We start from the raw sequence: 144,179 nt of genomic DNA, 5'->3' as shown, positions 1-144,179 counted from the left end.
AAAGTATGGCGCCGGAGATCACGGTATGCGTTCAGTGTCTACGCATACCGTGATCTCCGGTGCCATACACACACCTCTTACCTGTAACGGTTCCATGCGAGCTTCTGTCTGGAGCCAGACTGCACAGGCGTGTCTATAAAGGCTTCAGACAGAGACACGCATCCCCGGTTATATTATAGATTGGATTAATCTGCGGTGAATCGAATTTGAGTCAAATTTCCTGAAATTCGCAGCTCTCCACAAATTCAAACAATTTTCAATTTGATTCCCACAGATTGCCATTTCACACACTGCTTAAGAGTTACAGAGCGGACTGATGAGGACAGGCGCAGCCAGGCAGGCGTCCCCATAATGCCATGCAGCTATAACCTTACATGATCAAGTTCAGCCAATCATGGGGGACAATCACCGCCAGTATAAAAGATGGGGGCTGGCCAAAGAGTGCCATTTCATGGTTTTAGGAGGTCAGAGTACACGGCTAATTCCAAGTAGGGATGGAAAACGGCACTAGTATAGTGAATGACATCTCAGGTATAATCTGGCCACGCTTATGAGGTTTCCTCCAGGTGTCACTCGTTCTGGATGATTACCTGGCTATTTAGCTGGCTGGCAATGATTAGAACATTGCCACTTGTAGCTTTGTTCAAGTGGTGTGTGTTTGTTCTGTGCTCTGAGTTCATATATTCTGATCTTTGTTGCCCGACCTTGGATTTGCCTTTGACCATCCATTTGCCTAGCCCCTTTGTCTTGATCTGCTAACTTCTTGGAATTCTGCCCCAGATCTGTGACCTGACTACACCTTTGTCTCACCCCTCTGTTTATGAAGTATCCTCCTGGCTTTTGACCTCAGACTCTTTAATTTCCTCGCTTGTCTGTGAGAAGTGACTCATGTCACACTGAGAATCTATCAGCAGCAAACATTATGCAAAAAAAATGTCTAAGTAAACCTGAACTGCTATGTATAATTTCTATTCATGAGGGCATTGAGAGTAGAAATGAAAACCAGCGTGACATTTTTTATGACTTTTGAAAGATTGCACAATTCACAATTTGTGTGATTGGAAGGTGCTTCCAAATAATTTGTGTGTTTCTTATGTTCATCCTATATAGATAGTTTTCATGTATTTATTTTTTCTGTATTTATTTTTACACGATCTTGGGCAGGAAGGATATGTTATAGAGAATCTTATGTCATTTCCCTTAAAGTGTCTGGTCCTTTATTATTGTTTTTATTCTATATTTTGTGGTTTCCTCCTTCAGACTGACAGCTGCCTTATCTTGCTGGGGCAGTTGTAGATCCAACTGATTTATTCTAAACACTTCTCATACAAATAATGACTAAGCTGAATTAATTCTAAGGTTTTCATGTCTCTGGCTGTTGTAGGCTGGGTTCAAACATTGGAGTTTCAGTAAATCCACATGTATTAACTGGATTTTGCTACAGACTTAATTCCTCATAATACAATACACAAAATCCATGGAAAAATCTGGAAGTGATCTTCAACAAATATGGCATGCTGTAGACTGGAAAATCTGCAATGAGCCTTTAAAGCTGTGTAGATATTATTTTCAGACAATGATATTGGGTTTTGTCAAATCCTATTAATTTACAGTGCACTGTAGTATTTGCAGTATTGATTTTCAATCTATTAAATGTGAATGCTGTCTTTGGAGGGGTTGTCTGGTTATGTAATATGTTAATGCATACCTTCACTTTCACAAGAAAACAATTAGATTGCAGGTCCGTGCAGTATAATCATTCCTCTAAATCCTAGTCCTAAGAAGACGTCCATACAGAAGAGTTGAGGATCCAGTTGGCTAAAAATACTAGATTTACATATAGAGAAAAGGGGGCCATATCTCAGAACAGAAAGGATATGGATTTTAATGGACACTATGTAATCCTTACTGTTTGTTTTAGCCAAAATCAAATATGATCACTAGCGGCCCAAAAACCAGAAATCCACTTGATTAACCCATTGTAACACGACCTGTTTTATGGTAATGTTTTTTTTTCATATCAAACAAGCAATTAAAAGGAGTTAAGCTCATATCCCCCACAACTGCTAACTTTTTATTCTTTATGATGTATCATTACATTAAAATAATAAAATATTCTCTCTGACATAAATGTTATTTATCAACCCTGGAGATCTTCTATAATAATTGTATTACTTAAGCATTCTCTTTGGGATTATTGAAAGTACCTTGTCCCACAGTTTTTCCTACTGCTCTCCGTCATTGTATCTTTCTGAATGTTACAACAGTCTATAATCCACCATTTTCAATTACTCTTTGGAGAGATTAGGCTGACTTTTCTCAGACAATGACAACATTGTTTTCGCAGGTCATTGATCGGGTTCATTTTCTTTCTTATAAGACACTTGTAAACTTCCAGCCAGATCTAGATAATTCTCCAGTGCTCGAGTTCATCAAGCAGCGATTGTCCTTGTATAATGTCTGAATCCTGCTAACTAGTAGCCGATATTTCCAGATCTAAACATTTAACTTTCTGTATGGCTTTAATCCACTTTATTAGTGAATTACATGTGATTTGTTTATGACTTTCACACAGTTTTATATTCCAGGGCTTATGGATCAGCAATCAGCTGATTAAAGGTCATCTGTCAGTAGGATCCACACTCCTAAGCCACCTATGTGGGTATGTAGGTCAAAGGAAGCTGAATACAATGATACTTTGATATCTGTGATCCGATGTTTTACTCCACAGAAATCCAAGTATTTCTTATATGCAAATGAGCTAAGATCTATGGGACGGACACAGACCTGCATGAGAATCTGCCTCCAGAGATTATTTTACATGAAAGGGGACATTACCAGTGTGATATGTAATGGCTTCTCTCCGCTCTCATAATCAAACACAACTCTGCAATGAGATCAGAACTTACACAGTACAGCAGAAATCAATTGTTTCTCATTGCAAACATTTGCAGCAGCACTTGTCCTCTCACAGTGCTGATAGTTCTGCTGCAGAGCTGTGCCTGATTATAACTAACATAATACAGCAGAGTTGAACTTTATCTCATTGCAAGCACTTTTTATTTGTCTGTGAGATGGAAGCTGAAGCACTATGAGAGGACACCTGCAGTGCAAATGTGTTAGTACAGCAGAAGTGAACTTTGGCTCATTACAGTGTTAGATCTGCTATACTGTTTTAGTTTTGATTTAATTGTAGCGCTGTTTTTCAGCATGAAAGCAAAGTGTCAGTCATTACATGTCTCACGCTGGTAACACCTCCAGAGGCAGATTCTCATGCAGATCAGTTTCCGGCCCATAGCTCTTAACAATTCATTTACATGTAAGAAAACATGGATTTCTCTGGAATAAGACTTTGTATAGCAGATATCAAGGCATCATTTTATGCAACTTCCTATGACCTACATGCCCATATAGATGGCTTAAGAGGGATGATCCTACTGAGAGATTCCCTTTAACTTGGATCCAGCTTCTAAAACCCTTGGACGAATTTGCGGTAACATATACACTGCTCAAAAAAATAAAGGGAGCACTCAAATAACCCATGCTAGATCTGAATGAATGAAATATTCTCATTGAATACATTGTTCTTTACAAAGTTGAATGTGCTGACAACAAAATCACATAAAATCATCAATGGAAATCAAATTTATTAACCAATGGAGGCCTGGATTTGGAGTCACCCCCAAAATTAAAGTGGAAATACACACTACAGGCTGATCCAACTTTGATATAATGTCCTTAAAACAAGTCAAAATGATGCTCAGTATTGTGTGTGGCCTCCACGTGCCTGTATGACCTTCCTACAATGCCTGGGCATGCTCTTGATGAGGCTGCAGATGGTCTCCTGTGGGATCTCCTCCCAGACCTGGACTAAAGCATCCGCCAACTCCTGGACAGTCTGTGGTGCAACGTGACGTTGGTGGATGGAGCGAGACATGATGTCCCAGATGTGCTCAATCGGATTCAGGTCTGGGGAACGGGAGGACCAGTCCATAGCTTCAATGCCTTCATTTTGCAGGAACTACTGACACACTCCAGCCACATGAGGTCTGGCATTGTCCTGCATTAGGAGGAACCCAGGGCCAACCGCACCAGCATATGGTCTCACAAGGGGTCTGAGGATCTCATCTCGGTACCTAGTGGCAGCCAGGCTACCTCTGGCGAGCACATGGAGGGCTGTGTGGCCCTCCAAAGAAAGGCCACCCCACACCATTACTGACCCACTGCCAAACCGGTCATGCTGAAGGATGTCGCAGGCAGCAGATCGCTCTCCATGGCGTCTCCAGACTCTGTCACATCTGTCACATGTGCTCAGTGTGAACCTTCTTTCATCTGGGCACCAGTGGCGACTTTGCCAATCCTGGTGTTCTGTGGCAAATGGCAAGCGTCCTGCACGGTGTTGGGCTGTGAGCACAACCCCCATCTGTGGATGTTGGGCCCTCATACCACCCTCATGGAGTCGGTTTCTAACCGTTTGTGCAGACACATGCACATTTGTGGCCTGCTGGAGGTCATTTTGCAGGGCTCTGGCAATGCTCCTCCTGTTCCTCCTTGCACAAAGGCGGAGGTAGCGGTCCTGCTGCTGGGTTGTTGCCCTCCTGCGGCCCCCTCCACATCTCCTGGTGTACTGGCCTGTCTCCTGGTAGCGCCTCCAGCCTCTGGACACTACACTGACAGACATAGCAAACCTTCTTGCCACAGCTCGCATTGATTTGCCATCCTGGATGAGCTGCACTACCTGAGCAACTTCTGTGGGTTGTAGAGTCCGTCTCATGCTACCACGAGTGTGAAAGCACAACCAACATTCAAAAGTGACCAAAACATCAGCCAGAAACCATTGGTACTGAGATGTGGTCTGTGGTCCCCACCTGCAGAACCACTCCTTTATTGAGGGTGTCTTGATAATTGCCAATAATTTCCATCTATTGTCTATTCCATTTGCACAACAGCATGTGAAATTGATTGTCAATCAGTGTTGCTTCCTAAGTGGACAAATTGATTTCACAGAAGTTTGATTTACTTGGAGTTATATTCTGTTGTTTAAGTGTTCCCTTTATTTTTTTGAGCAGTGTATATCATTTGCATCTGTTGCTGTAGGATGAGTGTAGTAATTCATGGCAACCATTCAAATAAATGACCAAACATGTAATATATGAACCAGGAAGGCCTATCTGAGCGAGAGTCACTCTGGCCAATAAAGGGGAGGGGTTCTCAAGTGGAAGACCTCTCTCTATGGTGTCCATATGTTCTGATAAGACTCATGGAAAGGGGACTTTGTTTATAGCAGACAGATATTAAAGTAGATGGTGCACCATTTTCTATCAAACATCACTTAAATCCACAATAATACGGTGTCAATTTTTTATGCATCTGTTCCTGGCAAAGGAAAATTTATTTCTTTGACAATAAATTGTTATTGTTTTCATGACACTTCACCGATATACAGTACAGACCAAAAGTTTGGACACACCTTCTCATTTAAACATTTTTCTGTATTTTCATGACTATGAAAATTGTACATTCAAACTGAAGGCATCAAAACTATAAATTAACACATGTGGAATTATATACTTGACAAAAAAGTGTGAAACAACTGAAAATATGTCTTATATTCTAGGTTCTTCAAAATAGCCACCTTTTGCTTCGATGACTGTATTGCATACTCTTGGTATTCTCTTGATGAGCTTCAAGAGGTAGTCACCAGAAATGGTTTTCACTTCACATGCATGCCCTGTCACGTTTAATAAGTGGGATTTCTTGCCTTATAAATGGGGTTGGGACCATCAGTTGTGTTGTGCAGAAGTCTGGTGGCTACACAGCTGATAGACCTACTAAATAGACTGTTAAAATTTGCATTATGGCAAGAAAAAAGCAGCTAAGTAAAGAAAAACGAGTGTCCATCATTACTTTAAGAAATGAAGGTCAGTCAGTGCGAAAAATTGGGAAAACTTTGAAAGTGTCCCCAAGTGCAGTTGCAAAAACCATCAAGTGCTACAAAGAAACTGCCTCACATGAGGATCGCCCCAGGAAAGGAAGACCAAGAGTCACCTCTGCTTCTGAGGATAAGTTTATCCGAGTCACCAGCCTCAGAAATCGCAGGTTAACAGCAGCTCAGATTAGAGACTAGGTCAATGCCACACAGAGTTCTATTAGCAGACACATCTCTTCAACAACTGTTAAGAGGATACTTTGTGCAGCAGGCCTTCATGGTAAAATAGCTGCTAGGAAACCACTGCTAAGGACAGACAACAAGCAGAAGAGACTTGTTTGGGCTAAAGAACACAAGGAATGGACATTAGACCAGTGGAAATCTGTGCTTTGGTCTGATGAGTCCAAATTTGAGATCTTTGATTCCAACAACCGTGTCTTTGTGCGACGCAGAAAAGGTGAACGGATGGACTCTACATGCCTGGTTCCCACCGTGAAGCATGGAGGAGGAGGTGTGATGGTGTGGGGGTGCTTTGCTGGTGATACTGTTGGGGATTTATTCAAAAGTGAAGGCATACTGAACCAGCATGGCTACCACAGCATCTTGCAGCGGCATGCTATTCCATCCGGTTTGCGTTTAGTTGGACCATCACTTATTTTTCAACAGGACAATGACCCCATACACACCTCCAGGTTGTGTAAGGGCTATTTGACCAAGAGGGAGAGTGATGGGGTGCTACGCCAGATGACCTGGCCTCCACAGTCACCAGACCTGAACCCAATCGAGATGGTTTGGGGTGAGCTGGACCGCAGAGTGAAGTCAAAAGGGCCAACAAGTGCTAAGCATCTCTGGGAACTCCTTCAAGATTGTTGGAAGACCATTTCCGGTGACTGAAGCTCATCAAGAGAATGCCAAGAGTGTGCAAAGCAGTCATCAAAGCAAAAGGTGGCTACTTTGAAGAACCTAGAATATAAGACATTTTCAGTTGTTTCACACTTTTTTGTTAAGTATATAATTCCACATATGTTAAATCATAGTTTTGATGCCTTCAGTGTGAATGTACAATTTTCATAGTCACAAAAATACAGAAAAATCTTTAAATGAGAAGGTGTGTCCAAACTTTTGGTCTGTACTGTATAAAAAGTTAAAGTTTGTAACCTAAAAAGTAGATATATTTTATAAATATGAAGATTTCAGTGGTTTGGAGATATTTAGGACCAGGTTTACTTTCACGAGGCTTAGCTAATATTGATTTGTTATATGTCTACTTTCTACAAAGGCAGCAGAAATGTTCTAGGGGCGCAATGAATAAACCCTCCCCAAATAATAAATAATAATGTCATAGGAGATGAGTGGTACAATATTGCAAACTCAGACTGGTAAATGTTTCCATCTTTCTGTGTTATTGAAGGAATTGCAGAAGATTTGGTGCAATATGTACCAAACGTGTATGAGGCTTGGAATCTCCACCAATGAAGATCTGGCAACCAATTGGGAAACTCATTCTGAGCTGGGTACACAAAAATTAGAACCTACTACTGCCTTGGACCACCTTGGACCATGGTCCTGCGGCCATCACAAGGGAGTGTGAAGTAAGCTCTCAAAATATTTAAATTATGAGTTCACACCACAAGATGAAGACATTGTGGCAAGTGAGCCAGTATTTGATAAGAAACACACAATGGTATTTTTTTAGCAATAGACTTGGTTGATGTGTTAGAATTTCTTTCTGCAGCAAACGTAACACATCCCCATGTTAGGTTACAAGTTCTAGCCGGCTGTAATCTTCCCGAAGCAGAACATGAGCAGATGGCTTCACAGCTTCCTGTTGGTTGTTCTGTACGTGGCAAAATATGGAGTGGAACATTTTAAGAATCACAAGGAATGTCCACCTTCTTCTTGAGAAATTCAGCTGGTTTTATTAAAATATTAGAAAATATTGGATGGAACTAAGACTGATAATTTATAACGATATCTATTTTTCATAAATATTATTTGGGACACAATAATATAATTGAAGCTTTATGGGTAGCTAAAAACGTTTTCTATAATGTTATCATAAGTAACAATATTTTTGTAGTTCATAACATTAAAGGGGTTTTTCACCATCATAAATGAGAAAACTTGTAAAGTGCTTGTAAAAACATGAACTTTGCAATTCACCTTGCATTAAAAAGATTCTCTGTTCTCAAGAATAGAATGAGTTTACTACTCATTGCCTAGGTAACAGACCACCTTTGAATTCTATCAGAAGTGGCCAGTTTCCTAGGCAACAGTTTATAATCTCTGATTTGATTTGGTCTCAGAATCCGGCCAGCTTCAGTGTACGCGCATTTCTGCGATGCTGCGGAGGCAAAGCTGCCTGAGCTTACAACACCAGAGAAGGTATACTTACAGCCAGCGGAGAGACCGTGCCGAGGGTTTGGACTGTCAGCGTGGTTAAATCCAAATCAAAATGCCATCTGGAACATCTCATGTAGTTTTGCAATTCTGTAATTGGCAACATGTTTTTTGCAGTTGAAACTTGTAAAAGAAATGTTTTATCAGTAAAGCAACCAGATGGCCAATTACCATCATCTCTCGAGACACAACATGGAAGACACAACAAGCAGAGGGTGACACAGCCAGGACACAAAAAGGAAGGATGGACAGAGAGAAATTGGTAAAGTAAGTATATTAGAAAATAGTACATTGGATATCATAAATCAAATAAAATGCAATTACCAGAGTAGCAAATACTAAAATCAGCAGAAGAAGAAAGTGATAGTGCAGTAGCAAAGACTAAGGCAAAGTCAGAAGTTAAAGGGTTATTCCCATCTCCAAGATCCTATCCCAATATGTAGGAGGAGTAATAATAAAATTAATAATATTAGCAAATACAGCCAAATAGAACTGCAGTATAGTTCTTCTGATAAGCTATATCTCTTACCCCATTTGCAAGGCATTACAGTAGCTTAGGTATCCATGGTTATGACCACTAACAACTAACTATCTGTCACTGTATGAGTGGTCATAACCATGGATATCTAAGCTACTGCATGGCCCTGCACATGGGGAAAGTGACATTGCGAATCAGAAGAACTAGACTACATTTTTAATTGGAGGAATTTGCTAACATTATTATTACATCTCCTACATATTGGGATAGAACCTTGGAGTCTGGAATACCCCTTTAAATTGTAGCTATAAATAAAACCATAGCCAGATGGCAGAACCAGTAAGCAAGCCAGAATCTAGACTGGAAAAATCACATTGGTCCATTTAATTTTCACACTGGTCACTAGAGCCGAAACAAGAGGCTGATACTTTTTCTTCTGCAGCTCACTTACCTGCTTTACTGTGCCGCCTGGGACCGAATAAGCAGCGAGCCATAGAGACATTTATTTCACTGCTGGAGGCCTGTATAAGGCAGGATAGCAAGACTCTAAATCTTACCTGCTTCTTCCTGCCCACTGGATAATGGAGCTTTATTGTTCATTTCCCAGACACTATATAATCTATAATATTTTTCCTTCATTTGTTTCCCATTAATTCTAGTTGTAATAAAGTGTTAACATGCAAATAATGATACAAATGAATATACAGGAAAAATTCTTTATAAAACAAATGTGTTGCTCAGTTTTTTTCAACTAAATTACATTTTAAATTCTCTCCATGGGCAAAACAGTAGACAAGTCTGGACAGTGTTTCTCCACCACAATGTATATTCTGTGTTGTATGGAGTGGGACTAACTTTTGTTCAGGAGCTTTGTAGCATATAGCAGTATCGTCTTGTACATGCAGGGATATTGAACAATGGTGACATCTATCCTGTAGGTCTCCTACCGAACCCTGAGAATTGTGTCTTTGAGATGTTTTAATAGTGAATTGAGAATGTAACCTGTACACACTGTTCCGATGTTTGCGTAGATCTTCAATCACTTTGTTGTAGGAGTTTCTGATGTCTGGGCACGGCCAGCCCTCTCTTTAGAGAACACTTGATTCCTGTGCATGTCTGTGCCTGTCAGGAATTATTAGCTCAGACCTGTGATGCCAGGCAAAGCACAAAACATTGGTGGAATTTCATTGTGAAAGCGTTCTCTTACCAAGTATTGCTTGGCTATCTAATGAACGAACCTGTGGGAACTTGAGACATTTCACATAACAACCAGCTTCAAAAAATTAATAATTTTCATCTCCTTTACAAATTGTTTTTAAAGGAATTTATATTGTTAACATTTTTTTGTAAGATACAATGGAAAACTCTAATGATAAGGACACAGACCCACCTCATTGTTACAGCGCTGCATCCCTTTGAGAATGCGCAACTCCTCCAAACATTCATATGCAGTTTCAAGGTCAAAGGGCAATTCTTTACTCCTGGATTCTGGATTTGACTGTGGCCCCGCCACTAGGGATCACAGTGCTTCCAATAATGGTAAACAGCGATGTCTTGTTGCCAGTTTTTATATAGCGGCCCTGTCCTATCATGTGCTGCCTGTTAAGGTTCACACATTTCCTGGCTTGCTCCTGGCTTGTTCCTGTTTGTTGCTATAAACTACTGTTTGATCCTGACCTTGTTCCTGCTTTGTCCTTTGGGTTGTCAAATTAGTGGCTGTTGTTCAACTCGTGGCACTGATCCTCGGCTACCTTACTGACTTTGCTCTTGTGTAATGTGGCACGGGGCGGTAGTGGTGTGCGAGGTATTCTTCTGTCAAGGCCCGGCATGCTACATGAAGATGGGGGTCCTGGCTGGGTGTGTGGACTTAAGCTGTGACGCCTCTTGCTCGAAAAAGCCCTTTAGTTTACCCTGGGTGATGGGGGACTCGGAGTCGGGTCCTGTGATGTAGAGATGGGGGTGCAGCCGTGGCCCGGACCCGACCCGTGCTCAGGGCCATCACATTAAAAAGGATGTTGTGGGCTCATCCGGGTTGAGTGGCTGATTTACGACTACGCCACCTGTGGCACCTGGTGAAGGCCACCAGCGCCGCTGCAGTCCGCTGAGGCATGGTGGTATGGCGGCCAAAGTTCTTACTACTCCCCACAGGCGGAGCAAGGCCTCAGGGCAGAGGGACAGGATGGAGGGGGTAGTAGTAGAGGAGAACGGATGCCACGTCGTGCGGTGTAGCGCAGAATAAACAGTCCGGAGGCCATGGGGGTGAACTTCCAAGCCTTTACTCACTTTAGAGATGGCAGAAGGAAGGCGACTCCCTGCTCCCCGTGGAGTCCTGCGGTCACCAGGGACGGGGGTCCGACAACCTCCGAGTAAGTTCAGCATTCAGTCGGGACCCTTCACCAAAGTGTTCCTGAATTACAGACCGAATCCTTTCCTGTCCGTGTGTGTGCAAATAGGCCGGGACTCCCTCTGAGCTCCTCTCAGAACAAGGGCACGGGTGGCAGCTCCGCTCCGTCCGATACCCGGTGGGATCCTCTGGGCCTACCGGGCTTTCCCAACCAGGACATAGAGTAGCAAGGTCGGGTGTCGGGGGCCGGTACCCCTCTTGCAGCCGGACTCCCTCTGAATATATCAGCATGGCGAGGACAGGTGGCGTACACCGCTCCGTCTGCATCCCTTAAGCTCCGGGCCTTCTTGGTCCTGGTCCTTGGCCGGGTTGAGACATCCCTGGTCTACAACCTGTCCCTCGACCCAAGGCCAGGGTACGAGGGCTGTGTCCCTTACCGATGCAGGCCCACACAGGATCTGCGCTCCGGGAGGGAGGTCACAGTTACACACAGTATTTGACAGCACAAAGACCAGCCGAAAGACAAAAGACCAAGATCAAAGATGGCTTTTTATTAAATATGAAATTTAAAGTGTAACTAACTTGTAAGTCCTCCACCCTCACCCACTAACTGGTTCCCCTAACTCTTGATTCCCCAGTCTCCCTGTAACCAGGGGAGCAGCACTTAGTGCATACTAGCCCCCTCTGGTAGAGAAATGTGGTGTTGGATGCAAAGGTTGGGTCACGACTATCACACTCTTCTTACCTCAGAGGAGGAACATTACACTCCATTAGAGAAGTGCAGCATCCCTGTGGCGGTCAAACCCTCAGGGGCGCCACAAAGCTACAGAGACATCACGTCCTTGCAGGCCGCATGATGCTGGTGACTTTGGCTGGCCAGGAGTCCAGGACCAGGTCTTACAAAGTTCAATGAGGGAGACCACGACTTAAGAAGGAACTGTCTTTTACTGAGCAATAACTTGGTGGGAATTATATACAACAGATAGCGGGTGCATAACTTCATGAACATTTCTCTTAATATATGGAACATCTTCATACACATTTTTTGTATCCTTCCTTACTTAGTCCTCTGTCTTCACCACCACCCAGCACGGTACTTCAGGATCTTCCCTTGAATGACAGTACTCCAGTCAGTAAGTGAGAGTCCTGCGCTTCAGCCTGTGGTCCTTTTCCCCTTAAGGGAGCTCCTTGGCCACTATGACCATTACTCAGCTTCTCTGCAGACCGACACCTTGCAACAACCGCCCAGGGCACTCTCTTTGTCTCACGTTCCTCCCACTGCACCATTCCATTACCTCCTGGACTTGCAAGCTTGGTATTGCGTAACTAGGCTTCCTGCCACAGGTCAGATCTCGGGAAATTCACTCACACCTTCTGTTACTTTCTCATGCCTCTTTTCTGGATCTCGTCATCTGTTCCTTCAGTCTCCACTCACTTCAGGGACATCCTCGTCATCAGACTGCTTACTGATCAGACCATAGATCTGATTCTGCTACAGGCTGGGCCCTATCTGACCTCCTCACAAGAAGCTGGCTATGTCCCTTCAATTTAGTCCCTCCTACTCTGGGCTAGTCCCAATCATTAACCCTATCTCTCCCTACTGTCAGTCAAACTACAACGCCATCACTAATAACACGTCACTAAACACACTAAACATCAAAATATATTGCAACCATACACGTGTCTTCAAGGGGGAAGTATGTCCATCTCCTTACATTTGTCTTGTCTTTTGGCCCATCAGATCTTGACTGCTCTTCTGGAGACAGCCCTTTGCTACATTCCTGATTATGCTACTGCTGCATTAGTGCTACTGCTGCCAATCTGTGACTATTCTGGGGATCATGACCTAAGGATTTTCCTGAAGCAAAGTCAATGTCTACTTTTTGGAGTTAAAGAGTAGTTTTAGTTTCAATATTTTTTTTGTAAAGCAATGAAGTGAAAATGAATAGCTTTTTAATTCATTTTCCCAATTTATAAAACTCATCTACCTCCATTCATCTGCACTTGTCAGATTACTTTGAATTTACTGCTCAAATATGACAGGTTATTTGCTCAGTAAGTATCAGATTACTGTTTCTGCCCATAGACATGGACAGAGGAATGGAGGATATGGAGGGTCAAAAGTAAACATACACTCCAAGACACTGTTTTTTTTATCGAACCCCAATGATGTATTCACAGCAACAATGTTCAGTGTTGCGGTATTATTTATTGTATGCTGCTGCTACTTTTGAGGGTTTGCTAAAAGATAATGGAGCAGAAATATCTCGTATCTCTGAGAGTGCTATGTATAGGAGACAACATAGCAGCTAATCTCTCCTAGTAACTGAGAGACAAGTGACAATTAGGGTATGTGCTCACGTTCAGGATTTGAAGCAGAAATTTCTGCAGCATTTCTGCATCTCCTTGGCAGGAAAAACATTCCAGAAAAACGTGCATTTTGCTGTGATTTTGATGCACTTTTGAAGCGTTTTTTAATGCGTTTTTGTACATCAATGAACGCTTTTTGGAGCTAAATAAAGTTATTTGAAAAGGAACGTGGGACATTGCTTTAACCCTTGGATTACCATCAGAACTGGGGTGAGTATATTGGTTAATTTAAGAATGTGTCTGCTGTATTTCAAATAAAGTGTTTGCTCTGTGTGTTTATTTAGCTCTCTGCTTTACTTTAATTAGGTTTGGTGATGAGAGGGTCTGATTGACACCTTGTCATCACCAAACAAAATAGCTAGGTGTCAGCTAATCCCATATATCCAATCTTCATTAGCATTCCCATTCATGTAATTTCTGGGGCAGCTGTGAGATGCTATTTTTAGCCTAGGAAGGTGCCATTAGGCAAACATGGTCCCTGGCTATTATTAACAGCTCAAAGCTGTTTGGTTAACCGCTACGTCGCCACGAACAGCAAGAAGCAGCGCTTTGGACGCAGCGTATTTTTGCTGCATCCAAAACGTGGTGTTCTAATGCTGCACTTTTGTTGTCGGTACATGTGAATCCATCGCATATAATGACACTTCAATCAGTCAAAATCTTCAGCAGAGACTAGCGTGTCTGCTACAGAAATTGACATGCTGCGGGTGAGTTTGCGTACGGAGCCATGATCAGGAGCCCCTGTGGGTTTAAGGCTGCGTGTTTATACAGCGTCAAACCCGCAGCATCCAGATATTACAGCATAGTGGATGGTATTTCTAAAAATCCCAAGTCCACTATGTGTGCATCTGAGGCTGCGGATCACCCGTGGACACTGACATGCGGCGCGTCTTTCAGGACCGCAGCATGTCAAATTCTCTTGTGGAATCGCTAGTCTCTGCAACAGAAATTTCACCACTAGAATGTATTGAATGAGGTAAATCCGCATGGTTCAATGAACACGTGGATTTACCTGCTGCATCCAAAGCGCTGCTACGTCCGGATCGTGGGCACATAGCCTAACAATTTTTTTAAAAAATAGCATGGGCTCTTGCGTCATTTTCATAACCAGCAGAGGGAAAGCCGACCGCTGGGGGCTGATATTGGTAGCCGGGGAAGGGGCCATTAGCCAAAAATGTTCCCTGGCTATTAATAACCACCCACAGCTGTTTGCTTAGCCTTTACTAGCTAGATTACAGGTGGATCCTAGAAAAAAATTGACGTAGGGTCCCCCTATAAAGTCTAACCAGAAAAGGCTAAACAGACAGCTGCAGGCTTATATTAATAGCCAGGGAAGGGGCCTTGGATACTAGCCCCCTCTGTGGCTATTAATATCACCCCTCAGCAGTCCCAGAAATGGCGCATCCATAAGATGCACTAAATCTGGCGCTTAGCCTCCGCTCTTCCCATTGCCCTGTAGCGGTGGCGAGTGGGGTAACGGGGTTGGGGTCCATGTCAGCCTTGTATTGGTGGCTGACATGAAGCCCAGGTTGGTAATGGAGAGGCGTCTATAAGAAGCCCCCATTACTAATCACGTAGTAAAGTTTTTGCCACTTTTTCAATAAAAGACACGGCCAGATTAAAGTATTTTAATGAAATAAAATTTCACACGGTTTTAAATTTTTTTTATTTCACGCTCAGTCCCCAAAGCCCTTGATCTTCTGTAAAAAAAAGTAAAATGAAAAACAACTATATCCCTCACTTGTCCGCCGTCATGACGTAGTCCACGATTACCGCCGTCAAGATTGTCACTCGGCGATCTTGGTCACTTCTACAGCAGTGACATCAGCAATCACTGATGTCACAGCTGGAGAAGACAGCAATGTACACTGACAGGGGTGTAATCACTCCTGTCAGTGTACATGCTGCTGCAGGAGTGAGGTCACTGGGGTTCATCAGCTGAAGATCAGCTAATCAGCCGGACAAGGGAGCATAGTGTTTCTTTTTCATTTTTTTACTTTTTTACACCGCGCGCAGTCCCGGCTCGGCTGAGGAGACTACCACTCCCCTCAGCTGCGCCGCTCTCGCTGTTGTCAGTGGGACCGGCGGTTGGATGATGGGAGTAGTAGTTCTTCCCAGCCGACCCAGGTACCACTCTATGCAGCGTTTTTGATGCGTTTCCGCATGGAAACACCGCTGCGAAAACGCATCAAAAACACTACTTGTGCACTTAACCTTAGAGTCAGAGCCTGCAGAGGGACAAACTATTAAAAAATGCAGGACAGAAGTATAATAACAGCCAGAAATGGTGTTACTCCTTATGTGCACAAACGACTATTTATTCTCAAAAGTCATTTCAAATAACAACAATGTAAATCTATGCTATCAGTGACATTGCTTGTTAATTCTGGAGACACAAAGTAAATGTTAACCTTTAAAAAGTAACCATACTTTCAATAACTTTCCAGAATGAGTTGTCCTGTGTGTCTACCTGAGAACTAACACTATATCTGGCCATTATATGACTGGAATCCAGTATTTCCACCAATTGTCCTCTCTGCAATATCCATTTCTTAATTTGCATTTGACTCTGAGCTAGTGGGATGAGACTGGTTACTGTGATGTCCCCCATACACATCACAGCACACAGAGGTGGATTCTTACTTTTCATACCTTAGCACACAGAGACGCTGTGGCATTGAGGACAATAAACAGTAGTAATTAGCTGTATGGATGTGCATCAAGCTCCGGAGTGAGGTAAAAGGCTTGTTAGAAAGCTCAGCACGATGTTTCTGTGTTTCCCTCTGTCTTTTTCCTCGTTGTACTACTCACTCCTCTTTCCCCCTCCAAGCTCTATACAGAATAATAGGAAGTGTAACTTGACACCACAGAGACCTGGTAAGATGGAGCCAAGATGTTTTTGGTGAATAAAATATTCAAGAGTCAGAGGGAGGAGAAGAAATGAAGGAGGGGAAGGAAGCAGATTTTTTTATAACATATATTACAATTTTTTTTTTAAATATATATTCATTTGTACTATTGATTTCTGCAATGTTTGTAATATGTACAGTTCCCTTTTAAACACTAAGGGGCTGATTCACCAAGACTAAGGTATTCGCCTCTTAGGCTGCGTGCACACAATGCGTTTTTCATGCGTTAATGTAGCACCCTGAGGATTCGGCTGCTACAGGGGTATTGCACCTCAACCCAGAGGTGTGATATTCCACTCCCGGGTAAGGATGGAGTGTGGAACTGAGCTCAGAAAGCTGCATGCACTACACACATCCCATTTCCGAGGAACAGACCAACGGTACTCCCACTTAGAAATGTGCAGGTACGACCGAGTCTGTTCCTGGCTGGAGTGGGAGGGGGGTGGTACATCCCAGTAGTGTAGGGGCAGATAGGGGGAGCAGCCTGGGTAAGGTTAGGAGCTCATTGGGTGCTGGTCACCTGAGCTCACACATAGAGGGAGTATTTAAGGTGGGCACCATCTAAGATCAGGGTCAGTCTGTGAGAGGTCGGTCAGTCTGAGAGAAGTCAGTCTGCAAAGAAGCCAGAGGCAGAAGAGCAGAGCAGCCCAAGCCCAAGAGTGAGAGAGGAGCAAGAAAGACCCAGAGGGGGAGACAGAAGGAACTCTGAGAACCCAAGTACAACCCTAGGGTGAAGAGTTGGCAATAGGGTACCGGATCCCAAACTGGTGGGGGCTAAAGCATACCTCAGCCAGAGACCGGAGGCCGTGGGCAGGATCTGCCACGGCCACCCACCACATCCACCCTGAAGGCAAACCACGTGTAGGGTCAGGGAACCCAAGGCCAAGGGTCTCCCAACAGAAGGCCCGAGGGAGCTGGACCTAGGTGGATCCCTGGTGGGGACGGCCAGAAGAAAGGACAAGAAGGAGGGCTCAGGGACACGCTCCGAACTTGCTTGGGGGTTGGCTGAATCCAGGACCTGGTGGACGCAGCACGGCTCGGGTGGTCACTCAAGGCCGGAGTGACCGGAATATCTGCAGTAAGTAAACACCCTGAACTGCACAACCCGACTCTGTCTTTAATTATCATCTACGCTGCACCACCACAACCCCCATCCTCTGCACCTGACCCCCTGAGGCCATACCCCTCCCGTTGGGGGTTATACTATCTAAAGCTGCACCAACACCATCAGCCTCAGCGGACCCTGCTGCAGCGGCGGCCGTAGTGACCGCAATCCAACGGGTGGCGTAGTCGACATAACGAACTTTGTAACATCTGTAGGACTGCCACATACTCTGAGCTTGACACCCTGGGCACGGACCGGGTCACAGCCACTCGGAGACTACAACCCCCATCTGATCCGGCTCCGGGTATTCCCCTAAAGAATATGGCCCAGGGGGCGCGTCAACTTTGGCGTAGTCGGCAGGATAACGTGCCCGCAACACCCGGGTACTGCGTGCCTGAAGAAAAGAACAAGTTTACCTCAAAAAGAAGTCTCCTGCCGGTTCCGGAGGGTCCCCGCCATCGGACTCCGTCACAGATCGATTCCCGCCGGTTGTCCGCCATTAACAGCTTTTTCCCGCCATCTGCAGAGTTTCCCGCCACTGGGAGACGATTCCCGCCATTTCCAAAGGTTTCCCGCCTTGGAAGAGCGGACGCCATTATGGGCGTGCCAGAGGGTGGCAAGAGGCCACCTCCCATCATGGGCCAGGACCGAAAATGGCGCCAAAAGTGGAAACCGCCCCCACCAACAGAGACTGTGATGCTAGAGGTGTCTGTCAGCGTGAAAGAACTGCCCCTGGAGCTGACAATTACCAAGTGGCCCCGGGACCGCCCTCGAAGTGGGAGGACTGAGAACAAGAGAACAAAGATGGGTGTCGCTTGGAGCAGTCTGGAGAGAGCGCACCCGGAGACAAGAAGCCTAGAGCTGAGTCCAGAAGAAGCTTACCCGGAGATGGAAGAAGAGCAGAGCAGCACCGGCCCGCTGGCCAGGAGCCTGCTGGAGACAACGGAAGGAGAGCAGAGCAGCACCGACCCGTTGGTCAGGAGCCTGCTAGAAGCAACGACCCCACTAGGCTTAGTGGAGGTCCTGGCACAGCTCCCCCGAGATCGGGAGTGTGCACAGACTGCGCTGGAGGGCCTCGCACGGAGGATGGCCCGGGTGCAGCGAGAGACGTTAGCAGAGTGGAGCCGAGAGATGGCCCAGCAGACAAGAACTCGTCAGCGGAGCACGCCACCCGAGACGAGGAGACAGACCGCCTCTGAGGATGGCGCAGGAGGACTGAAGGCCGGAGACGGCGCCGAGAAGGGAGCCGAACGAAAGGAGGCAGGTAAAGGGGACGTCTCTACCCCAAACCGGGAAACCGCGTACCTGCCCCAGCTCCCCGTCGCAGAGCCCGAAGTACCCCCTGCCGTGCCCGTAACCGCAACGTCACCGCCACAGACTAGGCCTCAACTGGAAGCCGCAGCCGCGACCCCTGTGACGTCACACGCCTCGACCCCGAGCGTGACCAAGCAGGAAGTACCACCAGCCTGGTCGCAAGGCCCAGTACCCCCGGGCGCCGCAATACCAACAGCGCCCCCTACCTCCGCGGAGCCACCGGCCTGGTCGCAGGGCCAAGTAGCCCAGGGCGCCGCCGTCCTTACGGTGCCCTTCACTTTCCAGGTGCCCCAGGCCTGGCCGCAAGGCCTGGGCAACCCGGGCGCCACCACCACCGCGCCCATAAAACCAAGAGTGCCGCATCTGGGAGAAGATCTGTTCGCCCAACATACGTGCCCGGATGGGCAGCCCTTTATATGGCCACCGGAGTTTCACCATCCTCGACTCCGGAAAGAGAGACCCCTAGACGAACCCCTGATCCCGGCTCCAAAGCCCATAAAGAGGATCTCGCCCCCGCTAGAAGAGACCCAGTTTGAGTGGGACCCCACCGGAGAAGACCTCATGGGGTTCACTCAGGAGACCCGGGCAGCTGCAGCGGAGCGTGCAGAGTGCTGCCGGCAGCAGCTCGAGGTCTTTGAGAGGGAGCGGAGAGAGAGGCGGGTCCGGGAACAACAAGCCCAAATAAAGAGCGCGGAGCAGAAGAGCCGGGCCAGGAGGAGTCCCCGTGCAGCTCATGGTCCCCCTTCCACCGGGACTGTGATCAAGTTCAATATGCAGCACGGGTGGGGCTTCATCCGAGATCACCGCACCCCAGGCGACGTCTTCGTGACAAGAAGAGACGTTGAGTCCCACCTACCGGAGGGACACAGAGGTCGTGACCTGTATATAGGGGACGAGGTCACCTTCACCCGGCACAAGTGTGCCAAAGGACCCTACGCCCTCCATGTGCATCGCCTGAAGGAGGAGGAGCTGCGGTGTGAGGAGGAGCAAGAGGACCCGGACGGGTCTGAAGCTAAAGTTAATCACAAAGAAAGAGCAGGAGGACGTCGTCGTTGAGTACAGCGGAGTAGAAGCTGTATATAGTTGCCCGTCGGGGCACAGTGAACCGTTGCTGCTATTATAGTCCCCGTTGGGACCAGAGAATTGAACTGTTACCCGTATTTCCCTTAATCCCTCTGACCGAGGACTGAGAGCGGTCATCCCTTTCCTAAATACCTGGCCGAGGACTGAGAGCGGCCATATCCCTTTGTATATAGTTGCGCTTCCTAAAGCGCCCCCTACCGGTTTTATAGGAAAACCATTTTTCTAGAGAAACTGTTGCACTTTTCCCGGGCACACGTTGCACAGTGTCCGGAGGAGGAGCTAGAAGCAAGAGAAGTCTACGAGAATGTTATTTATGAAAAAAAGTTTTATTGCTGATATATATGTTTTATATGTTTTTATTATGTTTTTTATGCAAAAATTGTATGTTTTGGATGTTGTTTATATCTTACAGCCCGAGGACGTGCTGTGATTTACCAGGGGGGAATGTAGCACCCTGAGGATTCGGCTGCTACAGGGGTATTGCACCTCAACCCAGAGGTGTGATATTCCACTCCCGGGTAAGGATGGAGTGTGGAACTGAGCTCAGAAAGCTGCATGCACTACACACATCCCATTTCCAAGGAACAGACCAACGGTACTCCCACTTAGAAATGTGCAGGTACGACCGAGTCTGTTCCTGGCTGGAGTGGGAGGGGGGTGGTACATCCCAGTAGTGTAGGGGCAGATAGGGGGAGCAGCCTGGGTAAGGTTAGGAGCTCATTGGGTGCTGGTCACCTGAGCTCACACATAGAGGGAGTATTTAAGGTGGGCACCATCTAAGATCAGGGTCAGTCTGTGAGAGGTCGGTCAGTCTGAGAGAAGTCAGTCTGCAAAGAAGCCAGAGGCAGAAGAGCAGAGCAGCCCAAGCCCAAGAGTGAGAGAGGAGCAAGAAAGACCCAGAGGGGGAGACAGAAGGAACTCTGAGAACCCAAGTACAACCCTAGGGTGAAGAGTTGGCAATAGGGTACCGGATCCCAAACTGGTGGGGGCTAAAGCATACCTCAGCCAGAGACCGGAGGCCGTGGGCAGGATCTGCCACGGCCACCTACCACATCCACCCTGAAGGCAAACCACGTGTAGGGTCAGGGAACCCAAGGCCAAGGGTCTCCCAACAGAAGGCCCGAGGGAGCTGGACCTAGGTGGATCCCTGGTGGGGACGGCCAGAAGAAAGGACAAGAAGGAGGGCTCAGGGACACGCTCCGGACTTGCTTGGGGGTTGGCTGAATCCAGGACCTGGTGGACGCAGCACGGCTCGGGTGGTCACTCAAGGCCGGAGTGACCGGAATATCTGCAGTAAGTAAACACCCTGAACTGCACAACCCGACTCTGTCTTTAATTATCATCTACGCTGCACCACCACAACCCCCATCCTCTGCACCTGACCCCCTGAGGCCATACCCCTCCCGTTGGGGGTTATACTATCTAAAGCTGCACCAACACCATCAGCCTCAGCGGACCCTGCTGCAGCGGCGGCCGTAGTGACCGCAATCCAACGGGTGGCGTAGTCGACATAACGAACTTTGTAACATCTGTAGGACTGCCACATACTCTGAGCTTGACACCCTGGGCACGGACCGGGTCACAGCCACTCGGAGACTACAACCCCCATCTGATCCGGCTCCGGGTATTCCCCTAAAGAATATGGCCCAGGGGGCGCGTCATTTATGCTGCGGAATTTCCGCAGCGGAAACGCATCAAAAACGCATGGTAATCCGCACCCCATGGTCCCCAATGGCATTCCGCAATGTCAATGCACATGCTGTGGATTTTTCCGCAGCGTTTCTGCAGCGCAAATAAATCCGCAGCATGTTCATTAATTTTGCGGAAGCGCAGCGGAAGCGCCGCCATTGACTTGCATTGAGACGCATAGAATCCGTGTCTGTACATTTGTACAAGCGGATTTTATGCGTCTCTATGTGCGGATGATACCCAGTTCTGGAGGAGAGGAGACTCTCATCCAGACCTGGGTACCATTGTACCTGTCAAAAAAAAGAATAAAATAATAAATAAAGTTTATATTCACCTGTCCGGCGGCCCCTGCAGCGCTTCTCCTTCCAGGACCTGAGATGACATCACGGTCATGTGACCGCAGGCTGTCTCGCGATAGCCCGGCAACCCGGAAGAAGCCAGGACGAGCGCGACAGCACACGCGGCGGGGGATCGGGGGTAAGTATAGCTTTATTTTTTTATTTTTACGGTCACACTGTATAAATCCATGCTGTTTGCATGGATTTATATAGTGTGACCTAGTTGTCAAGCACTTTCCAAGTGATGCTATCGCCTGGAAAGTGCTTGTCAGTCCGCATGCGGAAACACATGCGTTAACGCATGTGGGTACGCATGTGAATCCGCATGTATTCCGCATGTATTCTGCAGGGAAAAACGCATGCACAATCTGCATGCGTTTTTTCTGCCAGGGAGGTGCAGAAATGCTGCAGAAATTTTCTGCTTCATTTCTGCATCGTGGGCACATAGCCTTAAATAGAATCTGTCACTTGACCAGGTTTTTGATATCCCATCTAAGACCAGCATGATGTAAGGGCAGTGATTCCATTGATGTATCACTTACTGTGCTGCTTGCTGTCATTTTGATAAAAACCCTGTTTTATCTGCTGCAGATCTAGCAGTTCTCTAAATGCTGCTCTCTCTATAACACCATTGATTGGCAGCCAGATCTGTATGAACTTAAAGGGGTTGTCTGGGACTTTTCTATTGATGGCATATTCTCAGGCTGGGGTCACACGACAGTATAAAAAAATCATTCAAAGTTGCATACAGAAAAGTGGAACGATTTTTTTTCTCACTTTTCATCCATATACAATCAGTTTTATACACCAGCAGCTATTAATCATTTACAGGACCATTTACAGTTTCCTATGTTACAGAATTGTAATGTATCTGTAACAATTGGATGCCATACTTTGGTTCCGTATGGCATGCGATTTTTTCCTCCCACCCATCGACTGCAATGGGTGAGTCTCATCTGATTTCCGGTATATCGTGCATGTTGTGATTTTTTTCACATGCAGATTCAGTCATTGAAAAAAGTTGCTGATCTGCACTGCCACATTGAATAACATTGATCCGCATGTGATCCGTTTTTTTAATGGATAGCACTTGGACCGAAAATACGGTTGCGTGCGCGCAGGGGCGTACATAGAAATCATGGGGCCCCATAGCAGAAGTTCTAATTGGGCGCCCCCCCCCCCCACAAAAAATAAATAAATATTTGTCTGTGTCACAGAAGAGTAGATCTCACAACTTTTCAGCCTTTACACAGTAAGTTTCCTCCTGCTGAAGTCCTAGATTCCTCTTTCATTGCCCCATAGAGTGTGATGCCAACAAAAGTGCCCCCCAAACACAGTATGATACCCCCATGGTGCATTCCTCCACATTAGCCTCGTATAATGACCCTATTGTACCCCACATCTGCTTCCAAGGCAAAGTATGGTGACCCCAACACAGTATGATCCCCCAACTGTGACCCCCACACAGCCCTCCATGCAGTATAATGGCCCGCACTAGCCCTCCAAACAGTATAATGGTCCCCACACAAACCTTCACACTGTATAATTGCTTTCATACAGTATAATGGCCTCCCACATAGCCCTCAAAATATTATAATGGCCCCACTTTGCCTTCCATATAGTATAATACGCTATCGATAATCCTCCATATAGTATAATGAACTTCCCATGGTCCTCCACAGAATATAATGCACTCCCCATAGTCTTCCATACAGTATATTACACACCCCATAGGGTAAAATGCAGCCCCCATATAGTATAATGCATCCCACAGTGCTCCAGTATTATGGGCACCACGTACTCACTGATTTTAAAATACCATATATTTTAAATAAGCCAACCCGAGTATAAGCCGTGGCCCCTAATTTTACCACAAAAAAATGGGAAAACGTATTGCCTTGAGTATAATCGTAGGGTGGGAAATGCAGCAGCTACTGGTAAATTTCCCCATCCTGGTATGTATGGCCTCCTCATCCCCCAATCCTGGTATGTATGGCACCAATCACTGCACACATAAAATAATAAACACTAATACTCACCTTCCTTCCTCACCTCTGCTTCCTGTCTGCTGCTGCTCATGTCGGCATCTGAGCAGCGCGCGCTCTTAGATCCCAAGGTGAACTGCTGCTGCCGGCATATTCACTCCTCTCCACGCGGGACTATTGGCGTGGAGAAGCGTGAATATGCATTCTCTTTAGCAGAGGGCACTGTCAGCAGGAGCTGCGGCTCAGCGCTCCTCTGTGCTCGCTACTAAAGAGAATGAATATTCATTCTTCTCCACACCTATGGGAGTGGAGAAGAGGGAATATTCATGTCCCTTTAGCAGCGAGCACACAAGGTAGCTGCAGCAGCGGCTACCGCGTGTGCCTGCTCCTCCGTCCCCGCAACCTCCTACTCACCTATCCTCCTCGTTCCCACGCTGCTTGGGGCCCTCCTGGCTCACGGGCCCCCTCCGGTAACGGGCCCCATAGCAGTGGCGTGGCCTGCGACCATTGGCGATACGCCACTGCGTGTACGAGCCCATAGGCAGGGTCATCAATATCTGATCGGCGGGTGTGCGACACCCAGCAACCACACAGATCACCTGTATCCAGTACTGGAGTTGGCCAGATGTGATCACTTGTGGAGCTGCACAGCACAGCTCAGTCCATGTCCACAGCTTAGTGTCCATGGCCAAATAATGCAAATCCACCCCCTATTGGAAACAATAGGAGTGGATCTTCAGCACTCAGCTGCGACCACTATGCAGATGTTGACGACCTATCCTAAGGACAGTCCAGTATCATGAAAGTCCTTTAAGTATATACCAGCCAACTCCTCGGTTTAATATCATAAAATGGGTCATGTTCAAGAAAATGTTGTAGATGCTGAAATGTATGAGCTCAGTTCTTTAACCGCCATTCAGACTTTGTGATTTTCTGTTTTTTTTTTTGTGCTTTTATTTTTTTTTTTCCACTTCTTCCAAGAGCCATAAGTTTTATGTTTTCCATCAACATAGCTGTATGAGGGCTTGTTTTTTTGTGGAACGATTTGTAGTTGTAGGACAGCATTTATTTACCATATCACGTACTGGAAAACAGGAAAGGCATTCAAAATGCAGTGAATTTAAGAAAAAAATACAATTACGACAATACCAAAGTTGTAAAGTGTTGCTGTTTTTATTGAAGTGATGAAAAAAAAATCTGAAATTTGTAAAGTGTAAAACAGAATAGTTTATGTTGCCATTTTCTGATATCTATAACATTTTCATTTACCAACGATGGAGCTGTGTGAGGACTTGTTTTTATGGGTTTCCAGTTTATCTTTTTAATGGTTTCATTCTGGCATACAGTACATAAAATATTTTGTGTGCATTTTATGGTGGACTTGTTGAGACCGAAACACCACAATTTTGGCTTTAAGATTTCTTTTTTTCATTTTAGATTTTGATAAACTGGACTTTTACAGATGTGGCAATATAAAATATGTTTATTTTGTTCATTTTTTCATAGAATCTTTTTCAAGCAGAGTTCAAGTGCAAATGGTCTAGCATATATAGACACAAACAGTGATTTCATAATTACAGTCAATTTGTTCATAACTAGTGTTGAGCGAGCACTAAAATGCTCGGGTGCTCGAAACTTCGTCCGAGCTCGCCGTGATACTCGGGTGCTCGACCCGAGCAACGAGCCCAATGTTAGTCTATGGGAGACTCGAGCATTTTTGCGGTGGCACACCCGGCAGTCTTTTAAAAGCCTAACAAGTGCCCAAAACGATAGTGACAGTGCTCAAATGACATGGGGACAGCATGGGGATCGCCCCTGGAAGCATTTCTGACCCCCAGGTCACTGCTGTCAACAACGTGGTCAGAGGTATTAAGCCACTTTTACAGGCTCACAATAAAACGTTCAAAAACGAAAGTGAAACTTTTTTCCTGTGAAATATGTTAAAGAAGTTCCTTTCCAGGGAAAAGACTTGTGTATAAGTTAAAATAAATCACCAAAAACAAAAATACTCCTCCACACCTTCGGCTATGTTCACAAGTAGCATTTTTTATGCATTTTTGCACGTTTGTATTGCTTTCAACTATGACAAATGAATTCACCGGGAAATGTCATTTTAACATTTTACAACCTTATCTGGCCATGTGCTGTGTGACACATGCATAAAGTGCTGAAAAGACATGGGAACAGCATGGGGAAGACCCCTGGAAGCATCTCTGACTCCCAGGTCACTGTCTAAAAGTGTGCCCATCATAAGTGATCCTTACCGCATCAGAAGATGCAGACTTGCAACTATCCCCATGCAAGTTCTAGCCCCAGGGCAGTGTTCAATTGTACCTCCCCCATTCCTTGCAACACAAGCGCAAGTATGCAGCCTGCCACCCACCCACCCCCAGGCTGCAATACCATACTGCTTGCTTGCTTGAACTTGAAATTGGGCCTTTTAGGCATGTGGAGGCGGAATCTGGCCACCACGTCATGGCTGTGTTGGCGGCCTGGAATCCATACTCAGTCCCCAGCCGCCCGGCGGCCGGGTGTCCATACTCGGTCCCCAGCCGCCCCGCGGCCGGGTGTCCATACTCGGTCCCCAGCCGCCCCGCGGCCGGGTGTCCACACACGGTCCCCAGCCGCCTGGGGGCAGCCGGGTGTCCATAAACGGTCCCCAGCCGCCCTATTTCTCCTTGGAACATCCCCCCACACACTTTTCTTAGCCCGGCCTGCTTTAGGCAGCATTGGACGAGCCCACCAGAGAACCAGACTCCTCCGGTGGGCCCTGACTTCTCCATCTGTGGAGTTGAGAGTGCCAAGGTGAGGAGCATGATGATGATGACAGAAGTTTGCATCTGCTATGTTTTCTTTTAATGCAAGTGTAAGTGTGCAGCCTGCCACCCACCCACCCCCAGACTGCAATTTCATACTGCTAGCTTGCACTTGAAATGGGGCCTTTTAGTTTGGAGGAGGCCGAAGCTGGCCACTACCTCATGGCTGCTTCGGCAGCGAGGTATCCATACTCAGTCCCCAGCCGCCCCTATTTGTCCTGGTGTGCCTTATACATAAGATTAAGCGCGTATACCAAAACATTACCTGTGCCCTCCCCAGTGCATTTAGTGGGAAGGAGAGCCTATTCCGCTGTAGTGTGTGCATGCCAACCCCTGTTCATGGTACATGCGAAGATGCCTCCCACCTTGCACCTGTCGTTGCAGACTTGCAACTATCCCCATTCAAGTCCTTGTCCCAGGGCAGTGTTCAATTGTACCTCTCCCATTCCTTGCAATGCAAGCGCAAGTATGCAGCCTGCCACCCACCCACCCCCAGGCTGCAATACCATACTGCTTGCTTGCTTGAACTTGAAATTGGGCCTTTTAGGCATGTGGAGGCGGAATCTGGCCACCACGTCATGGCTGTGTTGGCGGCCTGGAATCCATACTCAGTCCCCAGCCGCCCGGCGGCCGGGTGTCCATACTCGGTCCCCAGCCGCCCCGCGGCCGGGTGTCCATACTCGGTCCCCAGCCGCCCCGCGGCCGGGTGTCCACACACGGTCCCCAGCCGCCTGGGGGCAGCCGGGTGTCCATAAACGGTCCCCAGCCGCCCTATTTCTCCTTGGAACATCCCCCCACACACTTTTCTTAGCCCGGCCTGCTTTAGGCAGCATTGGACGAGCCCACCAGAGAACCAGACTCCTCCGGTGGGCCCTGACTTCTCCATCGGTGGAGTTGAGAGTGCCAAGGTGAGGAGCATGATGATGATGACAGAAGTTTGCATCTGCTATGTTTTCTTTTAATGCAAGTGTAAGTGTGCAGCCTGCCACCCACCCACCCCCAGACTGCAATTTCATACTGCTAGCTTGCACTTGAAATGGGGCCTTTTAGTTTGGAGGAGGCCGAAGCTGGCCACTACCTCATGGCTGCTTCGGCAGCGAGGTATCCATACTCAGTCCCCAGCCGCCCCTATTTGTCCTGGTGTGCCTTATACATAAGATTAAGCGCGTATACCAAAACATTACCTGTGCCCTCCCCAGTGCATTTAGTGGGAAGGAGAGCCTATTCCGCTGTAGTGTGTGCATGCCAACCCCTGTTCATGGTACATGCGAAGATGCCTCCCACCTTGCACCTGTCGTTGCAGACTTGCAACTATCCCCATTCAAGTCCTTGTCCCAGGGCAGTGTTCAATTGTACCTCTCCCATTCCTTGCAATGCAAGCGCAAGTATGCAGCCTGCCACCCACCCACCCCCAGGCTGCAATACCATACTGCTTGCTTGCTTGCACTTTAAATTGGGCCTTTTAGGCATGTGGAGGCGGAATCTGGCCACCACGCTATGGCTGTGTCGGCGGCCTGGTATCCATACTCAGTCCCCAGCTGCCTGGTGGCCGAGTGTCCCCGCTTGCTCCCCAGCCTCCAGGGGGTGGCCGGGTGTCCATACTCGGTCCCCAGCCACCCCTATTTGTCCCGGTAACCTTTCCCACACTTTTCTTAGCCTGGCCTGCTTTAGGGCAGCATTGGCCGAGCCCACCGGACTATCAGACCCCTCCGGTGGGCCCTGGCTTCTCCATCAGGGGAGTTGAGAGTGCCAAGGTGAGGAGCATGATGAGGATGATAGAAGTTAGCATCTGCTTTGTTTTGTTGTAATGCAAGCGCATGTATGTAGTAGCGGCTAGGCCTGAGGTGGTCAGCGTTTTGGCGCATATCCTACCTCCTCCGAGGATTGCTGGATGTTTTCCTGCTACTATCCAAGTTCTATGACTCCCGTTAAAACAAAGCTTCAGGTGATAAATGATGGATGAGGTAGTGGCAAAGGAGAAAGAGCAGGAGGAACAGGGACCATTCACATCAATATCAGGCCAGTCAACCAGATATGTCTTGTAGGATATGTTTCTGCAACAAAAGGAGCGGTTCGGCTACACAGTTATAGGGCATACAGTGAGTGCAATGCCTACCAAAAATTTCGAGGCACTCCAATGCCCCTTGGAAATGACATGGAGGTCAGAGGGCATTAACTAAACCTTTTTTTCCATTTATAGCAACTGGGTCTCCTGTGCACTGTTGGCCTAAGCAGTGAATGGAAGGCTTTCCAAAAATTATGAGGAACTGCAATGCCCCTTACAAGAGCCATGTGTGGCACCCCAGGGGTCTGGTCACCACAGTAATAGAGATATTACTTCGCAGAGCAAGTGGGAGGTTTCCTGGTCAGGATCCCTTAAACATGCAACATCCTCCTGCCCCAGTCCTGGGAGGGGAGAATTCTGCCCTTATAAACTGGATCTGGGGCGGGGTTGAGTGAGTCAGAGAACAGAGAACAATCAGAGTCAGAGTGAGAGCAAGGGAAAGTAACAGCAAGGAGCTCTGTAGGAGCTAGGAGCTAAAGACCAGGGGCTGGAAGCTGAGCAGAGCTCGCCCTGGCAGAAGACAATAGGAACCGGACACAGGAGTCCGAGGCTGTGAGGACTTATATATCCAGCAGCAGAAACCAGCCGGCAGGGGATTTCAGGTCCTCTGGCCATAGAAACCCGGAGGCTCAGTCACAAGCAAGGGACCAGCACCGCCGTCGTGGAGCGGAGGCTAACAGAAGGCCCCAAGTCACCAGCCATACGGGTGAACACTACACGGTACACTCAGGGACGTGGGCTACTTCTACCCGCTTACAGCAAGGTAGCCAGGAAGAGTGCAGACAGACGGGGAGGCCTACAACTCCACCTGGCCAGGGGAACTCCTGCTTGCTCACAGACTGACCAGGCCTCTTATGCTAGCCAGTACTCCCGGGAGGGTCTACCTTATAATCATCAGTAAAGACCCTGAACTGCACTGCAAAGACTCTGAGTCGTTCCTGCTGCGCTCGTGCACCATCACCCCACCCCCATCATCCACACTCACTGTCCTGAGGCTATACTCCTGCGCACACAACACCAGCCTCAGCGGTCTGCCTCGCAGAGGTGGTACTCCCTGACCGCAATCCACGGGTGGCGCAGTTGGACAATTAACCTCAAAACCTAAGAAAGACTGCCACTGGTTTGACCAGCCTGAGCCACGGGACCGGGTCACCGCCACGGAGACTACAGACCCCAGAGACCCGGCACCGGGTATCCCACACACGTGTACACACGGCCCAGGGGGCGCGTCACATGCAGTACAGCATATTACAAACATAAGTCCCATTATTGGGGAGTGGGTCTCCCATAGTATTTGCTTATGCCTTGCAAGCAAAAGCTGCCAAAAATTAGGACGGAGCAACTTGCAATGCCCCTTACAAGAGCCATGCAGTACAGCATATTACAAACATAAGTCCCATTATTGGAGAGTGGGTCTCCCATAGTATTTGCTTATGCCTTGCAAGCAAAAGCTGCCAAAAATTAGGACGGAGCAACTTGCAATGCCCCTTACAAGAGCCATGCAGTACAGCATATTACAAACATAAGTCCCATTATTGGGGAGTGGGTGTCCCATAGTATTTGCTTATGCCTTGCCATCAAAAGCTGCCAAAAATTAGGATGGAGCAACTTGCAATGCCCCTTACAAGAGCCATGCAGTACAGCATATTACAAACATAAGTCCCATTATTGGGGAGTGGGTCTCCCATAGTATTTGCTTATGCCTTGCAAGCAAAAGCTGCCAAAAATTAGGACGGAGCAACTTGCAATGCCCCTTACAAGAGCCATGCAGTACAGCATATTACAAACATAAGTCCCATTATTGGAGAGTGGGTCTCCCATAGTATTTGCTTATGCCTTGCAAGCAAAAGCTGCCAAAAATTAGGACGGAGCAACTTGCAATGCCCCTTACAAGAGCCATGCAGTACAGCATATTACAAACATAAGTCCCATTATTGGGGAGTGGGTCTCCCATAGTATTTATTTATGCTTTCCAAGCAAAAGCTGCCAAAAATTAGGATGGAGGAACTTGCAATGCCCCTTACAAGAGCCATGCAGTACAGCATATTACCAACATAAGTCCCATTATTGGGGAGTGGGTGTCCCATAGTATTTGCTTATGCGTTGCAAGCAAAAGCTGCCAAAAATAAGGACGGAGGAACTTGCAATGCTGGCACCCTGGTGGTATAGTGGTGGTGGAGGCTGAGAATAAGGAGAAGAAGATAAAACAGCTGAAACGAGGAAGCGTATACCCATGTGTGGGTGTGAAGCGGTGCATGTGAATACACCTCCCGAAATAACACAGTGGATTTGACTTTATGTTACTCTGCTGTCATTTGGTGGTGATGAGAAGTCTGGCCCAATCCAGCCCTTGTTCATTTTGATAAGGGTCAGCTTGTCAGCATTGTCAGTTGACAGGCGAGTGCGCTTATCAGTTATAATTCCCCCAGCGGCACTAAAAACACGCTCCAATAACACGCTAGCGGCAGGGCAGGCCAGGACCTCCAAGGCGTACAGAGCGAGTTCATTCCAAGTGTCCAGCTTGGATACCCAATAATTAAAAGGCACAGAGGAATCACGGAGGACGCTGGTACGGTCGGCAAGGTACTCCCTCACCATCTTTTGAAACTTTCCACTCCTTGTGAGAGTACCCCGCGCCTCAGGGCCTGTAAGCTGGGCGGGTGTCAGAAAACTGTCCCAGAACATTGACAGTGTTCCCCTGCCTCTGCTGGATTGGAGTTGCGTCTCTCTCGCCTGTACGCCTTGGTTGGGCAACGAACTGTGACCTCTGCCGCTAGCGTGTTCAGATGGGAATTTATTTAAGAGTTCTGCAGCAAGGGCCTTCTGGTACTGCCCCATTTTTGTAGACCTCTCCACCTCAGGAATAAGAGAGTGAAAGTTCTCCTTGTAGCGGGGGTCTACAAGTGTCACCAACCAGTAATGACTGTCACCCAACATTTTGACAACGCGAGGGTCACGGTTAAGGCAGCGTAACATAAAGTCAGCCATGCGTGCCAGACTGGTAACGGGCAAGATTTCCGTGTCCTCACCAAGATGACGACTGACCATGCTCTCCTCCTCCTCCTCTTCCTCCTCCCCCCTGTCCTCAGGCCACCCACGCTGAACCGACGGTATGACACTTGTACAGGTACTACCGTCTACAACGCATGATAGCAGCTCCTGTTCTTCCTCCTCCTCCTCCTCTCCCTCATTGTCCCCCAATGCACGTTGGGATGAGATGAGGCTGGGCTGTGTGTAATCGCCCGCTACGGCTTCTTGATCCATCTCATCATACTCTGGCTGCAATGCCTCCTCTTTAATTCTCTGCAGAGAGCGTTGCAAAAGACAGACAAGTGGGATGCTGACACTAATCTTGGTGGCCTCCTCAAAGTTTGTCAGGATGGTACATATGTCAGACATCCAGGTCCACTCCTGAGGTCTTATGTGTGGAGTCTGACCTGAATATCGACGGCCTTGTTTAAGCTGGTGCTGCACAACTGCTCTCTTCTGCTCACAAATCCTTTGCAACATGTGGAGGGTAGTGTTCCAACGTGTGGGGACATCACACACCAGTCGGTGTGCCGGAAGCTGCAAACGCTGCTGCAACACAGCAAGGGCGGCGGAAGCTGTAGCCGACTTGCGAAAATGAGCTGACAGGCAGCGTACTTTCACGAGCAGATCTGGCAACTCGGGGTACGATTTAAGAAACCGCTGAACCACGAGGTTAAGCACATGAGCCAGGCATGGTACGTGTGTGATCTCACCTCGCCTCAGAGCCGCCACCAGGTTACGGCCATTGTCACACACGACCATGCCGGGATGTAGGTTCAGCGGTCTCAGCCACAGATCTGCCTGCTCTTTCACAGCTGTCCACAACTCACAAGCAGTGTGAGGTTTATCACCTAAGCTTATGAGTTTCAGCACAGCCTGTTGCCGCTTGGCGGAGGCAGTACTGCAATGCTTCCAGCTTGTAACTGATGTGGTGATATCTGAGATGGAGGCTGAACATGAGGGGGAGGAGGAGGAGGAGGATGCGCAGGAGCTGTACACTGTGGGGCAACTCTGACTGACATAGGGCCCACAATCCTCAGTGTGGGGAGGATGTGTTCCGTCCCAAGGTCCGACTGGGTCCCGGCTTCCACTATGTTTACACAGTGTGCCGTCAGAGAGATGTACCGTCCCTGGCCACAAGCACTTGTCCATGTGTCCGTTGTCAGGTGGACCGAGTACCGAGGGACGGCCACCACCATAAGATTGCGGAAGGATTCCGTCTCCACCAGCCTAAAAGGCAGCATTTCCAACGCAAGCAGTCGTGAAATGTGCGAATTTAGGACTGTGGCCTGTGGGGCGTTAGTTGCGAATTTCCGCTTTCGTTCATAGGTCTGGGATATGGACAATTGAACGCTGCGGTGGGACGTGGACGTTGATGCTGTTTCTTGAGAAACTGCCATAACAAGTGAAGACTGAGAGAAGGGGGCATCTTTACATGCAGTATGGACAGGGGATTGTCTTGCACACACAACAGGGGGTTCTATTGTGTAACATACCTGGCGGCGTCCTTGCATAGTGGTCCATCTCCCACTGTGCAGGAGCGCGCACTTGATCTCCTGTCCAGAATGTCTCTCTGGCTTCCCTCCATGCTGTCTTGTTTGTGTCTGTGTCTGTTTCTGCTGCTTAAGGGCGGCGCCCGATCACTTCCTGCCTTTTGTACCTGCTGTGGGTCACACCCCTTGTGCGTCCTCAGCCTATCGCTGTCTGTCTCTTGGTATATAGCTCAGCAGCTCCCTTCTATCCCTGCCTGAGCATATGTGTTTCTTTCAGTGTGTGCTTGCACTCTGAAGGTGCCAGGTCCCGTCTTTGTTTCCCTGTCCGCCTTTCCTGGAGGCTTGTTTCCAGGCCTGTCTGAACTGTGTCCTGTATGTCTCCTGCTTTTCGGTATTAGTTCCCGTGTCTGAACTAAGTCCTGTATGTCTCCTGCCTGGCGGTGTCAGCTCCCGTGTCTGAACTGTGTCCTGTATGTCTCCTGCTTTACGGTATTAGTTCCCGTGTCTGAACTAAGTCCTGTATGTCTCCTGCCTTGCGGTGTCAGCTCCCGTGTCTGAACTGTGTCCTGTATCTTGTCTGTCCTGTCTGAACACGCTCCTTGCCTGTTCGTCCCGCCTCTCTGGGGGCAGTATTCCCAGACCCGCTCCTGTATCCCGCTGCAGTGTCGGTCTCCTCCGTACACTCAGTTCCAGTCTGAACTCTCTCCTATCCTTTACCTGTTTTGTCTATGTCCATTCCCTTCCTTTTCCTGCAGAGTCTGTACTCGTACCTAACTCCTGCTTGTTGTCTCTGTACTCCCGTTTGTGAGTTTTTGGTCCACTCGCTACTTCACTGCAAGTACCCTGTGGGTGTCTGGCTCTGTCTTTCCCTTCCTGTCTGTTCCGTGTGAACAGAGTCCTGTCCTGCCCTGCTTCTGCCCGCTGCTCCTGCAGTCCTGTCCTGCCCTGCTTCTGCCCGCTGCTCCGGCAGTCCTGTCCTGCCCTGCCTGTACCCTATCCTGCCTGTATTGTTCCTGAGTCCCAGTGTGTACTGGGCCCTATCCTGCCTGTATTGTTCCTGAGTCCCAGTGTGTACTGGGCCCTATCCTGCCTGTATTGTTCCTGAGTCCCGGTGTGTACTGGGCTCTATCCCGCCTGTGTTCCTACCTGCTAGTGCCTCCCCGTCTGCACTCTAGCTGTGCTTGCCTTTACCCGCCTGCCTGCATACCCGCCTGCCTGCATACCCGCCTGCCTGCATACCCGCCTGCCTGCATACCCGCCTGCCTGCATACCAGTCTGTTCCTGTATTTCCCTGTGTGGGTCAACAGCCGTGTCCGGGGTCTGTCCTGGAGTAGCACCTGGTCCCTCTGCTCGGTTCCTCCTTGGTGCACTGGCGTCGTATGCTGTCGTGCCACCTTGGTCGGATCGGGTAGATACTTAGTTACGCCCCTCCAGGCATACACTCTCCGGCACGGTCCAGTGGAATCACTACCAATCACATGCACACGCCGCTCTAGCCCGGGCGTGTGCATAACAGCATGCTCAGGCCATGGTTCCCGTTGAGCCCCACGGCCTTCGCTCTCTGAGAAGTTTCCAGCGAAGACTTGCATTAAAATAAATAAATAAATTTTTTTTCCCTTAGCTGAGTTCCAGGCGAATTACGCACCGTCCAGATGGATCTATCAGCTCTCGTTCCTGCGGATCCGCCACGTTACTATGGGGATCCAAGACAGTGTCGTGCATTTGTGGAGCAATGCATGCTACACTTTAAGGCCTACCCTCTTTATTTTCCTTCCGATTGGGCTAAAGTGGCCTTTATTATGTCTTACCTGGCGGGGGATGCCTTGGAATGGATCAACCCCCTATATGAGACACAGGATCCGATCCTCCGGGACCTAATGGCCTTCCTGGTGGCCTTTCTAATGGTCTTCGATGATCCTAACCCGGAGGCTCCTGCTGAAGCTTCACTTCCCAATATCCCGGAGCAGCCCCAATGGGTAATGTGTGTGGGTAGCGTAATAGTTCTCCAGCCCAATGAGACTACTGCCCACCCAGAATCCTCACAGGGTGACTACGCTTTCCGGAATACTTCTTCCAACCTCAAGAGGCAGTCCAGACGTGCTAGACTTAGAGGCAAGCAGTCACGCCTGGGTCTGTCCTCCCTGAGACCTCCTGAACCCTTCGGGGTGCTACCTGGTAACGAAAGGACAGAGACTCTCCTATACTCTGTACCTGATACCTCGCTCGCTTCGTCCAGTGAGTCCAACCTGGTGTACTCCGAAGCAGAGGTTACTCCCGAGTCTCTACACCCCTCCGACCAGGCGGAGGACCTCCAGTTGTGTTTAGAACCCTTCGGGGTGCCACCTGGTGGTGAATGGACAGAGACTTTCCTATACTCGGTACCCGATACCTCGCCTGCTTCCTCCAGTGAGTCCGACCTAGTGTTCTCCGAAGCAGAAGTTACTCCCGAGTCTCTACACCCCTCCGACCAGGCGGAGGACCTCCAGTTGTGTTTAGAACCCTTCGGGGTGCCACCTGGTGGTGAATGGACAGAGACTTTCCTATACTCGGTACCCGATACCTCGCCTGCTTCCTCCAGTGAGTCCGACCTAGTGTTCTCCGAAGCAGAAGTTACTCCCGAGTCTCTACACCCCTCCGACCAGGCGGAGGACCTCCAGTTGTGTTTAGAACCCTTCGGGGTGCCACCTGGTGGTGAATGGACAGAGACTTTCCTATTTCCTGTACCTGATACCTCGCCTGCTTCCTCCAGTGAGTCCGACCTAGTGTTCTCCGAAGCAGAAGTTACTCCCGAGTCTCTACACCCCTCCGACCAGGCGGAGGACCTCCAGTTGTGTTTAGAACCCTTCGGGGTGCCACCTGGTGGTGAATGGACAGAGACTTTCCTATTTCCTGTACCTGATACCTCGCCTGCTTCCTCCAGTGAGTCCGACCTTGTGTACTCTGAAGCAGATGTTTTCTCTGAGCCTCAGTACTCTTCTGACCCGGCGGAGGACCTCCAGTTGTTTCCTGAATCCTCCGGGGTACCACCAGATAACAAAGAGACAGTGACTTTTCCTCATTATGTACCTGATAACCCGTCTATTTCTTCCTGTGAGCTTGACAAGATGTACCTCGAAGCAGAGATTACCCTTAAGTCTCTGTCCCCCTCCAACCCAGTGAACGACTGGTCCTCGAATTCCCTGCGGAAGATTCTGGCAGGCCTGAAGAAGAGGGGGCGTAAGGGGGGAGGTACTGTAACATACCTGGCGGCGTCCTTGCATAGTGGTCCATCTCCCACTGTGCAGGAGCGCGCACTTGATCTCCTGTCCAGAATGTCTCTCTGGCTTCCCTCCATGCTGTCTTGTTTGTGTCTGTGTCTGTTTCTGCTGCTTAAGGGCGGCGCCCGATCACTTCCTGCCTTTTGTACCTGCTGTGGGTCACACCCCTTGTGCGTCCTCAGCCTATCGCTGTCTGTCTCTTGGTATATAGCTCAGCAGCTCCCTTCTATCCCTGCCTGAGCATATGTGTTTCTTTCAGTGTGTGCTTGCACTCTGAAGGTGCCAGGTCCCGTCTTTGTTTCCCTGTCCGCCTTTCCTGGAGGCTTGTTTCCAGGCCTGTCTGAACTGTGTCCTGTATGTCTCCTGCTTTTCGGTATTAGTTCCCGTGTCTGAACTAAGTCCTGTATGTCTCCTGCCTGGCGGTGTCAGCTCCCGTGTCTGAACTGTGTCCTGTATGTCTCCTGCTTTACGGTATTAGTTCCCGTGTCTGAACTAAGTCCTGTATGTCTCCTGCCTTGCGGTGTCAGCTCCCGTGTCTGAACTGTGTCCTGTATCTTGTCTGTCCTGTCTGAACACGCTCCTTGCCTGTTCGTCCCGCCTCTCTGGGGGCAGTATTCCCAGACCCGCTCCTGTATCCCGCTGCAGTGTCGGTCTCCTCCGTACACTCAGTTCCAGTCTGAACTCTCTCCTATCCTTTACCTGTTTTGTCTATGTCCATTCCCTTCCTTTTCCTGCAGAGTCTGTACTCGTACCTAACTCCTGCTTGTTGTCTCTGTACTCCCGTTTGTGAGTTTTTGGTCCACTCGCTACTTCACTGCAAGTACCCTGTGGGTGTCTGGCTCTGTCTTTCCCTTCCTGTCTGTTCCGTGTGAACAGAGTCCTGTCCTGCCCTGCTTCTGCCCGCTGCTCCTGCAGTCCTGTCCTGCCCTGCTTCTGCCCGCTGCTCCGGCAGTCCTGTCCTGCCCTGCCTGTACCCTATCCTGCCTGTATTGTTCCTGAGTCCCAGTGTGTACTGGGCCCTATCCTGCCTGTATTGTTCCTGAGTCCCAGTGTGTACTGGGCCCTATCCTGCCTGTATTGTTCCTGAGTCCCGGTGTGTACTGGGCTCTATCCCGCCTGTGTTCCTACCTGCTAGTGCCTCCCCGTCTGCACTCTAGCTGTGCTTGCCTTTACCCGCCTGCCTGCATACCCGCCTGCCTGCATACCCGCCTGCCTGCATACCCGCCTGCCTGCATACCCGCCTGCCTGCATACCAGTCTGTTCCTGTATTTCCCTGTGTGGGTCAACAGCCGTGTCCGGGGTCTGTCCTGGAGTAGCACCTGGTCCCTCTGCTCGGTTCCTCCTTGGTGCACTGGCGTCGTATGCCGTCGTGCCACCTTGGTCGGATCGGGTAGATACTTAGTTACGCCCCTCCAGGCATACACTCTCCGGCACGGTCCAGTGGAATCACTACCAATCACATGCACACGCCGCTCTAGCCCGGGCGTGTGCATAACATATTGCATGCACAACAGTGGAAGAAGCAGTGGTGACACCCGCTGACACTGGTCGTGGACCCTGGGTTTCGCCTCACAAAGTCGGGTGCTTTGCTGCCATGTGCCTGATCATGCTGGTGGTGGTCAGGCTGGTAGTTTTGTCACCCCTGCTGATGCTGGCATGGCAGGTGGAACATATGGCCTTTTTGGGGTTATCAGCAAAGTCTTTAAAAAAATTCCAGACTCTGGAAGACCTACCGCTTGTACTGGCAACGTCCCTTGTGTTGGTGTTACGGGGAACGGTTGCCTGCCTTCTGTCTGCGGCCACCACACTGCTTCTTCCTGCCTGTTGGGGTACTCTGCCTCCCTCCCCCTGTGTGCTGCTGGCCTCACTCTGCATGTCCTCCTTCCACGTTGGGTCAGTTACTAGATCATCCACCACCTCCTCCTCTTCCACTTGCGTACCACGATCCTCCTCCTCACTTCCTGGCAATTGTGTCTCGTCATCGTCCACCTCTTGTGACAGATTGCCAACGTCGACTTCCTGCGGCCGTGGCTGTTCAAATATTTGGGCATCGCAACATGGGATCTCCTCTTCCACCACTTCAAGCGTATCAGGCGAGGGGCCCAAATATGGAAATGGACCAGTGAACAGCTCTTCAGAGTGTCCAAGTGTGGGATCACTTGCCGTCTGACGACACTCGGCATGGTGGGAGGAAGGAGCATCAGGGTGAGGAGGAGTATGCGGTCGAGACTCACGGCTACTAAGAGTTGACCGTGTGGAAGACAGACCGGAGGTGGTGGTGCCCAGGTAACTGGAAGTATTATCTGCTATCCAATTAATAACCTGTTCACACTGATCAGTTCTCAATACTGGTGTTGTTCTGTGCTTCCCTAGTAATTCGGTCAAGAAGTGGGAGCGAGAAGATGTGGCTGTTGGTTGTGGCACATTTTCACCTTGGCCACGGTCCCGTCCTCTGCACCAACCATCACCAGAACGTCCACTTCCACGTCCCTTGCCACGCGCCTTGCCCATTGTAAATGAAGTAAAATAGCTTACACTTGCACTATCAATGGGAAAAGGGTAATAAAGAGTAGATTAGAACCGTGGAAGAGGAAAACCACAGTTATTGTTTACTGGGGTATACCACACTTTTTTAAATAGAGATTGTAACGGGTCTGGGAGGCGGAACCTCTGAGCTACTATACAAGGGGGCGGCCCTTGTAAGGGAGCGGGCGGCAGTCTCTGGATGAACGGACAGGGAGATACGGCAAGTGATCAGGGCAGTCTCTGGGTAAAGGGTAGGTACGACCTGTGATGGCAGAGCCTCCGGGTAGGCTAGCAGGCAGATGGTAGATGTGTGCTCCCAGGTGAGCAAGCGAGAGTCTCTGGAATAACAGGTGGTCACGGCACGTGACGGCGGAACCTCCGGGCTGGCAAGCAGGCAGGTAACGGAGAAGCGCTCCCAGGTGAGCGGGCAAGAGTCTCTGAAGTAGCTGATGGTCACAGCACGTGACAACGGAGCCTCCGGGCTGGCAAGCAGGCAGGTAACGGAGAAGCGCTCCCAGGTGAGCGGACAAGAGTCTGAAGTAGCTGATGGTCACAGCACGTGACAACGGAGCCTCCGGGCTGGCAAGCAGGCAGGTAACGGAGAAGCGCTCCCAGGTGAGCGGACAAGAGTCTGAAGTAGCTGATGGTCACAGCACGTGACAACGGAGCCTCCGGGCTGGCAAGCAGGCAGGTAACGGAGAAGCGCTCCCAGGTGAGCGGGCAAGCTGGTCCATAGACAGACTGACCGGAGTTGTAAGGCAGACCGTCGGACCTCAGGAAAGTAGGCAGGTAGCTGATGTGCGCTCCCAGGTGAGCGGGCAGGCTGGTCCTTTAGACAGACTGACAGGAGTAGTAAGGCAGACCGTCGGACCTCAGACTGGCAGACAGGTAACAAGTATTCAGGCAGGAATCAGGCAGGTAACTGGCAGGAAACTGGCAGGTAACTGGCAGGTAACTGACAGGAAACTGGCAACGGGACCTGAGGGCTGAAGCACAGGTGAGACACAGGTGCAAACAACATTGCTCGGGCACCTCCATTTTGGAGGAGGTGCCTTATATATGATGAAGTCCTCCGGCCATTGGCCGGGGACTCCTTAGGACGGCGCGCGCGGCCCCTTTAAGAGGAAGGGAGCGCGCGCGCGCGCGCCCTAAGCACAGGGGCCGGGAAGGAGCGCGCGCTGAGAGCAGAGCGGGAGGAGGACGCCGGGAAGGAGCGCGCGCTGACAGCAGAGCGGGGAGAGGACGCCGGGCACGGAGCAGAGCGGTGAGGGGAGCAGCGTCCCTGCCTAGCAGAGGGCAGGGACGCCAGCGCTACAGTACCCCCCCCTTTAGGCCCCCCCTTTTTTAGGCCAGACAGAAATTTAGCTAGGATGAGAGGGGCATGGATGTTCTCCCGGGGCTCCCACGTTCTCTCCTCAGGACCAAACCCCTTCCAATCTACCAGAAAAAAGGTCTTTCCTCTTACCCTTTTGGTGGCAAGAATGTTCTCTACCTCAAACTCGTCCTCAGCAGAAACCGGAGCAGGAGGCGTACCTGTAGACTTGGAAAAAGAGTTAAGTACCACAGGTTTGAGGAGAGATACATGGAAGGAGTTAGGGATCCGTAAGTTGGCCGGGAGTTTCAATTTATAGGCCACCGGGTTGATCTGACTGATGACCTCCAGTGGACCGATGAACCGAGGCCCTAACTTATAGGAAGGGATCTTGAGCCGGACATATTTGGACGAGAGCCAGACTTTATCCCCAGGACGGAATTGAGGAGGGTCCAGACGTTTTTTGTCAGCGTGTCTTTTCATACGCTCGGAAGACTGAAGGAGTGCGGATCGGGTACTCTCCCAAATGGAGGAAAATTTGCTAACGAGAGATTCCGCAGCCGGGTTGTCCACCGAGGTGGAGACAGGAAAAGGAATCCGAGGATGCTGACCAAAGACTACAAAAAACGGGGATTTGGAGGAGGATTCGCTCTCGTGATTATTGTAAGAGAACTCGGCCCATGGTAGGAGATCCACCCAGTCAGAATGGTGGGCATTAACGAAGTGCCGGAGGTAACTGGTCAGGTTCTGATTGATCCGCTCCACTTGACCATTGGACTGTGGGTGGTAAGCGGAAGAGAAGTCCAGGGTGACGTCTAGTAGTTTACAAGTGGCTCTCCAGAAGCGTGAGGTGAACTGTACCCCACGATCCGACACGATGTGGAGGGGCAGGCCATGAAGACGGAAGATGTGACGAATAAAGTCTCTAGCTAGCTCGGGTGCAGACGGGAGGCCTGGCAGGGGAACGAAATGAGCCATCTTGGAGAAGCGGTCAGCGACCACCCAAATGACCGTACAACCGGCAGAGAGTGGGAGGTCAGTTATGAAGTCCATTGCAATATGCTGCCAGGGGGCAGCAGGTACTGGGAGCGGAAGGAGGCGACCGGCTGGCAGATGTCTCGGAACCTTGTTGCGGGCGCAGGACACACAGGCAGAAACAAAGTCTATTACATCCTTGTGCAGGGTAGGCCACCAGTAGTGCCGGGAAATAAGCTGGAGGGTCTTCTTCTGACCAGCGTGGCCAGCCAGTTTAGACGAGTGACCCCAGTGAAGGATCTTCTCCCGATCAGGTACTGATACGAACGTCTTTCCGGGAGGGAGACGATTTAGACTCACGGGAGCCACCTGCATTACTCTGGCGGGATCGATGATGTGTTTCGGATCTTCCTCGAGATCAGATACCAGAAAGGATCGAGACAAGGCGTCCGCCTTGACGTTTTTGTCAGCCGGGCGAAAATGAAGGACAAAATCAAAACAAGCAAAAAACAAGGACCACCGGGCTTGGCGCGGGTTAAGTCTCTGGGCATGCTGGAGGTAAGCCAAGTTCTTGTGGTCAGTGTAAATTATTACCGGGCGAAGAGCCCCCTCAAGCAGGTAACGCCACTCCTCCAATGCCAGTTTGATGGCCAATAACTCTCGATCTCCTATGGAATAATTGCGCTCTGAGGAGGAGAAGAGTTTAGAGAAGAAGCCGCAAGTTACCATCCTCCCGGAAGAAGATTTTTGAGTAAGTACCGCTCCAGCTCCAGAGGAGGAGGCGTCCACTTCCAGGAAGAACTGCTTGTTGCCGTCCGGGCGATGCAGCACCGGGGCGGAAGAGAAGGCCTGTTTTAGGGAAAGAAAGGCTTCTTCTGCTTCGGGCGGCCACTCTTTGGGATTAGTACCCTTACGGGTGAGCGCGGAAATTGGGGCAGTCCGGGAAGAGAAGTGTGGTATGAAGAGGCGGTAGTAGTTGGCGAAGCCCAGGAACCGCTGAATGGCCTTCAGCCCCTCTGGTCGAGGCCATTTCTCGATGGCAGACAGTTTCTCTGGATCCATTCGTAGGCCGGTCTGAGAAATAATGTAGCCCAAAAACGGAAGCGAGGTCTGCTCAAAGAGGCACTTCTCGTATTTAGCGAAGAGGTGATTCTGCCTGAGCCTGAGCAGGACCTGACGAACGTCCCTCCGGTGAGTCTGGAGATCCGGAGAGAAGACCAAGATGTCGTCCAGGTACACCACTACGCTGGAGTAGAGAAGGTCCCGGAAGATGTCATTGACCAACTCTTGAAAGACGGCAGGAGCGTTACAGAGACCAAAGGGCATTACCAGGTATTCATAGTGGCCGTCCCGGGTGTTGAATGCCGTCTTCCATTCATCCCCTTGACGGATACGAACCAGGTTGTACGCCCCACGGAGGTCTAGTTTGGTGAAGATTCTAGCCCCCCTCAGACGATCAAATAATTCTGGAATGAGCGGAAGGGGGTACTTATTCTTCACCGTGATCTCGTTTAGGCCTCTATAGTCTATACAGGGACGGAGAGAGCCGTCCTTCTTTTTAACGAAAAAGAAGCCTGCTCCCGCCGGGGAGGTAGATTTCCGGATGAATCCCCTGGCCAGATTCTCCTCAATATATTCGGACATCGACCGGGTCTCAGCAGCGGATAAAGGATAAATACGCCCACGGGGAGGAGTAGTACCGGGTAACAGGTCGATGGGACAGTCGTATGGTCTATGAGGGGGTAATGTCTCTGCCTCCTTTTTATTAAAGACATCAGCATAAGACCAATAAGGAATTGGAAGTCCAGGTAGATTAGCTGGGGTAGGAGAGGGACGGACGGGATGGACGGGAACCAGGCAGGTCTTATGACAGTCTTGTCCCCAGCGAAGGACTTCTCCGGTTTGCCAGTCAAGCACGGGTGCATGTCTCTGGAGCCAAGGCAGACCTAGCAAGAGGGCGTGAGAGAGTCCAGGCAGAACATGAAAGGAGATACTCTCAGAATGCAGCATTCCCACCTGCAGAGTAATGGATTCGGTGATGAGTTGGATGGGGCGTGGTAAGAGCCCCCCATCCACGGCAGCCACAGACAAGGGTACAGCCAGAGGTTTGGTGGGGATGCGGTATTTCTCTACCAGGGACTGTGAAATAAGATTCCCGGCTGCTCCAGAGTCCAGTTGGGCTAGTTCGAAATAACGGTTCTCCCCGTAGACGATTGAAACTGACAACAGCAGGGATGGAGAGGATTTATTCTTGTCTAGGTGGACCTCTCTGAGCGAACCTAGACACAGGCGTTTCCCGACCTTTCCGGGCAGGCACGGATCTGGTGCTCCTTACTGCCACAGTAGAAGCAGGTCCCCTCGGCACGGCGTAAGTCCTGTCGGGTCTTGACCATCTTGGTCTGGTCGACCTGCATAGGCTCAGGAGGGTGTACCTGGTTAGAGACAGAAGGAGTGACGGGTTTCTGAAAAGTAGGAGCTAGACGTGGTAACCTCCTCTCACGGGTGACCTCTCTGGCACGCTCCTGGAACCGTAGGTCAATCCGGGTGGCAAGAGTTATTAAGTCATCGAGAGTGGTAGGAGTGTCCCGACCGGCAAGTTCATCTTTAATACGGCCGGACAGACCCTCCCAGAAGACGGAAACCAGAGCGTCGTTATCCCAGGTCAGCTCCGAGGCAAGGGTACGGAACCGTATGGCATATTGGCCCACGGTGAGACTCCCCTGACGGAGGCGTAGCAACGATGATGCAGATGAGGTCTTCCGTCCGGGTTCGTCGAAGACTTTCCGGAAAGCCGTGAGAAAAGCAGGCAAGTTGGACACCATGGGGTCTCCTCTCTCCCATAGAGGATTTAGCCAGGCCAGGGCCTCCCCGGTGAGATGGGACATGATGAAGGCAATTTTGGCCCGGTCGGAGTTAAACTGGTAGGACAAAAGTTCAAAATGCAGGGTGCACTGATTTAAGAAGCCCCGAGCCTGGACGGAGTCGCCTCCGAAGCGAGGAGGTGCAGAAAGCCGGGGTCCGGGGTAGGATACCATGGTATTAGTGGGCAGCGGAGCTGCCGGATTGCAAGATATGGCACTGGCGGAGGTTGTTGGTGGATCAGACAGAGTGTTCAGGCGAGTATTAACATTCCGCAGGTGACCCAGGATGGACTCCTGTTGGGACCTCTGACGGGACAGTTCAAGACAGAGGTCCGAGAGCGAGGGAGCTTGGGTGCCACCGGGTTCCATGGCCCGAGCAAACTGTAACGGGTCTGGGAGGCGGAACCTCTGAGCTACTATACAAGGGGGCCGCCCTTGTAAGGGAGCGGGCGGCAGTCTCTGGATGAACGGACAGGGAGATACGGCAAGTGATCAGGGCAGTCTCTGGGTAAAGGGTAGGTACGACCTGTGATGGCAGAGCCTCCGGGTAGGCTAGCAGGCAGATGGTAGATGTGTGCTCCCAGGTGAGCAAGCGAGAGTCTCTGGAATAACAGGTGGTCACGGCACGTGACGGCGGAACCTCCGGGCTGGCAAGCAGGCAGGTAACGGAGAAGCGCTCCCAGGTGAGCGGGCAAGAGTCTCTGAAGTAGCTGATGGTCACAGCACGTGACAACGGAGCCTCCGGGCTGGCAAGCAGGCAGGTAACGGAGAAGCGCTCCCAGGTGAGCGGACAAGAGTCTGAAGTAGCTGATGGTCACAGCACGTGACAACGGAGCCTCCGGGCTGGCAAGCAGGCAGGTAACGGAGAAGCGCTCCCAGGTGAGCGGACAAGAGTCTGAAGTAGCTGATGGTCACAGCACGTGACAACGGAGCCTCCGGGCTGGCAAGCAGGCAGGTAACGGAGAAGCGCTCCCAGGTGAGCGGGCAAGCTGGTCCATAGACAGACTGACCGGAGTTGTAAGGCAGACCGTCGGACCTCAGGAAAGTAGGCAGGTAGCTGATGTGCGCTCCCAGGTGAGCGGGCAGGCTGGTCCTTTAGACAGACTGACAGGAGTAGTAAGGCAGACCGTCGGACCTCAGACTGGCAGACAGGTAACAAGTATTCAGGCAGGAATCAGGCAGGTAACTGGCAGGAAACTGGCAGGTAACTGGCAGGTAACTGACAGGAAACTGGCAACGGGACCTGAGGGCTGAAGCACAGGTGAGACACAGGTGCAAACAACATTGCTCGGGCACCTCCATTTTGGAGGAGGTGCCTTATATATGATGAAGTCCTCCGGCCATTGGCCGGGGACTCCTTAGGACGGCGCGCGCGGCCCCTTTAAGAGGAGGGGAGCGCGCGCGCGCGCGCCCTAAGCACAGGGGCCGGGAAGGAGCGCGCGCTGAGAGCAGAGCGGGAGGAGGACGCCGGGAAGGAGCGCGCGCTGACAGCAGAGCGGGGAGAGGACGCCGGGCACGGAGCAGAGCGGTGAGGGGAGCAGCGTCCCTGCCTAGCAGAGGGCAGGGACGCCAGCGCTACAGAGATATTTGCGGCTGAACAGTGAGCGACACACTCAAACTGCTTTTTTTTTAGATACCAAAGGCCCAAAACTGGATAGTACAGCGATTTGACCCGTGGAACTGCGAAACCACACTGGGATGTCGGGCCTACACAAGACTATTTTCAACAGATATATTTTTGTGTCACAACAGTCAGGAGACACTACTGTTTTTCTTTACGGAAAATATACCAAAACCTGAATAATAGAGATTTTTTACCGTGGGATGGCAAAACCACAGTTATTGTTTACTGGGGTATACCACACTTTTTTAAATAGAGATATTTGCGGCTGAACAGTGAGCAACACACTCAAACTGTTTTTTTTTTTTAGATACAAATGGCCCAAAATGGATAATACAGAGGTTTGAACCGTGGAAAAACAACACTTCTTCTCTAGCCTACACCAGACTATTTTCAACAGTTATATTTGTGTCTGAAAAATCAGAGACACACTTTTTTTTTTTTTTGGGGGGGGGGGACACCAAAAGGTTAATAAGACGGGTATTTGTACAGTGTGGAGGAGGAAAAAAAAAGGAGGATTTAAATGAAAAAAAAAGAATTTTTCCAGCAATTTCAGCAACAGGAGCACACAGGACTGTAATGCAGCGTTTGCTGGTATAACTACTGTGTCTCCTATACAGCCTGCCTGCCTGGTATCTGGGATGGATATTAGTCCTGAAAAGGACTGTTTGTTTGTTCTGGCAGCCTTTACAGACCCTACACTAACTATTTTGCAGTTTATATCTCTCCCTAAATCAGCAGCGCTGTCCCTACACTGTCTAATCCGGAGCGACTGTGTCCAAGATGGCAGCGCCCGGTTTTAAATACTCGAGGTGACGCAGCCAATCACTGTAATGCCCACAACCAACATGGCTGCAGCATTACAGTGACTGGCTGGCAATCCCTGCATGTGACGCGCCCCTGGGCCTGTGTCGCGCTGCGGTGCGCACGCGGGAGCTTACCCGGAGCCGGATCCGTGGAGGGTTGTAATCTCGTGGCGGTGACCCGGTCCGTGCCCAGGGAGTCAAACTAGACGGCAGTCTATTAGTAGTAAATAGTTGATGACTACGCCACCCGTTGAGTGCAGCCAGGAAGCTGCTGCTGCAGGGCAGACCGCTGAGGCCAGTGGTAGGATTGTGCAGCGTGATAGTATAACCCCCAACGGGAGGGGTATGGCCTCAGGGCAGCCGACGTGGATGATGGGGGTAGCAGGAACCACTCAGAGACGGTACGGTGTAGTTCAGGGTCTTTACTGGTAACAACGACAGACCCTCCCGGAGTACTTGCTAGCAAACGGGGCCTGGTCAGTCTTTGAGCAGATGGGATCTCCCCTGGCCAGGCGTAGTTGTAGGCCTCCCAAGCTGACTGTACTCTTCTGGCTACCTTGCTAGAAGCTGATGTAAGTAGCCCACGTCCCTGAGTGTACCGTGTGGTGCTCACCCGTATGGCCGGTGACTCGGGGCCTTCTAATGGCTTCCGCTCCACGATGGCGGTGCTGGTCCCACGCGTGTGACCGTGCCTTCGGGCTTCTGGGCCAGAGGACCTGAAATCCCCTGCCCGACGGATTCTGCTGCTGGGTAGGAGTTAGTCCCCACAGCCTCGGACTCCGGGTCCGGTAAAGAATCTTCTTAGTCAGGGCGAGCTCTGTAGCTGCCAGCCCCTGACTCCTTGTAACTCTGCTGTTTCCTATGCTGCTTCTCTTCTCCACTCTCCTTGTCTGACTCACCCTGCCTCAGCCCCGGGTTTATACAGGGGAAGTTCTTCCCCTCCCAAGACTGGGCAGGAGGTGTGGCATGCACAGGATCCCTGACCAAAGGACCTCCCACCTGCTCTCAGACATAATATCTCTATCACTGTGGCAACCAGACCCCTGGGGTGTCACATTCCCCCCTAGTGAAATTTAGTACTCCGGGACTAAACACATTTAGAAAAACATAACAAAGTATAACAATAACAATACTATAAGAAAAACACATAAGATGGTTACGGCGTGTCCGCAACCGGATGCAGTCTTTGAAGAAAAGCAAAGGTGTCCATTTCACCAACACAGGGAGACGTAACCAGGTAGGGGTCTGTCCTACCCCGAGTCCTTAACAGTCTCTAGTCCATCCTGGGTTACGCTCCAACTATATACAAGGATTCCCGGTAAATCCACCAAGGTTTCCTAAAAATAACTAGAAACACAAAATTATACACAAGCAACAAGACACAGAAAAACATAAATAAAACAATTTATACACTTTAAATTCTCCAGCGTGCGGGTAACTGGCCTCTAGTGGCCCGAGTGGACCTACGGAGCTGACTGTCTGGCCCTGAACTACAGGGTGTAGGAGCTGTCAAGGGTAAACTGGGCAGCTGTCTACCGGCTCTTTGTCTCACTAGGGGTACGGCAGGCTCACTATAAGCAGAGGGTTGATTCTCCTGTTCTGCTTGTGTGGAGTCTTCTGCCTCCTGGACCGGCTGTTCTTCCAGCTCTACCCGTTGCTCCGTAGGTTCTTGGGATGATGGTTGGAGGAAGGTGAGTACGGGTACCACAACTGCACTATTGACTTGAGTCCAAGACTGAGGAAAGTCCCCGAGCACGGTACTAACCATATCTTCCCTTTCTTCCACGGGTCGATGGTCTTCTTGTTCCTCTTCAGGGTTCCTCAGTTGTTCGGGACACTTCTTCAGGTGGTCCCGGGATACAATGGCTGTGGTTTCCCCTCCGTCTTTACTGATGGTACAGACCTTCGGGTTCTCATGGCTTGAGGGCAGTACGGTGTACGGGTCCTTCTCCCACTGGTCGTCCAACTTGTGGAGCCGTCTCTTCCTCTTCAAGACCTGCTCTCCGGGTACCAGGGGAACAGCGGGAGCATACTGGTTGTAAGTTTTCTCTTGTCTTTCCCTAGCCTGACAGAGACTTCGCTCCACGCTCTCCTGTACTCTCCGGTACTGCTGCTGCCTCTCTGTGTCCCAGTCTGTTTCTGGTGAAGTGTCCTCGGGGGTCAGGACTCCCATTTCCAGGTCAACAGGTAACTTACCAGGTCTTGCCCTCATTAGGTAAGCCGGGGTACAGTTGGTGGAACCTACCGGGATGTGGTTGTATAGGTCCACCAGATCGGGCAACTTTTCAGGCCACAGACTGCGTTCTTCCAGGGGCAACGTTTTTAGAAGATCCATTACCACCTGGTTCATTTTTTCACAAAGTCCATTAGTCTGCGGATGGTAGGGTGTCGTCCTTATCTTCCGGCAGCCATACAGATTGCAGAATTCCTGAAAGACCTCCGCTTCAAAGGCAGGTCCCTGGTCCGTCAGCACTTGGTCCGGGTACCCGTGTGGACGGCAGAAGTGCTGCTGGAAGGCTCTAGCTGCTGTTTGAGCCGTTAAGTCCTTGACGGGGACGACAACCAAGAACCGGGAGTAATGATCCACGATGGTTAACGCGTAGACGTAGCCACTTCTGCTTGGGGTCAGTTTTACATGATCCAAGGCTACCAGTTCCAACGGTTGCCGGGTGACGATGGACTGCAGGGGAGTCTTCTGGCTGGCTCGGTCCTTCCTTCTCAGGTTGCACGGGCCACAATCTCTGCACCACTTCTCGATGGTTCCCCTCATGCCTACCCAGTGGAACCGCTCGCGCAGCAGGAACTCCAGCTTTTTCCACCCAAAGTGTCCAGCTCCGTCGTGGTATGCCTCCATCACCATGGCTGCGTCTCTTCGTGGCACCACTACTTGCCAGAGTAATTCATGCGTCCGGGAGTTAACCATTCTGCGGCACAACTTCCCTTTGTAAAGGAACAGTCGACTTTTCTCTGCCCATAGTTGTTTGGCTTCCTCCGGAGCGTCTGGTTCAAGGCGAGCCTCCGGCCGAGTCAGCATCTCCTTCACCAGTCGGACGGCAGGGTCGCTGTCTTGCGTTTCCGCCCAGTTGTAGTGGGGTAAGGGGTTCAACGTAGCAGCCTGCTTACTCCTTACCCGGTGGGAATACTGAATAGTCCCATGACGGTGGAACGCAGGGAGTTCAACTTCTTCCAGTCCCTCCGGATCTTCTCCTCCGTCCGGCAGGTTGGGCATCCTGGACAGGGCGTCCGCGTTGGTATTGGAGCGTCCTGCCCGGTATTTAATTGTGAACTCGTAGTTGGACAGACGGGCCATCCACCTCTGCTCCAGGGCACCGAGTCTTGCCGTGTCCAGGTGTGTCAGCGGGTTGTTATCCGTGTACACGGTGAACCGGGAAGAAGCGAGGTAATGCTTAAAACGCTCAGTGATTGCCCATACTACGGCCAGGAACTCTAACTTAAATGAGCTGTAATTCTCGGGGTTCCTTTCGGTGGGTCGCAGTTTTCGGCTGGCGTAGGCGATTACTCGTTCCTTCCCCTGCTGGATCTGGGACAGTACGGCTCCTAGCCCGATGTTACTGGCGTCGGTGTAGAGGATAAAGGGCTGGCTATAATCCGGGTACGCCAGGATTTCGTCCCCCGTGAGGGCCATCTTCAGCTGGCGGAAGGACTCTTCTTCCAGCTCTTCCCATTTGAAGGGCGGCTTCTGGTTCTTGGCCTTCCGGGACTGGCCTATCAGGAGGTCCTGCATAGGTGCTGCCTTTTTGGTGAAACCGGGAATAAACCTTCGGTAGTAGCCTACCAACCCGAGGAACTGCCGCACTTCTTTTACGCTGGAGGGGCTTGGCCATCCCTTAATTGCGGTGATCTTATCGGGGTCGGGAGCCACTCCGTCAGCGCTCACCACGTGTCCCAGGTACTGCACCTTTGGTTTCAGGAGGTGACACTTGGAGGGTTTCACCTTTAGGCCGTAACTCGCCAGAGCCTCGAACACTTCCGCCAGGTGTTTCAGGTGGTCCTCATACGTCTTGGAATATACGATGACATCGTCCAGGTACAACAGGACCGTCTCGAAGTTTCTGTGGCCCAGACAACACTCCATTAGGCGTTGGAAGGTTCCTGGTGCGTTGCAGAGTCCGAACGGCATGCAGGTGAACTCGCTAAGTCCCATCGGGGTGGTGAATGCGGTCTTCTCCCGGTCCGCCTCTGCTACAGGAACCTGCCAGTACCCGCTAGTGAGATCCAAGGTAGAGAAGAAGTTAGCAGATCTTAAAGCAGCCAATGACTCCTCTATCCTTGGTAAGGGGTACGCATCCTTGTGTGTGATACGGTTGATTTTCCGGTAATCTACACACATCCTCATGGTGTTGTCTTTCTTTTTGACTAAAACTAATGGGGCTGCCCAGGGGCTACAACTATCCCGGATTACCCCAGCCTCCTTCATATCTCTAAGCATCCCCTTGGCGTGTTGGTAATGTGCAGGGGGTACGGGTCGATACCTCTCTTTTATGGGAGGATGATCTCCCGTGGGGATGCGATGTTCTACCCCCTTGACTCGCCCGAAGTCTAACGGGTGTTTACTAAACACTCTCTCATACTCTTGAACCACCCGATAGACTCCTTGTTTCTGATGTGAGGGAGTGGAGTCAGTACCCAAATGTAGTTGCTGACACCAGTCCTCCATGTCTTTCTTAGAGCCGTTACCTTCCTCCGGGTGAGATGGAGGCAAGGGTTCCACAGATTGTATAGAACTTTGATTAGTGGTATATAATTTGGCTAGCGTGGCATACCGGGGCAGGTACACTTCCCTCTCCCCGATATTTATTATGCGAATGGGCACCCTCCCATGGCGTACATTGACCACCCCCCGTGCTGTCAAAATGGTGGGCCTACTGTCTGAGTAAACTGGTTCTACCATTGCCTGGTAATCTCTACCTCTCAGACCAATAGCTGCCCGGCACCAAATCATCATTTCACTTTTTGGGGGCATGGCAATAGGAAAAGGGTCACACATTCTTACGTTACCAATCTCACCGCCGGAGAGTTCCACTTGTTGCCGTTGCATCAGTGCCCGGATCTCTTTCTGGAGCACCCGCTGCTCGCCGGAGCTGGCATTCTTGGCAACCTGCTGTAAAAGGAAAATCACCTCTGCAAGACAATTTTCAATTACATTAGTTCCTAGAGTTATTTTTGGGTGACTCTCATGTTTATCGATATCTACAATGATCAGTCCCTGTGCGGCCAGTTCGACTCTACCAATTTTGATGGTCACCTCTTTAAATCCGATCTGTGGCACGGGCTGACCATTGCTGGCGATGATACTCAAGTCGTCGTCGGGGTAGCGGGTAATATCCGAGTCATTCCAGTACTGCTTGAAGAGCACGTACGGGATGGTGGTGACCTGTGACCCGGTGTCCAGTAGGGCACTCATGGGAATGCCATCCAGTACCACAGGCAAGACTGGACGTCCTCCCACATATCTGTCGCGCCAGTTCGATGGGCCTGGTGATCTTTTTCCTGGGGGTTGGCCCTCTACCCCAGGTTGTGCCCGTTTAAAGAACAGTACCTTGCCATATGTCCGGGTTGATTGCAGCGGCGGCAGATGGGTCGTCCATCCTCACTGTATCGGTCACTGGGTCTTCCTCTGGCCGGTGGGGTCCTCCTTGGTCGACGCCACGGGATGTCCTCCGGTCCGGATGCCAGCTGGATCTTCCCTGGGGTGGAAACCTGTAAAGACTGCACAGTTCGGGTTAGCGCAGCAACGCTCTTAGCTAGCTCTTGGACCTGATGGTGTAGGTCTGGAGCCGGGTCATTGTCCAAAGCCTGCGCATCAGCTCCCACAGGCCCTGCCGACAAGGGCGCCGCCTCCTGGTAGTAAGTGGTAGTGGGGCGTCTGTGGGTCACAACGCCACCTGGTGCCGGTTCTCGGAGCACCCGGATGGCTCTGTCCTTGAACTGTGCAAAGTCCAGATGGGGATCCTGTAAGGCCATTGCCCGCAACTGGGTTCGGTGGGCATTGCAATATAAACCCTCTATAAATTGTTCAGTCAACAGCCTGTCCTCGTTTCCCACCCCATCAGGGTCGGTCTGCTTTATGGCCCTCAGGGCCTCTTGTAGGTTTAGTGCATAGTCCCTTATACTCTCATGCGCTCGCTGCTTGCACCCGTAGAATCTAAGCTTAATCTCGGCTGAGGTGCGGGTATCAAAGGTGTCCTTCAGCCGGGTTAGTATCCCTGCGACAGTCTTCCTCCCAGGTGGCCAGGATTTTACTTCCCTTTTGGCTGCCCCGGTTAGTTGGGCCACCAGGATGCTCACTTTTTGCTCTTCTGTGAGGGGGTACACCTGGAAGAGGCTATCCAGCTTTTCTCTAAAGTCATGCAGGGTATGTGACTCCCCTGAGTACTGGGGTAGCCAAGCTGCTCCCGGGATATAGGGCATGGTGAAGGGCATAACTGCAGCAGCGGTAGCGCTGGCGGGGGTTGAGGCAGTGAAGCTCTCCTCCGTATCCGACATCTTCCTCCCCCCTAGTGGACCGTGGCCTACCTTGCGATGATCCTCTTCCGTAGGCCGCGGCTCCGCAGTGGATCGTCAGGGTTGAGGACCTTCCGTCGCGCTCCTGTGACGTCGGCGTCTGCTGGGCTCCTTCCAGGACCTTACGCAACGTCCGGACGTGAGGCGGGGCTTCAGTTCTCGTGCGCTTTCGGAGTCCACGCCCCTCTTCTTCCCGCGCGGCGTCCTCAAGATGGCGTCCAATGGCGGGAAAACTCCACGGATGGCGGGAAGAAGGTCGAAGATGGCGCCGGATGGCGGGAAAACTTCGCGGATGGCGGGAAGAAGGTAGAAGATGGCGCCGGATGGCGGGAAACCTTCACCACTGGTAAGTTTGAACAGTCTTTGCTTTTCAGGCACGCAGTACCCGGTGGTTGCGGGCACGAAATCCTGCCGACTACGCCAAAGTTGACGCGCCCCTGGGCCTGTGTCGCGCTGCGGTGCGCACGCGGGAGCTTACCCGGAGCCGGATCCGTGGAGGGTTGTAATCTCGTGGCGGTGACCCGGTCCGTGCCCAGGGAGTCAAACTAGACGGCAGTCTATTAGTAGTAAATAGTTGATGACTACGCCACCCGTTGAGTGCAGCCAGGAAGCTGCTGCTGCAGGGCAGACCGCTGAGGCCAGTGGTAGGATTGTGCAGCGTGATAGTATAACCCCCAACGGGAGGGGTATGGCCTCAGGGCAGCCGACGTGGATGATGGGGGTAGCAGGAACCACTCAGAGACGGTACGGTGTAGTTCAGGGTCTTTACTGGTAACAACGACAGACCCTCCCGGAGTACTTGCTAGCAAACGGGGCCTGGTCAGTCTTTGAGCAGATGGGATCTCCCCTGGCCAGGCGTAGTTGTAGGCCTCCCAAGCTGACTGTACTCTTCTGGCTACCTTGCTAGAAGCTGATGTAAGTAGCCCACGTCCCTGAGTGTACCGTGTGGTGCTCACCCGTATGGCCGGTGACTCGGGGCCTTCTAATGGCTTCCGCTCCACGATGGCGGTGCTGGTCCCACGCGTGTGACCGTGCCTTCGGGCTTCTGGGCCAGAGGACCTGAAATCCCCTGCCCGACGGATTCTGCTGCTGGGTAGGAGTTAGTCCCCACAGCCTCGGACTCCGGGTCCGGTAAAGAATCTTCTTAGTCAGGGCGAGCTCTGTAGCTGCCAGCCCCTGACTCCTTGTAACTCTGCTGTTTCCTATGCTGCTTCTCTTCTCCACTCTCCTTGTCTGACTCACCCTGCCTCAGCCCCGGGTTTATACAGGGGAAGTTCTTCCCCTCCCAAGACTGGGCAGGAGGTGTGGCATGCACAGGATCCCTGACCAAAGGACCTCCCACCTGCTCTCAGACATAATATCTCTATCACTGTGGCAACCAGACCCCTGGGGTGTCACACATGTTCATTGGCTCAGTAAAGAGCGCCAAACATGCAGGGCGGAGACCCGAGCTCCCGCCCGAGTAACCCGGAAATGCTCGGTGCTCGCCGAACACCCCGAGTAGCGTGATGCTCGGGCGAGTACCGAGCAGTGTCGAGCATGTTCGCTCAACACTATTCATAACATTCATTTCTCAATGAAAAGTGCATATCTTGAAATGACATCAGTATTACATACAACGTGATAACTTTAGAAAAACATTATTTTCTTTCAGTGGCATAATCCATAACTCTCATAAAGTAACAAGTGCTTTAATCAATTAATAATTAATAATATCAGGTGTTAGTTATAAGTTATAAATACGAGGGTGCGACTCACCCAACAGCAACCATGCATAATCTCACTTCCTCCACGCTATTCTCAATCTTAATTGTTTCACAGTATGACCCGCCTCCACAAAATGCTTTGATACAGGTAAATCCATCCTTTTTTTTCTGATGGAATGTCTATGGTTGTTCATGCGAGTTTTAAAATCGCATGTAGTTTCTCCTATATACCAAAGTGAGCATGGACACTCCAACAGATATATTATATGATCGGAATCATAAGGATGGATTTACCTGTATCAAAGCATTTTGTCGAGGCAGGTCATGCTGTGAAACAATTAAGATTTAGAATTATAGATACTGTCCCATTGCAAAGACGGGGTGGCGATAGAATACGATTATTAAAGAGAAAGGAACTTGAGTGGATCCACTATTTAAATACATTAAAACCAAATGAATTAAATGTTGAATTCAGCACAGTAGGAATCACCTGAGGATTCTGGGGATTCAGCTCTGATAACAATGCAGTATATGAAATTTGGAGTATTTTTAATAGAATTGAGTTATATGTTTTAATATATTTATATATGGATTTTTTGTTTCTTGCAGATCACTTTTTTTCACTATGAAATTAGTTGGAGGCGACTCAACTTACAGCAACATGCATATAAAGAAAGGGTAAAATTTCCCCTGGGAATGGATAATATCTCCTTTTTTGTACACTCTATATGAACAGTAATTGAAAGTATTAAAGTCTCCACTAAGTGAGGATAAAAACATTCCTTCATTTTGTAAAGTATTATTCCTATATATAGAGAGGATTTAATTATAATGTACCTTAATTAACGCCTGAGATTGGCAAGGAGGTAGAGACCTGAAGAAGGTTCCTCTTCTGGCCTTATAATCTCACTCCATGGATGAACCTAGGGATAGGGAATTCCATGGAAGGGTGTATGGGTCAAGTAGTATTAATATATTACCTCTCTGCTCGTTCAAGATTATGAACATAGGAATTGCTTTACGGACACCGGTCTTAAAGTATTATTTATATGTAAATCAAGATGATATTTTTTTAAGTGGGATGATGTCCGTGACAATATTGATATAAAGAATGTGCGCGTCTATATGATCTATGCTATACAGGAGAGGGCAGGATGAGTCACATTGATTATGTGCATATTTTATTGACGTCATATTTGAAGGGAATCCTCCGTGTGGGACAAGACAACCTTAAAGATGGCGACCACAGCGTTGCAAGTGTAAAGCGCATGCCCAGTGATGTCATAGTATGGGCGGACCATGTTTGCTCTGGTCATTTGACAAAACAATGTGGGCATCATGGGAGACAAGCGCAGAATGAATTCTGAGACGCCGAGAATAGCGTGGAGGAAGTGAGATTATGCATGGTTGCTGTTGGGTGAGTCGCACCCTCGTATTTATAACTTATAACTTACACCTGATATTATTAATTATTAATTGATTAAAGCACTTGTTACTTTATGAGAGTTATGGATTATGCCACTGAAAGAAAATAATGTTTTTCTAAAGTTATCACGTTGTATGTAATACTGATGTCATTTCAAGATATGCACTTTGCACTTTTCATTGAGAAATTAATGTTATGAACAAATTAACTGTAATTATGAAATCACTGCTTGTGTCTACATATGCTATACCATTTGCACTTGAACTCTGCTTGAAAAAGGTTCTATGAACCGAAACATTGCCTTTTGGGCTCAATAAAGTCATTTTTTTCTAAAAAATTATTTGGAGTGCTGCCTTCTGACATACATATATATATATATATATATATATACAGTACGGGCCCAATACTGACCCCTGTGGTACCCCACTGTTAACTGAGACCCAGTCTGAGTGTGTTCCATTAATAACCACCCATTGTTTCCTATCACTGAGCCAGTTCTTAACCCACATACATACAGTATATATACAGTACAGACCAAAAGTTTGGACACACCTTCTCATTTAAAGATTTTTCTGTATTTTCATGACTATGAAAATTGTACATTCACACTGAAGGCATCAAAACTATGAATTAACACATGTGGAATTATATACTTAACAAAAAAGTGTGAAACAACTGAAAATATGTCTTATATTCTAGGTTCTTCAAAGTAGCCACCTTTTGCTTTGATGACTGCTTTGCACACTCTTGGCATTCTCTTGATGAGCTTCAAGAGGTAGTCACCGGAAATGGTCTTCCAACAATCTTGAAGGAGTTCCCAGAGATGCTTAGCACTTGTTGGCCCTTTTGCCTTCACTCTGCGGCCCAGCTCACCCCAAACCATCTAGATTGGGTTCAGGTCTGGTGACTGTGGAGGCCAGGTCATCTGGCGTAGCACCCCATCACTCTCCTTCTTGGTCAAATAGCCCTTACACAGCCTGGAGGTATGTTTGGGGTCATTGTCCTGTTGAAAAATAAATGATGGTCCAACTAAACGCAAACCGGATGGAATAGCATGCCGCTGCAAGATGCTGTGGTAGCCATGGTGGTTCAGTATGCCTTCAATTTTGAATAAATTCCCAACAGGGTCACCAGCAAAGCCCCCCCACACCATCACACCTCCTCCTCCATGCTTCACGGTGGGAACCAGGCATGTAGAGTCCATCCGTTCACCTTTTCTGCGTCGCACAAAGACACGGTGGTTGGAACCAAAGATCTCAAATTTGGACTCATCAGACCAAAGCACAGATTTCCACTGGTCTAATGTCCATTCCTTGTGTTCTTTAGCCCAAACAAGTCTCTTCTGCTTGTTGCATGTCCTTAGCAGTGGTTTCCTAGCAGCTATTTTACCATGAAGGCCTGCTGCACAAAGTCTCCTCTTAACAGTTGTTGTAGAGATGTGTCTGCTGCTAGAACTCTGTGTGGCATTGACCTGGTCTCTAATCTGAGCTGCTGTTAACCTGCGATTTGTGAGGCTGGTGACTCGGATAAACTTATCCTCAGAAGCAGAGGTGACTCTTGGTCTTCCTTTCCTGGGGCGGTCCTCATGTGAGCCAGTTTCTTTGCAGCGCTTGATGGTTTTTGCAACTGCACTTGGGGACACTTTCAAAGTTTTCCCAATTTTTCGCACTGAATGACCTTCATTTCTTAAAGTAATGATGGCCACTCATTTTTCTTTACTTAGCTGCTTTTTTCTTGCCATAATACAAATTCTAACAGTCTATTCAGTAGGACTATCAGCTGTGTATCCACCTGACTTCTGCACAACACAACTGATGGTCCCAACCCCATTTATAAGGTAATAAATCCCACTTATTAAACCTGACAGGGCACACCTGTGAAGTGAAAACCATTTCCGGTGACTACCTCTTGAAGCTCATCAAGAGAATGCCAAGAGTGTGCAAAGCAGTCATCAAAGCAAAAGGTGGCTACTTTGAAGAACCTAGAATATAAGACATATTTTCAGTTGTTTCACACTTTTTTGTTAAGTATATAATTCCACATGTGTTAATCCATAGTTTTGATGCCTTCAGTGTGAATGTACAATTTTCATAGTCATGAAAATACAGAAAAATCTTTAAATGAGAAGGTGTGTCCAAACTTTTGGTCTGTACTGTATATATATATATTTTTTATTTTTTTTTCATTATTATTATTTTTTATTAGATTTTAAAAGTATTTTTTTTTTTACTTTATATTTTTACTCCAAGCATTTATTGATGCTGTCAAAGAGTGACATCAGCATATAAGGGGTTAACAGCAGCAATGGAGCCTACCTCAGATTGCTGCTGTTCTAGGCAGATGCTGGTTGTGTAACACAGCTGGCTTCTGCTGGGAACAGTGTGGGCTCAGCTCTGGAGCACACTCCAGACACAAGCTCTGGACATTGGATGTACCAGTATGTCCAATGTCGGTAAGTGTTAAAGAGGTTGAACAGCGTAAAAAATACTTTTCCTTAGGCATGATTAGTTCTAAAATATCAAATTGAGGCCTGGTTACATGCTATCACCTGTTGGCTGGTCAGCGCTGACCCCACTAGAGATGAGTGTGCCGTTAGTATGTCACAGGACCGGTCAGACCTGTGACTGGCTGCAGTGCTTAGATGATTAGAACAGTATTTAATCAGATAATCAGATGTTTCTCTGATGCCTTGCTGTTCTGATCACCAGACCACTGCAGACAATTAAAGGTCTCACCAGTCCTTTGACATCTGGATAGCAAAGTCATTGCTTCCGGATTTTGTACTGACCATCACAGCAACCTGTGACAACAGGTGAACTTTCATCAATTTGTTATTATATAACATGATGTACAATACAAAATTATATTGTGGTACCGTGTTAGCCAGAAACATCGAAGTAGATACTTTTATGCCCAAAAATGACAAAAATATTCTCAGAGTGATACATACCTTTATTGGCTAACCAGAAAAAATATATATTTGCAAGCTTTCAGAGCACAAAAGCACAAACATTTAACTTTTGTCTTAACGATTCATTTGTAATCCTGCCTGAAGAAGGAGCCTCTGTTCTCTGAAATTTAGCAAATATATATTTTTTCTGGTTAGCCAATAAAGGTATCACTTTGAGAATACTTTTGGTATTTTTGGGCATAAAAGTGAAAACATTTATTTTATAACAGTTACCCATAACTCAGTACAAGTGTCTACCCATTTAGTACAATCTGACTGCTTTATATTTTTAGTATTCTAAAGTCAAAATGAAGTATTAATTAAACAATTGCACAATGTCACAAGAAGTATTTATACATAGGGCCGTCTGTCCCTCTCTGCCTAAGATCCTGAACTGACCAAAATGGAGTCTAGAAAACAAAATAATAATACGGTAGATGTATAATTAAAATAATGTAAGGTTTATTACTCATAGTTGCTTCACATGACTGTCCTTCTGTAGTTTGTGACTGAGCTTTGGCTCTTTAGTCTGTAGAACACATTATAGTCAAGTTGTACATCTCCATGGTCATAACAAACCTCAATAGGGACGTACTATATCAGAACCCAGGACCTTTTCGTTCTCTAAGCGCTGGAGACATGGAAGACTCTGACAAAATACATGAAGTAAATATAAAAACTGGAATATTAAAGGGGTTGTCCACTACTTTAGATTACCCCCCTCCCCCAATGTATCCCCCCGAGGCCCCTAAGACTTTTTGTAAATACCTTCCATTGCAGATAATGCCTGTGAGTGGCGCTATCACTGGCCGCTCACAGGCATCACGTGACCCCCGGCTGCAGCTGGCGCTGACAAGTCCAGGCTGCAGCCGGGGGTCCCTCTTCCGCATTCCACTGGTGGCTGCTGGGTTGTGGGCAGAGTTACCCCGCGTGTCACACCCGGCGTCCACCGCGCGCTCTGCCTCTCCCCATTCATTGAGAAAGCGCGCGGTGGATGCTGGGTGTGATGCGGGGGGTAACCCCACCCACAACCCAGCCGCCACTGCAGGGACCCCAGTGCTGAGTCACGCCTCACTTGTCGTGACATCAGCGTGGAGTCACGTAATGCCTGTGAGCGGCCACAGATAGCGCCACTCACAGGCAATATCTGCAACGGAAGGTATTTACAAAAAATCTTAGGGGCCCCGGGGGGATACACTGGGGGGGGGTAATCTAAAGTAGTGCACAACTTCTTTCATTTCTCAAGGTTATGCACTAGTCACATATATTAAAGCAGGTACATACTAGAAATGGAACTTGATCCACATCATGCTCTGATACAGCCTACAGCTTTCCTTTCATTTTTTCCCAGTCTTTATGCTTAAAAGGAATCTGTCAGCAGGTTTTTGCTATGTAATTTGAGGAAAACATGAGACACAGATTTCAGTGATGTGTCACTTATTAGGCTGTGTGCTGCTGTTTCCATACAATGAAGGTTTTATCTCCAAGAGATTATCATTAATGCACTACAGCTCCTGTGAGCCCTGGTCCGACCACGCCACCTCCTGTGATAAGCAGCTGACTGTCAATATACAATGTACACAGAAAGCTGTGGTGTGGGTGGGATTAGCTTTCTCATCTTTGCCACATGCTGCATCTATAAACTCTGGTTGTGTCACAACTGCTGCACCCAGCAAACTAAGTGATACATCGCTGGAATCAGGGTCTCTTTTCCTGCTCTCAGATGAGGTAGCAAAAACCTGGTGACTTTAAATAAAAGTTTTGTGAAAACAAAAACAATAAAATAAAAAAAACAAAATTTCAGCATACTGTGGTATGTCAACCTTGCCTAGTGGACACTGCGCTGGTAATACAAATACCTTTGATGACATGCTTGTGTCATTTGCACATAAATAAAGGACGCACATGCTTCACCAGGTGTCAATGAGGATGCCCATTTATTTAGGAAGTACCAAGCTTGGCACAGGAATTACACTCCTGACATAGGGAAAATGGATTGCTCCTCATTGTCTAAAATGTGACTAAATATTGCATGGTTCAGAAATGGATCTTTTCTTTTTCAGATTGTATCATTTCATACACTGCATTGTGTTAAATTCAAGAGGTACTGCTATCGCATGCATTTATTGCATATTCATCCACGTAAGTCAATGAGTGTGTGGAAAACACTGGACTACACTCTGATGTCATCTGAGTGCATTCCGATTTCCACGGACTGACAAAATGGAGAAGATGGAGACATTTTTTTCTCCATCTTCTCCTCACCTGAGAGAATCGGAGCTCACTATGCTGACACTCTGATCAGTTTCATCAGCGTGTGATTTGCATAATCAACCTGATTTTCTTGTATGAGATAATATACACTTTTCCGCACCTGATAGCTAACAAAGAACAAACAAAAATGCTGCAGTGGTCCTCTAAATGGCGTCCAATCATTAAACCAAACAGGCCGCTTTGGTCATTACATTTTCATTGAAATCAATGTAGCTGCTGTCAACAGATAAACTTTTATCTCCAATCCCAGGTCCACTAACCCTATTGTATCTCCAATCCCACGTCCACTAACCCCATCGTATCTCCAATCCCACGTCCACTAGCCCCATTGTATCTCCAATCCCAGGTCCACTAACCCCATTGTATCTCCATTCCCAAGTCCACTAACCCCATTGTATCTCCAATCCCAGGTCCACTAACCCCATTGTATCTCCAATCCCAGGTCCACTAACCCCATTGTATCTCCAATCACAGGTCCACTAACCCTACTGTATTTCCAATCCCAGGTCCACTAACCCTACTGTATCTCCAATCCCAGGTCCACTAACCCTACTGTATCTCCAATCCCAGGTCCACTAACCCCATTGTATCTCCAATCCCAGGTCCACTGACCCCATTGTATCTCCAATCCCAGGTCCACTAACCCTACTGTATTTCCAATCCCAGGTCTTCTAACCCTACTGTATCTCCAATCCCAGGGCACTAACTCTACTGTATCTCCAATCCCAGGTCCACTAACCCCATTGTATCTCCAATCCAATGTCCTCTAACCCTACTGCATCTCCAATCTTAGGTCCACTAACCCCATTGTATCTCCAATCCCATGTCCGCTAACCCTACTGTATCTCCAATCCCATGTCCACTAACCCTATTGTATCTCCAATCCCAGGTCCACTAACCCCATTGTATCTCCAATCCCATGTCCGCTAACCCTACTGTATCTCCAATCTTAGGTCCACTAACCCTACTGTATCTCGAATCCCAGATCCACTAACCCTCTTTTACCTCCAATCCCAGGTCCACTAACCCTATTGTATCGCCTCACAACAAATGTGATCTCTGTATAGGAAATATCTGCCAATTACGAGTCTCAGTGTCCAGAAAGAAAACTGCAAGATTTCAAGATTTTTTTGAATATAGATAACGACATAGAAAATTAATAGAACAAACACCAAAAAAATGTTAAACATATGGTTAACATGTCAGCATGAATTAACCAGTAAGTCATTCTGTGACGATATGGAGCGGGGTGCGCCAACATCTATCTGATGTGTACGACCAGCTGTAGAGACATACCAGAAGTGTAACGTCACATAATGACCTCTGAACATAACAATGGCTAAAGCCGAGATAAAGGACTGTGCAGATTTCTACAAGGACTTAACATAATGTCGCTGGAAATAACAGATACAAATATATATATATTTATACAAGATTTGGCTCAAAGTTTACAGATCTAATCTTCATAGCGACGTATTTCAGGGAATACCACCATCCGTGCCATGTGTACCAAATAATGCCGTCATCTGTATTAGACGTGTATGGTCCTTTGTAGTACAGGCCGTTTAGGTTGGTAGAGTGACACCTGGTGGAAGCATCACAAAAGTCATTACACACAGAACCGAGACACATGGTATAAATCACACCATACTTGTATTTTACTGCTGGAGTCTGTAGATAAGCAGGATGTTATTATTGATGGATTTGTAATTATCAGGATAAATTAATCACATAGTTATTCTAAATATTTTCCCTGTAATTTTACCAACTATATATGCTTTATACCTTACCGGTGTTTGCTGTGGGACCTCTAGTATTATACATGTCTCAGTGAGCCTTTACGGACGATTCATCATTTGCAACTTTTTTTCTGAATAAAAATGGTTGTAATAATGACTTTTTTACTTGTGCCATTTTTTTTAGTTTCACCATTATGGTTATCCAGATATTTTAACCCAATTGATAATTTGTGACTTTTTGAAATGTTGCAAAAATTTGTGTGTTATTGTACTCTAGCACCCTAGTGAGATGTAAAATCTGATGAAAGAGGTTGTGCACTACATTTTCATTGATGACCTATCCCTAAGATAGGTCATCAATGTCTGATCGGCCAGGGTACGACACCCGACACCACGCTGATCAGCTGTTATCGGTGTCGGCCCGAAGTACTTACTTGTAGAGCTGGCCATCTTCTGATAGTGGCCAAGGCTTGGTACTGCACATAGGAGGAGGATGTGTAGTACATTGCGGCAGCCACTATCAGAAGACGGCCAGCTACATGATGATGTGTTGCCCTCTTTATGCACTGAAGATGGCACGTTCCCTGAGTTTTTCCAACAAGATGGTGCACCACCACATTATGGGTGTCCGGTCTGAGCATTCCTACATGAACAGTTTCCTGGAAAGTGGATTGGTCGTCGTGGGCCAGTTGAATGGCCACCAAGGTCTCCCGATCTGACCCCCTTAGACTTTTATCTTTGGGGTCATCTGAAGGCAATTGTCTGTGCTGTGAAGATACGAGATGTGCAGCATCTGAAACAATGGATACTGGAAGCCTGTGCTAGCATTTCTTCAGCGGTGTTGCTGTCAGTGTGTCAAGAGTGGGAGAAGAGGGTTGCATTGACAATCCAACACAATGGGCAGCACTTTGAACACATTTTATAAGTGATCATAAACTTGTAAAAAACTCAAGAAAGAATAAAGTTACGTTAAAACCAAGCACACCATTGTTTTTCTTATGAAATTCTCAATAAGTTTGATGTGTCACATGACCCTCTTCCCACTGAAAAAAATAAAGTTGGATCCAAAATGGCCGACTTCAAAATGGCCGCCATGGTCACCACCCATCTGGAAAAGTTTTCCCCCTCCCATATACTAATGTGCCACAAACAGGAAGTTGATATCACCAACCATTCCCATTTAATTTAGGAATATCCATATAAATGGCCCACCCTAAATATTATTTGGATGTGCGGACCAGGTCTTATTCTCGTTAAGTGGTTTTAGTTCAGTAAGACTTTTCTATTTCATATAAACTGAGTTACACTTTAACATGTAAGAACATACTGTATAATCCCATAACTGCACTTAACTCGTTAGTACAAACTATAGGAAACTTAAAATAGATATTTCATACAGGCTAAAGAAGCAATTTAGGGTTGTAACCAAGGACAAAGTCTGTAACTCCTAGCAATAAAGCATAACCTAGAAAATGAGACGGTGCTATAACCAAGTATACATATCTTCTGCTCTCATGGGCTGTCTTTACTGGTGGCACAATCCTTGACATTGAGATGGAAGGTATCATTACTAAATAATTGTGTCTTACATTTCTTACTGATTAAAGCTCCTTTTTTTAGTGTACAGATGTTACCTGTTATACCACCATCCACCTTTATCCTCCACCGCACAGTTCTGTTCGTAGTTGTCGTTGTCCCGGTCCCATGTGCTGAACTTCATACCGTTGTGGTTTGCCCACCACTGAACTTCTGGGTTAAAGCCTCCAGTCAGAGAGTCTCCAGCCGTACCCGAGTACTCTCCACAACTTATCTGGTACGCACTCTAGGGTTGGTGAAAAGACAGTAACGAGAACATTAATGAAAGAAGGGGTCACACTAAACATGGAGTCTGGTCTGCCAGATTGATGTAAAGCAGTGTTTCTCAACTCCAGCCCTCAAGACCCACCAACAGGTCATGTTTTCAGGATTTCCTTAGTATTGCTCAGGTGATGGGATTATTGTCTGTGCAATACTACGGAAATCCTGAAAACATGACCTGTTGGTGGGTCTTGAGGACTGGAGTTGAGAAACACTGATGTAAAGGTTTGTAAGAGAAGATTCAGTAGAATCATAATTTATGTAAAACTCTGCTTATTCAGGGCTCAGGGGTCCAATAGTCGGTCCTACTCCGCAACTGAACGCTATCTCTGTACATACATCAATTTGTCCACCATTGGATGAGACCACCACTGGACTGATGAGCTCAGACTGAGCAGGGAACTCAATTAATAAAAGTTATACTCAATCTTTTCCTACAAAACTATTTATCCATCTTCTCAGCTCCTCCTGCTCCATATTAAGCACCCAGTATATTGAACAACCTTTTCAAATTGACAAGTTCTCTTTAAATTATTCAACAATCTAATGAATATATGCTTACACCCTATTAAATGTGACCTATGGCACTGTAATTAGAGTTCAGCAAAAAGAATCACAGCACCTTGGTCCAGCGACCATATGATAGTCCTTGGCCTCCAGACCAGAGCCAACTAAATGTGGCATCCATGGTTCTTCTTCTGATCAGTAGTCTACTGCGACATCATGCGTGACTCGTGCTGCCATGTAATGATATTGTAGGGTCTACCAAAGAGAAGAGGCATAGGTAGAAGGAGGTCTGCAGTGCTCTGGTCTGGCAGCCATAGACTATCAAAGTGGCCACTGGACTAAGGTCCTGCAAATCCTTTTTTCTTTTTATCACTATTGCATGTATGACTGGGAAATGTATTACTTTTATAGAACCAATTTATGGTAGTGTGTAAGAAATGTGATGGGGTAGATCCTAAAGATATTATGATCCAAACTTGGTGGTGGTGCAGTATTCCTAGAACTACGGGAAACTGATTGTAGTTTTTATATGTAGACTTTTTGCTGTACTTTTGCTATTATAGTGAATCTGTCACCAATTCTTTGCTTCCCAATCTAAGGCAATATAAAATAGGAACAGAGACCCTGATTTCAGCTCGGTGTTACTTACTGGGCTCCATTCTTTAACATTCATAAAATCATATTTTTCTTTCAGGTAGAGCTCTAATGGTCATCTCACTGATGAGCTCTGGCTGAAGGGTATGAATATTGAGGACTACATAAAAGGCGCTCATCACCAAGAGGATTAATACAGCTGCAGGAAAAGGGATTTTATCAAAACTACAAGAAGCCCAGTAAGTGACACAGCACTGGAATCAGGGTCTCTGCCTCTAATAATCCTGATCAAGAACACGGCAGGAAAAACTTAAAATTTAGAGCATGGGCAAAAATGGCATATAGAGCATTTTATGGTTTGAAAATAATGCACTCTGCTCAAGAAAATGGGAAGTCCTGGGATTTATTAAGTAAGCAGGATTTTCAATGTGTGAACATGGGTGCACTGACTTCTCAGTAGGCCCTGTGCATTACCTCTACATCCCCAACTCTGAAGCTTTTATAATCAGCATATCTCCTTTGTCCTTCAAAGTCCCAAAGGTCTATTCTCAAGATGTAGTCATCTAATACAGAAAGACAAAAGCAAAAAAACAAAAGAAGAAGTATATGAGTTCATATGTCAGGAGGTGTTTTCTGCTTTTACAGATTGTTAACACATTAATATGGTTGTTTACTGCTACTAGAGTTGATGCTGGTCGATTCGCAGGACCCGGACCATTGGCCACATCAGGAATGTGTGGTTGCTGGAGGGAGCCCTGAGAGACAGCTCCTCTCACTCTGCACCCACCACTCTTCTTGTGATTAGCTAGCCTGGCGCAATTTCATCATTGCACAGTGATGCACAAGTGATGGCGTAACAGGATGGCTAATCAAAAGAAGAGCCATGGATGCTGGAAATTAGGAGGAGCCAATTCTCAGGGCTCCCGCCAAGCGCCCACAGGTTACTGATGTAGCTTATGGACCAGATCCATTGAGGTCAAGGGAAAGGAACCCGACAAAAATACCGCGCCTCGAGCATGATACAGAGCAAACTCCTTTAAATGAAATCAGATTAAAAAAAACGGTGACAGATATTTTTTATTTATAGAGCTAAATTATATAATCACATATTACAATGTTTTGGCTAGGTTTCCCTGGGTAACCCTATTTAAAGAGGAATTAAAAAATGAAAACATGGTATTGCTCACCTAGGGGACGGTATGGTTACCCTGTTATTTAAAATCCCCCCTGCTGCTGCCTTGTGGATGGGGAGAGGCCCCAAGTAAAAATGTCCAAAAAATGAAAAAAAAACTTTAAAAAGCAAGGTATCACTTGCGGCAAAGATGGACGATAAAGGTTCTTTTATTAGGACAGGCTTTTCAACACCGGACTGGCATCTTTATCAAGTAAAAATAAAAACAACAGATAGCTATCAGATTTACGATCTGTTGGTTTCTTTGACTTGATAAAGACGCCTGTTCGGCATTGAAACGTGTTGTCCTAATAAAATAACTCTCATTTGCAGCAAGTAACTCTTTCTCCATCAGCGCAGCCTTTTAAAGTTTTTTCCTTTTTTTGAAAAAAATCACCTGGAATGAATAGTGAACACATACTGTCCATTGTGGTGAAGAGAGTGTAGAGTTTTCCAGAATGTTTCCAGGGCAAGCATGGTTTATTAAATGGAGCTCATCCCATATTGTTCTTTTCAGCATTTCCCTATGAAGCCATTTTTGCTGAGCATGTACAACAGATTTCAGAAACAGCATATTTCATGCTCATTGAGGATGAGGAGGGTGAAAGTAAAGTCTGACCTGGTCTGCTGACTGGCGGAACATCTGTCATCCATGCACCAGCAGAGGTCACAATAAAGGATTTTCCTTATCAACAGAGCAGGTAAAACATGTGCATTTTGGACTTATATACCGTATCTAATTATAGTCTTAGTAGAGTTTTTAATCTCAAATATGAAAACACGGGCTGCGTTTAGAGGGTAAAGTAGATGGGGTTGCTGGTATTTACAGGCGGAGATGGCAATTTTATTATAGACATCCAGAATCATGAATTACTCATGTGCGAGACTGAATTTTCCAGACTTCACCTTTGCTTTATGTCCCAGTCACTGGGGGGATGGGGAGTAGAAGGACATATTAATAGACGGACATCTCCCTTTTCTGTCTGAATTAAAATCAACCTACATTCAAGCACTATAGATCTTACAATAATACACGTGTCTAGATGTTCTGCAACCATTACTGAACTTTTTAGGTATCCCATTTGGAACCAAATTTATAACATTAGGAAACTGCATCAAGAACAAATGTTCATGCCATTGCCTGTAGTTATTGTAATCATTCCATTTACGGATGGCTGAGTAGTAATCAGGTTTTTTGTGTAAAATATATATTTTTTAGCATCTTTTGCAATTTTTTTTTTACATAATACAATCTGTATTTAAAATAGAAAATGGGAACATTACAATTTTCACACTAGCCACTGTCACAATTCCACCACTTAGTGTATCTTTGGCGCAGCAGGGGTTTGCTGAGCTGTTGGTATTTTGAGTGACAGCTCGGCCGTCCAATCTGGGACTGGAAGGTGCTGAGCTTCCTTCAGGTGCTCCCTGTTCCAGGTGAATGCCCAGCTACTTAACTGAACTGTCTGTCCAGATAGCTGCCAGTTGTAGTTTTAAAGCGGTTTTCCCACGAACAAAAGTGCATTTTAATCAATAAATCTTGGAATAATAAGTTCCACAATTAGATGTATTTGAATAAAATGTTCCTGTGCTGAGATAATCTTATACATGTTCCCCTGCTGTGTGCTGTGTAATGGCTGTGTCTGACCGTGCAGGAACATGGTCTGATCATACCACATCTCCTGGGCAGGGGAGGAAGGAAAAGAGTATACAGACATTACAGCAGGGGATCACAGCTGATTCTTTCTTTGAAGTAAAAAGTTGTTTAAAAACAGGCAGGTAAATGTTTTACCTCACAAAAAGAATCATCTGTGATCCCCTGCTGTAATGTCTGTATACTCTTTTCCTTCCTCCCCTGCCCAGGAGCTGTGGTATGATCAGACCATGTTCCTGTATGGTCAGACACGGCCATTACACAGTACACAGCAGGGGCACATTTATAAGATTATCTCAGTACAGGAACATTTTATTTAAACACATCCAGCTGTGGAAGTTATTATTATTCCAAGATCTATTGATTAAGATCAACTTTTGTTCATGGGAAAAAACCCTTTAAGCTCTGTGTGGCTTGTCCTCTGTGCCTTGCTCTGAATTCTAACATTGTGACCTTTTGTTGCCGACCCTGAATTTGTCTAATGACTACCCGTTTGTATTACCCCGTTTGTCTTGACACGTGTGTAGTAGTGGTGGAGGTCTACCCCGATATTAAAAAGGGTAAAAAGCACGTTCCTGAAGTTAGAACCCTCTGGGGCTGCAATTTGGCCTAGGTAGGGTTAACTGTGAAGGCCGGCCCAGTAGAGAGAGGGGGAAGTGAGTGTTAGTGTCAAGTGCAGGAAATGAGCACAGTCAGTAGTGTGCAGTACTGCAGAAAGCTAACAGGCTCTATAGAGGCTGCTAAGGTAGACGTGGGCCTAGTATCCCAGATAGTGGATCGCCAGAGAATCCCTCCACAAGACTCCCCTTAGCCATCCTGGGAACCTTCAGAAAGCTGTCGGGATCCTGGGGGCACATTCTGTTTGCGAGGCTGCAGAAGAAGTCAGGACTCAAGCTCTAGGAGATGGAGTGAATTGAGATCCAGATATACTGTCATTGGTGAGGAAGAGTCTCTAGGGCTAGAGAAGAAAGCAACAGAGATGCTTCAAATAGATCGGGAACCAGGGCTGAAGTTGTATCCGGTATCTGTGGGAAAGATGACAACCCGTTGGACCTTATTCCTTATATCTCCCTGTAAATACTGCCAGTTACCAAATAAAGTTCTGGTTGTTTTTATGAAACCTGTGTTCTCTGAATTGATTGCTGCCCTGGTTCCAGAAGAGGAATGCCTGGAGTTAGTAGAGGCCGGCTAGCCAGAAGTAAGTGGGAAACACCACATACACATCAGCACACCAGAGCGAGGACACATTTTGTCTGTAGGGTGCCAAAGCGAGCATGGGCTACAGCTCGCCCACGCCTACCTTGTTTGGGCACCTTACACGCTGACCTTGGAACTCTGACTCTGGACTGTGACCTGACTATGCCTTCTGTCTTACCCCTTTGTATATGACGAGCCCTCTTGGTATCTGACCCCAGACCTCTTGACTACCCAAGCCTCACGGATTTTCAGAGAGTAGTGACTAGCGTCACAGCCACTAGGGCATTTTTAGATTCTAACTTTCTTTTGTTTCAAGAAACAACACATGTACGTAGCCACAATGTTCAGAACCTGAACCAATCTGTTGTATTGAAGTGTCTAAGGAGTCTGTGTTAACCCTAGAATGCATGACCATAAAAATCTACTTTTTCACATACCTGGGGCCTTTTAGGCCCGTGTGCAAATAACATGGAATAACTCAAACAAAAATGACAAACAACTATATACCTGAGGAATACCTAGAGTTTCAAAATTCTAATTAAAGTAATCTTGCAGAAAATAGAAAACAATTAACAGGGCGGGCCTAAAAGGCCCCAGGTATGCGTTCTAGGGTTAAAACACCACTTCAGCATTTTATCTTTTATTTCAGGGTGGTGCTACTAATCTAAGTTACCCTGAACCTAGTATTATACTTACCAGCCACTATCTTGATATGATGTGAAAAAAACTACAACATTGCCAAAATGTAAAAAAAATAGGTACATATAACAGAAAATCCTGATTTAAACAATAAGTCATTTTCCCCTTAAAGATACTGTTGTCTACACGTGCATAGCAGAGATGTATGCAGAAGGCTGCAGAAGCATGCAGTGAAGCCCCTACAATCACGGGCTGTTACACAGTGCTTCGCTACTCTGTACTGTACTTATTACATTATTATGTTTCTCTATAAGAATTGCTTGTAAAATCGTAAAATCAGAGGTATACAAAGATACTGCAGTGTCCCATAAAAGTGTATGGGTGATGCCCTATGGTACAATACAACACAGAGGTTACAAGGAGCTGGAATACAATCAACTATATGGGTCCATCTTCCCATAGATAAATGTATACAAATAAAATGCCATATATGAGCATAATGTAGGATATGGAACATTAAATGAAAAACTAAATGTACCCTGTAATGTTAGGAAGTGCAAATTGTCATTTCCAAGCCAGTATTCACCCATTACTGTAGTGAAATCACCAAATCCTTCTTTGTAGTCAGTCCAGTTCCTTAGGGGAGAAAAAAATAAAATAATTCAGAAAAGAATTAAGGTAAGAATTATTATTAAAGAGCCAGTCCGAATCACTTAAAGGGAATCTGTCAGCAGGTTTTTGCTATGGAATCTGAGAGCAACATAATGTAGGGGCAGAGCCCTGATTCCTACAATGTATCATTTACTGGACTGCTTGATGTAGTTTTGATAAAATCCCTGTTTTCTCTGTGTGGTAGATCACTCACTCACACGGGGGTAGACACAGGCACACTGTCTCTTCAAATTTTTTGTTGGTTTATTAAAGTGCAGCATAAACCAACATTGAGTCCATAAAAGAAAAACACAGCCCGCTGGGCAAAACAGGAAAACAAAACAAAATGGCAACACAAAGCACAGTCTTTGTGGTAGCAGGGATCCGCCTGCTCAGAGTTTAGCAACTCCATGTCACGGGTCTGTCAGGTGTAATAGACAGTCGCTCTGAATCTGGCTGTAGAAGGTCACTGTGCTTGGCATTGCAGACACCTTCTTAAACCTTCTTCCTTTAAGACCCAGTGGCGACCTTTCTCCTGCTGCTGATTGACACACCCTTGCATGGGAGTTAAAAATTCTCAGTTTGCTCCAGGAAATTGCCGGTGATACTTCTATGTTCTTTTGTGCATGCTTGGAGCACTAGTTGCTGGCTGGCTTCTTCTCTGGTGCCCTTGGAGGACATTTGGCATTAATCCTCTGGTGTCAGCTCAAGCTAAGTTAATCCCCTTTATTTGTCTACCTTGTTGTCTTTAGTTTGTAGTGGGGCCAGACCAGGGCTCACCCCTTCCCCTCACTACCTAGGGCCAAACTCTAGGGATACACAGCGTTTAGGGTCATGCTCGGCGATTTATGTGGAACCAATATAGGGACGGTAGGGTAGGCAGGGTGTTATTAGATCTGCCTAGGGTTCTCCAATCCCCCTTTCCCTAGTGTTTGGGCTTCCTCCCCCTCTTCCCTTCGTGTTGCAATTAGTCTTTCCCACACCTTGCATGACACTCCACATGGTTCAGGTGAGCTCAACACAAGCATGTGTGGAGTTCCTCTCTCCAGACCTACTGAACTCTGAATGTCTCAGCATTCCGAGTATTTAAAACCCAGACCACACACTGGGGTGGAGATATGGTGAACAACCTCCCACCAGTTCTATAGTCGTTCACTTAAAACTATCCCATTTAAATAAAGCTGATTAACCGTCTCAGCACATACCATGCAGGAGAAGACTTCCAGATTTCACATCACTGAAGCTAATAGCCTCAGTGAAACATATCCCCCCTCCAGCACTCTACTAGTGACTTTGTCACATCTGCTACAGATCTACCAATTCTCTGAATGCTGAGCTGAGCTCTGTATAACCCCGCCCATGTGAGAGTGTGAACTGTGATAGCAGCAGGAAAGCATTAGGACCCTGTGGGTTTTGCCTGGCTGAGCTCAGAGCAGGGGCAGATCGGGAGACCCTGTGTGTTCTGAGGGTGTCTGCTGTGTGAGACGCTGGAAATATTGTCTGAGGAGAACTGTGAGCACTGAACTTCAACTAGACTCTCTCTCTACAAGCTTTCCTGTGGGGGTTGTTAACCCCTGGCCCTGGTGAAGCTGTGTCCCTGCTTAAGAACGAGTGCTGAGATGGGGAAAACTGTGTGGCTCTTTGGAGTTTTGTGGAAGTCCATGCTGAGTGGACTAGAGACTTTGTGCTGAACGAGCCAAGTGTCGAGTGAGAGGGAAAGAGACTGAGGATATCATCTCTGTGACGGAACGCGTGGTCGGTGGTCTGGAAAACCGTGAGTGACTTCGAGAGGAGAGACGGGGTCCGGTGCCATTCACATTGAGAGGATACTGACAAGCCTGATGAAGAGTTCTTCCCAGACCTTAACCTGAGGCTACAGGACTAAAGTCCCCGGCGTGTGGGCTCGGCATCGGCCGACAAGCCAGGGAACCTTTGCTGTTTTTGTAAACGTTGCTTTTTATTTGGCGCCAAAGTTTTCCGGGCTAGCTGCAACCACCGCGATTCACAGGCCTGTGATAGACCACATCTGAGGTTAATGGTACCATAACTTTAAGACACCCAGGTATCCCTATAAGAGCAATTGGTATAGTTTCATGCATTGTTATTGTTAGTAGTGGTAGGATTGTACTCAGTGTGCCATCTCAGGGGTCCCTAAAGAACACCCACACTAGATTGACACGGTGTTTAGGTAAAATTGTTCCAGATCTTTAGTATAATTCACAGAAACTGGAAACCTTGAGATTGGCACATTGATTTCAGCTTTTGCTGATTGTGTGTAGTTAGTAGAGACAGTGTCCCAGGTAGAACCTGAAACTGATTTATGCAATACTGAATTTTAGTCTAATCCCTGTTTTAGTAAAGAAAGTGTTGTTTATTTCTGTCTCTGTCTCAGTTTGTGACTCACTGGATCTTTCTCGGACCGCCGGGCATTACATTTTTGGCGTAGTCGGCAGGATCCAGGGCTGGTCATGGAAGGAGGCGAGGGAAGAAATGACTCTGCTGCACCAGCAGCCCCTTCACTGGTTGCGGAACCCCTGGCAGCCGTGGCGACTTTGGGAGGATATGTGTCGGTAGGAGCTTTACTCCAGCACATGCCAAAATACGACGGGCGTAACATGGCGTTGCAGGATTGGGCTGAGAGGGTCCGGAGTATTCTGCGGATGTGTAATCTGGCCCCCACGTTACGAGCAGAGCTGGCATTAAATGCACTACAGGGCGACACTAGGCGGATGGTGATGATACGTCCAGTGTCAGAGAGGAGCACGTTAGAGAAAATCTTGGAGGTGTTAGAGGGGAGTTCGGGAGGCCAGGCTGGCGTGGCCCAGCTTCGATCCTTGTTTTTCAATCGGCCTCAAAGGGAATGTGAGACCTTGATGCAGTACTCGAATACCTTACAGGAAACGTTGAATGAGGTGCAGAGACTAGACCCAGGGGCCATGGGGGCATTCCGAGAGGTAGACCGCTTGCTCCGGGATCAATTCATAACAGAGTTAGCCAATAAACTCCTTTGAAACAAACTGATGGAGATGACCCAGGCTACCCCAGAATTATCCTACTGGCAGATTTATCGGGCCACGGTGGAAAGGAAGGAGGAGTCTACTCTGGTGGTCAAGGGGGCAGTGGACAGTGCACAGCTGGAGGGAGGTCGGGCGCCAGTTTCAGGAGGGGAAGGACTGGTAAACGTTGTACAGGCTCTGCGTGCCGAACTGAAGGAGCTAAAGCTGGAAGTGTCTAAACTCAGAGCTGGGCCGGTCCCTACTCCTACGGAAGGGCCACCCGCCGCATACTCTGGAATGGAGGTTCCACAGTCTGCCAGGTCGTCCTCCTCGAATGATTCAAGTTCTCGTCCACGAGGAGCAGTCACCTGCTGGAGGTGTGGACATCGGGGACACATCTCCCAATACTGCTGGATGTCTGCAGCCCTGGAGCCTCCTTTGCCGGCGTTAAACTCACAGTCGCTGCCATGAGAGGGCAAGCAGCAGCGGCCCATCCCCCACAAAGCCCTTGACGGGAAGAACACAATTTGTTCGCATGCAGTCCAGTGCTGGAAGCAGAGTTTGAAGGGCGGAAGATGAGATGCTTGGTTGACACAGTATCCGAATGTACCATAATGCCCTTAGAAGTGTACGAGAGGCACTTCAGCCAACTAGTGGTTCCCGGGGACGGCCGAGTGATACGACTTACCGCCGCTAACAATGGCCAACTGACGGTATAGGGGATTGTGTGGATGCAACTGAAAATGTTTGGTCAAGAGCTGGGTCAGAAAGGGATAGTGCTGGTGGACCACCCTCCTAGAAGAGGGATGGAGGTGATGCTCGGAATGAACGTTGTGCGAGATTTAAATCATAAGATGTATGCCAGTGAGGAACCCCGATACTGGGCTCGTGCTACCCACCATCGACCCACACAGAGAATGTTACACCGTCTAGTGCTGAGCTGTGATCTCGTGAAGAGTGTGGTCCCTGGGGGCCGGGTGGGCCTGGTCCGAGAGTCATCGCGGACCACGATCTCGCTAGCGCCCCGACAAGAAGAACTCTTAATGCTATCAGTGGGGGCTGCGCAGAGACTGAATGGGCTTGCAGTACTACTCGAGCCAGCCCCAGAGAAGTCCTCATTCGCCAAGACGCACGTGGCCTGGTCTCTGGCGATTGTGAAGAATGGACGGGTGCCAGTCAGATACATCAACATTCTAGATGAGGCTGTTACAATTCCTGCTGGGACCATTCTGGCTGAACTGTTCGTGCCAGCAGGGAAGGTGCCTGACAAGGCAGTGTTCGAACTGCACCCAGTTGAACAGTCTTCCTGGACATACGCGGTCGAAGTAGGCCGGACCGAACCTCCTACCGAAGAATGGTATGGTCGTGTGATCATGGACCAGATGGGATTGGACTGGGAGAAACTGACCCCCGTGCAATTGGAGCAGCTGGAGAGGGTCTTGTGGGAACATCAAGAGACCTTTTCGCGACATGAGGAGGACTTTGGTTTTTCCCGGATGATTGAGCATGAGATTCCCACGGGGGATACCCCTCCTATTAGGGAACGTTATCGTCAAATTCCCCCGACGCTCTATCAAGAGGTGAAGGGCATGGTGGCCAGTATGCTTGACAACCAAGTGATCCGAGAGAGCCAGAGCCCCTGAGCGGCCCCTGTGGTCTTGGTGTGGAAGAAGGATGGGACCCTTCGGTTTTGTGTGGACTATCGCAAATTAAATGCTCACACGGTGCGGGACGCATATCCATTACCTCGCATAGAAGAGTCTCTGTCGGCATTGGGTCGGGCCAAATATTTCTCAACGTTGGATTTAGTAAGTGGCTATTGGCAGGCACCAATGGCCGAAAAAGATCGGGCCAAGACGGCGTCTGTCCTACCAATGGGGCTCTATGAATTCAACCGAATGCCCTTCGGGATCACTAACGCCCCGGGAACCTTCCAGCGCCTGATGGAAAATTGCTTAAGCGATCTGAATTTTGAATCAGTCCTGATATATCTAGATGACATTGTGGTGTTCGGGACCTCATTTGAAGACCATCTTGAGAAGTTACGTCAAGTTCTCCGTTGTTACGGCCTAAAAATAAAACCAAAGAAGTGCCAACTGTTAAAGAGTCAGATTGAGTATTTAGGCCATGTGGTGACTCAGGACAGGGTGCTGCCCGCAACCAGTAAGGTCTTGGTCATGCAGGAGTGGCCACCTCCACGTACCCTGCGAGAGGTTCGGGCCTTCTTGGGTTTAGCGGGGTACTATCGGCGGTTTGTACCTAAGTTTTCACAAGTAGTGAGTCCCCTGAATGAGCTTTTAAGAGGGACGGCACAGGGCCCCCAAAATCGCCCCATCCCATAGGGACCCCAGCAGCAAAAGGCATTTGAGGAGGTGAAGGCCGCCCTAACGAGTGCTCCGTTGTTGGCGTATGCCTGGTTTGATTCCCCTTTCCTGTTATACACCGATGGCAGTCTGCATGGGCTGGGGGCGGTACTAGCACAAGTGCAGGATGGTCAGGAGCGAGTAATCGCCTATGGCAGCAGGTCTTTAAGAGACACTGAACGCAACCCAGCTAACTACAGCTCGTTTCGCCTAGAGCTGCTGGCCTGGTATGGTTGATGACAGAACGCTTTGCCGAGTATTTAACAGGAGCTGAGGTGCTAGTCATGACTGATAATAACCCTCTGGCTCACCTAGAAAATGCAAAACTGGGAGCATTGGAGCAGCGGTGGGTGGCTCACCTTGCTAAGTTTAACTATCGAATTAAGTTTCGCTCTGGACGGGAAAACGGAAATGTGGATGCACTCTCAAGGGTGCCCCTTGGGTCCTCGGGGGAAAATGTTGATGACCAGCTTGAGGACACTGAAACCCCTGACTTGGGGCAGGTACCTATCTTCTGAAGTATGGTACATTCAAGTGGGGTGGCGTCAGGGATGCAGTGTGTTCTGGGAAAAACACCCTCGAATTGGGAGAAAGACCAGAACGATTGCCCAGACATTGCACTAGTGCGCAATTGGGTACAAAAAGGGGTCTGGCCGCGTGCAGAGAACAAGGCCCAGCTGTCCGAGGAAGGAATGAAACTACTGCAACAGTGGGATAAGTTGTGTGTGGAAAAGGGCCTCTTGTACCGTAAGGTGTACCTGCCATCTGAGCTGCAGCACCGGTACCAGCTAGTAATTCCTATGGGGATGGGTCCGGTGGTCGCTCGCGAGGCGCATGAGAAGGGGGCCCACTTTGGGAGTGAAAAGACACTCCAGTGGCTACAGCGAATCCTCTATTGTCCTGAATTGGGGGGGATGGTGACAGAGGCGTGTCTGCAGTGTCGGGTCTGTGGGCTCAGTAAGAGCCCTGAGCAGCGGGCGCCCATGCCATCTATTAAGACTTCCGCTCCCTTAGAGCTGCTCATGATTGACTATGTCTTGATAGAATATTCAACGGTAATGACAGACCACTTCACTAAGTATGCTTTAGCAGTGCCGACAAGAGATCAGACAGCGGAGTCGGCAGCTGAGGCCGTGTGTCGACATTTCATCCAGGTGTTTGGGTGTCCGCAAAGAATACACTCGGATCAAGGGGCATGTTTCCAGGGGGCATTGATGAAGGAGCTGTACCAGCTGTATGGCATCACACCGTCGAGAACGACACCTTACCATCCCCAAGGTAACGGAGTTTGTGAGCGCTTTAATCGGACTCTGTTGCAGATGTTGAGGACATTAGAGGGTAAACAGCAGGTGCGCTGGCCTGAGTATCTCTCCGAATTGATATGGGCCTACAATAATTGAGTGCACAGCACTACTGGCTACTCACCACTAGTGTTGAGCGATACCTTCCGATATCAGGAAATATCGTATCGGATTGGATCGGGCCGATACCCAAAAAGTATCGGATATCGCCGATTCCGATACCGGAAACCAATGCAAGTCAATGGGACACAAATATCGGAATGAAAATAAACCCTTTCTTTCCTTGTAGGTTAATTCTACATGAAGTAAAACAACTAAGAATAATGTAGAATGACATGAAAAGCCGGCAATTCATCAGCGGCATTCACCGGTACCCGACAATTTACAACAGAAAGAATAGAGCTTCACACATAGATTAGATAGATAGAAACATGTCAGTCACATATATATGAAGTACAGTGACAGTGTTGCTTACTGTACTTGTCATTTAGTGTAAAGGATTTATTAAAAAAAATATTAGTGTTTTCGTGCACCGTCTCTTTAAAAAAGCCGGCCGGCAATTCAGCATCTGTACCCGACAATTTATAACAGACAGAATAGAGCTTCACACATAGATTAGATAGATAGAAACATGTCAGTCACATATATAAGAAGTACAGTGACAGTGTTGCTTACAGAACTTGTCATTTAGTGTAAAGGATTTATTTAAAAAAATAATAGTGTTTTCATGCACCGTCTCTTTAAGAAAGCCGGCCGGCAATTCAGCATCTGTACCCGACAATTTAGAATAGAAGGAATAGAGAATCACACATAGATTAGATAGATAGAAACATGTCAGTCACATATATATGAAGTACAGTGACAGTGTTGATTACTGTACTTGTCATTTAGTGTTAAAATAAAGGATTTATTTAAAAAAAAATTGGCGTGGGGTTCCCCTTAATTTTAGGCTCTAGCGGAGGTTAAGCAGACAGCTGGGGCAAATGTTTGAAGCCTGGGAAGGGGGTAATACCCACGGAGCTTCCCAGGCTACTAATATCAGCCCCCAGCTGAATACCTAGCCTTTACTAGCTATTAAAATGGGGGACCCCCCCAAAAAAATGACGTGGGGTCCCCCCTAATTTAATAGCTAGCACAGGCTAGGCAGACAGCTGGGGGCTGATATTAATAGCCCAGGAAGGGTGCCATGAATATTGGCCCCCTCCCAGGCTAGAAACACCAGCCGTCAGCCGCCCCAGAAATGGCGCATTCATAGGATGCGCCAATTCTGGCACTTAGCCTCGCTCTTCCACGCTGCCCTGGTGCGGTGGCAGGGGGTAATAGGGTTGGGGTTGATGTCAGCTTATAATGCCAGCTGACATCAAGCCCAGGTTAGTAATGGAGAGGCGTCTATAAGACACCCCCATTACTAACCCCATAGTCAAAGTTAAAAGAAAACACAAACACCCAGAGTAAAGTCCTTTAATTGAAATAAAGACACAATTCTTTATTGTTCTAAATTAAACCATACTTACCATCACGCCCATTCCAGCTGAAGCCAACGATCTCCTGCAATAAAAGAAAAATAATAAAGCAACCTCATCCTTACCTTTCGATGGTTCCCAGGACAGCTCCAGCTCTGCTACATCGAGATGACAGGCTGGACCGCAGCAGAAAGCTGCCATCCAGCCTGTCATCCCGCAGACACTGAGAAGCGCAGGCATGCTTGCGCTCCTCAGTGTCTCTCTGTGACGTCATCCAGATGAGCCGAGTTCATGTCCAATGAACTCAGCTCACCTCATGCACGTCACTGACAGCGTGGGAAAATTCTCCTGCACTCAGCGCTTCAGCGTGAGAATTCTCCCACGCTGTCAGTGACATACATGAGGTGAGGTCATGTCCAATGAACTCAGCTCACCTCATGCACGTCACTGACAGCGTGGGAAAATTCTCACGCTGAAGTGCTGAGTGCAGGAGAATTTTCCCACGCTGTCAGTGACGTACATGAAGTGAGCGGAGTTCATTGGACATGACCTCGGCTCATCTTTATGCCGTCACAGCGAGACACTGAGGAGCACAAGCATGCCTGCGCTTCTCAGTGTCTGCGGGATGACAGGATGGATGGCAGCGTTCTGCTGCGGTCCAGCCTGTCATCTCGATGTAGCAGAGCTGAAGCTGTCGTGGGAGCCATGGAAAGGTAAGGATGAGGTTGCTTTATTATTTTACTTTTATTGCAGGAGATCGTTGGCTTCAGCTGGAATGGGCGTGGTGGTAAGTATGGTTTAATTTAGAACAATAAAGAATTGTGTGTTTATTTCAATTAAAGGACTTTTTTCTGGGTGTTGTGTTTTTTTAAATACTTTACTAGAAATTCATGGTGGTCATGTCTAATATTGGCGTGACCCCATGAATTTTGGGCTTAGGGCCAGCTGATAATGCCAAGCTGGCCTTAACCCCTTTATTACCCAGTGAGCCACCGCACCAGGGCCCTGGATGAGTTGGGTACAGCGCCAGAAGATGGCGCTTCTATGAACGCGCCATTTTCTGGGGCGGCTGCGGACTGCAATTTGCAGCGGGGGTGGCCCAGAAAGCTTGGGTCTCCCTGCGCTGCGGATTCCAGCCCCCAGCTGCCTAGTTGTATCTGGCTGGGCACAAAAATAGGGCGAAGCCCCACGCATTTTTTTTTTAAATTATTTCATGAAATTCATGGAATAATTAAGAAAAAAAGGGCTTCCCTATATTGTTGTGTCCAACCAGGTACAAATAGGCAGCTGGTGGTTGGGGGCAGCCCATTCCTGCCTGCTGTACCTGGCTGGACACAAATATAGTGCGAAGCCCCACGTCAATTTTTTTTTAATTATTTCATGAAATAATTTTTTTAAAAAAGGGCTTCCCTATATTGTTGTGTCCGGCCAGGTACAAATAGGCAGCTGGTGGTTGGGGGCAGCCTGTTCCTGCCTGCTGTACCTGGCTGGACACAATTATAGGGCGAAGCCCCACATAATTTTTTTTTAATTATTTCATGAATTTCCTGAAATAATTAAAAAAAAATTGACGTGGGGCTTCACACTATATTTGTGTCCAGCCAGGTACAGCAGGCAGGAACGGGCTGCCCCCAACCACCAGCTGCCTATTTGTACCTAGCCGGACACAACAATATAGGGAAGCCCTTTTTTTCTTAATTATTCCATGAATTTCATGAAATAATTAAAAAAAAAAAAACGTGGAGCTTCTCCCTATTTTTGTGTCCAGCCAGGTACAACTAGGCAGCTGGGGGATGGAATCTGCAGCGCAGGGAGGCCCAAGCTTTTTGCCCTCCCCCCCCCCCGCTGAAAATTGCAGTCCGCGGCCGCCCCGGAAAATGGCGCGTTCATAGAAGCTGGATGCTGTACCTGGCTGGCATACAAAAATATGGCGAAGCCCACGTCAAAAGTTTTGGGAAAAATTTATTAAAAAATAAATAATAATTTAGGGACTGCATCTTTATTAAGTCCTCAAATGTCATTTAGTGTTAAAATAAAGGATTTATTTAAAAAAAAAATGGCGTGGGATCCCCCATAATTTTAGTCTCTAGCGGAGGTTAAGCAGACGGCTGGGGCAGATGTTTGAAGCCTGGGAAGGGGGTAAAACCCACGGAGCTTCCCAGGCTACTAATATCAGCCCCCAGCTGAATACCTAGCCTTTACTAGCTATTAAAATGGGGGACCCCCCAAAAAAAAATGACGTGGGGTCCCCTCTATTTTAATAGCTAGCAAAGGCTAGGCAGACAGCTGGGGGCTGATATTAATAGCTCAGGAAGGGTGCCATGAATATTGGCCCCCTCCCAGGCTAGAAACACCAGCCGTCAGCCGCCCCAGAAATGGCGCATCCATAGGATGCGCCAATTCTGGCACTTAGCCTCGCTCTTCCACGCTGCCCTGGTGCGGTGGCAGGGGGTAATAGTGGTGGGGTTCATGTCAGCGCCAGCTGCCATGAAGCCCAGGTTAGTAATGATGGCCGTCTATATGACACCCCCATTACTAACCTACAAAGTGTTAAAAAGAAAAAACACACTACACCCAGAAAAAAATAATTTATTTGAAATAAAACACCATTTTATTTAATTCTTAGTTTACTAAAAAAAAAATAGTTACCTGTCCACGTTCCTGCGCTGATCTCCCATGCACAGCTGTCACATCTGGAGATGGTGACAGCTGTGCATGGCTGCTGTAAGCTCACGCTGCCGGGAACACGTCCGCTCCCGGCAGCGGGAGCCACTGACTGAGGTCACCGGAGTGCATTCAGGCAGCGCAGCTCCGGAGACCTCCTTTACGGCAGTGCTGTACCGTGGGAATTTCTCACGATACAGCAGTGCCGTAAAGGAGCTAACCGGAGCAGCGCTGCTTGAACTCCGGTGAACCCTTACGGCCCCGTCATTCTAGCGGCGGCAGCGGTTCAGAGCGGTCACATTCTATGTGGCTGCTCTGAACTGGAGATCTTCGTGGGACACTCGTGGACTACTACGGAGGGGTAAGGATAAGGTTGTGGTTTATTATTTTATATTTTATTACAGGAGATCGATGGCTTCGGGGAATTAGGTGTCTAGGTGAGTATAGGTGTAGTTTTTTATTTTTTACTTTATTTTAGGTGGCGATCGGCGGGGACAGGTAATGTATGAACTAATTTCTTTTAGGTAACCACTGGCCACCAATGACATGTATTTAACATTTATTGGGGACACAGTAGGGCAATTTAAATAGCAGGATCAGGCTGATGGGAACTACTGCTCCCATCGAGCTGATCCTGCTGGCAGGAGTGGACGGGGGACAGACATAGGCCGATGGGAGTAGTAGTGTCACATCGGCCTATGTCTGCCCGCACACACACCCGCACACACACCCGCACACACACACCCCGCACACACACCCGCACACACACCCCGCACACACACACACCCCGCACACACTAATCATGACGGGTCCGGGAGGTGAGGCTGACCTGTGCGGCCGTGGGAAAGTTCATGTGAGTTCATGCAGTCAAGCATGAACTCACATGAACCCTCTGAGGGCACCGCGGCTACTTCAAATGAACAGCTGATCGGCATCACCTGATACCTCAGCTGTTCATTTGAAATAACCGGCGGGAAAGCGCAGCACAGAACGGGAAAGCCGGCGGTGAAGTCTTTTCACTGCCGGCTTCCCCGCCCGGGTCCTTCGCTCCTTGGTGCTGCGCTCCCCGCCCGGTCCTAATTTACGATCGGGATGGGAGGTGGCGAGGGGAGCGGAGGATCGGGGTGGGAGGCTGCGGGGAAGCAGTATGGGGCTGCGTGATTGTTTAAAAGCCGGCGGCTTTTTACCGCGCGCCGGCTTTTAAACAATCAGGAGAATTCTCCCACGCTGGGATGGCATTCTGATGACAAGCTGGATCGCAGCTGAGCGCTGCCATCCAGCTTGTCATCCTTCAGAGACACTGCAGAGCGCAGGCATTATGGGAACTTCCGATTCCGGTATTCGATATTATAAAAGTATCGGAATTAAGTATCGGAATTCCGATACAGTGAATATCGGCCGATACCCGATATTTCAGTATCGGAATGCTCAACACTACTCACCACACATGTTGATGTTCGGGAGGCCAGGGCAGGACATTGAGGATTTGAGCATGCCAGGTCCCTCCTCCAATTCCCCTCGGACAGCATCAAAATGGGTTCGAGAACACCGGCGGCGATTAAGGGTGGTGAATCAGGTGGTGGGTGATCGACTCAGTCATGTGACCCATAGGGACACGCATCCCGTGCAAGCCAAGCCTTTTTCCCCAGGGGACAGAGTGTTGGTGAGAATCAAATGACGGTCCGGAAAGCTGAGTGAACGATGGGAGGCGACTCCGTACCTGGTAAAAAAATGGGTGAGCCCTGATATTCCAGTCTACGAGGTCAAGCTGGTGGGGACAGGGGGACCAACCCGTAATCTTCATCGTAACATGCTACAACGGTGCTGGTTTGAAGATGTGATCCCCGTTCCCACGGAATCACAGGCGGTGTCCCGAGGGGTGGGCATTCCTAATGCTCTAGAATTTGATGGTGAGTCCCCCTCTGCACCTGCTTACTTGCCCCTGCGATCAATCTGTCCCCGTGTGGAGAGAGTGTTGAGAATGTGGTATGTCCTTCAGAGAACAGGGAATCAGGTCAGTTACCAGACTCGGATGATGTGGCACAGGGCGCCACACCTCAGGAGGGAGCAGCCTCATTGGCTCCCTCCGATGATACCACTGAAGAGACTTCTGCCCTCTCGGGAACCGAGCCTGTTGGGGTGGGTCTCAGGAGAACTACTCGAGCAACGGTGGGTATACCCCCACAGCGCTATGCACAAGACGACTTTGAGTGGGGAGGTGTTTCAAGGAAACCCACCTCTAGTGCGGTGGCATGTGAGAGTGTGAACTGTGATAGCAGCAGGAGAGCATTAGGACCCTGAGGATTTTGCCTGGCTGAGCTCAGGGCAGGGGCAGATCAGGGGACCCTGTGTGTTCTGAGGGTGTCTGCTGTGTGAGATGCTGGAAAGAGAGTCTGAGGAGAACTGTGAGCACTGAACTTTAACAAGACTCTCTCTCTACAAGCTTTCCTGTGGGGGTTGTTAACCCCTGTCCCTGGTGAAGCTGTGTCCCTGCTTAAGAACGAGTGCTGAGCTGGGGAAAGCTGTGTGGCTCTTTAGAGTTTTGTGGAAGTCCATGCTGAGTGGACTAGAGACTTTGTGCTGAACGAGCCAAGTGTCGAGTGAGAGGGAAAGAGACTGAGGATATCATCTCTGTGACGGAACGCGTGGTCGGTGGTCTGGAAAACCGTGAGTGACTTCGAGAGGAGAGACGGGGTCCGGTGCCATTCACATTGAGAGGATACTGACAAGCCTGATGAAGAGTTCTTCCCAGACCTTAACCTGAGGCTACAGGACTAAAGTCCCCGGCGTGTGGGCTCGGCATCGGCCGACAAGCCAGGGAACCTTTGCTGTTTTTGTAAACGTTGCTTTTTATTTGGCGCCAAAGTTTTCCGGGCTAGCTGCAGCCACCGCGATTCACAGGCCTGTGATAGACCACATCTGAGGTTAATGGTACCATAACTTTAAGACACCCAGGTATCCCTATAAGAGCAATTGGTATAGTTTCATGCATTGTTATTGTTAGTAGTGGTAGGATTGTACTCAGTGTGCCATCTCAGGGGTCCCTAAAGAACACCCACACTAGATTGACACGGTGTTTAGGTAAAATTGTTCCAGATCTTTAGTATAATTCACAGAAACTGGAAACCTTGAGATTGGCACATTGATTTCAGCTTTTGCTGATTGTGTGTAGTTAGTAGAGACAGTGTCCCAGGTAGAACCTGAGACTGATTCATGCAATACTGAATTTTAGTCTAATCCCGGTTTTAGTAAAGAAAGTGTTGTTTATTTCTGTCTCTGTCTCAGTTTGTGACTCACTGGATCTCTCTCGGACCTCCGGTCATTACACCCATACCACAGATTGGCAGTTTTCTACATACACACTGTGCATAGGCAGAAAGCTGCCAATTAGTGGTGGGGGAGGTGTTGTACTACCTGGCAGCAGGCCAAATAGTCCTGTAGTGATAATATCCTGCTGATTAAACTTTGATCTTATAAAAATTTGTAAGTTATACATCTCTTTAATTAGGGTCTCAGCCCCTACATTATGGTGCTCCCAGATTAGATAGAAAAAACCTGGTGACAGACTCCCTTTAATCACAACTGCATTTCTGTGGGTAATGCCAGTATGCTCAATTGCCTAAGCATCTAAATGCTCAAAAAAAGGCTCAAATTGGACACTAATGAAGTTTGTGCATGGGTATCTACTGAAATCTCTTAGTAACTTCTTCCATTTGTACAAAAAGACCTCCTATGATGTGTTTTTTTTTAATTGGCAGAATATATTTGTTATAATCGACAGCAATCTGCTATTAAAAAAACATATTTTTTATTTTATAACATATATTTTAAATCTAGATATAAAGTTAAAATGCAAAAAAAAAAGTTGAAATAAAAAAAGAATGTAATAATTACCTATAAAAATTTTGACTTCCATCAGAGCGTCTCTGAAAGACTGTCCATCCACCTCCCTCAGACATGTCACAAAATGCAGAAAATGAGCTATTGCTCTGCAGGGGTTTAATCTTATAGAATCCACTTTGTTTGTGTCCATCATTGTAGATCTCTCCACAGTCTGTTGAAAAAGCAACAAATCCTGAATTATACATGTCATTATAATCACAGTTTTGTAAGTATAATAATACTATATTACTTCATTCCCCTTCCCCTTTATTATAAAATAATTTTTTTTTTTAGAAAAAGCAACAAATAGACAATAATTTAAAAATAAATGACCCTAAAGGATCCCATACACCTGACAGATCTCCATGCGTAGAGCGAAGTAAGCCACTGCCAGGAACATCTATAAGTGCCTCACCTGCGTAGAGATCAGAAGGATTGAGGTTTAAATCCAAACAACCTAATACTTATCTCCCCTAATGTTATCTGTCGGGGAGGGAATTGGGAGGCCCATTTCCATATTGGATGGGAGGCTGAGTCGGGGAGATTAATATAATGTGTATGGGGCCATTACTGGGAGTTTTAGCAAAGACTAGTTCAAAGAAAAACAGGACAATATGTCAATTACAGGAGGTAGAACTCCCGCTCTTATTTCTAAGCAAACAAAGAGCACTTATAGGTAAAGCAATAAGTACGGCACATAAATGATAAGGCCAGTGATTGGCTTCAATAGTCACGTGCCAATATGGCACAACATTGCTGGCAGCTAGAAAAATAAGACTGGCAGGGGACTACCTGAGCATCTACAGTCATGGCCAAAAGTTTTGAGAATGACACCAAAATTATATTTTCACATGATCTGCTGGCCTCTGTTTTTTATTAGTGTTTGTCTGATGTTTATATCACATACAGAAATATAATTGCAATCATATTATGAGTACCAATAGGTTATATTGACAGTTAGAATGAGTTAATGCAGCCAGTCAATATTTGCAGTGTTGCCCCTTCTTCTTCAAGACCTCTGTAATTCTCCCTGGCATGCTCTCAATCAACTTTTGGACCAAATCCTGACTGATAGCAGTCCATTCTTGCATAATCAATGCTTGCATTTTGCCAGAATTTGTTGGTTTTTGTTTGTCCACCCGTCTCTTGATGATTGACCACAAGTTCTCAATGGGATTAAGACCTGGGGAGTTTCCAGGCCATGGACCCAAAATCTCTATGTTTTGTTCCATGAGCCATTTAGTTATCACCTTTGCTTTATGGCAAGGTGCTCCATCATGCTGGAAAAGGCATTGTTGGGCGCCAAACTGCTCTTGGACGGTTGGGAGAAGTTGCTCTTGGAGGACATTCTGGTACCATTCTTTATTCATGGCTGTGTTTTTAGGCAAGACTGTGAGTGAGCCGATTCCCTTGGCTGAGAAGCAACCCCACACATGAATGGTTTCAGGATGCTTTACAGTTGGCATGAGACAAGACTGGTGGTAGCGCTCACCTCTTCTTCTCCGAATAAGCTGTTTTCCAGATGTCCCAAACAATCGAAAAGGGGATTCATCAGAGAAAATGACTTTGCCCCAGTCCTCAGCAGTACACTCCCTGTACCTTTTGCAGAATATCAGTCGGTCCCTGATGTTTTTTCTGGAGAGAAGTGGCTTCTTTGCTGCCCTCCTTGAAACCAGCCCTTGCTCAAAGAGTCTCCGCCTCACAGTGCGTGCAGAAGCACTCACACCAGCCTGCTGCCATTCCTGAGCAAGCTCGGCACTGCTGGTAGTCCGATCCCGCAGCTGAAACAGTTTTAAGATACGGTCCTGGCGCTTGCTGGTCTTTCTTGGGCGCCCTGGAGCCTTTTTGACAACAATGGAAGCTCTCTCCTTGAAGTTCTTGATGATGCGATAGATTGTTGACTGAGGTGCAATCTTTGTAGCTGCGATACTCTTCCCTGTTAGGCCATTTTTGTGCAGTGCAATGATGGCTGCACGTGTTTCTTTAGAGATAACCATGGTTAACTGAAGAGAAACAATGATACCAAGAACCAGCCTCCTTTTAAAGTGTCCAGTGATGTCATTCTTACTTAATCATGACTGATTGATCGCCAGCCCTGTCCTCCTCAACACCCACACCTGTGTTAATGGATCAATCACTAAAACGATGTTAGCTGCTCCTTTTAAGGCAGGACTGCAATGATGTTGAAATGTGTTTTGGGGGTTAAAGTTCATTTTCTGGGCAAATATTGACTTTGCAAGTACAGTAATTGCTGTTAAGCTGACCACTCTTTGACATTCAGGAGTATATGCAAATTGCCATTACAAAAAATGAAGCAGTAAACTTTGGAAAAATTACTATTTGTCTCATTCTCAATACTTTTGGCCATGACTGTACATCAGATTGGTGGCTAACTGAAGAGGCGAGTACCGTTTTTATCTTATATAAGTATATTTGTTAAATAAAGGGAATCTGTCAGCAAATTTTTGCTATGTAATTTGAGGGTAGCGAGAGTTAGGGGCTAAGACACTGATTTCAGTGACGTGTCACTTATTAGGCTGTGTGTTTTTGTTTCAATACAATGAGTGTTTTATCAACAGGCAATTATCACTGCCCGGACTGGTGCCCACGTGAGACCTGGTCCAACCACACACCCAACACTAATTAGCAGCTTTTTGTCAATATACAATGTACACAGAGAGCTGCTAATCAGGGGTGCGGGCGGGGTTAGCTTTCTGAGCTCTGCTACATGCTACATCTAAAAACTCTTAATTGTGTCACTCAGTAATCTAAGTGACACATCGCTGGAATTAGGGTCTCTTTTCCTACATTATACTGCTCTTAGATGAGGTAGCAAAAACCTGGTGACTGATTCACTTTGAACTCTCAGATAATTTTCCGGTGATGTTATTACACCAGGAAGGGAGATTGTAGCTTTAAGGCACTGGCCCAACTGGACAACCGCTGCCCATATGGCCTATTAATACACATGGACAGAACAGAGAGAGGAGTCAGCAAAAATTTGTAGGACTGAAAATTATTTTTTTTCTTTTTTTGGAATAAATGAGAGTCTGACCTGCGTATGTTCTTTTCTCTCCGAGGTCGATTACTACCATGTCATCTCCTCGATCCATGAATTGCAGCTCCTTTTCTTGCAACAGATTCTCAATTTTTATTTGTTGTAATTTAGTTTGGTGCTCGAGAAGTCTTAGTTGGGCCTTCAACCTCAGCTTTTCTTGAAGACACTCTTCCAAGGCCTTAAAATCACAAAAGGTGTCCGATGTACATACAAAACATTTATATAAAGAAGTAAATAAACATAAACACCCAATAATTTTATAAAGAAAGGGGTTGAAGGTTTGTAGGGGAAATATGATAAAAAGGCTTAAACTAATTAGCACAATTCCTGATGATCCAGATAAATAAAGTCTTTTTCTGTGCGGTCTAGGAGCTGAGACCTCTAAAATTGACAGTGTACCGATCTGCTGGGAAATACATCTGAAAAATGTTGGAAAATTGCTTACCATTTTACATCACAGACATGATTGTTACATTAAGGTTTAGTATTTTAAGAATAATATATTCTTTACAAAAATATGTCTCAAATTATTGGAACTCATAAAGAATATTTTAAACTAAACAAATTGCATCTTTAGAAAAAAAACATTTTTTTTGCCCTCTGTCTCTATAACTGTTGAAAGGCATGACCAGCAGAAGGTTGATCCGCACAGTATCAAAAAATGAAAATGACATTTTCAGAACTGTATATTTTAATTATAATTTTGGTATTTAAAAAAAAAATTAAAATCCACTGTCACCTCCTTGAAAGAAGTAATTCCTAACAGGAGGTCACAAAATACAGCATTTCAGTCTCAGTCACTGCAAATGAGACAGATGAGACAAAATTTTAACTCTTTGGGGGCCATTGCATTGCACTGTCACATTTTTGAAAGAAAAAAAAAACATCGGACAGATAAGCTGTCAATTATAGCAGTGGATTGTTCATGCTTTAGGGCTATTTCGCCCCAGTAATCCAGGGACTTTTCAAAATCTGTAACATTATCAATTTCACCAATCAGAAGATTTTAGCTTTACAGAATTATAGAATGATAGAATGTTAGAGTTGGGAGGGACCCCCAGGGTCATCGTGTCCAACCCCCTGCTCAATGCAGGATTCACTAAACCATCTCACACAGAGGTCTGTCCAGCCCCTGTCTGAAGACTTCCATTGAAGGAGAACTCCCCATTTCTCTTGGCAGCCTGCTCCATTCATTGATGACCCTCACTGTCAAAACATTTTTTCTAATATCTAATCTGTCTTCTCCCTTTCAGTTTCATCCCATTGCTTCTAGTCTTTCTTTGTGCAAATGAGAATAAAGATGATCCCTACAGTGTGACAGCGCTTGAGATATTAGTAGACAGCTATTAAGTCTCCACCCAGTCTTCTCTTCGGCAAGCTAAACATTCCCAAATCCCCTAACCATTGTTTGCAGACCACTCACCATCCTGGTAGCTCTTCTCTGAACTTGCTCCAGTTTTTCAATGTCTTTTTTAACCGCTTTACAGCCCATGACGTATTAATACGCGTCAGTGCCCTGGGCTTTAAGAGCCTGACCCGTATAAGTACGTCATCGCGATCGCGCGCGCACACAGGCTGTGCGGGCGCGATCGCCGCCGGGTGTCAGCTGATTGTCACAGCTGACACCCGGTACTATGTGCAGGGAGCGGTCCCGCACCGCTCCCGGCACATTAACCTCCGCAATGCTGCGATCGAAGTCGATCGCAGCATTGCGGTTGCAAGGGGAGGTGATCGGTATACTCACCTCCTCTTCCGGCCTCCAGCGCTGTCTGCCGTCATGACAACATCCGGGTCACCAGGCAGCAGGAACATTGTTTGGTTATGCGCAGTGCACGACCACACAATGTTCTCACTGTGCAGCGCTGACTGCCTGCATAGCACAGGGATGGTGCTCCATCCCTATGCTGTGCAGGCGATCAGAATAAAAAAAGTTAAAGTCCCAGAGTGGGACAAAGTAAAAAAGTGCAAAAACTCTCAGAAAGTGAAAAAAAAATAAAAAAAAAAATTGTAAAAATATAAAAAAAAAAATTTAAAAAATAATCCACCAAAAATAAAAATATAATGTACCCATCAATAAATATCATTATGAAAAAAAAGCAAACAAACAATAAAAGTACACATATTTGGTATCGCCGCGTCCGGAACGACCTGACCTATAAAACTGTCTGACTAGTTAACCCCTTCAGTGAACACGGTAAAAAAAATAAATAAAAAACAAAGCAAAAAACGATGCTTTATCACCATACTGCCAAACAAAAAATGGAATAACACGCGATCAAAAAAACAAATATAAATAAAAATGGTACCGCTGAAAACGTCATCTTGTCCCGCAAAAAACAAGCCACCACACAGCTCCATCATCCGAAAAATCAAAAAGTTATAGCTCTCAGAATAAAGCAATGCAAAAAAATAATTTTTTCTATAAAATAGCTTTTATTGTGTAAAAGCGCCAAAACATAGAAAAACGATATAAATGTTGTACCGCTGTAAACGTACTGACCCGAAGAATAAAGCTCCCTTATCAATTTTTACCACACGTGGAACAGAATAAAAAAAAAAAAAAAAAAAACAATTCCTGAATTGGTGGTTTTTGTTTATTCTGCCTCCCAAAAATCGGAATAGAAAGCGATCAAAAACTGTCACGTGCCTGAAAATGGCACCAATAAAAACGTCAACTCATCCCGCAAAAAACAAGCCATCACATGACTCTGTCTGCCAAAATATGGAAAAATTATAGCTCTCAAAATATGGCGATGCAAAAACTAGATTTTACAAAAAATGCGTCTTTTAGTGTGTGACAGCTGTCAGTCATAAAAACCCCATATGATTCTGGTATCGCTGTGATCGCACCGACCCAAAGAATAAAGACGTCTAATCACTTATACCGCACTAGGAACGGCGTAAAAAATAAACTCTCGGTTTAGGGTTGTGCTAGGGTTAGGGTTGGGCTAGGGTTAGGGCTGTGGTTGGGGTTAGGGTTAGGGCTGGGGTTGGGGTTGGGGTTAGGGTTGTGATGGGTTGGGATTTTTTTCAAAAGTAAGAAAAAAAGATGACGATATGGCGACTAGTGTTGAGCGCAAGTGCTCGCTACTTGAGTTTGCATCGGGTGCTCTGGTATGCATTGAGTATCGTCGGTATTTGAGTGACATGCTCGAGTCTCCGCCCCATATGCTTCGCGACGAAAAAAACTTTGCAGGGATTGCCTGCCATGCACGAGCGATCCCCGCATGTTTTTTTTGGGGTGTCTAATAACCGTGAAACATGCGGGGCAGGGACTCGAGCATGTCATTCGAGCACACGCAGTACATGGTGCATACCTGAGTACCCGATGCAAACTCAAGCAGCGAGCACTTGCGCTCAAGACTAATGACAACTTATTCAACATGATGACCTAATGTTATCAAATTCTGTGTCGTACCTCTGGGCTCAAAATGTTCACTATACCCCTTGATTTGTGAAGCACCTGGGGGTTCCAAGTGCTCACTATGCATCTAGATAGGTGCCTTGGGGGGTCTAGTTTCTAAAATGGGGTCACTTGTGGGGGAGCTCCAATGTTTAGGCACACAGGGGCTCTCCAAACGCAACATGGTGTCCGCTAACAATTTGAGCCGATTTTCCATTCAATTTGTTAGCGGACACCATGTCGCGTTTGGAGAGCCCCTGTGTGCCTAAACATTGGAGCTCCCCAACAAGTGACCCCATTTTGGAAACTAGACCCCCAAAGGCACCTATCTAGATGCATAGTGAGCACTTGGAACCCCCAGGTGCTTCACAAATTGATTCGTAAAAATGAAAAAGTGGGAAAAAAAATACTTTTTCATTTTTACGGATTAATTTGTGAAGCACTTGGGGGTTCAAAATGCTCACCACCCATCTAGATAAGTTCCCAGGGGGGTCTAGTTTCCAAAATGGGGTCACTTATGGGGGGTTTCCACTGTTTATGCACATCAGGGGCTCTCCAAACGCAACATGGCGTCCGCTAATTATTCAAGCAAATTTTACAATCAAAAATTCAAATGGCGCTCCTTCCATTCCGAGCCCTGCCGTGCACCCAAACAGTGTTTTTTCCCCACATATGGGGTTTCTGCGTGCCCAGGGGAAATTGCACAACAAATTTTGGGGTCCATTTTTTCCTGTTACCCCTGCGAAAATAAAAAAAAATTGGGTCTAAAGTAACATTTTTGTGAAAAAAGTTAAATGTTCATTTTTTTCTTCCACATTCCAAAAATTCCTGTGAAGCACCTGAAGGGTTAATAAAGTTCTTGAATGTGGTTTTGAGCACCTTGAGGGGTGAAGTTTTTAGAATGGTGTCACTTTTGGGTATTTTCTGTCATAAAGACCTCTCAAAGTGACTTCAAATGTGATGTGGTCCCTAGAAAAATGGTTTTGTAAATTTTGTTGGAAAAATGAGAAATCGCTGGTCAACTTTTAACCCTTATAGCTCCATAACCAAAAAAAAATTTTGTTCCAAAATTGTGCTGATGTAAAGTAGACATGTGGGAAATGTTATTTATTAACTATTTTGTGTGACATATCTCTCTGATTTAAGGGCATAAAAATTAAAATTTTGAAAATTGCTAAATTTTCAAAATTTTCGCCAAATTTCCGTTTTTTTCACAAATAAACGCAAGTGATATCGAAGAAATTTTACCACAATCATGAAGTACAATATGTCACGAAAAAACAATCTCAGAATCAGGGGGATCCGTTGAAGCGTTCCAGAGTAATTACCTCATAAAGTGACAGTGGTCAGAATTGTTAAAATTGGCCTGTTCATTAACGTGCAAACCACCTTGGGTTGTAAAGGGGTTAAAATGTGGTGCTCAGAAGCGGACAAAGTATTTCAGGTGGGGCCTGACCAAGGAGGCGTAGAGGGGGATAATTACTTTACATGATCTGGACTATATGCTTCTGTTAATGCAACCCAGAATTGTATTTGCCTTTTTTGCTGCTGCATTACACTGTTGACTCATGGTCAGTCTGTGATTAGTGATGAGCGAGCACTAAAATGCTTGGGTACTTGCTGCTCGTGTCAAGCAAATTGAAATGCTCGAGTGCTTGGACCGAGCAACGAACCCAATGTAAATCTATGGGAAACTCGAGCATTTTTCCGGTGGCCCACCCTCCCCCCGGCGGTCTGCAGAGGGCCTAAAAATTGCCCAAATTGCTGGGAACAGTGCTCAAATGACATGGGAACAGCATGGGGAAGACCCCTGGAAGCATCTCTGACTCCCAGGTCACTGCTGTCAACAATGTTGTCAGAGGAATTACGCCACTTTTACCGAATCACAATACACTGTGTTCCAAATTATTATGCAAATAATATTTTCTCAGATTTTCCCAAATTACCTATATGAATTGCAGTCATTGTAATTTTCCAGTCAAATAACTACTGGAGTACAATTGAAAGGTTTTTGTACAAACTGCCTATGATAACAGTATATTTTTTAAAAAATAAAACACTCAAACTGCACTCAAAATGCATGTTCCAAATTATTATACACAGCAGAGTTTTCAACCTTTTCATTTTAATAAAGAAAAAAAAATGGTCATTTTTGAAATTATAAGCATTAGCAGGTTATTACAAACTGAAATCAAACAGTTTTCAACACAAAACTTTATTCTAGGTGATGTAACATTTGCACATAGGACCCCTTGTTCGAAAGGAGCTTCTGAACTCTCTCATTCATTGAATTTGTCAGGTTTTGGATGCTTTCTGCTTCAATTGTTTTGCATGAGGACAGAATACCCTCCCAGAGCTGTTGCTTAGAAGTGAACTGCCTCCCGCCATCATAGACACTCCTTTTGATGATGCTCCAGAGGTTCTCAATGGAGTTGAAGTCAGGGGAGCATGGGGGCCACACCATAAGTTTGTCTCCTTTTATGCCCACAGCAGCCAGAGATGCAGATGTGTTATGTGCAGCATGAGACGGGGCATTATCATGCATGAAAATGATCTTGCTGTGGAATGCACGGTTCTTCTTCTTGAACCATGGCAGGAAGTGCTGTTTGAGAAACTCAACATACATTATGGAGTTCATCTTTACCCCTTCAGAGATCCTAAAAGGGCCGACAATCTCTCTCCCCATGATTCCAGCCCAAAACATTACTCCACCTCCTCCTTGTTGGCGCCGTAGCCGTGTTTGCATGGGGTGTCCATCAACCAGCCATCCTCCACTCCATCCATCTGGACCATTGAGATCATTTCATGCATGATAATGCCCCGTCTCATGCTGCACATAACACATCTGCATCTCTGGCTGCTGTGGGCATAAAAGGGGACAAACTTATGGTGTGGCCCCCATGCTCCCCTGACCTCAACCCCATTGAGAACCTCTGGAGCATCATCAAAAGGAGTGTCTATGATGGCGGGAGGCAGTTCACATCTAAGCAACAGCTCTGGGAGGGTATTCTGTCCTCATGCAAAACAATTGAAGCAGAAACCATCCAAAACCTGACAAATTCAATGAATGAGAGAGTTCAGAAGCTCCTTTCGAACAAGGGGTCCTATGTGCAAATGTTACATCACCTAGAATAAAGTTTTGTGTTGAAAACTGTTTGATTTCAGTTTGTAATAACCTGCTAATGCTTATAATTTCAAAAATGACAATTTTTTTGTTCTTTATTAAAATGAAAAGGTTGAAAACTCTGCTGTGCATAATAATTTGGAACATGCATTTTGAGTGCAGTTTGAGTGTTTTATTTTTTTTTAAAATATACTGTTATCATAGGCAGTTTGTACAAAAACCTTTCAATTGTACTCTAATAGTTATTTGACTGGAAAATTACAATGACTGCAATTCATATAGGTAATTTGGGAAAATCTGAGAAAATATTATTTGCATAATAATTTGGAACACAGTGTAAAACATACAAAAACTACACCAAAATGGATTTTCCTGGGAAAAATGTTAAGGAACATAATTTCCAGGGTAATGACTTGTATATAAGGCAAAATAAATATACAAAAACAAAAATGCTCCTCCACACCTTGGGCTATGTTCTCATGTAGCGTTTTTGATGCGTTTTTGCACTTTTGCATTGCTTTCAACGGTGAAAAAAGCATTCACCGGGAAATGTCATTTTAACATTTTACTACCTTATCTGGCCATGTGGTGTCTGAGACATGATCAGATACATTCATACAGTGCTGAAAAGACATGGGAACAGCATGGGGAAGACCTCTGGAAGCATCTCTGACTCCCAGGGCACTAGCTAAAACTGTGGTCATCTCATCAGACGTGATCCTATATTACTGCGGTAATAATACAAACATTTTTGGCAATGTGACAAATCTTAAACTCCATTTAAAATGGGCAAAGTGGGTGTCAAGGGACAGGGAAGTGGACGTTTTGGTGAAGGTGATAGTGCACGCAGAGGCCGTGGGCAAGATGAAACTGTGCCTGCTGAGGGAGCACAACAAACACCCACGTCATGTCGAACTAAATTCCTGTCCCAATTTTTAGGGGGCTGCTGAACACCACTATTGAAGCCAGAGCAATGTGAAAAGATTGTTGGTTTGATAGCAGATAAAGCTTCCAGTCAGATTGCCACCACCACCACCATGTGTTCCACATAGTCCAGTCTCAGTAGATGTGAGTCTGGACCACATTATTATTGTTACTTTATCGCCATTTATTCCATGGCGCTTTACATGTGAAAAAGGGGTATATATACAAAAACAATTACAATAATCTTGAACAAAAATGTGACAGCAACTGGTACAGGAGAGGAGAGGAACCTGCCCGCGAGGGCTCACAGTCTACAAGGGATGGGTGAGGATACAGTAGGTGAGGATAGAGCTGGTTGTGCAGCGGTATTGTGGAGCGAAGGTTACTGCAGGTTGTACGTATGTCGCAAGAGGTGGGTCTTCAGGTGCTTTTTGAAGGTTTCAACAGTAGACGAGAGTCAGAAATGATGGGGTAGAGAGTTCCAGATAAGGGGGGATGCACAGGAGAAATCTTGTATGAGATTGTGGGAAGAGGAGATAATAGGGGAGTAGAGAAGGAGATCTTGTGAGGATCGGAGGCTGCATGCAGGTAAGTACCAGGAAACTAAGTCACAGATCTATGGAGGAGACAGGTTGTGGATGGTTTTGCATGACAAGGTTAGGGTTTTGAACTGGAGTCTCTGGGCAATGGGGATCCAGTGAAGGGATTGACAGAGAGGAGAGGCCAGGGAATAGCAAGGGGACAGGTGGATTAGTCGGGCAACAGAGTTTAGGATAGATTGGAGGAATTAGAGAGTGTTAGAAGGGAGGCCACAGAGCAGGAGGTTGCAGTCGTCAAGAAGGGAGATGATGAGGGCATGCACTAGTGTTTTTGTAGATTCGTGGTTGAGGAATGTGCAGATCCGGGAGATTTTTTTTACTTGGAGTCTTCATGTTCCTCACCCTGATCCTCCTTCCTTCCACCATTCCGAGTGCCCTGAGACAAATGATCCCACACTTGGACACTCCGAAGAGCTGTTTTGTTCATCTTTCCATTTATAGATTCTGGCCTCTTGCTCGGTCCGTTCGGAAGTGGAAAGAGCTTGGATATGTGGTTTGAAGGAGAGATTAGAGTCCAGGGTTACCCCAAGAGCTGTTCACTTTTCCATCGATAGATTTGGGCCTCTCGACCGGCCAGCTTCGAGAAGGGGAACAGAAGATTGCATGTAGCGATTTGAGCAGCCATGGTCACCTGAAGGTGACAGTGGGAAAGTGCAATTACTGTCTCAAGAGTTGGATAATGATGAGACACAATGGACAGAAAGTCAGGAGGAGGACCAGGGTGTGGAAGTGGAAGACGAAGCGGTGGACGATGAAGTCACTGACCTAACCTGACAAGGAGACATGTAAAGCGAGGACAGCAGCACACAGGAGGAGGGAGGCGTAGCACCACAACAGGCAGGAACAAGCAGTGTGGTGGCCACAGACACAAGGTGGGCAACTGGAACACCAGCAAGATGGAAGTTGCAGTACAACAGTTAGGTCTTCCCAAGTCTGATTCTTTTTTGAAGACTGTTTAGATAACCTCAAAAGGCCTTTTACAACAACTGCCAGGCCAGCATCAGCAAGAGCACCAAAACTACCAGCCTGACACCACAAGAATGCTCAGGCATATGACACCAAAGCATCTGACACCATGGTCCAGAAACAGTGTCTGCAGGTGACACCACTGCCTCTTCCCCTGTGGTGCGTGCACGCCAATCCCCTGTCCATGGCGCAAGCGAAGATGCCTCCCGCCCTGCAACTGTCGTTGCAGACTTGCAACCATCACTGTCCACGTCCTTGTCCCTTCACAGCGTTCAGTTGTACCTACCATGGTCCTTGGAATGCAAGCATAAGTATGCAGCCAAAAGGCCGCAATACTAGACTGCCACATTTCTGGACTGCTTGAACTTGAAATGTTGCCTTTTAGGCTCGTAGAGGCAGAAGCTTTCCACAAACTCATGGCGGCGGCAGCCTGGTGTCCATACTCGGTCCCCAGCCGCCACTATTTCTCCCAGTGTTGTCTCCGCCTTCCACAAGCGCGGGTCGCCGAACATTACCTATTCCCTCCCCAGTGCACTTACTGGGAAAGGACCGCCTAACCACAAACACTTGGCCAGGGACGTGAATGTGGCCAGGGACGGTACGGAGCCAGTCCACAGTAAAAAAAACAGCCATTGAGTGTCCATGAACCTTCCCACGCACTTTTCTTAGCCAGGGCTGCTTCTCAGCAGGGTTGGACGGGCCCACCAGAGAATCCTCGGGCAGACCTTGGCTTCTCCATCAGGAGAGTTCATGATAGCGCAAAATTTGCAGCTGCTATGAGGCTCTTGAGCGGGGGAGAAATGTGGGCCCTCAGAATCAAATCCTCTGGTGGGCCCAATGTTTTTCAGTCTGATACTGCTTCTCAGTGAGAGTTGTATTTCACCACAGCCATATTCTTTAGCTCGGTAAGAGGACTGGCATAGAGGGAAACTGTATCTACCCCGGCTGTCATTTCTCCGTCACCAGGTTTCGCCCATTGTCACACACGACCATGCCTTGCTGTACGTTCAGCAGTGAGAGCCACAAATCAGTCTGCTGTGTTACAGCTTTCAACAACTCTACAGCAGTGGGCGGTTTGTCACCTAAGCATTAAGCATATTATCTTCAGCACAGCCTGTTGCCCCTTGGCCAAGGCAGTCCTGCAGTGCTTGTGATTGATGTGGTCATTTTGGAGATGGAGGCCGAACTGGAGGAGGAGGTGCAGTAATGTGATTACATTGAGGTTACATTGGCGAGTCTGGTTTTTATACTAAAAATATCCTACTGTGTTTTTATTTATTTATTTTTTTACGTCTCTTCAAATCTGTATTGGAGTTCGTCCTAATTTTTGGTAGCCCTTGAAATTGCTGCATATGCAATAACAGTATAGGAGACACACTCCTTAATAATGGGAAGGACAATTCAAATAGATTCTATATTCTAGAATATTAACTGTCTGAAATTCTTTTATGGGTGAGGTATCGCAGTATGGATAGCATATTACATCGATCCAGCCAGGTATTATTGCCTTATACTGCGTGATGCGGGTGCTGCCCAAAAAAAATGTAAAATCTATTCTATTCCCTATCTATAACGCTGTTAGACGCATTTACAATAGGGACAGGTGCTGCTAGGTGGTATCATCACCAGCTACAGATGAGTGTTTATTCTGATCGCATAAATGTCTTCCACAGTCCATAACTTTTTTTTTTTTTATTTCTTTGGCCTTATATACAAGTCATTACCCTGAAAAGAATGTTTCTTAACATTTTTTTGTATGTTTTTTTTGTCTGTCCGTAAAAGTGGCGTAATACTCTGACAACATTGTTCACAGATATGCTATTTGTCAGTGGCCAACTATGAATAGGTTTGAACCCACAACTGCAATACTTTAAATGGAGTCTAATATTTGACACGCTCACAATAATTGCTGGATTATTAGGGCAGTCATATGACACAAAGTCTGATGGCCACGGTTTCAGGCAGTCGCCTAATAGTATGGTATTTGTCAGCGACCAAGTGTCAAATACTTCAACAAAACACAGGTGGCTGACTTTAAATGGAGTGGAATATTTGGCATGCTCCACAAAATTTCTGTATTATTATGGCAGTCATATGGATCACATGGGTCTGATCATTGAAATAAGTTCCTCTGCTTCCACAATACTGTAATATGAATAAAACTAAAAAAATCTGTCTGTACTCTGCGAACAAGCAAATGGAGCGGTAAAATGGTGTACACTGACACACTGCTACAGTCTATAAATGGAGGATAATATTTTCCACGTTCATTACAAATGGCTGAATTTGAACCGCAGTTATACAGTACAGACCAAAAGTTTGGACACACCTTATTTAACCCTTTCGCAATCTTGGGTTTTGTCGTTTTTGCTTTTTCGTTTTTTGCTCCCCTTGTTCCCAGAGCCATAGCGTTTTTATTGTTTGGTCAATATGGCCATGTGAGGGCTTATTTTTTGCGGAACGAGTTGTACTTTTCAACGCCATTACTAGTTTTACCATAGCATGTACGGGAAAACGGGAAAAAAATTCCAAGTGCGGTAAAATTGCAAAAAAAGTGCAATACCACAGTTGTTTTTTTTTTTACCACATTCACTGAATGCTAAAACTGACCTGCCATTCTTATTTTACAGGTCATTACGAGTTCATAGACACCAAACATGTATAGGTTCTTTTATATTTAAGTGGTGAAAAAAAATTCCAAAATTTGGTAAAAAAAAATAAATAAAAAAATAGCGCCATTTTCCGAGACCTGTAGCGTCTCCATTTTTCGTGATCTGGGGCTGGGTGAGGGCTTATTTTTTGCGCACCGGGCTGACGTTTTTATTGATAACATTTTGGGGTAGATCCGCTGTTTTGATCGCCCATTATTGCATTTTATTGCAATTTTGCGGCGACCAAAAAACGTAATTCTGGCGTTTAGAATTTTTTTCTCGTTACGCCGTTTACTGATCGGATTAATTCTTTTTTTATATTGATAGATCGGGCGATTCTGAACGCGGCGATACCAAATATGTGTATGTGGGGTTTATTTTTTATTATTTTATTTTGAATGGGGCAAAAGGGGGGTGATTTAAACTTTTATATTTTTTAATTTTTTTTTATTTTTTTTAAATCTTTTTTTTTTCACTTACTACATGCTTCAATAGTCTCCATAGGAGACTAGAAGCAGCAGTTGTCTGATCGGCTCTGCTACATACATAGGACCAGCAGATCCCCTGCATATAGCAGAATTGGTCCTGTGCTATGAGCACCGACCACTAGGTGGCGCTCATAGCGACCAGATCATGACAACCACAGGCGTCTGCTGCAGACCCTGGGTTGTCATGCACGCCCATCGGCGACCCGCGATCACGTGACGGGGTCGCCGGTGGGCGGGGCTTAGGACGCGCTTCCAGGAAGCGCGCGTTAAATGCCGCTGTCGGAGATTGACAGCGGCATTTAACAGGTTAACAGCCGCGTGTGGATTGCGATTCCACCCGCGGCTGTTGCGGGCACATGTCAGCTGTAAGAATCAGCTGACATGTGCTCGGTTCAGTGAGGGCTCAGTGCAGCAACCCTCACTGAACGGGCAGTACGCAAATATGCGTACTAATACGGCATGGGCTCTAAAGGGGTTAAAGATTTTTCTGTATTTTCATGACTATGAAAATTGTACATTCATACTGAAGGCATCAAAACTATGAATTAACATATGTGGAATTATATACTTATATATAAATTATACTGTGAAACAACTGAAAATATGTCTTATATTCTAGGTTCTTCAAAGTAGCCACCTTTTGCTTTGATGACGGCTTTGCACACTCTTGGAATTCTCTTGATGAGCTTCAAGAGGTAGTCACCGGAAATGGTCTTCCAACAATCTTGAAGGAGCTCCCAGAGATGCTTAGCACTTGTTGGCCCTTTTGCCTTCACTCTGCGGTCCAGCTCACCCCAAACCATCTCGATTGGGTTCAGGTCTGGTGACTGTGGAGGCCAGGTCATCTGGCGTAGCACCCCATCACTCTCCTTCTTGGTCAAATAGCCCTTACACAGCCTGGAGGTGTGTTTTGGGTCATTGTCCTGTTGAAAAATAAATGATGGTCCAAGTAAACGCAAATCGAATGGAATAGCATGCCGCTGCAAGCTGCTGTGGTAGCCATGCTGGTTCAGTATGCCTTCAATTTTGAATAAATCCCCAAAAGTGTCACCAGCAAAGCACCCCCACACCATCACACCTCCTCCTCCATGCTTCCCGGTGGGAACCAGGCATGTAGAGTCCATCCGTTCACTTTTTCTGCGTCGCACAAAGACATGGTGGTTGGAACCAAAGATCTCAAATTTGGACTCATCAGACCAAAGCACAGATTTCCACTGGTCTAATGTCCATTCCTTGTGTTCTTTAGCCCAAACAAGTCTCTTTTGCTTGTTGCCTGTCCTTAGCAGTGGTTTGCTAGCAGCTATTTTACCACAAAGGCCTGCTGCACAGTCTCCTCTTAACAGTTGCTGTAGAGATGTGTCTGCTGCTAGAACTCTGTGTGGCATTGACCTGGTCTTTAATCTGAGCTGCTGTTAACCTGCGATTTCTGAGGCTGGTGACTCGGATAAACTTATCCTCAGAAGCAGAGGTGACTCTTGGTCTTCCTTTCTTGGGGCAGTCCTCATGTGAGCCAGTTTCTTTGTAGCGCTTGATGGTATTTGCAACTGCACTTGGGGACACTTTCAAAGTTTGCCCAATTTTTCGGACTGACTGACCTTCATTTCTTAAAGTAATGATGGCCACTCGTTTTTCTTTACTTAGCTGCTTTTTTCTTGCCATAATACAAATTGTAACAGTCTATTCAGTAGGACTATCAGCTGTGTATCCACCTGACTTCTGCACAACACAACTGATGGTCCCAACCCCATTTATAAGGCAAGAAATCCCACTTATTAAACCTGACAGGGCACACCTGTGAAGTGAAAACCATATCCGGTGACTACCTCTTGAAGCTCATCAAGAGAATGTCAAGAGTGTGCAAAGCAGTCATCAAAGCAAAAGGTGGCTACTTTGAAGAACCTAGAATATAAGACATATTTTCAGTTGTTTCACACTTTTTTGTTAAGTATATAATTCCACATGTGTTAATTCATAGTTTTGATGCCTTCAGTGTGAATGTACAATTTTCATAGTCATGAAAATACAGAAAAATCTTTAAATGAGAAGGTGTGTCGAAACTTTTGGTCTGTACTGTATGTGATACGTGTGACGGAGAACCACGGTTTTAAATTGCAGGCTACTAATACTATTCTTCACAGCAACCTCATGTGAATAGCTTGACCGACACACTGCAACAAAATGGAAGGCAGAAATGGCTGATTTTGGAACGCTGTTATATGTGATACGTCTGACAGAGAACCATGGTTTTAAATATCAGGCCTGTAGTTTACTAATACTATTCTTCACAGAGACCTAGTGTGAATAGCTTGACCGACACACTGCAACAAAATGGAAGGAAGAAATGGCTTATTTTGGAATGCTGTAATGCTGTTATATGTTATATACCATTCTGTTTCTTGCTGCCCACAGTTCCAGTTTGTTTAGATCTTTTTGAATCCTCTCTCTCTTCTCTAGTATCAGCTACCCCTCCTAGCTTTGTGTCATCAGCAAATTTAATCAGTTTACCCTCAATTTCTTCATCTAAATCATTGATAAAGATGTTAAACAACACAGGGCCCAGGACAGAGCCTTGTGGTATCCCACTTGAGACATTCTTCCAACTGGATGTGCAACCATTTATTACCACTCCTTGGGTTCGATCACTAAGCCAGTTATGAATCCACCTGATAGTTGCTTTGTGCATTCCATAGTTGGTCATATTTTAATAAGGATGTTATGAGATACTTTGTCAAATGCTTTGCTGAAGTCAAGATATACTATATCTACCGCATCTCCCTGATCCACCCAGTCAGTGATTCTGTCATAGAAGGAAATTACTTTAGTCTGACATGACTTATTAGTTACAAACCCATATTGGCTCTGGTTAATCACATAAACAACATGTATGCAAGTACCTTTATGTTAATGAATAATTTGTTCAAAGATCTTTCCTGGTGTAGAAGTAAGGCTCACAGGCCTATAGTTCCCTGGGTCCACCTTCTTCCCCTTATTGAAGATAGGGACAACATTCGCTCTTCTCCAGTCTTCTGAGACTTCTCCTGTTCTCCAAGACTTAGGGTATGTGCATATGACGTCTCTTTGATGCCGGTCTACCCGTTGTGTTTTTGAAGCAGAAGATGCTTCAGGAAAAAGCTATCTGTGTTTTTCCTGATGCGTTTTCTTCTGCGTCATTTTGGTTGTCTTTGCAGAAAATTTATTTTTTAAACTGCATATATAAACAAATGAGCAGTTTCCAAGCGGAAGCCGCCTGAAGAATGGTTAGGTCAATTATTTTTGTTGCTTCAAGGCTTTTGAAGCCTGAAGTATGTAGCAATGCTAGGTAGGCTAGAGTTAAATCCGACTTCTGCAGGCTTTGATTAGTACACATGGCTAGGTCTGCATATAACCAGACTAGGTGTCCATCTAAGTCAGTCTGCTGGGGAGGCTGAGCAGACTGGATATGTTTTGAATTTGAAGAGAGAAAGAAGCCAGAAGCTCTTTGAGAAGAGTCTGCACAGGCCATGTGCACCAAACTGCAAGTATCAGTGGTTGCTATGGACCACAGCAGTTTTTGTTTGATAGAACTGGGGTTAGCTTAGCGATGTCCTAATGCCTACCAAAGCAAGTGAATCCCTACAAGTGGTAAAAAGAAGCTGAAAAACACTGAACATATACATGGCAAGTAGTTTTCATAATGTAGGCCTATGTTCATTCTTTTTTAGCATTATGTAAGTGCTTTTTCAAGCAGATTTCAGGCGGCTTCCACTTGAAAAATACATTGTCTTTACATCAAATGAAGAAGGCATGAAATCAGTGTTGGGGTCTGAGGTGGAGGCCAATGTGGTGACACGTTCTATTTTTACTTTTGGGTATATCTTACTATAATACATCTTTATTTCCTTATTATTGATGAAATTTCGATTACTACATTGCACTATTTGTGTGCTTTACATTGCACCAATTTCTATAGATCTAACTTTCTGAGTTGCATTATAGTTAACTTTGTGGGTATACATACGTGCATATACATACAGTGATGGCCAAAAGTATTGGCACCCCTGCAATTCTGTCAGATAATACTCAGTTTCTTCCTGAAAATGATTGCAATCACAAATTCTTTGGTATTATTATCTTCATTTAATTTGTCTTCAATGAAAAAAACACAAAAAGAATTGTCCTAAAGCCAAATTGGATATAATTCCACACCAAACCTAAAAAAGGGTGTGGACAAAAGTATTGGCACCCTTTGAAAAATCATGTGATGCTTCTCTAATTCGTGTAATTAACAGCACCTGTAACTTACCTGTGGCACCTAACAGGTGTTGGCAATAACTAAATCACACTTGCAGTTAACATGGATTAAAGTTGACTCAACCTCTGTCCTGAGTCCTTGTGTGTACCACATTGAGCATGAAGAAAAGAAAGAAGACCAAAGAACTGTCTGAAGACTTGAGAAACCAAATTGTGAGGAAGCATGAGCAATCTCAAGGCTACAAGTCCATCTCCAAAGACCTGAATGTTCCTGTGTCTTCCGTGTGCTGTGTCATCAAGAAGTTTAAAGCCCATGGCACTGTGGCTAACCTCCCTAGATGTGGACGGAAAAGAAAAATTGACGAGAGATTTCAAAGCAAGATTATGTGGATGGTGGATAAAGAACATCAACATCCAAACAAGTTCAAGCTGCCCTGCAGTCCAAGGGTACAACAGTGTCAACCCGTACTATCCGTCGATGTCTGAATGAAAAGGGACTGTATGGTAGGATACCCAGGAAGACCCCAATTCTTACCCCGAGACATAAAAAAGCCAGGCTGGAGTTTGCCAAAACTTACCTGAGAAAGCCTAAAACGTTTTGGAAGAATGCTCTCTGGTCAGATGAGACAAAAGTAGAGCTTTTTGGGAAAAAGCATCAACATAGAGTGTACAGGAAAAAAAAGAGGCATCTAAAGAAAAGAACACGATCCCTACAGTCAAACATGGCGGAGGTTCCCTGATGTTTTGTGGTTGCTTTGCTGCCTCTGGCACTGGACTGCTTGACCGTGTGCATGGCATTATGAAGTCTGAAGACTACCAACAAATTTTGCAGCATAATGTAGGGCCCAGTGTGAGAAAGCTGGGTCTCCCTCAGAGGTCATGGGTCTTCCAGCAGGACAATGACCCAAAACACACTTCCAAAAGCACTATAAAATGGTTTTAGAGAAAGCACTGGAGACTTCTAAGGAGGCCAGCAATGAGTCCAGACCTGAATCCCATAGAACACCTGTGGAGAGATCTCTAAATGGCAGTTTGGAGAAGGCACCCTTCAAATATCAGGGACCTGGAACAGTTTGCCAAAGAAGAATGGTCTACAATTCCAGCAGAGCATTGTAAGACACTCATTGATGGTTACCGGAAGCGGTTGTTCGCAGTTGTTTTGGCTAAAGGTTGTGCAACCAAGTATTAGGCTGAGGGTGCCAATACTTTTGTCTGGCCCATTTTTGGAGTTTTGTGTGAAATGATTAATGATTTGATTTTTGCTTCATTCTCTTTTGTGTTTTTCCTTGAAAGCAAATTAAATGAAGATAATAAGACCAAAGAATTTGTGATTGCAATCATTTTCAGGAAGAAACTGAGTATTATCTGACAGAATTGCAGGGCTGCCAATACTTTTGGCCAGCACTGTACCTGTCATAATATTTTGTTGGTAGTAATCTGCCATCTAGTGGTTACACTTTGTATTGTCTTCACATCTTCACTATTTTGTGCCTCTCATTGGCTTCCCCTTGATTTCATTGCTTTTTTATTTTATTTATTTATTTTGTATTTTATTGTGCAGTTGTGTACTTCAATAAAATATTTATTGTCTATATATATTTGTTTGTTTCTTGATTATTATGAAGTAAGATATATATGATATCCATCTTCAAGTAGGCACCTACATTATCCCTACTCAGCACTGGATGACAGCTGCCGCGCAAATAATTATCAGTAACATTGCTGTTAGGCTTAGACCTCTTGGCTGTAGGCCTCACAAGAAGGAAAGCAGGGCTACCAGATCTACTATTCTTGACTGCCTATCATCCTATATAGAGTTAAAGGAGTTGACTCATGAAGAGAAGCCCTGTCCATATTGCCTCTTAGGTCATATGAATATCATAGAAGTGGATTCCTTACACAGAGGCATATACAAATGGCTCCCATTCTTGTGAGCTTCAGCCGTACTTGCATTACATGGATGGCCATTCATGAGGACATGCAAAGTAAAGAGATGGCTGTCTGCAGCTTCCCTCAGCAAAATCCCTTATTTGCTGGGGGTGCAGAGAAATGGACCCCAGACAATAAGCTGATCGCCCGGGGAGGGGGGGGGGGGCTGCCTTCCGAAATGAATTGGGTTAGATCTGATGAGACAACCACTTTAAGCATACCAGTATAAAAAAGCAAAACATTTTTAAAGCAAACTCTGTGATTTATACTATCCCTTATTAATAACAGACAACACAAAACTATTTACATTTTTTAAATGCGCTACTTAAAACCAGAAGTTTTCAGGAACAAGTAGCAGATGTGCTCATGGTAAAAAGCCAAAAACACAGAGAATGAGGTAGAACAGAGATTCTCTGTGTCAACAAAAATGACCTTAAATAAAAATGTCATATTGAAATAAAAAAAATTAACATGACAAGGAAATTGGTAAAGGGGTATTCTAGTTATAAAAGGTTATCACTTATTTACAGAATAGGTGATAAGTTACAGATAGACGGGGGTCCCAAGGCTGAGACCCCCACTGATTGCGAGAACAGGACTCTTTTCTCCCCTATGATTATGGAGTCGCAGTGCTTATGCTTAACTTCTGTGCCATTCATTCCCTATGGGACAGCCGAGCACCGCACTCCCTGTACAAATCGAGCAGCGGGGGCATTTTTGTTCTATTCAGGTAGGAGAGAGGGAAAAGTGCCCCTTTCTTGCAATTGATGGATCTACCAGTGGTCAGACCCCACCGATCTAGAAGTTATCACCTTTCCTGTGGATAGGTGACAAATTTTTGCAACTGGAATATACCTTTAAAGAGGTTGTCCACTACTTTAAGATTGATGACATATCCTTGCGATAGGTCACCAATGTCTGATCAGTGGGGGTGCAACACCTGGCGTCACCGTCGATCAGCTGTTCCTGGTGTTGGCGGCCGGAACCAGGGCCGCCATCAGGGCATTACTGCCCTTACTGCTTTATGGGGCCCGTTGAACAGCAGTAAAGAGCATATGCCAGGGCCAGGGCCCGGTCCGGGGTCCCCCTCTAGTGCTTCTGCTCATCGGGCCCTGGGGCATCGCGTGCTGGCATTCCGCCGCTGGCAGCGTATATCTCAGAACAGGGAGCCTCAGCCTTGGAGCTCTCACGGCCAATTCTGTCAATGCAGCTCAAAGGGAGTCCCCCACATCTTCCGTGACGCACCGGAGATGGCGCGAACGCGATGATGTCATCGTGTACTCACGCCAGCATCTAGCGCCAGGATGCAGCCAGTCCGGAAGTGGAGCTGCGCCTGCAGGGGATCGTATGAGAGCTAAGTATGAAAACTTTATTTTTTTTAATAGAATTAATAAATTGGTCTTGGGGGAAGAGCGCGTAAGGAACTGGGAGAACATATGATGAACTTGGATTGGGGGGTGGAGAGAGTACATGATGAACTTGGATTGGGGGGTGGAGAGAGTACATGATGAACTGGGAGTGGGGGTTGGGGACAGCATATGATGAACTGGGAGAGCATATGATGAACTGGGAGTGGGGGGTGAGGAGAGCATATTATGAACTGGGATTGGGGGGTGGGGAGAGCATATGATGAACTGGGAGTGGGGGTTGGGGAGAGCATATGATGAACTGGGAGAGCATATGATGAACTGGAAGTGGGGGGTGAGGAGAGCATATGATGAACTGGGGGTGGGGGGAGCACATGATGAACTGGGAGTGGGGTTGTGGGGAGAGCATATGATGAACTGGGAGTGGGGGTGGGGAGAGAAAATAATGAACTGGGAGTGAGGGGTGGTGAGAGCAAACAATGAACTGGGAGTGGGGGTGGGGAAAGCTCATGATGAATTAGGAGTGGGGGAGTGCAAATGACGAATGGGGGATGGGGAGAGCAAATAATAAATTGAGGGTAGGGGAACGCAAATAATGATGAATCGAAGCTGGGGGTGGGGAGAGCAAATGATAATGAATTGAGGGTGGGGCAAGCAATGATGAATTGGGGTGGGGGAGAGTAAATGATGATGAAGTGGGGGTGGGAGAGAGAGAGGACATGACAAAATGAATTGGGGCGGAGGAGGGCATGTAAATATAATGAATTGGGAGAGGGGGCATTGAGGATGACAGAGTGTGACTGGTAATGAATTGGGGGAAAGAGTACAGGTTCTAATTTATATATTAGGTAGGCAAACTGGCTATTTATAGTTAGCAGGGGCACAGTGGTGAATTACAATTTATATTTGGAATGGTGGAGTGCATAATAACTAATTATATATTAATGGTGGGTGCATGTCTGTATTCAGCTGCGAATTGTAAAACAAGGGGAAAAAGTGGGGAATGTGCTTTGGAAGCGGTGCTCTAGATAACTGTGTGCTATTTTCCGCAGAGACGAGTCCTGGCTGGCAGAAGTGATGATGGTCTGCCCTGGATGAAGGAGAAATGCGAATATGAAGGACTTCAACTAGAGACGTCACTGGTGAGTAAGTGTGTTACCTGTACACTGACACTATATACTATGTACAGAGCTCCTGTGTATAATGTCACTGGTGATCACTGTATTACCTGTACACTGACACTATATACAGAGCTCCTGTGTATAATGTCACTGGTGATCATTGTATTACCTGTACACTATATAGAGAGCTCATGTGTATAATGTCACTGATGATCCCTGTATTACCTGTACACTGACACTATATACAGAGCTCCTGAGTATAATGCCACTGGTGATCAGTGTATTACCTGTACACTGACACTATATACAGAGCTCCTGTGCATAATGTCACTGGTGATCATTGTATTGGCTGTACACTATGTAGAGAGCTCATGTGTATAATGTCACTGGTGATCATTGTATTACCTGTACACTGACACTATATACAGAGCTCCTGAGTATAATGTCACTGGTGATCCCTGTATTACCTGTACACTGACACTATATACAGAGCTCCTGAGTATAATGTCACTGGTGATCACTGTATTACCTGTACACTGACACTATATACAGAGCTCCTGTGTATAATGTCACTGGTGATCCCTGTATTACCTGTACACTGACACTATATACAGAGCTCCTGAGTATAATGCCACTGGTGATCACTGTATTACCTGTACACTGACACTATACTATTAGAGAATGATATGGAGTTTGGAATTTTTCTACATTATATAAAGTATTGAAGAAAATGTTTTGTATATCAGCTACTGTATGTATTGTTGGATATTGGAGAACCCTTAGAGATAATCAGTGTTTCCTTATTAAAGAAGTGTTATTTTCTTCCATTAAGAGTCATAGATGCTAAACAATAGTCTTCCCAATGTCCACCATCCCTCCCTGCACAACTTACCAATGTTGGAAGAACAAGGAGGGTGATGATGGATATAATCTTATATGAGAAACAGGAATTCTCCATTGCGACAAATCTAGGAAGAAAACACAACACTTTTCAGTATAATAGCAATACAATATGAGATCAGGGTTATTCTAATGAGAAAGTTAAATTATTTGTACACTTTTGTTAGGAAACTAGAATCTATAAAACTAAATGCATTTGTGATGACAATAAACATGTGTAAGTCAACTGGAATTGCAGTTGGGATGGTTGTACTCAAACTATTTAGGATTAAAACAATTGGGCAGATTTATCAATACTGTGTAATTCTTAACGGAAACTTAAGGGGCATTTACACTGCAAGATAGTCATGACCGAGCAGTGTTAAAATTGCTTGTTTAATAATTATATTGCAGTGCAAACAGGTCGCTGATAACACGATGAATGAATAAAATGCTCATTCATAGATGCAATTATCTTTTATTTTTTATGTAGCATAAAAGATAATCATTCTTGGCAGTACATCATCCTGTGGACTCGCCAAAAACTATGGCAGCCTGGGTGTATTGAGCAATCTAGTATGGATCTACTGTAGTATAGATCACTCAGTGCACTTCATTTACTTTGATCCGCCTGTGTAAATCAGCATTCAATTGACCGCCGATTAGTAAAAATTGACTGATTGGCGGTCGTATTGTGCCTTCGATCGGTCTGTGTAAGAAGCCCTTTAAAACTAGACAGACATAAAATGCACTATATTGATCATAGTGGTTTTCTTTGATAAATCTGTCTAATTTTAAGACTGTCTTGTTTAAATTTGATTAAACCACTTATTAGTTTGCTTACTTTGTGCCAGAAATATACGCTACAATCCTGACGCATTTTTGGGCTAAATGTATCCCATGTTATACCAAACTCCTTTTATGATACATCATGCCCCTTTAGTGAGGCCACATCCCCTTGTTTTGTGGACTTGAGAAAAAGTAGCATCAGCACAGCTACCAATCCTTATGTTTGCGAAGAGAGAACAGTTACAATATCTGACCTGAATTTCTCCATTGGTTTTTCCCCATCCATTCCCCTTGAGTGACAGGTTTCTCCCTACGTGCCTGTATAAGAAGATACCTGCCATTCCAGGGAAGCGGGCGGAAGAAGCTGCCAGGGACCCACCTATTCAACTAGTCTGCTGTGCAGTTTCGTCCTCGGCAGCTTTTAAAGTAGGTTACTCTCTGAAACGCTTCAGCGTTTCATACTCGAACATGCCTGGTTGGAATCATGCAGCCAGAGTTTGATAAATGCTGTGCATAGATCAGCTGTCAGGTTCCCTTTAATGGAGTATTCCAACTAAAGGCATATCCACAGGATAGCTAATAGATATCTGATCGCTAAGTATCCCTCTGCTGCTATCCTCACAGATCACAAGTGGCCCCAATAACCATACTGGGATCAAGATTGAATGTTGCGGCATAGCGGCACATGACCACTGATGCCCCATTCACCCATTTAGTGTCTGTGGGCCTGGTGGAGATAGTCAGCACACAGATATCTTCATCAGCCCCATAAACATGAGTGGAGAAGCAATAGACATGCTGAAGAAAGACGGGTTTAGCCAACAAACATCTAATGCGCATGGCCAGTCAGTGTTGGCAGCCCATGAGATGAACAAATAGAATCTAAGTCGAATTTTAGGAAATTCGCAGGTAGTAGTCTGCGAATGATAAAGAGAAAGAAGGAGAGAAAAATTCCTCACCTCAGGAAAGACAATGTACAGCATCAGCACACTCTATACAGCAAGATCTACCATTAGTCCTAGGGCTACAGATATATGGCCTAGATGCGTAAGGCATCAGCTGATAGACTGCAAATGATTATCATTTACTCAGGTCCTTTTCTATAACTTTACAAATAAGATGTGAAAATATTTAATGTGACCATAAGCAATAATAAGGGGCATCTGGAAAGGCAAAAAACTGTTCACAGTGCTATAAATTACTTCATTTACATTGTGTCGCATGCATTGGACATCCCACCCTTGCCCCTGAGAGAAGGTTGCTATGCTGGCCTGGTATCCAGCAGAGGAACAGCGGCACCTGGGCCCAATCATGCAGGCGTGGTCTGCTCCAAACACATGTTTCCCATTTAAGTTAATTTTGCAATAGTCAAGTTTCAGACGTCATTTTGGGACCCCAGCTTGTTATTGCTATTTGGTTTCTGTTCACTTAGAACTCGAGTGGCAAACACGTGTTCTGTGGTAAGGCTGCACGGAAAAAGGAAAGCTGCTAATTGGAGACTTTCCATACAAGTTGTTCAGTTTTATGGTCGATCAGGTTTCAGCATATACAGTATGTGCATTGGGGTAGCTAGAATCTGATGGGCCCTGGTGCAAAATTTGGACCTGGGCCCCCATTGCTGTTGGTCCGATTTATGAGTGTTCTAAATTCTATAAAGACATGTGTTGGCCCCCCCTTCCTTACATAGTAATGTCTCCCATCCTGGACCCCTTCCAGGTATATATATGCAAGTCCATTCTGGGCCCCTTCCAGGCATATATGTCCCACATCCTGGTATATATGTCTCCCATCTAGGGCCCCTTCCTGGTATATATGTCCCCATTCTGGGAAATACATTTCCCATCCTGGGCCACTTCCTGGCATATATGCCCCCCATCCTGGAATATATGTCCCCTGTCCTGGGCCTCTTCCTGGTATATTTGTTCATCATCCTGGTATACATGTCCCCCTTCCTGGTACATACAGTATGTCCCTCATCCCGGTATATATGTCCCCCGTCATGGGCCCCTTTCTGGTATATATGCCCCCAATCCTGGTATATATGTGCCCCATCCTGTGCCCATCCAGGTAAATATGTCCCCCATCCTGGGCCCCTTTCTACTATATATGTTCCCATTCTGCCTTTGCATAAAAACAAACAAACAGAATATTCTATTCACCTTCCTATGTTCCCACGTTGTCCGGCGTCCTATTTTGTAGCTGGCGCAGAGGCTGGCAGCAGACATCAGCATACCTGCTATGGAGACGTATGACATCACTGCCAATGCCTGGCACACCAATGTCAGCTGCCGGCCTCTGATTGGCGTGTGTATGGCAATGCAGGAAGGCAAAGGGTCCTACGCTGCAATACATTTCAGCTCCACGGACACAATGTCAGCTCCACGGACACACATCCAGCGGAAGTAGGCGCTGGCATTGGCGTGCCCTTCTCCCGCACGGTCCAGGTCGCACCCTCTGCAGCCACAATCATGATGCCCCTGAGTATATGATTTCATTAAAATAAGTCATTTATTTGCAATTTGAGATTTTTGTTGCTCAAAAATGTAATGCATATTTCTCAATATTTTTGAATTAAGGCAAAAAAAAGTGTATATCATACGGTTAACCCCTTAGTGATGGAGCCAATTTTGACCCTCATGACCAAGCCCCATTTTTCAATTTTGACATTAAATTATGTGTGGTAATAACTCTGGAAAGCTTCCACATATTCCAGTGATTCTGAGATTGCACTTTATTTTAGTGGTAAATTTAAGTTGATATGTTTTCCGTTTTTGTTTTTTTGTTTTTATGAAAATATCTGAAAGTTATAAAAAATGTAAAAAAAATTAACAATTTTTAAATATTGGATTAACCCCTTTCCGACATTTGACATACAAATACATCACGATAAGGACGGTGTTATCGCAATATGATGTATAGTTAGCTATGGTGATTGGTGACAGAAGCTGTGCCCACACAATCACCACTGGAAACTCTTGACTGATAGCCAAACTTCTGCAACAACAGAAAGGGCCAATGTCAGCAGTGTCCCTGGATGTTTAACTCTATAAATGCCACAATAAATAGTGATTGCTGGATTTAAAAAGTGTAAGAATGAAGGGGCTTCCCTCTTTCACCTCATCGGTACTGGGTATGGTGGTAAAATATTCAAACTGCATAGCTGGAGAAGGTAAAAAAGTTACAAAAAGTAAAAAAAAACAATTGTAATATACATACACAGTGGCATGTAAAGTTTGGGCACCCCTGGTCAAAATTACTGTTATTGTGAACAGTTAAGCAAGTTGAAAATGAAATTACCTCTAAAAGGCCTAAAGTTAAAGATGACACATTTCCTTTATATTTTAGGAAACATATATACATTGTCAGCTTTTCCATTTTAAAAATTCTGAAAAGGAAATTGGGCCGAATCAAAAGTTTGGGCACCCTTGGAGATTTGTGTGCTCAGATAACTTTGACCAAGGTTTCAGACCTTAATTAGCCTGTTAGGGTTATGGCCATGATGAGGAAGACAGGCCACAGACACAGACAGGGCTGCAGGCATCTTCCTGCCCACCTCCCCAGAGGCCGGGGGAGGGGGGCAGGAATAGGCCTGCAGCCCTGTCTGTGTCTGTGGCCTGTCTTCCTCATCATGGCTGCCCCTAAACCACTGTCCTGGGATATGCACAAGTGAAGCAGCAGGACCTGGTAAGGTACCGTATTTTTCGGACTATAAGACGCACCGGACCATAAGACGCACCTAGGTTTAGAGGAGGAAAACAAAAAAAAATTAAGCAAAAAATGTGTTCATGATGCACTTTTAAGGAGGAGGGGGTCTTCTGCTGACACTGGTATAGGGGTAATGTCCCTCAATTCTGACAATATCCCACATCCTGGTATATATGCCCCCCCCTTCCTTTTATACGTGGTCCCCATCCCCATCTTGGTATGCATGGCACCCCTAATCCCTATCCTGGTGTGTACGGCACCCCTCATCCCTATCCTGGTATGCATGGCACAGCAATCCTCATCCTGGTATGCATGGCACCCCTCATCCCTATCCTGGTATGCATGGCATAGCAATCCCCATCCTGGTATGCATGGCACAGCAATCCCCATCCTGGTATGCATGGCACAGCAATCCCCATCCTGGTATGCATGGCACAGCAATCCCCATCCTGGTATGCATGGCACCCCTCATCCCAGTCCTGATATGCATGGCACCCATAATCCCTATCCTGGTATGCATGGCACCCCTCATCCTTATCCTGGTATGTAAGGCCCCCTAATTTTTATGCAGTTATGTATGCCCCCCTCAGAGTTATCCTGGTATGCATGGCCCCCTCATCTTTATCCTGGTATGTATGGCCCCCTCATCTTTATCCTGTTATGTGTGCCCCCCTCAGCGTTACCGTGGTATGTATGGCCCCCTCAGCGTTACCATGGTATGTATGGCCCCCTCATCCTTACCCTGGTATGTATGGCCCCCCTCATCCTTACCCTGGTATGTATGGCCCCCTCATCCTTATCCTGGTATGTTTGGCCCCCTCATCCTTATCCTAGTATGCATGGTCCCCCTAACCCACAAGGAGAGATCAGCTGCGGGAAGTCACTGCTCCCCACGCCGGGACTGTGTGCGCGGGGAGCAGTGACTTCATGCTCCTTCATAGCCAGCACACAGCGTAGCCACAGCGGGGCTCCTGCTGCTGCCGGGCTATCGCGTGTGCCCGCTTATTAAAGGGCATGAATATTCACCCTCTCCCCATGCCCATGAGTGTGGAGAGAGGTTGAGTATTCATGCCCTTTAACAGCGGGCACAGGCGATTCCGGCAACAGCAGGAGCCATGCTGCGGCTACACTGTGTGCCGCTATTAAGGAGCACTGAATATTCATTTTCTTTAGCAGCGGGGACAGTGTAGGCTACAGCGGGCGGTTGCTGCCTCCTGTACCAAGCTCCTCCACCGCTACCGCTCCCCCCACACCCCACATATATATACACCCCCCCAACATTCGGACTATAAGACGCACCCCCCATTTTCCTCCAAAATTTTGGAGGAAAAAAGTGTGTCTTATAGTCCGAAAAATACGGTAAGTATACATATATATGTGTATCTGTGTGTGTACATATGCAGTATACAGTGTATGTCTGTATATGTGTGTACATACAGTACAGACCAAAGGTTTGGACACACCTTCTCATTTAAATATTTTTCTGTATTTTCATGACTTTGAAAATTGTACATTCACACTGAAGGCATCAAAACTATGAATTAACACATGTGGAATTATATACTTAACAAAAAAGTGTGAAAAAACTGAAAATATGTGTAACATCCCTGGCGGCATGCTTGCATAGTGCACCATCTCCCACTATGCAAGATCACAATCTTACCTTTCAGTCCAGCTTGCAAATCTTGCTCCTGTTCATATTGTGTGCATGCATCTGTTCTGACTGCTTAGGGCGGTAGCCCTTTTACTTCCTGATTCTTGTAGCTGCTGTGGGCACACCCCTAATGCGTTCCCAGCCTATTGCTGTGGGTCACTGGATATTTAAACCTCCTTCTCCCAGAAGAAGGAGCCTGAGCAACTCTTACCTTCAGAGGGCTCCTTGCCTCTGTTGTGCCAGGTCCCGTTCTGTTTCTTGCCTGTCCGCCAACCTGGGGGCTGTATTCCCAGGCCTGTCTGAACTATCTCTTAGCCTGTTTGTCCGCCTCTCTGGGGGCCGTATACCCAGACTCGCTCCTGTATCTTGTTGCAGTGTCAGTTCCTGTCTGAACACTCTCTTAGCCTGTTTGTCCGCCTCTCTGGGGGCCGTATACCCAGACTCGCTCCTGTACCTTGTTGCAGTGTCAGTTCCTGTCTGAACACTCTCCTAGCCTGTTTGTCTCTGTGTCCGTTCCTTCCCTTTTCCTGCAGTCTCTGAACCTGCACCTAACTCCTACTCGTTGTCTCTGTACTTCTGTTGTGAGTTTAGAGTCCACTCGCTATTTCACTGTAAGTACCTTGTGTGTATCTGGTTCTGCTTTTCCCTTCCTGTCTGTTCAGTGTGAACAGAGCCCTGTCCTCTCTGCTTTGCCTTGTTCACCGCTCCGGCGGTTCCTTCCTGCTCTGCCTTGCTCACCGCTCCGGCGGTTCCTTTCTGCTCTGCCTTGCTCACCGCTCCGGCTGTTCCTCTCTGCTCTGCCTTGTTCATCGCTCCGGCGATTTCACCCTGCTCTGCCTTGCTCACCGCTCCGGCGGTTCCTTCCTGCTCTGCCTTGCTCATCGCTTCGGCGGTTCCTCTCTGCTCTGCCTTGCTCACCGCTCCGGCGGTTCCTCTCTGCTCTGCCTTGCTCACCGCTCCGGCGGTTCCTCTCTGCTCTGCCTTGCTCACCGCTCCGGCGGTTCCACTCTGCTCTGCCTTGCTCACCGCTCTGACGGTTCCACTCTGCTCTGCCTTGCTCACCGCTTCGGCGGTTCCTCTCTGCTCTGCCTTGCTCACCGTTCCGGCGGTTCCTCTCTGCTCTGCCTTGCTCACCGCTCCGGCGGTTCCTCTCTGCTCTGCCTTGCTCACCGCTCCGGCGGTTCCACTCTGCTCTGCCTTGCTCACCGCTCTGGCGGTTCCTCTCTGCTCTGCCTTGCTCACCGCTCCGGCTGTTCCTCTCTGCTCTGCCTTGCTCACCGCTCCGGCGGTATCTCTCTGCTCTGCCTTGCCCACCGCTCCAGCGGTTCCTCTCTGCTCTGCTTGTCTACCGCATCTGTGGTTCTGTTCCTGAATCCCAGTCTGTACTGGACCCTATCCAGCCTGCACTCCAACCTGCTAGTGCCTCCCTGTCTGCACTCCAGCCGTGCTTGTCAGTACCCCCCTGTCTGCATACCAGCCGTGCTTGCCAGTATCCTCCTGTCTGCACTCAAGCCGTGCCTGCCAATACCCACCTGTCTGTGTGCCAGCCTAACTCTCTGGGGGCCGTATACCCAGACTCGCTCCTGTACCTTGTTGCAGTGTCAGTTCCTGTCTGAACACTCTGCTAGCCTGTTTGTCTCTGTGTCCGTTCCTTCCCTTTTCCTGCAGTCTCTGAACCTGCACCTAACTCCTACTCGTTGTCTCTGTACTTCTGTTGTGAGTTTAGAGTCCACTCGCTATTTCACTGTAAGTACCTTGTGTGTATCTGGTTCTGCTTTTCCCTTCCAGTCTATTCAGTGTGAACAGAGCCCTGTCCTCTCTGCTTTGCCTTGTTCACCGCTCCGGCGGTTCCTTCCTGCTCTGCCTTGCTCACCGCTCCGGCGGTTCCTCTCTGCTCTGCCTTGCTCACCGCTCCGGCTGTTCCTCTCTGCTCTGCCTTGTTCACCGCTCCGGCGATTTCACCCTGCTCTGCCTTGCTCACCGCTCCGGCGGTTCCTTCCTGCTCTGCCTTGCTCATCGCTTCGGCGGTTCCTCTCTGCTCTGCCTTGCTCACCGCTCCGGCGGTTCCTCTCTGCTCTGCCTTGCTCACCGCTCCGGCGGTTCCTCTCTGCTCTGCCTTGCTCACCGCTCTGGCGGTTCCACTCTGCTCTGCCTTGCTCACCGCTCCGGCGGTTCCACTCTGCTCTGCCTTGCTCACCGCTTCGGCGGTTCCTCTCTGCTCTGCCTTGCTCACCGCTCCGGCGGTTCCTCTCTGCTCTGCCTTGCTCACCGCTCCGGCGGTTCCTCTCTGCTCTGCCTTGCTCACCACTCCGGCGGTTCCACTCTGCTCTGCCTTGCTCACCGCTCCGGCGGTTCCTCTCTGCTCTGCCTTGCTCACCGCTCCGGCGATTCCTTACTACTCTGCCTTGCTCACCGCTCCAGCGGTATCTCTCTGCTCTGCCTTGCCCACCGCTCCAGCGGTTCCTCTCTGCTCTGCTTGTCTACCGCATCTGTGGTTCTGTTCCTGAATCCCAGTCTGTACTGGACCCTATCCAGCCTGTGCTCCAACCTGCTAGTGCCTCCCTGTCTGCACTCCAGCCGTGCTTGTCAGTACCCCCCTGTCTACATACCAGCCATGCTTGCCAGTATCCTCCTGTCTGCACTCAAGCCGTGCCTGCCAATACCCACCAGTCTGTGTGCCAGCCTAACCTGCCTGTTCCTGTATTCCCCGGTGTGGGTCAACAGCTGTGACCGGGGTCTGACCTGGAGTAGCACCTGGTCCCTCTGCTCGGTTCCTCCTTGGTTCACGGAGTCGTTAGCCGCCGTGCGACCTTGGTCGGATCGGGTAAATACTTAGTTACGCCCCTCCAGGCACTCCTCGGTTCATGGTACAGTGGGATCACTAATCACGCTCACGCCAGTCAGTCCGGGCGCGAACGTAACAATATGTCTTATATTCTAGGTTCTTCAAAGTATCCACCTTTTGCTTTGCGCACTCTTGGCATTCTCTTGATGAGCTTCAAGAGGTAGTCACCGGAAATGGTTTTCACTTCACAGGTGTGCCCTGTCAGGTTTAATAAGTTGGATTTATTGCCTTATACATGGGGTTGGGACCATCATTTGTGTTGTGCAGAAGTCTGGTGGATACACAGCTGATAGTCCTACTGAATAGACTGTTAGAATTTGTATTATGGCAAGAAAAAAGCGGCTAAATAAAGAAAAACGAGTGGCCATCATTACTTTAAGAAATGAAGGTCAGTCAGTGTGAAAAATTGGGAAAACTTTGAAAGTGTCCCCAAGTGCAGTTGCACCATCAAGCGCTACAAAAAAACTGGCTCACATGAGGACCGCCCCAGGAAAGGATGACCAAGAGTCACCTCTGCTTCTGAGGATAAGTTTATCCGAGTCACCAGCCTCAGAAATTGCAGGTTAACAGCAGCTCAGATTAGAGACCAGGTCAATGCCACACAGAGTTCTAGCAGCAGACACATCTCTTCAACAATTGTTAAGAGGAGACTTTGTGCAGCAGGCCTTCATGGTAAAATAGCTGCTAGGAAGCCACTACTAAGGACAGGCAACAAGCAGAAGAGACTTGTTTGGGCTAAAGATCACAAGGAATGGACATTAGACCAGTGGAAATCTGTGCTTTGCTCTGATGAGTCCAAATTTGAGATCTTTGGTTCCAACCACCGTGTCTTTGTGCGACGCTGAAAAGGTGAACGGATGGACTCTACATGCCTGGTTCCCACCGTGAAGCATGGTGGAGGAGGTGTGATGGTGTGGGGGTGCTTTGCTGGTGACACTGTTTGGGATTTATTCAAAATTGAAGGCATACTGAACCAGCATGGCTACCACAGCATCTTTGCAGAGGCATGCTATTCCATCCGGTTTGCGTTTAGTTGGACCATCATTTATTTTTCAACAGGACAATGACCCCAAACACACCTCCAGGCTGTGTAAGTGCTATTTGACCAAGAAGGAGAGTGATGGGGTGCTACGCAAGATGACCTGGCCTCCACAGTCACCAGACCTGAACCCAATCGAGATGGTTTGGGGTGAGCTGGACCGCAGACTGAAGACAAAAGGGCCAACAAGTGCTAAGCATCTCTGGGAACTCCTTCAAGATAGTTGGAAGACCATTTCCGGTGACTACCTCTTGAAGCTCATCAAGAGAATGCCAAGAGTGTGCAAAGCAGTCATCAAAGCAAAAGGTGGCTACTTTGAAGAATCTAGAATATAAGACATATTTTCATTCGTTTCACACTTTTTTGTTAAGTATATAATTCCACGTGTTAATTCATAGTTTTGATGCCTTCAGTGTGAATGTACAATTTTCATAGTCATGAAAATACAGAAAAATCTTTAAATGAGAAGGTGTATCCAAACTTTTTGTCCTGTTGAAAAATAAATGATGGTCCAACTAAACGCAAACCGGATGGAATAGCATGCCGCTGCAAGATGCTGTGGTAGTCATGCTGGTTCAGTATGCCTTCAATTTTGAATAAATCCCCAACATTGTCACCAGCAAAGCACCCCCACACCATCACACCTCCTCCTCCATGCTTCATGGTGGGAACCAGGCATATAGAGTCCATCCGTTCACCTTTTCTGCGTCGCACAAAGACATGGTAGTTGGAACCAAAGATCTCAAATTTGGACTCATCAGACCGAAGCACAGATTTCCACTGGTCTAATGTCCATTCCTTGTGTTCTTTAGCCCAAACAAGTCTCTTCTGCTTGTTGCCTGTCCTTAGCAGTGGTTTCCTAGCAGCTATTTTACCATGAAGGCCAGCTGCACAAAGTCTCCTCTTAACAGTTGTTGTAGAGATGTGTCTGCTGCTAGAACTCTGTGTGGCATTGACCTGGTCTCTAATCTGAGCTGCTGTTAACCTGCGATTTCTGAGGCTGGTGACTTGGATAAACTTATCCTCAGAAGCAGAGGTGACTCTTGGTCTTCCTTTCCTGGGGCGGTCCTCATGTGAGCCAGTTTCTTTGCAGCACTTGATGGTTTTTGCAACTGCACTTGGAGACACATTCAAAGTTTGCCCAATTTTTCGGACTGACTGACCTTCATTTCTTAAAGTAGTGATGGCCACTCGTTTTTATTTACTTAGCTGCTTTTTTCTTGCCATAATACAAATTCTAACAGTCTTTTCAGTAGGACTATCAGCTGTATATTCACCAGACTTCTGCACAACACAACTGATGGTCCCAACCCCATTTATAAGGCAAGGAATCCCACTTATTAAACCTGACACGGCACACCTCTTAAGTGAAAACCATTTCCGGTGACTACCTCTTGAAGCTCATCAAGAGAATGCCAAGAGTGTGCAAAGCAGTCATCAAAGCAAAAGGTGGCTACTTTGAAGAACCTAGAATATAAGACATATTTTCAGTTGTTTCACACTTTTTTGTTAAGTATATAATTCCATATGTGTTAATTCATAGTTTTGATGCCTTCAGTGTGAATGTACAATATTCAAAGTCATGAAAATACAGAAAAATCATTAAATGAGAAGGTGTGTCCAAACTTTTGGTCTGTACTGTATATAAGCTGTATAAGTATGTAAGCAAACTGTATATAAACTGAATCTATATTTCTGTGTGTATAGAATTTATATATGAGTTTGTACCTACTGTATGTGTCTGTATATATACAGTATATAGTGTATGTTTATATATGTATAAAGTATATATAAAATGTGTGTACCTGTATAGTGTATATCTGTTATGTGCTGCAAATATAGTTCAGTAATTGTAGTGTTGCCATAATAGGGATCAAGTCTAAGCACAGTGCATGTCTCATGTTCGCATTTTACATTAGGGCCTGTTCACACTGTTTTTCTTTACTGCGGCCCGTCAGGTTCTGCCTGAATCCCCTATGGAGCCATAGACAGCAATGACAGGAATTGAGTTCAAATGAATTCCATCTGTGATTTTTTTTCTGAGCGTGTCCGTCAATTCCAACAGCCACAGAAAAGTGGACACTTTTAGAAGAAAAAACACAAGCTGAGACTTTAAGGCCACAGCCCCACTATCAGCACCGATGCTTCGGGGGTCTCTGCCAGTATTAGCACTTGGCTGCAGTGATCTTGTGACTGTAACTTTTGTTATAGCTGCAAACTGAATAATGACCATGAGGGACACCGGAGCATCGGCACTGAAGCCAGTGGGGATTGAGCAGGGGAGTTTGGGGGACATATAGGAATTTTTTTTATTGCTTTTTATTCTGCCATTTGAGAGGTAGGATGTACAAATAGATGTCAATTCTGCTAATGTTTTCTATTCTTTGACTGTACGGTCCCCTTCACACGACTGTGTTTCCACTACGTGTGGCATCCGTACATGTGACATTTTTTTTCACAGATGCCACATGTGCCCTTTTTAACCTATGCTGCTATGCACATGTCCGTGTTTTTCCGGCAGCATGGATGACAAGGGCCAATACAAGTCTATGGGTCTGTGTAAACATGCAATCCGTGGGCCATCCATGTGCTATACATGTTTACCATTGAAAGTATATGAGAAGCTTTGTAATTTAATTTCCAGTATCCATACAGGAAAAACACGGATGGAACACGGATGACAGACTGATTGAAAACACTGATGACACCGGTACTGGTGTAACATGTACGTGTTTTAGACGGACATGTGAAGGATGCCTAACAGTGTTGTTGGTGGAATATTTCAGGATTGGGGGCCCCCACTTTGAATCTTGCCCAGGGCCCCAATTTGTCCAGGGCGAAACACAAGCAAAATTAAAGGCGCAGTGTCGCGCCCCTGACGTGTTGTTACTACCAGACACAGCTGCACAGCGCGCGGCCATGTCTGGGAAAGTGCCGTCAATCAAGAAGCGCTGGCGGTCCTGAAAAGGTGCCGGGGAAGCTGCGCGGGCCCCGACAGAGAGTGGGCCCCTCTGATGGTCCAGGGCCCCGGCACTTGCCCGGGTACGCCGGGTGCTGACACCGGCCCTGCAAACAACAGTGAGTGGGATACAGACGACGCCAGTCAAGACCCATGACCCAGACTACTCCTGTGTTTTGCCAAGTTTTTAACACTAAGATTTGGATACGGCTTTAAAGAAGGCAACCACTTGCGATATGACGCAATTTTATTTATAATAGTTAATCTAAAAGATAAAATACAAAACTAAAGGAATAGTATGATATTATAATATTGTGTACACTTTTGTATATTTTAACATACAAAGGTTAAGTATATATACGGACATCATCACCTAAGAGCTTTTTAAACATCGGTCTGGAATATCAGTGAAGCAACCACCAAGACAGAGAACCCCTGGAAATATCCCAACACTAGATGGCCGTCCCCACTTATGCAGGTATTACAACACTGTAAACATATAAGTACAGGTACACAGTTTCTGCTCCTGTCTTAGTCATGTTTCTCTGATAAATTGATCTGCACTATGTTGTAAGTAACTAGTTCACCTTTGCCCTTCAGGGGCCAGCCTTTGGGATTTAGATAAATCAGAGATACAAGGCAAGCATTAGACAATGGGGGCAATAGGCACACACAATTCAAAAGCTCTCAAGAATCACATAAGAAAACAGTAGACAAAGGTTAAACAAATCTCCATGTTTTACAATAACAAACAATAAACATAGGACTATTTGAGAGGTAAACCTTCAGACAATGTGAGTAAACAGTTCTCAAGATTTTGTCACCATGAACATTGTCTGTGTGTAAACATCAGGCAAGACTTTGTCCCAATGAGCAATGTCTATTTGTAAATGTATGACCAACAATGGTGGTCTCTCATGGTTTGAATGTATTCTGTATATTTCAATATGGACTCAAAATATCTATTTTTATGTTCACACTACAGCCTGCCAAATCCCAACCTTTGCCCGTCTGGGCGCAACAGACGACCGTCGCAGGTCAAGCACCGAAAACCGAGTGCGGACTCCAATCCGGAAGTGGATGACCACTGTAGGGATCGGGAGGCGTGAGTGAGCCGGGCCGTTACTTCCAAAACTGACATAAGGTACAGGGTTCAGTATGGGGCGGTTCAGCAGACAAGACAGGGCCCGGCCAGTGTAAGAAAGGCCCAGAGAGCATTAATTGACTTTGTTGCAAGGACTTGCGGCCTAGCGGGAAGTTGCATGACACCCCTTTAATGCCTGTAACTTAAGTGGGACAGCTTTAGTGACACTCCTATCCCTGTGAATGTTGTACCCATTAGCTAGATAGAGGAGTCCTGCATTGAGTTAGATATCAATTGTGTCAATATTGTAGGGTGTAAATATTCTGTTTTCGCATTACCTACTTTTTATCCAAAACTATCCCTCCCAATATCTGTGTTAAGAAAATAAATAGTTAAGTTGGTTACTCCTGCCTTATCCTCGTCTGCGTGTTCTATCCAAACAACCTGCTTACACTGCGACAATTTAGAGTCAGTCTGGGTAAATGTACATGGAGATGGCAACAAAGGAAAGCTGTTAATTGGAGTTGGCTACAAGCCATCTAATATACGAGGGGTGTTCATTAAAGATTTCCCCTGACCCACTTCTATTTATCACAGGATGCTGAAACTTCACATGTGTAATGATATTAGTCTCTATAGGTTACATGCCAATTTGCAACTCAGAATTGATAATGGTCTTGATTTTACAGGTGCTGAAGTGGTGTGAGGTGAGGTTTGATAACGGACCCAGTGGAATACAGAGCAGTCATCAGGTTCCCTCACTTGAAAGGCCACACATTAAAGGAGACGTTCGATGAGATGAAAGAGGTTTATGGTGATGATTCCCCATCATATGATGTAGTTAAGAACTGGTATCGTCAATTAAAAAGTGGTCGGACTTCGGTGCAAACAGCTCCAATTCCAGGGTGACCGCACTCTGCTATTGATGAACACACTATCCAGCAAGTGGAGGTCACCATTTTGGAAAATCGCTGCATAACCATTCACCACCTAGCCCAAAATGTCAAGATTAGTGTGGGGTCCGTGAAAAAAAAATCATCCAAGACCATCTTCACATGAATAAGATATTCGCTGGGTTCCCCGGCTGCTCACACCTTTCCAGAAGCAGGAATGAGTCAAATGCTCTCAGGCTCTATTGACTATGTGCCATGGAAACCAAGAGAACTTTTTCAACAGACTGATCAGACAGGATGAAAGCTGGGTCCATCACTATGATCCTGAGACTAAAGTCCAGTCGATGCAATGGAAGTATCATGACTCACCGCCTCCAAAGAAGGCATGTGCCCAACCCTCGGCAGGCAAGGTCATGCTCACAGTATTTTGGGACCAGAACGAAGTAGTATTGATGGATTTCATAGGAAAAGCTACCATGATCACTAGGGCATTCTATACTTCACTGCTGTGGAAATTGTGGGAGGCCATCGAAACCAAGAGACGTGGCATGCTCACTAAAGGTGTCCGCCTTCTGCAAGACAATGCACCAGCTCACAACTCACATGTTGCCCAAATGGAAGCATGCTCCTGTGGCTTTGAAATTCTACTGCATCCCCCTTATTCACCTGACCTCGCACCATCAGACTTCCACCTCTTTCCAAAAATGAAGTGATTTTTGAAGGGCAAGCATTTTCCAGATGATGAGACTCTGATTTCCGAAGTCACAACATGGCTTTTGGAGCAACCTGTCGACTTCTACAAGTGAGGTGTTTACAGTTGCTTAAAGAGATTGGAGAAGTGTGTGTCCCTAGGTGGCACCTATGTGGAGAAGGACTAATAACTGTGCCAAGTTTCATTGCTCTCAGTCCACAGGAAGAGGGTCAGGGGAAATCTTTAATGAACGCCCTTCGTAGCTGAACTGGTAGAGGGTAAAATGCTGCAACAAATTAAAAAGGCAGCAAATAGTAAAAGGGTCCTCATTATTAACTATCCAGACATTCAATGGGACATAGAATCTTCTGGTTGTGCTAAAAGCTACAAGTTCTTATCCGCAGCTCAAGACAATTACCTCTCTCTGTTGTTAGATGAACCAACCAGGGGAGATAATTTGCTGGATCTGGTCCTGTCAAATGGACAAGATGCAACTTCAGATCTATAAGTCTGGGAGAATTTGGGATGTGGCAACCATAATATGGTAACTTTCAATGTAATATTCAAAAAAAAAATTCACACGGAAATCCAAAAACCTGAAAGCTGATTTCAACAAATTAAAAGGAACCTGTCAGGTCCCCATAACCTCCATTAAACTCCCTGCCTAACCAGCCCTGGCTGTTAGACACCCAAAAAAACTATGCAGGGATTGCCTTTATGGCAGGCAATTCCCGCATGGTTTTTGGTTGTCTTACAGCCACAAAACGTGGGGTGGAGACTCGAGCATGTCACTCGAGCACCCGCGATACTCAGCGCATACCCGAGCACCTGATGCAAACTCGAGTAGTGAGCATTTGCGCTCAACACTAGTCATCATATCGTCATCATTTTTTTTTTTTAACTTTTGAAAAAAAGCCTAACCCTAACCCTAACATCAAACCTAACCCTAAGGCCAACACTAAGCGCAACCCAAACCTTTAGCCCAACCCTAACTGAAAAAGTGAAAGAAATCAAAATTATAAAATAAAAAAATATTAATCTGACTCAGAAGATGACACAGGGTGGGGTGACTTACAAAATATTGGCTTTTGATCACTGCGATAGGGTCTATCACAGTGATCAAAATGAACCAATAGTAAAAATACAAATACCTCTGATGTTGCTGAGTACTGGCCGGCAGATCTTGCCCGGTGCACTGCACATGCACCCGCCATTTTCTTTTTTTTATCTGGGAAGATGATGCGGAGAGCCGGGGGACGGATCAGGAGGCCCGGGGAATGGCGGAGGTATAAGAGGGGGGCTCGGGGACATAATTTCTTTCTCCTCTGACATGTATACCATGTCAGAAGAGAGAGAAATGATTTTAACAGTGGGCACAGGTTTTATTTTTTGTGATCGCCGTTATTCACTGAATAATAGTGATCACGTGATCGGGGACCAGAATTCCGGCTCTGTTCATGTTCTTTAGGGTCTCAAGTATCCCCGGTAGCTGAGAACCTGGAGATTTTTGGAATCAGGGGGGCACTATAACCTTATTCCCTATCGCAGTCTTAAAACGGCAATGTGGGAATAAGGTCCCTTTCCGACTGCCGTTTTAATGCGTATCAGTGGTTATTAAGGGATTAAATGAAGGTATTTATTAGTAAGGGAAAAATAAATGCAAACCTACAGGGTCTTGTGTGAAAAAGTGATTGCCCCCTAAACCTAATAATTGGTTGGGCCACACTTAGCAGCAACAGCTGAAATCAAGCGTTTGCGATAACTGGCAATGAGTCTTTAATAATGTTCTGGAGGAATTCTGGCCCACTCATCTTTGGAAAATTGTTGTAATTTAGCCACATTGGAAAGTTTCCGAGCATGAACCGCTTTTTTAAGGTCATGCCTCAGCATCTCAATCGGATTAGGGTCAGGACTTTGACTAGGCCACTGTAAAGTCTTAATTTTGTTTTTCTTAAGCCATTCAGAAGTGGACTTGCTGGTGTGTTTTGGATCATTGTCCTGCTGCATAACCCAAGTGCGCTTCAGCTTGAGGTTACGAACAGATGGCCGGACATTCTCCTTCAGGATTTTTTGGTAGTCAGAAGAATTCATAGTTACATTTACCACAGTAAGTCTTCCAGGTCCTGAAGCAGCAAAACAGCCCCAGACCATCACACTACCTCCACTATATTTTACTGTTGGTATGAAGTTCCTTTTCTGAAATGCTGTGTTACTTGTACGCTAGATGTAATGGGACATACACCTTCCAAAAAGTTCAACTTTTGTCTCATCACTTCGCAGAGTATTCTCCCAAAAGTCTTGGCGATCATCAAAATGTTTTCTGGCAAAACTGAGACAAGCCTTTTTTTTCTTTTTGCTCAGCAGTGATTTTCATCTTGGAACTCTGCCATGCATGCCATTTTTGCCCAGTTTCTTTGTTATGGTGGAGTCATGAACACTCACTTTAACTGAGGCAAGTGAGGCCTGCGGTTCTTTGGATGGTGTTGTGGGGTGTTTTGTGACCTCTTGGATGAGGCGTCGCTGTGCTCTTGGGGTAATTTTGGTCGGCCAGTCACTCCTGGGAATGTTCACAACTGTTCCATGTTTTCGCCAAGGGGGGGAGAGGTAATCATTTTTTCACACAGGGCTCTGTAGGTTTGGATTTCTTTTTCCCCTTAACAATAAAGACCTTCATTTAAAAAACTTAATTTTGTGTTTACTTATGTTATCTTTGTCTAATATTTAAATTTGTTTTGTGATCTGAAACATTTAAGTGTGACAAACATGCAAAAGAATAAGAAATCAGGAAACACTTTTTCATACCACTGTATATGTATTCCAAAATTGTATAAATAAAAATACAACTTGTCCCACAAACAAACAAGGTTTCATAAAGTTAATTTGGCAGGAAATTGAAAATATTATGGACCCTAAAGTCCCATCAAAAAAGCTAAATCTAAACCTGCTGTGCTCCAAAGGCAAAAACGGGATTGTCTGTAAGGGCTTAAACCACTATTCTTGTGTAAAAAGAATATTGTGTCAGAGAGTTTCATTCAGGGAAGTGGTTTTGGGAGTCTTTTAACTTTGGAAATCATCTTGATGGTAAGGCAAAACTATGGTAAGGCTAAGTGCCCACAATGCAGAAATGCTCGGGATTTTTCCTGAGCATTTCTGCATCTCCCTAGCAGAAAAAACGCATGTGGATTTTACAAGCGTTTTTCCTGCCAGGGACAAGCGTAGGTGAAGCGTTTTGATCATGTGATTTCGCATGCGGGTTGTCAAGCGCTTTCCAAGCGATTTTAGCATCACTTGGAAAGTGCTTGACAACTTGGTCACACTATATAAATCCATGCAACTGACATGGATTTTATATAGTGTGACCAAGTTAGTTAAAAAAAAGAATAGAAATGGTAAAAAACCCCGAAAAAACATTATACTCGCCTTCAGATGGCCCCTGGTCTCCTTCTCCGATGCGTCTGGTCTTCCCGATGTCTCGCGGTTGTGTAAAATGGCCTTCCATGACGTCATTTAGTCATGTGACAGGTCACGCGACCTCCGACGTCAGCTGTCACGTGACCCGTCACATAAATGACTTCATGGCAGGTCCTTTTAGACCATCGTGAGCTGCCGGGGAGCCAGGACGCATCGCTATGGAGATCGGGGGCCATCAGAAGGTGAGTATAATGTATGTTTTAATTTTAGTTCTTTTTTTTTTGAAAAATGGATAGAGAGAGACCGTAAACTTGATAAATGTGATAAGGAGTTAAAAAAAGCAAAAATAAAACCTCAAAACTTGCGAAACACTCAAAAAAAAAAAAGTAAATAAATTAAATGCTATCTAAATTTGCGCTAAGAATTAGACAGTATTCATAAATGCTGCCTAAAGCTAGATTCACACATTCGTGCGGTTTCAATACGGACCACAATGCACAGACTGGCCTCATTTTTGCCTATGAGGCTGTTGAGTTTGGGCCGTGAATCATGGACTGTGACACAGTTGTGTGAATGCGGCCTTAGGCCACATTCACACGTTCAGTATTTGGTCAGTATTTTACATCAGTATTTGTAAGCCAAAACCAGGAATGGATGATAGATACAGAAGTGGTGACGTGTTTCTACTATTCTTTTCCTCTGATTGTTCCACCCCTGGTTTTGCCTTACAAATACTGATGTAAAATACTGACCAAACTGCTGCGGATTATCATTGCGGAAAAATCTGCAGCACTACCACTTAATTTGCGTTATCGCGGCGTTTTCGCCACCATTGACTTGCATTGAATCGCTTAATATCCGCATGACTACATGTGCACATGTGAATATTAAGCGATTCAATGTGCGGATGGTACACGGGTCTGGAGAAGAGGAGACTCTCATCCAGACCCGGGTACCATGGTACCTGTAAAAAAAAAAACGCACAAGCATATGGTCTCACAAGTGGTCTGAGGATCTCATCTCGGTACCTAATGGAAGTCAGGCTACCTTTGGCGAGCACATGGAAGGCTGTGCGGCCCTCCAAAGAATTGCCACCCCACACCATTACTGACCTACTGCCAAACCGGTCATGCTGAAGGATGTTTCAGGCAGCAGATCGCTCTCCACACTCTGTCAAGTCTGTCACATGTGCTCAGTGTGAACGTGCTTTCATCTGTGAAGAGCACAGGGCGCCAGTGGCGACTTTGCCAATCCTGGTGTTCTGTGGCAAATGCCAAGAGTACTGCACGGTGTTGGGCTGTGAGCACAACCCCCATCTGTGGACGTCGGGCCCTCATACCACTCTCATGGAGTCGGTTTCTAACCGTTTGTGCAGACACATGCACATTTGTGGCCTGCTGGAGGTCATTTTGCTGGGCTCTGGCAGTGCTCCTCCTGTTTCTCCTTGCACAAAGGTGGAGGTAGCGGTCCTGCTGCTGGGTTGTTGCCCTCCTACGGCCCCCTCCACCTCTCCTGGTGTACTGGCCTGTCTCCTGGTAGCGCCTCTAGCCTCTGGACACTATGCTGACAGACACAGCAAACCTTCTTGCCACCGCACGCATTGATGTGCCATCCTGGATGAGCTGCACTACCTGAGCAACGTCTGTGGGTTGTAGACTCCATCTCATGCTACCACGAGTGTGAAAGCACAACCAACATTCAAAAGTGACCAAAACATCAGCCAGAAAGCATTGGTACTGAGATGTGGTCTGTGGTCCCCACCTGCAGAACCACTCCTTTATTGAGGGTGTCTTGATAATTGCCAATAATTTCCATCTATTGTCTATTCCATTTGCACAACAGCATGTGAAATTGATTGTCAATCAGTGTTGCTTCCTAAGTGGACAGTTTGATTTCACAGAAGTTTGATTTACTTGGAGTTATATTCTGTTGTTTAAGTGTTCCCTTTATTTTTTTGAGCAGTGTATATATGTTTTCATCTTTTACATTTTAAAAATGACTAAAAGGAAAATGGGTTGATGCAAAAGTTTGGGCACCCTGCATGGTTAGTACGTAGTAGCACCTCCTTTTGAAAGTATCGCAGCTTGTAAACGCTTTTTGTAGCCAGACAAGAGTCTTTCAATTCTTGTTTCCGGGATTTTCATCCAATCTTTCTTGGAAAATTCTGCCAGTTCTGTGAGATTCCTGGGTCATCTTGCATGCACTGCTATTTTGAGGTCTAGCCACAGATTTTCAATGATGTTCAGATCAGGGAACTGTGAGGGCCATTGTAAAACCTTCAGCTTGTACCTTTTGAAGTTGTCTATTGTGGATTTAGACATGTGTTCAGGATTATCCTCTTTTCAACTTCATCTTTTTTACAGATAGTGTTTGTATCAAGGATTTGTTGAAACATTATTGAATTCATTCTTCCCTCTACCCGTGAAATGTTCCCCGTGCCATTGGCTGCAATACAACCCCAAAGCATGATTAACCCACCCCCAAGCTTATTGGTTGGTGAGATGTTCTTTTCCTGAAATTCTGTGCTCTTTTTTTCCCCACACATACCTCTGATCATTGTGGCCAAAGAGTTCTATTATAACCATCAGTCCACAGGACTCGTTTCCAAAATGTATTAGGCTTGTTTAGATGTTCTTTTGCATACTTCTGATGCTGAATTTTATGGCACAAATTGTGGCAGAGGTTTGCTGCATATAGCTTAATAAGTCTTCCCCATTTTAATTACTTTTAAAGCACAACCCCAGCCAAACGATAAAAACATGGGCAGTGCTATCTTTTTACTGGCAAATAAAGCACTATTTTTCAATATTCTTCTAGAAAGAAAGGCATTAAGACACTGGATGCCTCTTCCAGACATCTTGCATGTTCTTCAGTGACACACGGCTACCTCTTGAAAAATCCCCTGAATGTGGTATGTGAATGGAGGCTATGATTTGATGGCTTTTAGTCAGGTAAAACCCTTTTAATTCCTTCCTAACCAAGATGTAAAAGTACGGATCAGGCTGTTCACATAAATGACTGGCTAGAGCGGTGACACGCACTGTAGACGTGACATCATTGCTGCAGTCAAAACACTCGGTCTAGAGCTGTAAAGGGGAGCCGGAGCTGGACCCAGGGAGGATCAGTACCTGCTGAATTTGTTATTTTAGGTATGTCCTGAAAGTAGACAACCCCCTTTAATCTTGGACAACCACTTTAATAGTGCAGACAAAAAAGCTCTACCCACACCATCACTGCCCCAGTTGTAATTAATAGCTGACATCTTACTGTAAAGGAAAGAATTATGTTAAAGGGATTGTCCAGGCTTGGGGTTCACGTCTACAGTCACTCTATGTGACCACAGACTTGTGACTTCTCACAGCGCGCACGCTGCATGCTGTCGTGATTCTCCGGCGCCAGGTGATCGTGTGACCACAAGTATGTGATTTGCATATATGCAGTCATGTGCTGACTAGATATGCGCGACCTCACTCAATACAAGGGTATTGATTTATGCTGGACACATCCAGTCAGAATGCGTCCAGAAATATGCAAATCACATACTTGTGGTCACGTTACCACCTGCTCCCGGCGTTGGAGAATCCTGACTGCGTGCAGTATGCACGCCGTGAGGATTAACAAGTCTGCAGTTACATAGAGTGGCTGTAGACTTAAACCCCAAGCCTGGACAATCCCTTTAACATAATTCTTTACTTTACAGTAAGATGTCAGTTATTAATTACAACTGGGGTCTCTTGGTGATAGTGTGGGTACAGTTTTCTTGTCTGCACCATCACCATAAAGATTAAAGGGGTTCTCAAATCTGGACAACCCTTTTAAGGACATAATCATCATATTACTAAGATAATACAACCCCTAAATCATCAAGATAGTTACCAAGATCTAGGCCTCGGCTTGCAAACTTGAAGATCTATTGACAATTTGCAACCTATCCATGACAAATGTACAAAACAGCGCTGCAACTGCAGGAATCAAATCCACTTACCCCCTGCCAGGCTTTGCTGCTGTTTCTTACTCCTCGTTTGTTCTCTTTTCTTGTGTTGGTTTTTCTATGTTCTGTTCAATGTTCTGTTCAGTTAAACAACACTGTAACACAGATCTGCTATGAGTCAGGGGCCAAGAATGTTTCGGATTATCCAAATTTACAGGAATACAATAAAAGCAGAACGTGAGTCGGACATTCCAAAATGTGCGACAAGAACGAGTAACCGAATCAAATCAAACCATAGATCAAATGCATGCATGAAATGAGGAGAGGTGGCTTAACTATGGTGAAAGTGTAGGGAGGCTGTACTGTGGCCATTCCGCTCTCCTGTCGTTTTAACCCTTTGATGCCTATCATGCGGAAGTTCTTACAGTTCTATTATCTCATGACGCCAGTGCTTTAAAGAGAACTTGTCTACTTTTTTTTATGGCTGTACAAGTGCATGCGTCAAAATTATTGTTTTTTTTTTCTTCCAAAAATTCAATTATTTCTACTGTTTAAAATATCAATAATAAAAGTCTATATTTTACACTAATTAATAAATCACTCAGGCAAGAGACTTATCCAGCAGCCCTTCTTGCCCCGGGTCTTGAAAAACAGACTAATTTCTGTTTTGACATTCTATTTGTTTGTTCCGTTTTAAATGTAAAAAAACTTAAGCAGAGGGACACTATGGACCATTATGGGGCTCGTCTGATTTCCATTTGGTGTCAGTTTTTAGAACAGTAGAAAAAGTGCAACATGCAGAACATTATCTTCCTTTTGAAAAACGGTCAGAAAACAGATCCCTGACAGATCCCATATGTAATGTGAACGTAGCCTTAGGATTTCCTGTGTTATTTAAAGGGTTTTTTTGTGATTTTTTTTAGGAAAAGGAGCTAATATTTTCCCCCAGAAACAGCACTACTCTTGTTCAAGAATTCTACCTGGTATTGCAGCTTATGTTTAAAGAGGAATCTGTCAGCAGGTTTTTAGCATGTAATATGACAGGTTGGTGCAATTTTGATAAACTCACTGCTTTCTTTGCTGTGGATGTAGCAGTATTATGAATGCTGAGCTGTCTATAACCCCGCTAACATGACTGTGTACACTGTACATTTTCAGCAAGCTGCCAATCAGTGCTGGGGACGCGGTTACACAGATGAGCTGGACTGCCTGGCACGTGACACCTAGTCCTGCAGTGATAATCTTCTGCTGATAAAACACTGAAAATATTCGAGCTACAGCAAGCTGCTGAGCAAGTGACACATCCCTAGAATCAAGCTCGCTGCCACTACATTATGATGCTCTCAGATTAAATAGCGAAAATCTGCTGATAGATTCCCTTTAAACTGGTGTGCCCATTATTTATATGAATAAGTACTAAAAATATTGATGTTAAAATTATTAGGATATAAACATATAAAAATAAATATTAGCATGTCCTTAGTTAACAGTTAATAAACAAATGAAAGGCTTTGTTTCCTGTCTTCCCTTAGCCACCCACTCAGTTCTTGATAGTTTCCAAAAAGAGTATAAATTCCAAAATGCATAAGAAACTAAAGTACGACATGACCAACTATCATTTGATCCATTTTGAAACAGAATTCTGGTGTGTTCTTCTTAGTGGTTCTCCCTCGGTATATGTAAAGCACATGTAGACTAAAATGATAGGAACTAGTGTTGAGCGAGTATGTTCTGTTAACCCTTTCGGCGAGTATGCTCAGGCCGAGCTCCGAGTATTTATAGCTGCTCGGTGATATATTTGAATCGCTCCCGTGTGCATGATTTGCGACTGTTTGACAGCTTTATTACATGTGAGGAATGTCTATTTCTTACACATTCCTCACAAATAATAAAGCTGTCAAACAGTTGCAAATCATGCACACGGGAGCGATTTAAACATATCACAGAGCAGCTGTAAATACTCGGAGCTCGGCCCGAGCATACTCAGACAGAACATACTCGCTCAACACTAATAGGAACCAACAAAAGTTATGTAACTCACACAGTAAATGCAAGTACAAACAGCCCAGGTAAGAGCTCATTCACACTGCAACTTCATTAGGTTTGGATGATTCCCTGATGTATTTTTCCAATAGATAGAACAAAGACTATGCCTCTATATGGGCATAATATGGCATTTGCTGACCATAGGTTCCCATATCTATCTATCGGTTGCAACTGTATAAATTGATCAGATGGCAAACATGTGGCAAAAGCAGTATAAGGCTTGTTCACAACTTCAGTATTTGGTCAGTATTGTTCCACTGCTGATTAATACTTACAAATACTGATTGTGAAGACACAGGGTCTTCTGTGGGCATAATACTACTGAGACAACACAGGGTGAGGGTAAAACAGTGTGGCAATATTTTATATAAGAGTCCCAGCAAATAACCAAGATGGTACAACATTACACAGTCTCACAATTCCGCTGGCCAGCAGGGAATAGAGCAGCTGCGACTTTGGGACTTCCATGGCCAACTACCTCAACCAGTGGCCCCCCGCTTTTCGTGGGCCCCCACAGAGAAAAGGTAGCGGCAAGTTTAGGAAGCTATTAGTCCATTGAGGTACAAGGCCAGGAGACCCGATGGTCCCACCCTTTCTTCTCCAAGAGTTTCCATGGGGCCAGATGACCAACTGCTCCCAATCTGGCTTCTCCGAACATCTCCATGGGTTCCAGGCGATCGGAGGGTCCCACCTGGCAACCCCAAAACAATATATCAATGGGGTCAAGTGACTTCATTGTCTCAACCTGGTTTCCTCAAATTTAACCATGGGTTCTCTGATGGTTAATGGAGCAGATCTGTATCCTTCCAGTCAGGGCTGTGTACCCTTAGGCTGGAATCCTATAGAATCCAAATCTGTGTCTCTCTGGATGGAGCCATTCTACCAAACTACTGTCCGAAGAGTCGCTCTGATCTTTGATTCCCTTTGCAGCACGATAGAAATCCCTTTTTATATTTTTCTGTGGCTCTGGTCATCATTCACAGGTCAATGGGAAAGATGCAGGGCTCAGGTCTCATTTTTGAGCATATAATCAATTTGCATAGTTGGTATCCCCCTGCTCTTTTCAATCAACAACTAGCTGGCTTAGTACAATATGCAATTAGCATAGTAACAAACACTATTGTTTCCAGACCAAGAGAAGTATTTAGTAGTGCATTTCTCCTGGCTTAACAAATCTAGACATCTTGCTGCTTAAGATTAGAAGTTGTGTTGTCCCACTGATGTAAAATGCTGACCGAATACTGAACGTGTGCACAAGGGCCTAAGGCAAATCAGGTTTGCGGGATGTTGCAAGATGAATTAGAATTGAATAGTATTGGAAACATAATTATCATCATACTTACATGTTTGTGGTGTCTGGTCAGATCTGCTTAGTAACATATGCATCCAGCATGCCGTTATGATCAGCACATCCTTGGTCTTAGCTCTCTCACAAGAAATAATAACAGTAACAGATCCACAAAAAGATCTGAGTCTTCACCATAATATTTGAGATACAGTATATGGGATGATTTAAGGGCTCAGTCATCCTGTTATGCAATATTTGCTTCGTGCAGCCAAGACAGATGAAATAACAGAATCCTAGAAGATTAAAACGCCCCTGAAAATTGAGGCCTCCTAGTGTTGTGAAACATGATCATAAAGTGAATGCAGTCAGCGTGTGTTAAAAAGGAAAAATGTCAGTGTTCTAGGTATTTTGCCGATTCCTAATCTTTATCTATCAAATAGCTATCTCCCATTATGAGATTGATATGTTAAGTCTCTTTTTGGGCTAAGTTATAAATATATGGCGTGCCACGATGTGATCATTTCTCAGTACTGGTGCAGGACAACCTCTTTACAACTTTAACCCCAGCCATTTACTTTCCTCCTAATGGCTTCTTGATAGCCCATATGAGAGACAGCTGTCAATGATACATTTTTTGGAAAGTCAAATAAAGATAACTAAAAGAGTGGCTAAGGCAGAACTTATGGAGGTCATATGTTGGTTTCTCTGTGTTGAAACATTACAAGAACATTTCCATAAAAAGTCATTTGACCTTCTCTCAGTGCCACTAACCGTGTTTGAACAACTGTAATGGTCACTGCAGACCTAATATAAACTATATTGTAATGCAGCGGCTTGCGGCATTACTGTAATGGTCCAGGGTGTGTTCTGGCTGACCATGTACCTCTCCCTCAGGTGACTGATCACATGACCGTGACATCAGCACAGGTCCTGTGCAAACAGAAGGACTGATCACATGACTGTGACATCAGCACAGGTCCTGTGTGCACTGGAGGATATATAAATCTTGGTGCTTTCGAAACAGTGTGAAAGGCGTGAGGCCTGTTCCCTGTGTGTGGGACACCATTAGCCTGGAGAGGCTTAGTGAGGCCTAGAGAGGCCTGGTGAAGCCTGAAAGGCAGAGTCTCGATCCTTGTGTGGAAGAGATGCCAGTAGCCTTGGAGGGCAAGAGGCTTGGAAGACAAGAGTCCTGAAAGGCAGAGGCTGGATCCCTGTGTGTGTAAGAGATGCCAGTAGCCTTGGAAGGTACGAGGGCTGGAGACCCCCATCTGGGAAGCCGTAAAGACACAGCTGTGGCATAACAAATCAGATGGAAACTGCTAGACCCGGCAAAAGGTAAAAGCGGTGCGTTATATGGACATTGCTATAGTTACTTTGATGAAGGCTGTAACTGGAGCCAAGTGGGCCTGTCTGCCACTTGAAAGGCTCTTGGATGTTATGTGCGTAAACATGCCGGTGAGCCACTGAGATGGACTATGTTATAAGCAGTTATGAAGTGTAATAAACTGGATTTCATGGTACTGGAAAACGTTGCAGGTGTGCTTTAATTGACCCGGTGAAGCGAGTGACCCCCAGCATGATGACTAGCGCTGCCTTACAATATGGACAAAAATATTGGGACACAACTCATAATAATTGAATTCAGTTTTTTTTATTTAGTCCGAGGAGCTTCATGGTATGGGTTTCCATAAACAAGTAGCGGCATGTGTTTCGGCTCACCTGGTGAGGTGGATCCTCCATGCCCCAGGTATGGGTGGGCACACGGACATCGGTGCAGCAGGTAGGTAAGGCATGTGGGAAGCAAGGACTAGAAGCACTGGAGGCCACAGGAAGACAAGACACCGGAAAGCAGATATGGGGCAGATACGAGACACACTGGAGGCTGCAAGACACAGGAAAAGTAAGAGTCTTAATACCATGACACAGGTATGTCTTCGTGGGCATTATACAGGCCTAGGCAGATAATCACATGGAAGCATGCCGAAACACTTGCAAAACCTGGCATGGAACACAGCAGAGAGCCATAGGAAAAGGTGATGAAGTCCTGCCATGCTGGGGCAGATGTGTAACAGCATGCAAGCCTTACATCACCGATGAAGTGGTGTGACGCTCACTGCCACTGGACTCTGTAATAGTGGAAAAGTGTTTTGTAGATTGTCGAATCACACTTCTCTACATAGTAACATAGTTACGTAGGTTGAATAAAGACCCAGGTCCATCAAGTTCAACCTTCCTCCCCCAATTGTACATTTTGTCTAATTTAACTGTAGCCCACAATGTTATGTGTATCGAGGAAATCATCCAGCCCTTGTTTGAAAGCTGTTATAGTGTCTGCCATCACTAACTCTAGTGGTAGGGCATTCCACAGTCTGACTGTAAAGAACCCTTTCCTGTTTAGCTGCCGGAATCACCTTTCTTCCTCCCCTAATGAGTGTCTCCTGGTCCTTAGTATGGTCTTTGGAAGGAATAAGTCATGTGCCAGTCCTTTGTACTGACAACACATATATTTATACATGTAAATGAGATCCCCCCTGAGGTGTCGTTTTTCTAAGCTAAACAAGCCCAACTTTTCCAACTTCTCCTCATATGAGAGGCCTCCATCCCTTGTAATAATCTAGTTGCCGCCTTTGAACTGATTCTAACTTCTGAATATCCTTTCTAAAATTTGGAGCCCAAAACTGGATCCCATATTCCAGATGTGGCCTCACCAGTGATTTATAAAGGAGTAACAGTACATTGGGATCGTAGGATTTTATTTCTCTTTTTATACATCCTAAAATCTTGTTTGCTTTTGCGGCTGCTGCCTGACATTGAGTACTGCTGCTCAGCTTACTTGTAACCAGAATGTTACGGGTCAGGGTGGTGGAACCTCTGTGCCGAGGTGCAAGGAGGGACCCAGAGGGGCGTAACTAGGTATCAACTCAGACCGACACTGGTCGTACGGCGTCTAACGACTCCGTGACCAGGGAGGGACCGAGCAGAGGGACCAGGTGCTACTCTGGGGATGACCTTGTAAGAGAGCAGGTGGCTCCCACGGGTCAGAAGACTGGCACTGACCGGTATAGCGGATGGGCACAGCAAGCAGGCAGAAGTCTCTGGGTTAGCTGACGGGTGGTCACGGCACGTGACGGCAGAGCGGGCTGAAGTCTCTAGGTTAGCAGACAGGTGGTCACGGCAAGTGACGGCAGAAGCCTCCAGGTAGGCTATCAGGTGGTCACGGCAAATGACGGCAGAGCCTCCAGGTAGGCTAACAGGTGGTCACGGCAAGTGACGGCCAAGCAGGCTGAAGTCTCTTGGTTAGCAGGCAGGTGGTCATTGCAAGTGACGGCAGAGCCTCCAGGTAGGGAATCAGGTGGTCACGGCAAGTGACGGCAGGTAACTGGCAGGTGCTTCCTGGTAAGCAGGCGGGCTTGCCCATAGACAGACTGGTGGGTAGAGCGGAAGGCAAACTGTCGGGCTGGAGAGTAGTCAGGCTGGCGGACTGGAACAGTAGTCAGGCTGGCAACGGGACCTGAGGGCTGAAGCAGAGGTAATATACTGTGCAACAACTTTTGCTCGGGCACCTCCATTTTGGAGGAGGTGCCTTATATATGGGAGGTCCTCCGGCTATTGGCCGGGGACTCCTTAGGACGGCGCGCGCGGCCCCTTTAAGAGAGAGGGAGCGCGCGCCCTAAGCACAGTGCCCGGGAAGCTGCGCGCGCCGGCAGCAGCAGGAAGAGGAGCGCAGGAGGAAGCCGCGCGGGGAGCGGGGAGGTGAGAGGGACGGCGTCTCTGCCTGGCAGTTGGCAGAGATGCCGATGCTACAGTACCCCCCCCTTTACGCCCCCTCTTTTTTAGGCCAGAAAGAAATTTTTCAAGGAGAAGCGGGGCATGGATGTTCTCCCTGGGTTCCCAAGTTCTCTCTTCAGGGCCAAACCCCTTCCAATCCACCAAAAAAAATGTTTTTCCTCTTACCCTTTTGGTGGCCACAATATTCTCTACCTCAAAAATGTCCTCAGCGGAAACCGGAGCAGGGGAAGAACCTGGATTATTGGAAAAAGAATTAAAGACAACTGGTTTGAGGAGAGATACGTGGAAGGAGTTGGGAATCCGTAAGGTGGCTGGGAGTTTCAACTTGTAGGCCACTGGATTGATTTGTTTAAGGACTTCGAAAGGACCGATGAACCGAGGACCCAACTTGTAGGAGGGTATTTTGAGCCAAATGTGTTTGGAGGAGAGCCAAACCTTGTCTCCCGGACGGAATTGAGGCGGATCCAGACGTCTCTTGTTAGCATGTCTCTTCATCCGCTCGGAGGACTGAAGAACTGCGGACCTAGTATTCTCCCAAATGGTGGAAAACTCGCTGACCAGAGACTCCGCGGCAGGGTTGTCCACAGAAGCGGAGACGGGAAATGGAATCCGGGGATGTTGACCATAGACTATAAAGAACGGAGACTTGGAAGACGATTCGCTCTCATGGTTGTTGTAAGAGAATTCGGCCCATGGCAGGAGATCCACCCAATCAGAATGGTGAGCGTTAACAAAGTGCCGGAGGTAGCTGGTAAGGATCTGGTTGATCCGCTCCACTTGACCATTGGACTGTGGATGGTAAGCGGAGGAGAAATCCAGGGTAACATACAGCAGCTTACACGTAGCTCTCCAGAAACGAGAAGTGAACTGAACCCCTCGATCTGACACGATGTGGAGGGGTAGGCCATGGAGACGGAAGATGTGAAGGAAGAAGTCCTTAGCTAGCTCTGATGCAAACGGGAGACCAGGCAGAGGGATAAAGTGGGCCATTTTAGAGAAGCGGTCGGCGACCACCCAAATGACTGTACAACCGGCAGAGACAGGGAGGTCTGTGATAAAGTCCATAGCAATGTGTTGCCACGGGGCATCAGGTACGGGAAGAGGCAGGAGATGACCGGCTGGTAGATGTCTGGGAACTTTGTTGCGGGCACAGGACGAACAGGCTGAGACGAAGTCTACCACATCCTTGTGCAGGGTAGGCCACCAGTAATGCTGGGTGATGAGCAGGAAGGTCTTCTTTTGGCCAGCATGGCCGGCTAGTTTAAATGAATGACCCCAGTGAAGAACCTGTCACGCTGTCTCTGTGTACTGGAGGTAGGGGGCCTAAGCTGACCCTGAGCTGGGGCCCTGACTAATCCCTCTACCTGGAGGTACTGTTAAAGGTACAGAGGTCCAGGCCGCCAGCGTAACCCCTACCTCCTGAGGATCCCTGCACCTAAGTAATCTAGTCCTGAGAAGGATCCCGATCACAACAAAAGGGGACAGGTAATAATATGCCAACACTCAGTACTTAGACGAACGAGACAGTACAAGGGTAAAACCAAAACCACCTTGCATACAAAAACTACACAACTACAACAGAGGGAACACCAACGGGAAAGGAGATAAATGATAAAGCGAGGAAGGGAAAAATCACTCCAAATACACTTAGCTCTGAAACTCCAAATACCACGATCCGCTCTGTTAGTCTGCATGAAATGCTTTCACCGACAACTTCCCCAACAGAGCAGCAGACATATGAAGGAATCTCACTACTGCAGAATTGATTGCAGCTGGGCGAGGCTGGACCTTGTCTAGCACAGAGAGAGAGAGTTAACTCCCTCACTGCCAAAAAGCACAAAGCACCAAAAACTCAGCTGCGAGAAGTCAGGCTGTGCAATCGTGACGATCTTCGTGGCGATACAACCATGACAGAACCTTCTCACAATCAGGTACTGCTACAAACATCTTACCGGGAGGAAGACGAGTCAGATCCAAGGGGGCCACTTTCATCACCCTGGAGGGATCGATGATGTGCATAGGCTCCTCCTCTTGATCGGAGGACAGGAAGGATTGGGACAAGGCGTCGGCTTTGACATTCTTGTCCGCCGGGTGGAAATGTAGCACGAAGTCGAAGCGGGCGAAGAACAAAGACCACCGGGCCTGACGCGGATTGAGTCTTTGGGCATTTCGGAGATATGCCAGATTTTTGTGATCCGTATAGATGATCACCGGGTATAGAGCCCCTTTAAGCAGGTAGCGCCACTCCTCCAGCGCCAATTTAACGGCTAACAGTTCTCGGTCTCCTATAGAGTAGTTGCGCTCAGACGATGTCATGCTGTCTCTGCGTACAGGAGGTCAGGGGCCTAAGCTGACCCTAAGCTGGGGCCCTGACTAATCCCTCTACCTGGAGGTACTGTTAAAGGTACAGAGGTCCAGGCCGCCAGCGTAACCCCTACCTCCTGATGATCCCTGCACCTCAGTAATCTAGTCCTGAGAAGGACCCGATCACAACAATAGGGGACAGGAAATAATATGCCAACACTCAGTACTTAGACGAACGAGACAGTACAAGGGTCAAACCAAAAACCACCTTGCATACAAAAACTACTCACAACAACAGAGGGAACACCAACGGGAAAGGAGATAAATGATAAAGCGAGGAAGGGAAAAATCACACCAAATACACTTAGCTCAGAACTCCAAAACACCACGATCCGCTCTGTTTGTCTGTATGAAATGCTTTCATCGACACTTCCCTAACAGACCGGCAGGCATTTGAAGGAGTCCCACTACAGCAGCATTGATTGCAGCTGGGCGAGGCTGGACCTCGTCTAGCACAGAGAGAGAGAGAGTTAACTCCCTCACTGCCGAGAAACACAAAGCACCAAAAACTCAGCTGCGAGAAGTCAGGCTGTGTAATCGTGACGATCTTCGTGGCGACACACCCGTGACAGTACCCCCCCTTCTACGAGGGGCCTCCGGACCCTCAGGGCCAGGTTTATCCGGGTGAGTCGTGTGGAAGGCCCGAACTAATCGGTCTGCGTTAATATCCGACGCAGGAACCCACAT

General features: G+C 46.6%; 1 protein-coding gene across 1 annotated transcript; it reads right to left on the bottom strand.

Annotated features, from left to right (window-relative positions):
* Positions 1-61,228: 61,228 nt before the first annotated feature.
* FGL1 (fibrinogen like 1) lies at positions 61,229-137,621 on the bottom strand. The gene is made up of 9 exons (XM_073645392.1): positions 137,395-137,621; positions 134,060-134,160; positions 111,018-111,093; positions 89,321-89,501; positions 86,278-86,437; positions 71,484-71,581; positions 66,759-66,847; positions 64,961-65,148; positions 61,229-63,172 (listed from the first exon to the last, which is right to left on the bottom strand). Exons 3-9 carry the CDS (start codon positions 111,081-111,083, stop codon positions 63,013-63,015), a joined length of 942 nt encoding a protein of 313 aa, XP_073501493.1. The 5' UTR covers positions 111,084-111,093; positions 134,060-134,160; positions 137,395-137,621; the 3' UTR covers positions 61,229-63,012.
* Between the last annotated feature and the right edge of the window lie 6,558 nt (positions 137,622-144,179).

This window comes from Phyllobates terribilis, unplaced genomic scaffold (genome assembly GCF_046119375.1).
Source record: "Phyllobates terribilis strain yellow unplaced genomic scaffold, ASM4611937v1 Scaffold_1__5_contigs__length_1240528914, whole genome shotgun sequence".
Taxonomy (NCBI): domain Eukaryota; kingdom Metazoa; phylum Chordata; class Amphibia; order Anura; family Dendrobatidae; genus Phyllobates; species Phyllobates terribilis.
This window is presented reverse-complemented; position numbering and strand designations above follow the sequence as displayed.

Coding starts and splice junctions, on each gene's coding strand:
- FGL1 (XM_073645392.1), bottom strand. CDS start 111,083: ATGGAGAATTCCTGTTTCTCATATAAGATTATATCCATCATCACCCTC. Junction 65,149..66,758: donor TCAGAGTTGGGGATGTAGAG/GTAATGCACAGG, acceptor CACCAACCCTAG/AGTGCGTACCAGATAAGTTG. Junction 63,173..64,960: donor GGTGGATGGTGGTATAACAG/GTAACATCTGTA, acceptor TGCTTCCACCAG/GTGTCACTCTACCAACCTAA.